At 29.9% G+C, this 138,061-nt stretch overlaps 2 protein-coding genes across 3 annotated transcripts; both read left to right on the top strand.

Annotated features, from left to right (window-relative positions):
* The first annotated feature begins 16,542 nt into the window (after positions 1 to 16,542).
* On the top strand, positions 16,543 to 55,754 carry LOC111633716 (ribosomal protein S6 kinase alpha-5-like). Of its 2 annotated transcripts, none has more exons than XM_023378327.1 (3): positions 16,543 to 16,979; positions 38,840 to 38,908; positions 55,145 to 55,754. In XM_023378327.1, the coding sequence occupies exons 1-3, from the start codon at positions 16,967 to 16,969 to the stop codon at positions 55,399 to 55,401; spliced, it is 339 nt and encodes a 112-aa protein (XP_023234095.1). In that variant the 5' UTR covers positions 16,543 to 16,966; the 3' UTR covers positions 55,402 to 55,754. The 2 variants fall into 2 exon arrangements, with proteins under 2 accessions (XP_023234095.1, XP_023234094.1); XM_023378326.1 differs by lacking the exon at positions 16,543 to 16,979 and adding an exon at positions 36,874 to 37,403.
* Positions 55,755 to 63,639: 7,885 nt separating this feature from the next.
* Positions 63,640 to 97,102, top strand: LOC111633714 (ribosomal protein S6 kinase alpha-5-like). Its single transcript, XM_023378325.1, has 13 exons — positions 63,640 to 63,877; positions 69,892 to 70,007; positions 71,680 to 71,790; positions 73,147 to 73,230; positions 76,910 to 77,013; positions 77,547 to 77,697; positions 77,783 to 77,944; positions 78,016 to 78,135; positions 78,229 to 78,305; positions 78,452 to 78,596; positions 78,694 to 78,864; positions 86,269 to 86,478; positions 94,942 to 97,102. The coding sequence occupies exons 1-13, from the start codon at positions 63,721 to 63,723 to the stop codon at positions 95,836 to 95,838; spliced, it is 2,505 nt and encodes an 834-aa protein (XP_023234093.1). The 5' UTR covers positions 63,640 to 63,720; the 3' UTR covers positions 95,839 to 97,102.
* The last annotated feature ends 40,959 nt before the right edge of the window (positions 97,103 to 138,061 follow it).

Raw genomic sequence — 138,061 nt, 5'->3', positions numbered from 1 at the left:
ACATATTCCTATGCTACTTTGCTTATCATCATTATCTAATCGTGATAATTGATAAATAATTTTCGTAAGTGTGAAAGTATTTGCTTTATTTAATAATATAAATCCATATAAATTATAATATATATATAGGGCCTACACGTTTCTCTTTTGTTTAAGATTTTTTGGAAAGAATTCAGATGCGGTTTAATGTGTCCAAAATTAGAACTGCTTCCTAGAATATGTCACATATATTATCTTTGTGTTCCCTGTATTTCGTACCGAATTTTTCGTCCATTTAATTAATTATAATTGCATTATTATTATTTGTTCGTTTCTCACGATCCCGAAAGCGGAAAAAAAATCGAATTTTGATTATTGTTAGACCGTACAGTGTCCGTTTCCTGTAGAAAGGGATCAAAAAACCGCGCCCTGTTATCGTACAACGCCCTTATTTTGGCTTTTCACGCATCACGCATCACTCTGCAGGGTGCAAGTTTGCTTGTATTTATCTTATAAAATACTCCTGATCTATCGCCTTGTTCTTATTATACACACTTGGAACTCGATCTTTAATTTCCTCCCTCCCTCCCTCCCTTTTTTTTTTTCTTCTTGATCAGATTTAAACAGCGTTTATTAAACTATGTACAGTACCACTTGAATATAGACTCCAATTGTGCCACTGGTGCCACAACGGGAGCCAAGTCGGCTACTCCAAATTTATTTATTTATTTTTTTTAACAAATAATAACTAGTATAATTATTAAAATTCAATATTTTAACCAGTTTTCATGCATTTATTGATTAGAAAACGGTTATTTTAAAAATAGAAAAATCATCTAGCAAACAAGACTTTGAAGTGTAAACAGTGGAAAACATTGTTTCCATTTAATTTTTATGAAGTTTCTTCGGTTTCTGAGTGGTTCAGCCGATGATTTTCTACCGTTTTTTTCCTTCGATTCTTTCGTATGCGTTCACTTTTGTTGAAAAATCCACCGGAAACGTTGCGTCGTTTCTTATTAAAACCCGAAGGTTAATTATAATGAATTGTATCCGGTTTAAACACCGAACCTGCATAGGAAGAACGGGGGAAAAACCTCTTATCTGGCTCCTTTCTTTGCCACAAAAATACAATAAAACTTTCACTAGCAAAATTAAAATGAATAACAACAGGTTAATAGATATATTTAGAACATAATTTTGCTTTAATGTGCTGTGTTTACTTATAAAAGACACGTATACGTACACGATTCTATGATTATTAACAGAGTAATTCGAGAATTATTTTATTTACATAATAACTTAAGGTTTTCCATCTAGCCCGTTTCGCCTCTTTACCTAATTTCTCATCCCGTATTGTTGGTACAGTCCTACTTACATAACCTAATGCACGTGACCCATTTGGTCACCCGATTTACTTAGAATAAACTTCCAGGTTTAATTAGGAAGCGAGAAAAAAATAAATTTTACTGTTCGGCTAAAGAGCGGGGATATTAAAAGAATAGACAATATTTGCACGCGCCAGTCGGGTAGAGGAGATCAGACATCACTTACCACACCCTCTAACCATAAACTGCTACCGGAAATTCGAAAGCGTGATGCGAATAATGGGGTGCCACAGAGGAGGGCTGCAAGTCTGTGCGCTTGTTTCTCCTTTCGATTTTCTAAGCTTTGAATCATTCAAACTTGACATCGTTTTCTACTTTATCTATGCATAAAAAATGGGCATAACGGGTCGACATGGATTATATATATATAAAATGGGAGTCACAAATTAATATGCCCAAAACTAAATACTAGGTTAGTTATATAGGCTAACGTAATTAATTCATGCAATATTTTGTAAATCTTTCAGTATGGTAGCGGTTCGCACTGAACTAAATATTCGTTAATAAAATACAAAAAAAATGCGATAAAATTTTTGTTTTTAATTCGTATGCAACGTCGACTGAGAAAAGAATGCCAATTTGAATGCGTCTTATGGAAAAATTCGTTATAATAATGGAAAGTTGCCAAAATTCGCATCCCTATCGAAAATTTCAATTATAATGCAAACGGAAAGAGAAAATCTCATCTTTCTAAGAAAATCGCCGGTACGATTGCTCTTTAGTACGTTGCATTTAACAAAAATTCGAAAGTTAAATTATGAAAAATATCTTATGGACACGAAAATCGGAACGGAAATCTTTTGCGCTAATTGCACCTTCTGATTTCGCAAATATTTAACAATTTGTAAAAAAAATTCAATGCAGGAGACTAGAAACGAGATAAAACAACATAAAATGCTACGTTACATTATTTTAAATAGCCATATTTAGAAGATTAGCATAAAAATAGCCATTTTTATAGACGGGTGGGATTTTTCCCCTCGTATATTTTTCTCCGATTGGAATTGCAATTAGAGCAAAATTCCGGTTAACCTCAAGGGCAGAATGTGCGTTTAGTTTATAATTAATAAAACATTTACGAAATAATTTTTCGCATATTTTTATTTAAAAATTTCAGTATAGAAGTAGTCGGATAGCTTTCGAAACGCGCCTTACAGTTTTTTTTTTTTTTAATATCTTCGGCTCGTCTCGATATCGATTTTTATAGCCCGCGGCCAGACAGACGGACGTTTTACACATCGGCACGGGCGTTGCATAAGAAGAATTGGTCAGGAATCGGCAACAGTGCAGGCCTTTTCCCATGTGCACCCAGGTCAAGGGAAAACGGAACATGTGTAGCGCTAGCATCGAGAAGCGACCTCCTGCGTCGATAAGCGAGTCGCGCCACCTAGCGCCGATTCAGTGCGAGTTAGAGAGAGGTCGGAGGTAGTCGCACGTCGCCCATTCTCTCTCTCTCTACGATCAGTGTACGTCCCAAATATAATAAAGTGCACCCGTTATCGATCCCCCGATCCACCTCTATGGATACTCTAAGCATTGGCAAGACGAAATAACCCATTTATTTACATGATATGGGTTAAAATTGTGCCTTCCACTCGGGGCATTTAATGGTTTACCGATCATGTTGTGACGTGGTATCGTCGGTCTGTCTCGTCGCCTTTTGGATTATTTCAGAATTGGTCTTGTATGCCGCGCAGAAATGGTCAGGCCAGGTACGTATGTGTGTATATACATACAATCGATCTTTACTTAACCTACTTTACTATGAGTTATTATTATTATTATTCTTTTTTTTACTCCTGTGCTTCTCCTCCTGCTCCTTATCTATCGTGCTGGGAATGAGGACAGGTAGTTGTACTGAGTTGTACAAACGGTAAATAGGACCCTCGTCGGTCAACGGCGACAACAGGTGGCAATCAACTTCGGAAAGTTGAACATTTAGGTCTTCCCCCAAATTATTTCTCTCTTTCTCTCTACATCACTTGTGATCAAACATTAAATAACACTAGGCAAGTGTATTCTACATTCTTGCATAATCTTTTGACACTGTTTATCTGTACAGACACATATGTGACGAAATAGATTTATTAAAATCTGTTTATGCAGTGTTTGAATTAATTGTATGAATAATTAATCAGTATCAATGATTTAATTTGTTTGTATGGTAAAAAAGTATATATATACATACACGCGCGCGTTGCGGTTTAGATTTGATGTTAGAGATCTCCGGCTACGTCCGAGTCGCTCTATTAAAAATGTTATTAACCTTTATATTAAAAAATTAATGATTATTATTACGAACATTTAAAGTTCTTGGCTGGTTTTCCTCGTAAGTGCCGGTTGCGCCGTGTTATCTTTGGCACGGCCGCGGGAGACGACTACCATTGACACACATGCATTTTTTTTTTTTTTTTTGCCGTTCTTGCGTTTGATAGTTATAATAATTTGCGTTTAGTCGAACGTAAAGTACATCTATTCCGTCCGAAACACTTAAAAAAGTTTAAAGCTGCCGTTTGCGTAAGGTTCGGAAACAAATGTCTAATGTTTAGAGTTGCAAGGGTGAATGATCTAAGTCAGGTCAATGGCTGAGTAACTTATTACCTGAATATAAGGTAGATGGAGATGCTAACATTGATTTTATATAGGATGTTGTTTATAAATCTGACTTGAGTTAAATATTTAATTATATTTTGCACTTGACATCTTTAAATTTTTTTTTTTCTGTTGTGGATTTTGAAAGGGAGACCGACTTTAAAAAGTAAACATTTGTTGGTATAAATACGACGGCAAATCCTGTTTGGGCTTTTTTTTTCCCTGTTCAAAGGGCTTCCTTTAAATATAATTAGCAAAATATTTAATTTTTTTGATTTATCATCAGAGGTATGGTATTTGGATTTTGTCAGTCATTGGATGGTCTTGTTTATTTTGAATTTTTAAACAAAATATATTAAATTAATAAATAAATTTGTGTTTTGAATAATTAATTTGGCATATTTTATAATAATGTAAATATTATTATAGATCATATGCTCAATGGTATTTTATTTACTCAAAAAAAATTTTTTTACAAATTAATTATAATAATAATTGCTTGAAATGTGAATAGTTTTAATATTTGAGTAAATATATTTTGTGTTGAGTTGTTATTACTACTATTGCAAAAGTTTTTTTTCTCTTATTAATTTTTGTAAAATTAAATTTCAAAGAAGCACAATGTCTAGTATTTATTTTATAGCATGAATTTTTGGTGTTTGTAATTGTTATTGATATTAAAATTAAAATAAGAATTTTCAGTTTGTAAAGAAACCTCCGGCTCGAAATTTATGTTAATCCCAGTTTATCGGAGAAGTCAATTGTATTAACATACTAAGGAAAAGTTCGCAACATGTGTTTGACTTCTACGATGTAGCAATAATTACGTGTTTTCGTTTTGTCAAGGATTATAATATAAATCAAAATTTCACATTCTAGTATTATTTCTGTATCTGTGAAGATTAAAAATAACCCAATGAAAGATGTTCGGACTATTTTTAAACTGTGACGTAAATACTATGCAATCATTTGTGTTTTCATTTTCCTTAATCTGATTCTTGGAATAATTTGCAATTTTAAAACGTGCTTGGTTTTCTGAATGGATCTTAGATAAAATATTAATTGATTTCATTCGAAGAAAAAATTAAAAGTGAAAATATATTTAAATGAGAAATAAATTATTAATTCCTATGTAAACTTTGAGATGTTTTACTCTGAAAGACTTTTGCTATTTTAGTTTCATTTGTAATTATTTATGTGGACTTACTTAATAGTGATTTATTGAATTGAAAACATGCAATAAAGTCATTTATTAAAGTTGTAATATCATAAGGATGAGAACGAACGAAGAGATTATATATTATATTGTATATTAGTCATGGAATCTGACATATTTGGAGATAAAATGATGTAAATTCTGTTTCGACATACACTTTCCTCCCTTGAGTAGATATGCAGTTTGTACATTATACAATAATTTATGATTTCAGAGCAATTTAGATATATTTCTATCAGATATACCAAAAGTATGCCAATGAAATTTTTAATTAATGGACCTTATTATCGTCGTCATCAAATAATGACATCTAATCTTCGATACATAACTATCACAACATTCTGCATTTCTTTTCATTGGTGGCCAGTTTCAATGGAATATCACTGCTAAAATCTCTGGTACCTATGTCTTGTTTTACTGCATTTTTAAATTTCTGATAAACGTACAGATTTTGGTATTGTTTACTCTGTTTCCACTTTCATTGTATGTTGTTGATCTTCTCACTGTTACCTTCAGAACAGCTGTATTTGTTTTCATACTAATTTCTTGTATGCACAAAACTGTGCACCTTAGCCATGTTTTGAACTTTTGTCTATTGAGTTTTGAAATTCTATTTATTAATTTATTTTATTGTTAAATATACATCTTAAGTCTGTCAGAAGATGAGATTTACTTTAAAAGCCCATTACAATTTTAAGCACTAACTTGGCTTTTCAGAAAGTGAAAGGATTTGAGTGAAAAGCAATCAATTTTTCTTTTCTTTTTGAATAATTCAACATATTACTATTAATATTGAGAATAGAGATGATATTTTTCTGCATAATTTTAAGAACTATTTATAGATATGAATCTTGAATTCATTGCAGATAATTTAAATTTTACATTTACTTTGCATGATGAACGTAATAATTTGTCAAGTTTATTTATATAAGTAATTAGTATTCTTGAAACTTAAAAGTTGTATAATTATTTGAAGAAAACACAATTTTTTTTAATGTATAAATTATATTTTTAGTTTATCCAAATGTAACTTAAATTATTCAAAATTATGCTTTATTGAAGTTAATTTGAAACTGGAGTAATTTTAAAACTTTTATGGCTCATCGTTCTGGAGCATAAAATATTTCAAAACATAAAAGGAAATTAATTGCTGTAGAAAGTGTTTAATTTTTTGGAATAATTTATGCTGAAGATGAAACACGGGTTTGAAAATCCTTTGACTTTGAAATATTGATATTTAAAGGATTTGTTTCAATATAGCATAATTTTTGTACATTTTACATTATAACTTAAAGTTTTAGAGATTTTTGAATTTCTATTTTTATTCTTGAGGATTTTTCTGTATAAAATACCAATGCATATGGATCTAGGAAGATATCTCTTGCATAGTCTATATCCTGTTAAACAACAATCTAGGACATGGAAGTTAGTATTGATAAGTTTCTAATTCTTGATGGATAGTTAATGTTTTGTTTCTGTTAAAAACTTAAAAAATTATTCAAAGTAGAAATGTTTCATTTTTAAAGTTAATAATTTTATTGCCTTTTAAGTTGAAAAAGGAATCATGATCGTTGTATATTGTAACTAAATCTGTTGAGGAAAAGTTTTTAAATTGCTTATATCAGTTAAATTTTCATGCAGGTTTTGTAGTTTGTTTTTTCCGTAAATGCAATTAAGTATACTTTTGGATTTAGTGGAGGCATCATTTAATAAACACACAAAGAAATTCATAATTTTATTAGTTACATAAATAAAACCTATAGTGGATTACCCAATAGGCACACTAGGCATGTGCCTAAGGTTTTGTCATCTTGCGAGACCTCAAAAATTACATAGCAAAAAGATAATATACCTGTAAAAATTTAGTGAATGTTTAAAAGTGTGCATTTTGCACTATTCTTGCCAGCGTGCAAAATGCACACTGGCAAGAACAGTGACATGACTCATAAATTGATAATTTTATTGTCATTTTAATTTAAAAAAACTGTTTTAAATAAAAGGGTTTATAACAAAATTGCATTTAGGGCCTCAAAGAAACATAATGCCTACTGAATAGAAAAGTGATAAATTGGAATTTTTTCAAAAATAAATGCAAATATTTTTGTTTAATATATTTCAAACTTATAAAGGATTTATAGAAAGATTATTGTTTAAATTAAATTTGATTTTGTATTTTATGTAGAAAAATGTATCCAAATTTATAAACGTGTTCAAAAAAATTAATATGGTAAAAGAATATAAAGATNGTTCATATTTATAAAATAAAATATATTATTATTTTGATATTTTAAACTCATTCGCCCCGCTTATAACGTTATTTTCATTCGTTAAACTAGTTAATGGGATCCTTTCCTCGTACACGAAATTAACGTCATAAATAATTTAATTTATTAAATTTCGTTTATTTATCCAGTAAATCGTTGTAACGTTTTGTCCTTTACGCGAAACGTTATAAACGTTGGCGTTATTTTGCGTAATGTTTACGAAATTAATCCATTTATCATCGTCCTTGATACTCTGGCGTCAGTTTGACTTTCGATTGTTAGAGACACGGCTAATTTTCATTTGCTACCGTTGATTTTTTTTTAAAATATACTTAAAATTGTAATTCGTAATGGTATATTTAAACAATGAGCTTTGCATTTAGGTTATTGCCCCATTTTGGTAAAGGGTCTTTGTCTCTTAATGACATTCGAGAATTGTAAAATTAATCCTATATTGGAATTTTGTTTAGTTTTGCATATTTTTCGTACCGTCAGTTAATTTTCTCGAATTCCAAAACATATTTATGTACAAAGTTGCCTGTTGAGCCAAGTATTTATTTGAAAATCCTCAGCTCCCTCCCCCTCTCTACTCAACGTCGGTGTTAACCTACTTTAGCAAATCGATAGAGGATGATAAGGCGCTACGTTCGGGTTAAGATGCACGATTTTACTTCCCAATATAAATATAAACCTCTATTCTCGTAGATAAATCTTGTATCGCGTGTTATTTGTCAACCTATTACAACGGCACCGAAAGCCATATCCTATCGTTGCTTATCCACCAGTTGCAACACACACACAAAGGTATTTTATTGATGATGCCTGCCATTTATTCCATCGCTCTCAATACAAATAAAAATATCTTATTGATGACTTTCATCGTTTACCCATTAGCCAGCAGCAGCACACGTTAAATTATCGTATTAACAGGCAAACATTGGGCAACATCATCAATAAATCTAATATATTGATGATGCCCATTAATTGCAACACAAATTAAACTATTTTATTGATGATGCCCATAATTTTCTTTTACCATTTGCAAACACAAATAACATGGAATTGTTATTGCAGATGCTCATCATTTATCCATAAATTACAACACAGTAATCGTTCTTTTATACACGTTTTACTGTATTATAAAATTATAATTCGTTCCGCTATCGAACGAGTTTTTACTAGCGATTTTCTTTTTATTTTTTCTTAATGGGAAGTGAATTTAAAATGGTGATATCAGTGGCTGGTCGTAGAAAGTTACAAACCAATGATTTGGAAAATAATGTAAATGATTAGAAAATACACACCGTTAACGGGTTTCGTTACAGTTAAGCAATTAATACTGTGTATTATTATTATTTTTTAATTATTATTATAAATTTTCTCTAAAATTCTGTTTATATTTATGAAAAATTTTAGTGTAAGTGTTTTGTTTAATTTAGTTTTACACTAAAGCAAGCGCGAGTTAACAATAACAACTACAATAACATGTTTACAAGTAGACCCCCTTATAACACTGTTGATAATTCCTTGTTATATGAATTCCATGTTGTACGAGTCACTTAGATTTTATAAATACGTGTGCCGGGCTGTGAACGGCTTACGTATTTGTAAAATCTAAGTGACTCGTACAACATGGAATTCATATAACACGGAATTACCAACAGTGTTGTAGGGGGTCTACTTGTATATTCACCTGTTTACTGATCTTAAACATTTAATTTTAACATAGCATTTTGCTTATTTAAACATCCATAGAATACACTTTAAAAAGGTAATAATTATTGCAATTTTCCTTCGTAAAAGCTTCATATAATAATTATTATTATTATAGGCCATTCTATCAAATAATAATTTAAAAAGTGTTGTATATAATTATTTTTTTTAAAAATTTTATATATAATTTTTTACGCTAGTTAATTTATGACGATAAAAATTTCTCCATTTTATAACACGGAAGTAATAATTCCCGATTCAGGAAATGAAAAACACGTTCTCGGAGGTCGTAACCTTCACGAACATTTTGTTCTCCACGCTTTCTGATGTGTATGTAAGTGTGCAGTTATCTGTATAGCCGCATGAACAGTTGCATCTGACCAAGGGCCTCATGATTAAACGTCATTTTCTCCAGTTTAAATCTGTGTACATACGTGGATAAGGAGGCATCGCGTTCACCCGACTGAAGGGATTTTTTTTCTTCCTCCTCAATGTTACGTGTTGTACTCTAGTTCTATCAATCATGGCTCCTTTTTTTTGGAAAGAACACATTGTATGGATACTATTCGCATGAGGTACTATCGTAATGTACAGTATAAGAGGCACAACATTCAGTCAATTTGGCAAACACGCCTTTTTGCATGGCTATGCACCATTGCTCTCTCTTCACGAGGTTCATTCCACAGAAGAAAATGCTCTGCTTTATCAATCCAACAGTTAAAAAAATTTAAATTTACGTGCATCTTAATTAAATCTTATTCAATTTCAGGAAATTGTTAAAATTCTAAACTAAAAAATAAAAAAAGTATTAACAAAAATTCTCTTTCATCAGGAAACATTTGAATTTTTCATGTAAACAGGTTATCTTACAATGCTTTTTATTGTTTTATTAACAGGTGAAGGTCTTTTTTTAGTAAATCGGGTGGAGTGCTTTTAACCTGTTTAAGATACTTTTTTAAAACTAAAATTTAAAAAAAAAGAGAGAGAAATGGAACGATAATCTTTAACATTGCAGCAGCGGTAGATAAGTTACCGTGTAATTTGACAGTGGTCACTTAACAGGAGACGAAAGTTAAAGAGCAAAAGGACCAAAACGTTAGCAATGACACGTGCCAAACTTATGTCCTGTATCCGATCCGTTTGACAAAGATAGATGAAGTTGATAGCCAAGGGCTGTTAACAACTTAAAAGAACTGGGCCAAGTTCCATGCTTCACTACCAACCCTTTTAATCTACAATCGCTTCCTGGTTAAAATAGTTAAGGAAGCGTGTCAGGAAAATCTTTTCATTTTACTCTATTTATCGAAAGTTAAAGTAAAAGAAGAAGAAAAACAGAGTAAATAAAGAAATGAAATATGTTATTATTATTATTATTTTTTTTAATTTTTTGATGGTGCTGATATTTAATTTGTAATACACTCGACACCACTTTCTTTGTTACATACGGTGTAGTTATTTTGTGATAATACTTTACCACAAATTTAATAATTATAATGACTTTTAATATAATTCACGATAATTTTTACTGTAAAACCTGTCTAAAACGGAAAGGCGATTTTTTCGTGTTAAAAAAATAATAACCCGTTTCAAACGGAAACCTGCCAAACTGGAAAAATATTCGGTTTACACAGGTTTTATTGTGGTTAGAAAAATAATTCAGGAAATTATTAATTTCTTTCAAGTTAATAAAAGTTACCCACGTAGACGTTACACCGCATTTTTTTTTTTTTGGCCACAAAAACTTCAATAAAATAGACAAATTAGGTTAATTTGTGGCAAAATCACCGTTTGGCATCATTTAATTCGCCGGGAGGTCCATCAGAAGTAACGGATTAGCCACAAATTAAAAGAATTGCTGGTGTGCCATATTTTCCTTTACACAGAAAGCAACGTGTTTGCCACAAATAAAAGACCGTTGATAAATTAATTCGTGGTATATTTATTGATTTCTGACTTGCGGCATTATCGTCATTTTTGTGGTGATAAAAGCCACAGTTAATGGTGTAATTATCATCATTTTTATGGAAAGATATCTCGTAAATCCAATCGACAGCATAAAACACTAGAATTTTTTTTTTATTTTTTCAAATAAACGGATATAATCGATGTAACATCAATTTATAATGCGATTAAATATTTATATTTTTTAAAATCCTCCAATTATTTCTTTTTAAAATTATACTTATATAATTGTTCGATGTTATTTAATTAATTCGATTTTTATAATTGTAACTTTAATGATCACCGAGACTGAAGTATACGAGCCTTATTTTTAAAAAAAGTAATAATAATTAACCGCTCTGGGACTTATTTTATGTAAAAAGTATTTGATTCTCTTACGCTATTCATTTTGTAACGAAATAAATTTAATATAATAAACAGTGTGTAGATTTTTGCATGTTATCAATGTAGATGTTGTTTTCGCGTGTTACATTCGAAACTTTTTTTTTTTTGTGTGTTTTCTGGTGTTCTATTTTTCTATTCGTTCTATTCGTCATTCCAGTATTCGTTTTGTCTTGATGTTTTTCTCACATTTCTAGTGTTCGATTTAGTGTTTAGTACAAGTCGACCCCCCCTATAAAACTGTTGATTATTCCGTTTTATATGAATTCCATGTTGTACGAGTCACTTGGATTTTACAAATACGTGAGCTATTCATAGCCCGGTAAAATCTAAGTGACTCATACAACATGAAATTCATATAAAACGGAATAATCAATAGTGTTATAGGGGGGTCGACTGTATACAACTCTAGTGTTCGATTTAGTGTTTAATATACAACTCTAGTGTTCGCTACACTAATTTTAGTACAATCAATTATTGTAGATTCTAAACTTTGTAATTCTAGTGTCTGATATACATCATTTTTAATCTTATTATTTGATTTTTAACTCTTATTTTCTTGATCTCTACAGTTTTATTCTCTATTTTAGTGTTTTATTACGTGATTCCTCATCATATTAAAGACATATTTCTGAGAAGATTTCTCGTATTTTCCAGCTGAGAGAACGAACACACACAAACACTATAACAAAGAAAAATAAACACTCAACAGTTTTGTTATTTGTTTTTTTTTTTTTTTGCTATAGTATTTGTTACTTTCAGCTTAGATGTGTTTTGTTTTTTCTAGTATTGTTTTGCTAGATTAACTGTAAATCACTCTCTCGTCACACGATATTTTCGGTTGTGTATTTCTTTTTTTCCTCCCCTCCACGTAAAAGGAAACTAAAACACAATACACGTACTACGAAACGTTTGTTTATAACTACACTAAAATATAACCAAGATGATGACATTTTAAAATGTATTTTACATTCACTACATGTCCCTGTCTCGTTCGGTATCATTACTTACGCAAAAATTAGCATTTCAGATAAAGATAAAGCAAAATAATTAAAGTATATATATATATACAGTATATACTTCAATACGTAATTAAATAATTTCTTTTATAAGCGAGATTCCTTCTGGAATTTTATTAAACTTTTCGCCAAACGAAACGTTTTGATACTTTTTTTTTAACGTTTACGTTCAAAAAAGTGACTGAATTGTTTATTTTTAAGAGATAAAACAGTTAAAATTATTAATTAGATAATTTTCCTTGTCTTATCTTCGGTATAGAAGGTTAATTTTGCAGTTTTTTTTAATGCTGTAACCATTGGATTACGTTAAAATTTTTATCAAAAGTGCAACGACATTTTGTTTCTCCCCCTCCTTTCTATTGTAAACTTTCAGTATGAAATTTGTGACCGTGAACTCTAATTACAGGATAACAGCTGAACATAATTAGTTATAGCAAATGAATGTAGGTAAGTCTAAACACGTACGGTTAACTGATCTTTGGGTCATTTATGATGCCTGTGTTATGTGCATTTATATACATATATGCGCGGGGTGGCCCAAAAGTAATTTAACCGTGTTTTTTAGTGCGCGTTATACTTGCGAATATGGAAGGTAGACTTAGTTTAGTACGTGTCCTATTCGTATTCTTACTTTTTATAATAGTTAACGGACTTTTGAACCACCCCGAATGTAATAATACACTTGATTCATGCCTTAATTATCATGGATAATTTACCTATAAGATTTAGAATAGGATCGTCGACATTTTGATACTTACTTATATAGATTTTAATCACGTTCTGTCTGTCTATCAGCTTCTAAAATCAACATATAAAAGAGTTTAATTAATGAGAACCGGTTACTTATTAAACTCTCAAAGATCATTTTTAAAGATCGATAAGTGTTCAAGAAAGAGAAAAAAATTAAGAATTATTGCATCAGTTTTACGTTTCGAACGTCATAATTTAATTTCTTTGATGATCTTTCAGGCATCTCTTCATCGTTTATCTTGTCTTCAACAGAAATAAATCTTGTAAAGTGGGTTAAGAAGAAGAAGAAGTGCTTAAAATTAAACTGACATAAAATAAGTTTATAATATATATATATATTTTAAATTATATAATTTTATGTATATAAAATACCAATTTGAAGCTAATTTTACTAATTTAAACCGCTTAGAAATTCGTTAGAAGTGAGGAAGTTCAATAGCACTTCATCTTCTTCCTTTCCTCATCACTAAAAACTGTTCCTATTTATAAGTCTGTTGGCCGACATAGAAACATTTTCTCTTCTCTATAACCTCATTTTTACTTCGATAAACATTATTTTTTAGGAGGAACCATGTTTAAAAAAAAAAATACCTTACAACACATAAACGTTCTCTTAAAGCCCCCTTCCGATCTAACTCATATCTACATATTCCTATGCTACTTTGCTTATCATCATTATCTAATCGTGATAATTGATAAATAATTTTCGTAAGTGTGAAAGTATTTGCTTTATTTAATAATATAAATCCATATAAATTATAATATATATATAGGGCCTACACGTTTCTCTTTTGTTTAAGATTTTTTGGAAAGAATTCAGATGCGGTTTAATGTGTCCAAAATTAGAACTGCTTCCTAGAATATGTCACATATATTATCTTTGTGTTCCCTGTATTTCGTACCGAATTTTTCGTCCATTTAATTAATTATAATTGCATTATTATTATTTGTTCGTTTCTCACGATCCCGAAAGCGGAAAAAAAATCGAATTTTGATTATTGTTAGACCGTACAGTGTCCGTTTCCTGTAGAAAGGGATCAAAAAACCGCGCCCTGTTATCGTACAACGCCCTTATTTTGGCTTTTCACGCATCACGCATCACTCTGCAGGGTGCAAGTTTGCTTGTATTTATCTTATAAAATACTCCTGATCTATCGCCTTGTTCTTATTATACACACTTGGAACTCGATCTTTAATTTCCTCCCTCCCTCCCTCCCTTTTTTTTTCTTCTTGATCAGATTTAAACAGCGTTTATTAAACTATGTACAGTACCACTTGAATATAGACTCCAATTGTGCCACTGGTGCCACAACGGGAGCCAAGTCGGCTACTCCAAATTTATTTATTTATTTTTTTTAACAAATAATAACTAGTATAATTATTAAAATTCAATATTTTAACCAGTTTTCATGCATTTATTGATTAGAAAACGGTTATTTTAAAAATAGAAAAATCATCTAGCAAACAAGACTTTGAAGTGTAAACAGTGGAAAACATTGTTTCCATTTAATTTTTATGAAGTTTCTTCGGTTTCTGAGTGGTTCGGCCGATGATTTTCTACCGTTTTTTTCCTTCGATTCTTTCGTATGCGTTCACTTTTGTTGAAAAATCCACCGGAAACGTTGCGTCGTTTCTTATTAAAACCCGAAGGTTAATTATAATGAATTGTATCCGGTTTAAACACCGAACCTGCATAGGAAGAACGGGGGAAAAACCTCTTATCTGGCTCCTTTCTTTGCCACAAAAATACAATAAAACTTTCACTAGCAAAATTAAAATGAATAACAACAGGTTAATAGATATATTTAGAACATAATTTTGCTTTAATGTGCTGTGTTTACTTATAAAAGACACGTATACGTACACGATTCTATGATTATTAACCGAGTAATTCGAGAATTATTTTATTTACATAATAACTTAAGGTTTTCCATCTAGCCCGTTTCGCCTCTTTACCTAATTTCTCATCCCGTATTGTTGGTACAGTCCTACTTACATAACCTAATGCACGTGACCCATTTGGTCACCCGATTTACTTAGAATAAACTTCCAGGTTTAATTAGGAAGCGAGAAAAAAATAAATTTTACTGTTCGGCTAAAGAGCGGGGATATTAAAAGAATAGACAATATTTGCACGCGCCAGTCGGGTAGAGGAGATCAGACATCACTTACCACACCCTCTAACCATAAACTGCTACCGGAAATTCGAAAGCGTGATGCGAATAATGGGGTGCCACAGAGGAGGGCTGCAAGTCTGTGCGCTTGTTTCTCCTTTCGATTTTCTAAGCTTTGAATCATTCAAACTTGACATCGTTTTCTACTTTATCTATGCATAAAAAATGGGCATAACGGGTCGACATGGATTATATATATATAAAATGGGAGTCACAAATTAATATGCCCAAAACTAAATACTAGGTTAGTTATATAGGCTAACGTAATTAATTCATGCAATATTTTGTAAATCTTTCAGTATGGTAGCGGTTCGCACTGAACTAAATATTCGTTAATAAAATACAAAAAAAATGAGATAAAATTTTTGTTTTTAATTCGTATGCAACGTCGACTGAGAAAAGAATGCCAATTTGAATGCGTCTTATGGAAAAATTCGTTATAATAATGGAAAGTTGCCAAAATTCGCATCCCTATCGAAAATTTCAATTATAATGCAAACGGAAAGAGAAAATCTCATCTTTCTAAGAAAATCGCCGGTACGATTGCTCTTTAGTACGTTGCATTTAACAAAAATTCGAAAGTTAAATTATGAAAAATATCTTATGGACACGAAAATCGGAACGGAAATCTTTTGCGCTAATTGCGCCTTCTGATTTCGCAAATATTTAACAATTTGTAAAAAAAATTCAATGCAGGAGACTAGAAACGAGATAAAACAACATAAAATGCTACGTTACATTATTTTAAATAGCCATATTTAGAAGATTAGCATAAAAATAGCCATTTTTATAGACGGGTGGGATTTTTCCCCTCGTATATTTTTCTCCGATTGGAATTGCAATTAGAGCAAAATTCCGGTTAACCTCAAGGGCAGAATGTGCGTTTAGTTTATAATTAATAAAACATTTACGAAATAATTTTTCGCATATTTTTATTTAAAAATTTCAGTATAGAAGTAGTCGGATAGCTTTCGAAACGCGCCTTACAGTTTTTTTTTTTTTTAATATCTTCGGCTCGTCTCGATATCGATTTTTATAGCCCGCGGCCAGACAGACGGACGTTTTACACATCGGCACGGGCGTTGCATAAGAAGAATTGGTCAGGAATCGACAACAGTGCAGGCCTTTTCCCATGTGCACCCAGGTCAAGGGAAAACGGAACATGTGTAGCGCTAGCATCGAGAAGCGACCTCCTGCGTCGATAAGCGAGTCGCGCCACCTAGCGCCAATTCAGTGCGAGTTAGAGAGAGGTCGGAGGTAGTCGCACGTCGCCCATTCTCTCTCTCTCTACGATCAGTGTACGTCCCAAATATAATAAAGTGCACCCGTTATCGATCCCCCGATCCACCTCTATGGATACTCTAAGCATTGGCAAGACGAAATAACCCATTTATTTACATGATATGGGTTAAAATTGTGCCTTCCACTCGGGGCATTTAATGGTTTACCGATCATGTTGTGACGTGGTATCGTCGGTCTGTCTCGTCGCCTTTTGGATTATTTCAGAATTGGTCTTGTATGCCGCGCAGAAATGGTCAGGCCAGGTACGTATGTGTGTATATACATACAATCGATCTTTACTTAACCTACTTTACTATGAGTTATTATTATTATTATTCTTTTTTTTACTCCTGTGCTTCTCCTCCTGCTCCTTATCTATCGTGCTGGGAATGAGGACAGGTAGTTGTACTGAGTTGTACAAACGGTAAATAGGACCCTCGTCGGTCAACGGCGACAACAGGTGGCAATCAACTTCGGAAAGTTGAACATTTAGGTCTTCCCCCAAATTATTTCTCTCTTTCTCTCTACATCACTTGTGATCAAACATTAAATAACACTAGGCAAGTGTATTCTACATTCTTGCATAATCTTTTGACACTGTTTATCTGTACAGACACACATGTGACGAAATAGATTTATTAAAATCTGTTTATGCAGTGTTTGAATTAATTGTATGAATAATTAATCAGTATCAATGATTTAATTTGTTTGTATGGTAAAAAAGTATATATATACATACACGCGCGCGTTGCGGTTTAGATTTGATGTTAGAGATCTCCGGCTACGTCCGAGTCGCTCTATTAAAAATGTTATTAACCTTTATATTAAAAAATTAATGATTATTATTACGAACATTTAAAGTTCTTGGCTGGTTTTCCTCGTAAGTGCCGGTTGCGCCGTGTTATCTTTGGCACGGCCGCGGGAGACGACTACCATTGACACACATGCAGTTTTTTTTTTTTTTTTGCCGTTCTTGCGTTTGATAGTTATAATAATTTGCGTTTAGTCGAACGTAAAGTACATCTATTCCGTCCGAAACACTTAAAAAAGTTTAAAGCTGCCGTTTGCGTAAGGTTCGGAAACAAATGTCTAATGTTTAGAGTTGCAAGGGTGAATGATCTAAGTCAGGTCAATGGCTGAGTAACTTATTACCTGAATATAAGGTAGATGGAGATGCTAACATTGATTTTATATAGGATGTTGTTTATAAATCTGACTTGAGTTAAATATTTAATTATATTTTGCACTTGACATCTTTAAATTTTTTTTTTTCTGTTGTGGATTTTGAAAGGGAGACCGACTTTAAAAAGTAAACATTTGTTGGTATAAATACGACGGCAAATCCTGTTTGGGCTTTTTTTTTCCCTGTTCAAAGGGCTTCCTTTAAATATAATTAGCAAAATATTTAATTTTTTTGATTTATCATCAGAGGTATGGTATTTGGATTTTGTCAGTCATTGGATGGTCTTGTTTATTTTGAATTTTTAAACAAAATATATTAAATTAATAAATAAATTTGTGTTTTGAATAATTAATTTGGCATATTTTATAATAATGTAAATATTATTATAGATCATATGCTCAATGGTATTTTATTTACTCAAAAAAAATTTTTTTACAAATTAATTATAATAATAATTGCTTGAAATGTGAATAGTTTTAATATTTGAGTAAATATATTTTGTGTTGAGTTGTTATTACTACTATTGCAAAAGTTTTTTTTCTCTTATTAATTTTTGTAAAATTAAATTTCAAAGAAGCACAATGTCTAGTATTTATTTTATAGCATGAATTTTTGGTGTTTGTAATTGTTATTGATATTAAAATTAAAATAAGAATTTTCAGTTTGTAAAGAAACCTCCGGCTCGAAATTTATGTTAATCCCAGTTTATCGGAGAAGTCAATTGTATTAACATACTAAGGAAAAGTTCGCAACATGTGTTTGACTTCTACGATGTAGCAATAATTACGTGTTTTTGTTTTGTCAAGGATTATAATATAAATCAAAATTTCACATTCTAGTATTATTTCTGTATCTGTGAAGATTAAAAATAACCCAATGAAAGATGTTCGGACTATTTTTAAACTGTGACGTAAATACTATGCAATCATTTGTGTTTTCATTTTCCTTAATCTGATTCTTGGAATAATTTGCAATTTTAAAACGTGCTTGGTTTTCTGAATGGATCTTAGATAAAATATTAATTGATTTCATTCGAAGAAAAAATTAAAAGTGAAAATATATTTAAATGAGAAATAAATTATTAATTCCTATGTAAACTTTGAGATGTTTTACTCTGAAAGACTTTTGCTATTTTAGTTTCATTTGTAATTATTTATGTGGACTTACTTAATAGTGATTTATTGAATTGAAAACATGCAATAAAGTCATTTATTAAAGTTGTAATATCATAAGGATGAGAACGAACGAAGAGATTATATATTATATTGTATATTAGTCATGGAATCTGACATATTTGGAGATAAAATGATGTAAATTCTGTTTCGACATACACTTTCCTCCCTTGAGTAGATATGCAGTTTGTACATTATACAATAATTTATGATTTCAGAGCAATTTAGATATATTTCTATCAGATATACCAAAAGTATGCCAATGAAATTTTTAATTAATGGACCTTATTATCGTCGTCATCAAATAATGACATCTAATCTTCGATACATAACTATCACAACATTCTGCATTTCTTTTCATTGGTGGCCAGTTTCAATGGAATATCACTGCTAAAATCTCTGGTACCTATGTCTTGTTTTACTGCATTTTTAAATTTCTGATAAACGTACAGATTTTGGTATTGTTTACTCTGTTTCCACTTTCATTGTATGTTGTTGATCTTCTCACTGTTACCTTCAGAACAGCTGTATTTGTTTTCATACTAATTTCTTGTATGCACAAAACTGTGCACCTTAGCCATGTTTTGAACTTTTGTCTATTGAGTTTTGAAATTCTATTTATTAATTTATTTTATTGTTAAATATACATCTTAAGTCTGTCAGAAGATGAGATTTACTTTAAAAGCCCATTACAATTTTAAGCACTAACTTGGCTTTTCAGAAAGTGAAAGGATTTGAGTGAAAAGCAATCAATTTTTCTTTTCTTTTTGAATAATTCAACATATTACTATTAATATTGAGAATAGAGATGATATTTTTCTGCATAATTTTAAGAACTATTTATAGATATGAATCTTGAATTCATTGCAGATAATTTAAATTTTACATTTACTTTGCATGATGAACGTAATAATTTGTCAAGTTTATTTATATAAGTAATTAGTATTCTTGAAACTTAAAAGTTGTATAATTATTTGAAGAAAACACAATTTTTTTTAATGTATAAATTATATTTTTAGTTTATCCAAATGTAACTTAAATTATTCAAAATTATGCTTTATTGAAGTTAATTTGAAACTGGAGTAATTTTAAAACTTTTATGGCTCATCGTTCTGGAGCATAAAATATTTCAAAACATAAAAGGAAATTAATTGCTGTAGAAAGTGTTTAATTTTTTGGAATAATTTATGCTGAAGATGAAACACGGGTTTGAAAATCCTTTGACTTTGAAATATTGATATTTAAAGGATTTGTTTCAATATAGCATAATTTTTGTACATTTTACATTATAACTTAAAGTTTTAGAGATTTTTGAATTTCTATTTTTATTCTTGAGGATTTTTCTGTATAAAATACCAATGCATATGGATCTAGGAAGATATCTCTTGCATAGTCTATATCCTGTTAAACAACAATCTAGGACATGGAAGTTAGTATTGATAAGTTTCTAATTCTTGATGGATAGTTAATGTTTTGTTTCTGTTAAAAACTTAAAAAATTATTCAAAGTAGAAATGTTTCATTTTTAAAGTTAATAATTTTATTGCCTTTTAAGTTGAAAAAGGAATCATGATCGTTGTATATTGTAACTAAATCTGTTGAGGAAAAGTTTTTAAATTGCTTATATCAGTTAAATTTTCATGCAGGTTTTGTAGTTTGTTTTTTCCGTAAATGCAATTAAGTATACTTTTGGATTTAGTGGAGGCATCATTTAATAAACACACAAAGAAATTCATAATTTTATTAGTTACATAAATAAAACCTATAGTGGATTACCCAATAGGCACACTAGGCATGTGCCTAAGGTTTTGTCATCTTGCGAGACCTCAAAAATTACATAGCAAAAAGATAATATACCTGTAAAAATTTAGTGAATGTTTAAAAGTGTGCATTTTGCACTATTCTTGCCAGCGTGCAAAATGCACACTGGCAAGAACAGTGACATGACTCATAAATTGATAATTTTATTGTCATTTTAATTTAAAAAAACTGTTTTAAATAAAAGGGTTTATAACAAAATTGCATTTAGGGCCTCAAAGAAACATAATGCCTACTGAATAGAAAAGTGATAAATTGGAATTTTTTCAAAAATAAATGCAAATATTTTTGTTTAATATATTTCAAACTTATAAAGGATTTATAGAAAGATTATTGTTTAAATTAAATTTGATTTTGTATTTTATGTAGAAAAATGTATCCAAATTTATAAACGTGTTCAAAAAAATTAATATGGTAAAAGAATATAAAGATAATCCAGGAAAAATTAAGTTTGAATAACTCTTAAATACTTACCTATGCATGTGAAAAAAACAGATTATACATATGTTTGACTGTATCATTCTGTATAGAATGAATATATAATTAAATACTGTAATAATCTGTGATTTAATTTCTATGAGTTTGAAGAAACTTAAAATGAATGTGTATATATTTGCATTTATTTAAAAAGTATCGTAAATCACCAATAATTTAGTCTTCATGTAACTTGGATAAATTTTTTTGACATTGAAAACATTCATTAATTATAATACTGTGCATTATATCACTGGAGTCGGTGAATTACTAAAGACTGTACATTGTTGTATACTGTACTGTCATTAAATTTTTTGAGCTCATTTCTTGTGATAATCTCAACAATATAAACTACTAACATTCTGTAAAACTTCTGTATAGTGCTGATTAGAATAAATTAAATTACTATACTGTATATCCACGTTCTCATTTTCTGTATCGTCTGAGAAAACATCTCGCTAACTCAGACTTTTGTGACTCAGACCTATTATTCCAAGTTTACCATAATTTTAATTTATGACGGTGTTTTCATTCATATAACATTTAAAGGAGACATTTATAATTAGCATTTATTTTAATTGCATATAAATTGATTAATAGATAAGTATCAGAAATATGGAAAGTATTATTTGTATAAATAGGGTTTATATAATTTCTCTATGTCAAATAATAAATAATGTTTTTCAATAAAATTAGAAACTTTCCAGTTTGTACTATTATTATATTTTAATTAGTTTATCTCGAATTGAAAACAGTAAAAATTTCACTCACATTTTCTTGTTTTCACTAAACAAAAGCAGATGCAATTGGTAGTGATGACTTGAAGCATGCAATTCAAAGAATCCGTATGCTTCAAGTATTGAATAGATTCAATTGACACAATCTTAAAGATCATGATGAACAAATGTATAGAATAAATGTAAAAAAGTATGTCTGCTTTGTTAAATTTTAAATTATCAAACTTAAGAAGTTAGCATTAAAAATGCTTATTAATTCTGTGATAAACAGTGTTGAAATATGTTTTCAGACAAATTAGAGATTAGAACAAACAACAACAAAAAAATTTTAAACACATATTTAAGTTGAAATGTCATTTAAGAAAAATAAAAATCAAAGTTTTATGATTTCAGTATAAAAACTTGTAACAAAGTAGATGCATAAATTTTGCTTGTTAACATACAGTACATGTTCCATAAGACAGTAGACAAAATATATATATAATTTAAATTAGACTGTTAGGTATGATTCATACTTTGCAATGTTTTGCAACCAGTCGATCGCAATCCCCAATTAGGAAATCTTAATTTATGAAATCATTTAAACTATATTCTTGAATAATGTTATGTTCTTCCTGTTTATAAATTTCTGCAGTTTATAATTCTCTTTTAAATTATATTGAGGTTAACTGATTATCTGTTTTTTTTCCAATTGTTTAGATAAGATTTTTGAGGCTTTTGCTACATGTATAAATAAATTTACTTCAAGATATAATAAATACCATCTTGTGAAAAAGTCTTTTTTTTTTTACTGTTAAATGCTAAGATGCAGTTGTGTGAACAATAAAATTGTCTTTGTAAGCTTATATATACAATAATTGATTATAAATGATACTTGATAAGTTTTAAAGGGATTCTTAAATTTAATTTTTTAATGTATTTTTCTTTATATAACAGTATAATCCTAGAGGCAGGATGTTAGTTAATAAGTATGTTCTAAAATTTATTCACTGTTCTAAAGACATTGAACAAAACTAAAATGAAATTAGACAACATCATATTAGACAAAGATTGTTTCATTAATTGTTTTTTTTTATTAGATTTTTGAAACATTACACTCTTAAGGAATTGAAAGGGCTAGCTTTAGTTCAAAATTTAAATTCTCTGAATGAAATTCATCCTAATCTTAATTGAATTAGAATATAAATTTCTTTTTGGAAAATTGGAAAGTATTGATATATCCTAGCATTACTTGTATCATACAAACTATAAAATACAAATTATATCAAGAATACAGTGGAATCTGGTTATAATCACAGATAATGTAATCAATTTTATTAATCGGCTATTGCTATTATAATCAGTCGATACCAAAATATCCTATATAAAATTAATTAAGAATAATCTGTCTATTAAAATCAAACTTTGGGTTATTGTTATCAATTGTGATAATTATGCTTGGGGACAAATGATAAGAATTCTTAGAAAATTCATAGTAAATGCACAGTTTCTTTGAAACTTACTTTTAACTAAACATATCTTTTACATACTATAAAGGCATAAAAAAATTCTTATAAAATATGTGTACTATAGATCTTGATGCATATTTTTGAGGATGAACATTCCCATTGTGATTTCTCTAGTTTAATTTTCTGATCTGTTGAGTTTTGCAGTTGTGTATAAGAAATGTACCATACGTAAATGCGTAATGTTGTATTAAATGTGAAGTTTGCGATAAATATAAATTTTTACGTATTATACATATTCATACTGTAATTGTTTGTAATAAGTTGAGTTCAAAAATGAAAAAATTTATCCTCTGTTTAATCTTATCTAAAGTTGCAAGTCTTAAAGTGATCATAATAAGCAGATTTCGCTGTATTTAGTATTTCTGAATAATTTCGTAATAATTCATTTGAGAAGCATTGTTTATTATATTATATTGCATTATTTTAAATTCATTTCTTGCTTATTCTTAGACTAATGTTTTCACTTTACATAATAAAACTTAGGCTACATGATGACTTTGGCTTTAGAATGTTATGTTTTCTTTTACATGTAGACTGTTGCTAATAGGTCTAATACTGGTTGGAAAAGAGAAAAATACTGGTCACAATATTTTCAGATTGTCTCATTTATAAACTTAACTTTCCAATGATTTATTCATGGCTACAGGACTGAAGTTTATGCTAATAAACCTCTTGTAAATATTATGCTCTATTCAAAACTCAAATGGATTCACAAAATCCTTTTTAAGTTTTGAATAGTTTTATTACATAAGATTTTTATTTATATAGTAATTGTAAGATTATTTAAATAATCTTCAAATAAAGACTAGATAGATGATAAAATGGCTTTATATTCTTGAAGTAACATTTACTATTTTCTTTCTAATGTAAATAAAATAGATATTTTGTAAGATCAATTTTCAGTGGCAAATAATGAAGCTAAAAAACATACACTTTGTTTTTTGGGATGCACTTGACAACTTTTTTAAGCTTTCTACAGGAGATTTGAATCAGTTAAAAGTAGCACAGATGTAATAGAAACATCAGTATGTAACATTCACTAGAAAAATGTAAAATTCAGTAAATTATGAATAGATTTTATAAAATTCGCATCTTTAAGTAAAAAGTTAAATTTAAAAGCTCACACCAAGCTTTATATAGTTTCTGGATACAAATTCACTGAGTTCAGTGTTAATAAAGTTCCTTTAGTATTAACACAAGCACTTTCGACGAGTGTATAACCGTTGTATTCAGGTGAAATGAACAAATTCTAAGGAAACGAACGTGCAGAATGTTCCAAAGGAACAGAATTTTAAATTCAAACCAGGTGTCCAGAAATTCCATTAAGAGCGTGCAAATAGTTTTTGATATACACTCGTCGAAAGTGCTTGTGTTAATACTAAAGGAACTTTATTAATGCTGAACTCAGTGAATTTGTATCCAGAAACTAAAATTTACATCATTAAATTTAGTTATTTAATTATATCTTTCATTAATTTTTAAATAATTAGTCCTTCTCTGGACAAAAACCTGTAGATGTCTTTTATCTCTATTCACAAATGTTAGATGTAAAATTTGCAAACATTGAAGCAACTCGTATGTATGCAAAAAAGAATATTCTATGTTGGAAGCCTTGTGATGAAACTGAAATTGGGAATTTTTTGGTTTATTAATAACAGCAAATTATTTAGGTTGTTGCAACTATACCAGTTAACCAGTTTTATGGGATAAATGCTATGGGTCTCCTATATTTTGCAATATCGTGGGATTGAAACAATTCAAGAGTCTTTTACACATTATTAGATTTGATAACAAGAATAGTAAAAGTGAAAAGCAAAAATCTGATGATGTTGCATTGAAAAATGTGTGGAACAAAGTCAGTTCCTGTCTTGCGAAATACTACATTCCAGGTTATAATGTCACATCAGATGAACAGCTTACATTATTTTGAGGAAAATTTCCTTTCGAACAATATACATCTTCGAAAGCAGATAAGTATAGATGAAGATTTGGTGGCTTTGTGACTCAAAAAACTTTTATCCTTTGAAGACATACCATAACTTGGAAATGAAGATAAAAACAGAGCTATAAACCTTGTAGCTCTGTTCTATAGTAATGTTGTTCTAGAGCTGACAAATTCTGTCCACTTCTCAAACCTCAGCATTACTTTTGATAACTACTTCACTGATCTTAAGTTTTCTGAAGCATTCTTCTGGAATGGACTAATAGTAGTAGAACAGTTTGCCAAAACAAGAAGTTTATTCCTTTAGTTTTTTGCCAAAAAAGTCCAGAGAAGTTGGATTTACAAAGATGTTGCTTTGGTAAGTTATGTATTAAAACAAAATAAGGCTTGTCATCATACTATTTACCATACATTACATACTTGACAGTTTCACCAACTAATAAGACAGAGATGATTTTGAAATAAAACAAAAGAAACAGTTGAGTTTATTTTCTTGATCAAATGGTTTATTGATACATATGTAAACAAAAATCCAACAGACGACCATAGGAGACTGGGACTTGTGGAATGAGAATGTGGATTTCTTTAACTTTGTATACATCAGGTATGTGACTAGGTCTTTTAAGCAGTGCATTCTTGAACATATGACTGATATAGAAAAGAAGAGAGAAATCATGGTTATATATGCAAGTGATAATGACATTAAACCAGAACTCCAACAAGCTTCCCTAAAACAAAAAATCATACCATACAAATCATCTCAAAAATATTTAAGGCACACCTGCAGGGCCTATCCATCAATGTTAAAGAAGAAAAACAAATCTCAAGAGCATGGCAGGGCATATTCGACTCAACATTATAAAAGGTAGTGCATACTGTGAATAGACACATCAAATTGGATATTTCAGAAAAATTTTTTAAAAAGTTTGAATTCTAATACATTAGGGAGACATTCCTATCTAGAATGCCAGTATCAAAGATTCGATTTTGGATAGATCTACCTGAATGTCTTAGGTGTAGACCAAAAACATTAGTAATGGTTTTCTCTCTTATGTGCAAGGCCTATATAAGGTTGGTGAACTTCATATTGATTAGTGCCTTGTTATTAGAAGATTCATTTATATAGGCTACTCAAATGTAAGATACACTGTTTTTTAGGTGTTAGTATCTTTTAAAATTGGATGCATCCTAGATTCAATGTAATATATCATAATTAGTGACTTCTAGTGCTTTATGTCATATTTCTCTATCAATAGAGAACACTAATTCCATTGCATCATTTTAATGATTTAGCAGATTGAACTAACTTAATCTCTTATACATATTATTATAAATGTCAATCTTGTTAGTCTATTAAAGTGATAACATAACTACTTGGATGAAAATCCCAGAAAAAGTTGTACAGCACTCAAGAAATTTTTTCATTTGTAGTGTTTTAAATGACACTGAGGATGATTGCAAGTGGAAAGATGTGAGCTTTGAATCCATTGTTAATCCAAACAAGTGTATCTTGTTTGGAACACAACCATGAGAATAAAGAGTTTTCTGACTCTGCTACCACAGAAGACAGTAACATATGAATTATTTTACTATGCAAAAAAATACTGATCCTTTTCACATAAATTTGCCATTATTTTTTTTCAAAATAAAAGAAAAATTCTGCATGTTCATTGATGGAATTTAAAGTGTCTTAGATTTTATATTTGAGTATCTTATAAAATGTGATATTTAATTTAAATNTGCGTTTGATAGTTATAATAATTTGCGTTTAGTCGAACGTAAAGTACATCTATTCCGTCCGAAACACTTAAAAAAGTTTAAAGCTGCCGTTTGCGTAAGGTTCGGAAACAAATGTCTAATGTTTAGAGTTGCAAGGGTGAATGATCTAAGTCAGGTCAATGGCTGAGTAACTTATTACCTGAATATAAGGTAGATGGAGATGCTAACATTGATTTTATATAGGATGTTGTTTATAAATCTGACTTGAGTTAAATATTTAATTATATTTTGCACTTGACATCTTTAAATTTTTTTTTTTCTGTTGTGGATTTTGAAAGGGAGACCGACTTTAAAAAGTAAACATTTGTTGGTATAAATACGACGGCAAATCCTGTTTGGGCTTTTTTTTTCCCTGTTCAAAGGGCTTCCTTTAAATATAATTAGCAAAATATTTAATTTTTTTGATTTATCATCAGAGGTATGGTATTTGGATTTTGTCAGTCATTGGATGGTCTTGTTTATTTTGAATTTTTAAACAAAATATATTAAATTAATAAATAAATTTGTGTTTTGAATAATTAATTTGGCATATTTTATAATAATGTAAATATTATTATAGATCATATGCTCAATGGTATTTTATTTACTCAAAAAAAATTTTTTTACAAATTAATTATAATAATAATTGCTTGAAATGTGAATAGTTTTAATATTTGAGTAAATATATTTTGTGTTGAGTTGTTATTACTACTATTGCAAAAGTTTTTTTTCTCTTATTACATTTTTGTAAAATTAAATTTCAAAGAAGCACAATGTCTAGTATTTATTTTATAGCATGAATTTTTGGTGTTTGTAATTGTTATTGATATTAAAATTAAAATAAGAATTTTCAGTTTGTAAAGAAACCTCCGGCTCGAAATTTATGTTAATCCCAGTTTATCGGAGAAGTCAATTGTATTAACATACTAAGGAAAAGTTCGCAACATGTGTTTGACTTCTACGATGTAGCAATAATTACGTGTTTTTGTTTTGTCAAGGATTATAATATAAATCAAAATTTCACATTCTAGTATTATTTCTGTATCTGTGAAGATTAAAAATAACCCAATGAAAGATGTTCGGACTATTTTTAAACTGTGACGTAAATACTATGCAATCATTTGTGTTTTCATTTTCCTTAATCTGATTCTTGGAATAATTTGCAATTTTAAAACGTGCTTGGTTTTCTGAATGGATCTTAGATAAAATATTAATTGATTTCATTCGAAGAAAAAATTAAAAGTGAAAATATATTTAAATGAGAAATAAATTATTAATTCCTATGTAAACTTTGAGATGTTTTACTCTGAAAGACTTTTGCTATTTTAGTTTCATTTGTAATTATTTATGTGGACTTACTTAATAGTGATTTATTGAATTGAAAACATGCAATAAAGTCATTTATTAAAGTTGTAATATCATAAGGATGAGAACGAACGAAGAGATTATATATTATATTGTATATTAGTCATGGAATCTGACATATTTGGAGATAAAATGATGTAAATTCTGTTTCGACATACACTTTCCTCCCTTGAGTAGATATGCAGTTTGTACATTATACAATAATTTATGATTTCAGAGCAATTTAGATATATTTCTATCAGATATACCAAAAGTATGCCAATGAAATTTTTAATTAATGGACCTTATTATCGTCGTCATCAAATAATGACATCTAATCTTCGATACATAACTATCACAACATTCTGCATTTCTTTTCATTGGTGGCCAGTTTCAATGGAATATCACTGCTAAAATCTCTGGTACCTATGTCTTGTTTTACTGCATTTTTAAATTTCTGATAAACGTACAGATTTTGGTATTGTTTACTCTGTTTCCACTTTCATTGTATGTTGTTGATCTTCTCACTGTTACCTTCAGAACAGCTGTATTTGTTTTCATACTAATTTCTTGTATGCACAAAACTGTGCACCTTAGCCATGTTTTGAACTTTTGTCTATTGAGTTTTGAAATTCTATTTATTAATTTATTTTATTGTTAAATATACATCTTAAGTCTGTCAGAAGATGAGATTTACTTTAAAAGCCCATTACAATTTTAAGCACTAACTTGGCTTTTCAGAAAGTGAAAGGATTTGAGTGAAAAGCAATCAATTTTTCTTTTCTTTTTGAATAATTCAACATATTACTATTAATATTGAGAATAGAGATGATATTTTTCTGCATAATTTTAAGAACTATTTATAGATATGAATCTTGAATTCATTGCAGATAATTTAAATTTTACATTTACTTTGCATGATGAACGTAATAATTTGTCAAGTTTATTTATATAAGTAATTAGTATTCTTGAAACTTAAAAGTTGTATAATTATTTGAAGAAAACACAATTTTTTTTAATGTATAAATTATATTTTTAGTTTATCCAAATGTAACTTAAATTATTCAAAATTATGCTTTATTGAAGTTAATTTGAAACTGGAGTAATTTTAAAACTTTTATGGCTCATCGTTCTGGAGCATAAAATATTTCAAAACATAAAAGGAAATTAATTGCTGTAGAAAGTGTTTAATTTTTTGGAATAATTTATGCTGAAGATGAAACACGGGTTTGAAAATCCTTTGACTTTGAAATATTGATATTTAAAGGATTTGTTTCAATATAGCATAATTTTTGTACATTTTACATTATAACTTAAAGTTTTAGAGATTTTTGAATTTCTATTTTTATTCTTGAGGATTTTTCTGTATAAAATACCAATGCATATGGATCTAGGAAGATATCTCTTGCATAGTCTATATCCTGTTAAACAACAATCTAGGACATGGAAGTTAGTATTGATAAGTTTCTAATTCTTGATGGATAGTTAATGTTTTGTTTCTGTTAAAAACTTAAAAAATTATTCAAAGTAGAAATGTTTCATTTTTAAAGTTAATAATTTTATTGCCTTTTAAGTTGAAAAAGGAATCATGATCGTTGTATATTGTAACTAAATCTGTTGAGGAAAAGTTTTTAAATTGCTTATATCAGTTAAATTTTCATGCAGGTTTTGTAGTTTGTTTTTTCCGTAAATGCAATTAAGTATACTTTTGGATTTAGTGGAGGCATCATTTAATAAACACACAAAGAAATTCATAATTTTATTAGTTACATAAATAAAACCTATAGTGGATTACCCAATAGGCACACTAGGCATGTGCCTAAGGTTTTGTCATCTTGCGAGACCTCAAAAATTACATAGCAAAAAGATAATATACCTGTAAAAATTTAGTGAATGTTTAAAAGTGTGCATTTTGCACTATTCTTGCCAGCGTGCAAAATGCACACTGGCAAGAACAGTGACATGACTCATAAATTGATAATTTTATTGTCATTTTAATTTAAAAAAACTGTTTTAAATAAAAGGGTTTATAACAAAATTGCATTTAGGGCCTCAAAGAAACATAATGCCTACTGAATAGAAAAGTGATAAATTGGAATTTTTTCAAAAATAAATGCAAATATTTTTGTTTAATATATTTCAAACTTATAAAGGATTTATAGAAAGATTATTGTTTAAATTAAATTTGATTTTGTATTTTATGTAGAAAAATGTATCCAAATTTATAAACGTGTTCAAAAAAATTAATATGGTAAAAGAATATAAAGATAATCCAGGAAAAATTAAGTTTGAATAACTCTTAAATACTTACCTATGCATGTGAAAAAAACAGATTATACATATGTTTGACTGTATCATTCTGTATAGAATGAATATATAATTAAATACTGTAATAATCTGTGATTTAATTTCTATGAGTTTGAAGAAACTTAAAATGAATGTGTATATATTTGCATTTATTTAAAAAGTATCGTAAATCACCAATAATTTAGTCTTCATGTAACTTGGATAAATTTTTTTGACATTGAAAACATTCATTAATTATAATACTGTGCATTATATCACTGGAGTCGGTGAATTACTAAAGACTGTACATTGTTGTATACTGTACTGTCATTAAATTTTTTGAGCTCATTTCTTGTGATAATCTCAACAATATAAACTACTAACATTCTGTAAAACTTCTGTATAGTGCTGATTAGAATAAATTAAATTACTATACTGTATATCCACGTTCTCATTTTCTGTATCATCTGAGAAAACATCTCGCTAACTCAGACTTTTGTGACTCAGACCTATTATTCCAAGTTTACCATAATTTTAATTTATGACGGTGTTTTCATTCATATAACATTTAAAGGAGACATTTATAATTAGCATTTATTTTAATTGCATATAAATTGATTAATAGATAAGTATCAGAAATATGGAAAGTATTATTTGTATAAATAGGGTTTATATAATTTCTCTATGTCAAATAATAAATAATGTTTTTCAATAAAATTAGAAACTTTCCAGTTTGTACTATTATTATATTTTAATTAGTTTATCTCGAATTGAAAACAGTAAAAATTTCACTCACATTTTCTTGTTTTCACTAAACAAAAGCAGATGCAATTGGTAGTGATGACTTGAAGCATGCAATTCAAAGAATCCGTATGCTTCAAGTATTGAATAGATTCAATTGACACAATCTTAAAGATCATGATGAACAAATATGAATAAAATATATTTATATTTTTTTTTACATTTATAGAATAAATGTAAAAAAGTATGTCTGCTTTGTTAAATTTTAAATTATCAAACTTAAGAAGTTAGCATTAAAAATGCTTATTAATTCTGTGATAAACAGTGTTGAAATATGTTTTCAGACAAATTAGAGATTAGAACAAACAACAACAAAAAAATTTTAAACACATATTTAAGTTGAAATGTCATTTAAGAAAAATAAAAATCAAAGTTTTATGATTTCAGTATAAAAACTTGTAACAAAGTAGATGCATAAATTTTGCTTGTTAACATACAGTACATGTTCCATAAGACAGTAGACAAAATATATATATAATTTAAATTAGACTGTTAGGTATGATTCATACTTTGCAATGTTTTGCAACCAGTCGATCGCAATCCCCAATTAGGAAATCTTAATTTATGAAATCATTTAAACTATATTCTTGAATAATGTTATGTTCTTCCTGTTTATAAATTTCTGCAGTTTATAATTCTCTTTTAAATTATATTGAGGTTAACTGATTATCTGTTTTTTTTCCAATTGTTTAGATAAGATTTTTGAGGCTTTTGCTACATGTATAAATAAATTTACTTCAAGATATAATAAATACCATCTTGTGAAAAAGTCTTTTTTTTTTTACTGTTAAATGCTAAGATGCAGTTGTGTGAACAATAAAATTGTCTTTGTAAGCTTATATATACAATAATTGATTATAAATGATACTTGATAAGTTTTAAAGGGATTCTTAAATTTAATTTTTTAATGTATTTTTCTTTATATAACAGTATAATCCTAGAGGCAGGATGTTAGTTAATAAGTATGTTCTAAAATTTATTCACTGTTCTAAAGACATTGAACAAAACTAAAATGAAATTAGACAACATCATATTAGACAAAGATTGTTTCATTAATTGTTTTTTTTTATTAGATTTTTGAAACATTACACTCTTAAGGAATTGAAAGGGCTAGCTTTAGTTCAAAATTTAAATTCTCTGAATGAAATTCATCCTAATCTTAATTGAATTAGAATATAAATTTCTTTTTGGAAAATTGGAAAGTATTGATATATCCTAGCATTACTTGTATCATACAAATTATATCAAGAATACAGTGGAATCTGGTTATAATCACAGATAATGTAATCAATTTTATTAATCGGCTATTGCTATTATAATCAGTCGATACCAAAATATCCTATATAAAATTAATTAAGAATAATCTGTCTATTAAAATCAAACTTTGGGTTATTGTTATCAATTGTGATAATTATGCTTGGGGACAAATGATAAGAATTCTTAGAAAATTCATAGTAAATGCACAGTTTCTTTGAAACTTACTTTTAACTAAACATATCTTTTACATACTATAAAGGCATAAAAAAATTCTTATAAAATATGTGTACTATAGATCTTGATGCATATTTTTGAGGATGAACATTCCCATTGTGATTTCTCTAGTTTAATTTTCTGATCTGTTGAGTTTTGCAGTTGTGTATAAGAAATGTACCATACGTAAATGCGTAATGTTGTATTAAATGTGAAGTTTGCAATAAATATAAATTTTTACGTATTATACATATTCATACTGTAATTGTTTGTAATAAGTTGAGTTCAAAAATGAAAAAATTTATCCTCTGTTTAATCTTATCTAAAGTTGCAAGTCTTAAAGTGATCATAATAAGCAGATTTCGCTGTATTTAGTATTTCTGAATAATTTCGTAATAATTCATTTGAGAAGCATTGTTTATTATATTATATTGCATTATTTTAAATTCATTTCTTGCTTATTCTTAGACTAATGTTTTCACTTTACATAATAAAACTTAGGCTACATGATGACTTTGGCTTTAGAATGTTATGTTTTCTTTTACATGTAGACTGTTGCTAATAGGTCTAATACTGGTTGGAAAAGAGAAAAATACTGGTCACAATATTTTCAGATTGTCTCATTTATAAACTTAACTTTCCAATGATTTATTCATGGCTACAGGACTGAAGTTTATGCTAATAAACCTCTTGTAAATATTATGCTCTATTCAAAACTCAAATGGATTCACAAAATCCTTTTTAAGTTTTGAATAGTTTTATTACATAAGATTTTTATTTATATAGTAATTGTAAGATTATTTAAATAATCTTCAAATAAAGACTAGATAGATGATAAAATGGCTTTATATTCTTGAAGTAACATTTACTATTTTCTTTCTAATGTAAATAAAATAGATATTTTGTAAGATCAATTTTCAGTGGCAAATAATGAAGCTAAAAAACATACACTTTGTTTTTTGGGATGCACTTGACAACTTTTTTAAGCTTTCTACAGGAGATTTGAATCAGTTAAAAGTAGCACAGATGTAATAGAAACATCAGTATGTAACATTCACTAGAAAAATGTAAAATTCAGTAAATTATGAATAGATTTTATAAAATTCGCATCTTTAAGTAAAAAGTTAAATTTAAAAGCTCACACCAAGCTTTATATAGTTTCTGGATACAAATTCACTGAGTTCAGTGTTAATAAAGTTCCTTTAGTATTAACACAAGCACTTTCGACGAGTGTATAACCGTTGTATTCAGGTGAAATGAACAAATTCTAAGGAAACGAACGTGCAGAATGTTCCAAAGGAACAGAATTTTAAATTCAAACCAGGTGTCCAGAAATTCCATTAAGAGCGTGCAAATAGTTTTTGATATACACTCGTCGAAAGTGCTTGTGTTAATACTAAAGGAACTTTATTAATGCTGAACTCAGTGAATTTGTATCCAGAAACTAAAATTTACATCATTAAATTTAGTTATTTAATTATATCTTTCATTAATTTTTAAATAATTAGTCCTTCTCTGGACAAAAACCTGTAGATGTCTTTTATCTCTATTCACAAATGTTAGATGTAAAATTTGCAAACATTGAAGCAACTCGTATGTATGCAAAAAAGAATATTCTATGTTGGAAGCCTTGTGATGAAACTGAAATTGGGAATTTTTTGGTTTATTAATAACAGCAAATTATTTAGGTTGTTGCAACTATACCAGTTAACCAGTTTTATGGGATAAATGCTATGGGTCTCCTATATTTTGCAATATCGTGGGATTGAAACAATTCAAGAGTCTTTTACACATTATTAGATTTGATAACAAGAATAGTAAAAGTGAAAAGCAAAAATCTGATGATGTTGCATTGAAAAATGTGTGGAACAAAGTCAGTTCCTGTCTTGCGAAATACTACATTCCAGGTTATAATGTCACATCAGATGAACAGCTTACATTATTTTGAGGAAAATTTCCTTTCGAACAATATACATCTTCGAAAGCAGATAAGTATAGATGAAGATTTGGTGGCTTTGTGACTCAAAAAACTTTTATCCTTTGAAGACATACCATAACTTGGAAATGAAGATAAAAACAGAGCTATAAACCTTGTAGCTCTGTTCTATAGTAATGTTGTTCTAGAGCTGACAAATTCTGTCCACTTCTCAAACCTCAGCATTACTTTTGATAACTACTTCACTGATCTTAAGTTTTCTGAAGCATTCTTCTGGAATGGACTAATAGTAGTAGAACAGTTTGCCAAAACAAGAAGTTTATTCCTTTAGTTTTTTGCCAAAAAAGTCCAGAGAAGTTGGATTTACAAAGATGTTGCTTTGGTAAGTTATGTATTAAAACAAAATAAGGCTTGTCATCATACTATTTACCATACATTACATACTTGACAGTTTCACCAACTAATAAGACAGAGATGATTTTGAAATAAAACAAAAGAAACAGTTGAGTTTATTTTCTTGATCAAATGGTTTATTGATACATATGTAAACAAAAATCCAACAGACGACCATAGGAGACTGGGACTTGTGGAATGAGAATGTGGATTTCTTTAACTTTGTATACATCAGGTATGTGACTAGGTCTTTTAAGCAGTGCATTCTTGAACATATGACTGATATAGAAAAGAAGAGAGAAATCATGGTTATATATGCAAGTGATAATGACATTAAACCAGAACTCCAACAAGCTTCCCTAAAACAAAAAATCATACCATACAAATCATCTCAAAAATATTTAAGGCACACCTGCAGGGCCTATCCATCAATGTTAAAGAAGAAAAACAAATCTCAAGAGCATGGCAGGGCATATTCGACTCAACATTATAAAAGGTAGTGCATACTGTGAATAGACACATCAAATTGGATATTTCAGAAAAATTTTTTAAAAAGTTTGAATTCTAATACATTAGGGAGACATTCCTATCTAGAATGCCAGTATCAAAGATTCGATTTTGGATAGATCTACCTGAATGTCTTAGGTGTAGACCAAAAACATTAGTAATGGTTTTCTCTCTTATGTGCAAGGCCTATATAAGGTTGGTGAACTTCATATTGATTAGTGCCTTGTTATTAGAAGATTCATTTATATAGGCTACTCAAATGTAAGATACACTGTTTTTTAGGTGTTAGTATCTTTTAAAATTGGATGCATCCTAGATTCAATGTAATATATCATAATTAGTGACTTCTAGTGCTTTATGTCATATTTCTCTATCAATAGAGAACACTAATTCCATTGCATCATTTTAATGATTTAGCAGATTGAACTAACTTAATCTCTTATACATATTATTATAAATGTCAATCTTGTTAGTCTATTAAAGTGATAACATAACTACTTGGATGAAAATCCCAGAAAAAGTTGTACAGCACTCAAGAAATTTTTTCATTTGTAGTGTTTTAAATGACACTGAGGATGATTGCAAGTGGAAAGATGTGAGCTTTGAATCCATTGTTAATCCAAACAAGTGTATCTTGTTTGGAACACAACCATGAGAATAAAGAGTTTTCTGACTCTGCTACCACAGAAGACAGTAACATATGAATTATTTTACTATGCAAAAAAATACTGATCCTTTTCACATAAATTTGCCATTATTTTTTTTCAAAATAAAAGAAAAATTCTGCATGTTCATTGATGGAATTTAAAGTGTCTTAGATTTTATATTTGAGTATCTTATAAAATGTGATATTTAATTTAAATTTCACAATTTCTCTTCAGTAGTAGAATAATTCCAATAAAGCAAAAAATTATCATTTATGGCTTCAATTCATTGTGTTAATGGAATTTACTGGTAGTTCAGGATTTAAATATTTTTGAATATTTTCAATCGAAAAATATTTGACATTTCAAATGATACAGACATACAATAAACGTAAAAATAAACTAGAATTTAAAATTTTATTCATTAACTTATTAAATGAATAAAATGCATTTTAAAATAGCATTGTTTGGAAATTGGAAGATAATGTAGGAAAAAGAACTGAGTTAGAGAGAGAGAGAGTGAAAAGGCAACTAATTTTCTACAAAAAGTAAATAAATTTCGAAAAAATGAAGTTAGTAGTTAAGAACAATTTTAAAATTCTTATGCCATGTTCTATATTCTAAAATCATTAGAATGTCTTTCAGTATTTTCTTTATCAAAACCACAAAAAGAATTTGTATGATATTCTAATGATCTTCATACTTAGAATGCTAAGTAAGAACTTTAAATTTATTCCTAGTTGCTTCTTGTTTTTAAAATAGATTATCTGTTCTGCAACTTTCTTAAATTTAGTCTTGATACTTAGTTCGCTAACAAAAAAATATGTAAACTTTTGTGAATAAAATTACATACTCTATGTTAAACAGTTTATGGAAATCTTAATATTAAGGAATTTGGAGGTATGCTTTAGAGTTTTTTATTGATTTATAGATAAAAATTTTAATTCAGCATTATTCCACACAAAAATGATTAAATAAAAATCAAATTTTGGAAAGAAATGTTTGTTTTATTTTAAGATACTTTCACGCAAAATAATGCAGTAAATTTTAACTTGAAATTATTAAATTTGCTAATAATATTTTCTTGCTTTTAAAACTAACTTTTACTGATTGTTGTAAAGATAAGATGCACTTTTGATGAATAAGGTATAATATGTAAATTTGAAAACTGCTGTTATGGCAGATTATAATCTGAAGTTTCAATAAAGAATCAGAGAGTGTATGCGGAGCAATCATCCAATGGATATTCATATACGAGATTATATAATCTTAAGTTTAACTTGCACAATGATCAACCTTATAGATTTAATTTATTCTGGAGCATGAAATTGGTGTGAAAAAGTTGATTTTATTTCATACTTGTGTTATTGATTGACTTCTGTCATTTACCTAACATTCCATCAGAAGTATAAAAACATTTTTAATATAGTAAATGCATCTTCAGGTTTGAAACAAAGTTTTAAAAACATTTATAACATTTAAAAACAAGTGTGCACAACATTTAATGTATGTTTCTGAAGATGACTGATTAAAGCAGTTGAAAATATTTATTTAAAAAATACATCTGGTGGTTTGAAAAGCTTATTTTCAATAGTGCAATGAATAAATTAAAGATCTATGAATTAAAATTGTCTTCTGAGTGGTTCTGACCNACACTTAAAGGAAGTTCTTCAGATGTGAATTTACTTCAAACTGCTACCTCTTGAGTGAAAATTTGAGATAAATTAGGATTTTCTAAAATGTTTTTGTCTCCAAGAAAGCAGTCTAAATTGGATTTTGAGAGCTAGTGTATGTTCTTTGACAATATCACTTCTTTTTATTTTTCTAAAACTGTTGTCACTAAAAGGATCTTTATCTTGTTTTTTGGCAGGTAGAAAATGTATTAAAGTAATATTTAAGAAAATAATTAAATTGCTAAATTATTCTAACAAATCTCTGTATGATAAGGCATTAGCTTTAAGAATTTAATGTTTAAATATAAAAGAATATAAATAAAACTTTTTTTTTAAATGTATTTTTGTATGATTCAGTTTCTGACTGTGACAAAAAAATAAATATTTTTAAAAAACTTATAGCATCACATAATAAATAGTGCATAAAATAAAGTAGGGTAACTTATAAAATTGACATTAATTTTTCTTTTTATTGCAGTTAACCTGAGTGGTTGTGGAAAGGTGGATAGTGCCAATTTTGAATTGCTTAAAGTACTGGGAACAGGAGGTAAATAAATTGTTATTTTTCAATAATATTCCTATTGTCATAGTTTTGAACTACAGTAGATAAAATGTAATGTCATTTACTGGCACACTAATGTGGGAGATTCTCAGCAATATAAAATCAAATTCTTGTAAGTTTATTTTATAATTAGCGAATGCAATGTTTTGCAGAAATGGTAACCATCAATGACTTGAAAATGTATGTCAATGACAAGTATATGTACTTTGTAACAGACATTCGGAATGACTGTTTCTGCAGCATATTGCATCAGCTAGTTAATGAATATTGAAGAAATGAAAGAAAATCATAGGCGTTACAATGTAAAAATCAATATTTAAATTGACGGGCATTTGTCAGTTTGACATTATCCCTATGTATTTATAATGAGAAGGTATAAAATGATGTGAAAACATACTCTATCTCGTGTTTTAGATATGGCTTAAATTTAATACTTGTAAAAAAATCAAAAATAATTTTAAATCTATATGTTTGTTTTGCTAATGTATTATTATTGTTAAATTTTACTAAATTAGTCAATTTGTTTAATGAGTAAGATAATTAATACTGTATTAAGTATATAAATAGGAAGCTTGAGATTATATTCTATGACATAATCATTGTTCATAAGAAAATTTAAGTTTTAAAAAATGTAACGAAATTAGTAGATCCATTTGGAAAAGGGAGAAAAATCAATTATTTTTTATAATGCAAGTCTTTAAAATAGAAAAAAGAATCAATAACTATGTATTCTGCATTTGTTATTTAAAAACTTTCTTAACATTTAAATGATGATTTTAAATATGAAAATGCAATTAAATAATACATTAAAAGATCATTTTGAAATTTATTAAATACTCAGTTTAAATTCTATTTTTACATTTACTTAATAATGTATTTAAAGTTTACAGTATATACTTTGTCATATTAAGATTTGAAATCTTAATGCTTTTAATAAATTTAAATTTCTTTAGCTTCAGCAGATCAAGTAATATTGGTGTAGATGATGATGATAAATAAAATAAATTGTAAAAATTAACAAGTATGACAGTACAGATTGATATGATTAATGAAAATTGTTAGAATTTAGATCTCTCTGCCTATAGGTAGGTAATTTTTCTGCCCTTGCAACATCAAGGTTGATTAATTGATAAATTTAGACAAAGACTCCAATTCTTCTCTTACAAATAAATTAACATACTGCTTTGACTGGAACATCTAATAAAATTTAGTTTTTAATCTAAGCACTTTTGAGTTGCGTGTTCTTTCTTGGAAATAGAACAATTAAGTTAAAAATTTAAATTTTCTAATAAGGTCAAAGAAAAAAAGTAGCATTTCCAAGTGTTAACATAAAATGACTAAAAATATATTACACTACTCACACTGCTAAATTTTAGCATAAACTTGAATCATTGTATTTCAACGTGTAATGCTTGGAAACAGTTCAGGTTGACATTATGACATTACGACATTACTTTGTCGTAAAATTACACCTTCCAAACTTCAAACAGTACATGAAACATTGCTTTATTAAGATCAAAGAAAAAATTACCATCCATTTCAATACTTTTGAATCCTCTTAATTCATTCTAAACTATACTAAATATTCTCGAATATCTTTTTCAAAAATGCTTCATTCAGTTTATTTCATATGATGGAGGACTTGCGACTTCTGAAATTAATAGAGAATTAATATTTACTTTTTTTTTATTCAAATAAAGCAATTTTATATACTGTACTTCAAAGTACACGAGTTAGACTGAATTTTATTAAAAGGTCCAGTTAAGGTAATAAATTAATTTATTTGAATGACCAAAATTAAAATTAAGAAAATATAATGAATAAATAAAAATTAGGACAGAAAGATGATTAAACAAAATGAAACTAAATGCCAATTTCTTACATTATGGGGAAATGTATGTCACTGTATTGAGCAAGAGCAGTTTATTCTTTATATTGTATTAATTATTGTATCTGTTTCAATATCACAGTTGGAATGAAATTAGAATAAGTAGGAAACTTTATGGATGTTTATGAACAAATGATTTATTTACTTCTATTTTTTAAAACAAAATATTCACATTTAACAGTTATTAATGACCTTATTTCTTCATCTGAGACATCTGTTTGACCTTTTTTAGATTAATAAGAACAGACACTGTTTAAGTTTCTTTTCCGGAAGATTGCAGTTTTTTTTTAACGCAGTTGAATGTAGAAAAACTTTGTATGAGTAGTAGTATTGTTCAGAATAGATTTGACATTTGCTACTACTACACCTGTGAGTGGCTTTTGTTAACTATGTTAACTTTCGATTCAGTTATTGATTTAAATATTATTCAAACTAAATTATAAGATTTTATCAATATTTTTGAATCGTGCTTTGGCAAATTTAATCCTTTTTTTCCCTTTAAGGGTCATTGACTTGTAGATTTCATGTATGTTATGACATTTTCAAACTTGAATGCTTACACCGATCAATTATAAATTCCATTAAATATATTGACCTCTTAAATTACAATATGTTGAGATTCATTTTATTTTTATTTCCTAAAATTACAAGTAGTAGTTCAGTTTGATTAGTGAAAATATATATAAAGAAAAACCTATTTTTATATGTAAATATATACAGAAGAAATATATATTTCTTAGAATATTTTATTTAAAATATCATGCTGGAAAGGGAAATAAAATTTGTTTTTACTTAGTGATAAAATTCTTATCTTTTCAAGATAAGTGTTCATAATCTGTTTTGCCATAAATTAATGATCTGAAATTTCGTAGTGTTTATTCTTTAATAAATGCACAAGAGTAAAGTTTAAGATTGATATAAAAACAAAAGAACTTAAATATTACTTTATTCATCAAAATTTTAAAAGTGGAAACTCAATAAACCTATCTCTTCATACAAATATTAAAGAGAAATGTAAATTCTGATACTTTGGCAATGCGAAATTTACTCAATACATTTACAGTATTTATTCATTGAAATTTAATAATATAAAAGTTTAATTATATTCACTTTAATTTTTGGCTAAACAAAAATTATATTTATTTATTTAGAATTAATTTTATAAACATCGATTTATGATTGTGCTATATTCAGTAAGAATGTTAAAAATAAATAAAATAATTTCCCACATTCTGTATACAAAGGCTATTGTTTACAAACTATTTTGAATCTCAGTGAAAAAGCTCCCATTGTCTTCTTAATGGAATCATAATTATGTTGCGATTGTTCCGTTATTCTTAATTAATAATGTAACGAACCATCCTTTAAATCTCTCTAAAATAGGTTGGTGAAGAGAATATGCAGTGGGAATTTTTTATAAATTAGTTAGTGTCATTTTATGTATTTAATTATTAAGTAACATCTTGTAATTGATAATGTTTCATCATTTAGAAAAATTTTTTAAATTATAGACACTGATAACAAAGAGCTGATAAAACATTCTTAGCAACATATAATGAAAGGTTAATAGGATAAGTACATGATGTTTAACCTCTGAAGTTCACTGTGCCATGTTAGATATGAAAAGACAAACTTTATCATATTTGATTTCTAAAAATCATTCTACTTTCATATGGTTAGATTTTACATACCAGTTTACAAAAGATTTAGCAGCTGCTATTTTATTATAAATTCAGTAATTTATAATAAAATCTGCATGTCGGTAAACTTATTAAACAAAACAGAAGTATGAAAATTTGTCTATAAATTTATTTATTAATTAATTAAGAAATAATGCTCAATATTAGCAGCTTTTAAGTTACTATTAATATGATAGATGGATATTAAATTTATTAAAATGCATAGTTTAAATTATGAAACAGTTAATACTACTTTACAATAGCATATATACCGTATTTAATATATGAATTAGTAGTTCAATGACAAATAACTGGCATTTAATCAAAGGCATAGTGAGGGAAGGACACGTCTTTTTTATTTATTGCCCATGGCCATACAACCTTCAGCACTAAATGAGAAAGGATACCCGTAAACTCTTTGAATAGATATTAAGTAGTTAAAATTTTCAACAAAATATTAAATGTAATGGTAATATGCTATTAAAAATATATACAATTATATATACAGTATATTGATTAATGCCTCGTGCCTCAGTATTTCCTGTTATTAAAATTAATTATGTTAATAAACTGCATGTTTCATTCGTTTTCAGATAAAATATAGCATAACTGTTAAAAATCTTGTTGATCTAAATTTGCTTAGCTTGCTGATCAATAAAGACTCGCTTGTTTTCTAAAGTAGATTTCTGGCTAATTCATAATATTTTAATATAGGCTCTGTAACATTTAAATTTTATCTGAAAAAATGAATTTATTATGGTTTCAAGCATGAATATGATTGAATGATACTTTAAAATTTGTAAAACAAATATGAAGTATATATAAATTAAAATTTTACTGTCAAAACATTTACAGTTGTGATAAATGCTTCTACTGGTGTTTAATTGTACAATATATTAAATGTTAAAACATTTCTTAAGAAAGTTTTAGTAGAATTTACTAATTCATGTTTATATAAAGTTAGAAAACTAATTTTGTGAGTCATTGCATTTTGTTAAAAGTAATTTGAAGATTATGTAAAGCAGCATTAGACTTAATTATCCGTTAGTTTATCATCATCATCAATCCTATTTAATATACTTGAATAAGAAAAACAGTTAATATAAAAATCAATATACAAATAAATCTGTTATTTATAATGTATAATTGTGTTTAATTATTTTAATATCTGTTTTCATAGATCTTTTTGTCTTCAGAAGCAATGAGTAGGCTTGAATGAAGTTGAACAATTACAGCAAATTTAATTAAACTTTAATGTATAATATTTTTATGATATGGTATTTAACATATATAATATTAATTAAAATATATGTTTAAAGAACACTATGTTTACAGTGTTACAAACGTGTAACTAAAAACTAGATTATTTTTGGGCTAGATTAAGCTAATTATTATTAATTAATTAAATGATTATTTTTAACACAAGATGGATGGATGACTCAATAATTCTTAATTAAATTATGAAATTTGGGCTAAATAATAGTAATTGAGTTAATTCTAATCCAGAAATGATCTGGCTTTTAGATATATTTAGGCTTTAAAATGTTACTGTGGTTTGTTTTAAATCTAAATATAGAGCGAGTTAAAAATGATATATGATGGAATAAATTAGTACAAATTAATACTTTGTTAGTTTAAGGCTGAAAAATAACCATTAAAACATCTAAAGTATTTATAAGTCTACAATTTTTTCAAATTGCAGCCCAATTAGAAATGGTTTGTTAAAATAATTCAGTCTACAGTGCACAACTCTTCTTACTCTCCATACACTAGACTTTGGTTTTAGTCATTATTGTAATAAAATTGTAAAAATGACTTTTTATAAATAGTAAATATTTTGGGCGCATTTCTCAGCCATCTTAAGTTCAAAATATTGTTTTTTACTCTATTTTAGTAATACAGTTATAGTCTTTTATAGTATAGTATATTATTATTTAAATGTCTAAAACTTAATTAGGCACCATAATTCATTTGAATGAAATTTTAAATTTATTCAAATTAATTTTTTCTGGGGATGAAGATGAATGATCTTTGAAAATGTTAAAAACATTACGAGATCATTGACTTTAGTTTCCTTATTTGATACTGAACAATTATGTTGAATCAAATTGTATAATTATCAATGCTAAATTGGCTAACATATAATTAAATCATCTTTTTAAAGATTGGAATTATTTTCAAATCAGTTCCCAAATTTTAATTATATATAACCTTGTAATCATATTATATAAATATGATGGATAGTATTTAATTGTGCTTAAAATTATTTATTTTTTGAGCAAAAGATCTTGAAATTTTCAAAATTCAAATTCTTTCAAGTCTCATCTTCAAGACAAATTGCTCCTAAAAACATTACCATTAAACATTCTAAACAATATTGCAATTAAATTTCACATTTATAATTTAAATGTGTTGTTTTTAAAATGAAGCAAATGTGATAAAAGATTGCCACAAGGCATCTGCAATAGATGCTTTTGTTTGTTTTGAAATGGAGATTGTTTATCTTTTAAATATTGTATTGACTATATAATGGTTAATATGTTTTGGAGTTTTTTCTTTAAGAACAATATATGCACTAAAGATGAGTCAGTAAGGTAGAAATTTCACTACATGAAAGTACAATTTTCTTGTATATTCAATTATATATTATATCATCAACATGGTTCCTGATGCAATATAGGTTAATTTTGTGTCATCAGATTATTTAGCTGAAAATCTAATAGTATGAATATACAATCAATTATTTTATTAATGCATAAACATGCATGTCCAGCACTGCTAGGCATAGCTGGACATGGGTTACAGAAAAATAGATTGCAAATAAACAATTTCACATAAATATGTATACGTGGACAATATATAAACTTTGAAGTGGATGCAGTCAGCAATGGGCAATTAGTGTATACAATGCAATAGTACATACAGTACATGGAATTTGCAAAGGAATAAAACGTGACAGTATAACTGTAGAATAGGCAAATACAGTTATAGAAGGATTAAGCATGTATGAAGTTACAATTAATTGTTGATACTTGAGCAACAAAACATATACAATGAAGATCATATAATATGCAATGAATAAATGGTGAAAACAGAATACTAAGTATAAAGTACACAGTACTGATAAATACGCAAATACAATGTAATAGCATTAGCAGGAAGAGAGACTATACAGTATATACAGTCTGAATTACATATTACCTAGAAGTTGAGTTACTAGTGGGGATGTTAGTCCTCCTGTTGTACTGGTAGATGAGTTGTACAAATTGGTTGAAGGTGTCCGTATCGTTTATCGGGTCACTCAAAAACTTGTGATTATTTTCTGGCCAGTGGCCATGCTTGTGGTTGATGAGGATGCGAAGCTGTGATCTCTCAGGCTCCAACATGGCACAGTCTAGAATGTAGTGGAGGCTGCATCCTTCATATTACAAATAGGACAGAGGCCACTGTTTTATGGGTTTACAAAACGCTTAAGGTATGAGTGAAAGTGGCTGTGGTTGGTCAGAAATTGCATTAGCTGAAAGTTGAGTGTGATCCACCTATAAGAGTATATTGCAGAAATATCCGGAAAAATTTATATGTAATATTTTGATGTGAAGATCGGTCCATAGTAGCTTTTTGATGGTATGTAGGTTAAATTTGCTGTAGTCTATCAGTAAAGTTTCGTCAGTTACTGCAGATATGGCCAGAGCATCTGCCTGCTTGTTCCTGGTGGGCTTGTACCCAGATAATACTGATAGAGTTATTAGTGTATTTGACAGCCTTGTGGATTTCTTGTGTGATGCAGTATGAATATACAGTCGACCCCCCATAACATTGTTGATAATTCCATTTTATATGAATTCCATGTTGTACAAGTCACTTAGATTTTACAAATATGTGTGCCGGGCTGTGAATGGCTCATGTATTTGTAAAATCTAAGTGACTCGTACAACATGGAATTCATATAAAACGGAATTATCAATAATGTTATAGGGGGTCGACTGTGTATAATCAATTTTACATAATAAAATAAGAACTGAAGAGAGGCATAGAACCTGAAATGCATACTCGTTGTAAATTGTAGAAAATAAATCTACTTATTTGATCAAAAGGAATGTTTCTTTATGATTTGTTCTCAATAGCAACTTTATGCTAAGTTTTGAAGAACATATAACTAATTGAGAGAACAGCAAACAATCAAGTATAATCCATTTTCTTTATTTCCTCAGCACAATGAAGTGCATAAATTGGACACTAGGCAGTTTTTCCATTCTTTATTTATTCCAGTTTTTTGTTGATACGCGTTTTGGGTTTGACTGAGGAGGGGTATTAATAACCCGAAACACGTATCAACAAAAAATGGAATAAATAAAGAATGGAAAAAACTGCCTAGTGTCCAGTTTATTGCACTTCATTGTGCTATGGAAGTAGAGAAAACAGGAAGACATGGTTTCAAAATTTGTAAAAAATAATCCATTTTGTGGCATCTATACACTTGAAAATCGTTATAGCTATTTAATTACATTTGTTACATAATTGCATTAATACTAGTGTTTAAGAACTCAAAATTGAGTGTGTAATTTAAAAACATTTGGTTATTTTACTATAATTTTAAGGTTCTCAGAACCATAAATTGTAGGTAGTTTTTATTTGGCCATGTAGAAAATACTAGAAGTAATGAAACTTCCATTTTTAATGAAAACTGTAATAATAATTTATAATAGATTTAATACGTGGGTAGCCTATAGCCAATGTTTAAGTCACAAAATGAAAGTTGTAAAATAATGTTGACTTTTTCATGGATAAGCTGCTCATCTATACTCTGTATTTCTTTCTTTTAAATATCATCTTGAAGTCAGAATCTGTCAAACTACATACCACATTATTTCAGATTTATTTCTACATCTATATGTAAAGAAATGGACCATAATTTAAATAAAAATAAAAAGTGGCAATGCGGCAATAGTAGAAAACATTTTAACAAATGCTCACTTGTTAATAATTTCATTGATTAGAGCTTATAATAATGACTTTTTCTGAACTTATATATTGGAATCATTCTAATTGCAGATATTTTCTGGTTTATTAACAATAGTTTCAAAGGTAATAAAAGTTTATACTAAAGAATTTTAATCTGTAATTAAAAAGATAATTAAACATTATAATAACAAGAAGTATTAAATTATTATTTAATTATTATACAACAAACTGGTGCAGAGTAGAGTTAACTCACAAAATAGATGAAATTAGTGACTAAAATAACTAATAACACTCTTTGAAATAATAAGTAAATGAGTGACCTTTTGCTTAACAATCAACAATTGCAATTTAGTTTTCTTTATTTTCTATGATTAGTTCTAAATGAGAGCAAAGGTATATTCTTATAATTTTTTTCAATGAAATCAATGATCTACATAATTGTTAGAACTATTAATAAGAGTCTTTCAACCAGGTAATTACTTGTTAAGATGCATTCTACATTCGTGTCTTTATAAAAGTGCAATCTACAAAAGGATAAATGAAAGTTTAACGGATATAATTTTAGCTAAATTAATAGCCAATAAAATTAGCTTTTGTCATTTGGATGATAACTATTCGAATTTAACAGTTTGATGAAACTTTCAATGTTAAAGTAGTAAATGATCACCTTTTTTCCATAAACTTAAAGAAGAAAATTTAGTTAAAAAAAAAACAGGCTTACATTTAGTCATGTGCACAGGATTGAAATAACTTGAAGGTGGATTGAATATTTGTTTTTCTACTCTTCCATTAATGTTACTTCCTTATTTCTTTTAGGGAAAATACGGTAAATGTGGCAATTTACGCTAATCAAATGAAATAGCAATTTAATTAAGTGATTATCATACAGTTGTAATAAGAAGCAGACTCAAATATAGAAACCCATTTTGTTTTTATCATCATAAATATTTTCAAATCAATGCTGGTTTGCAATTTTAATCATATTTTAATTTAAAAAAATCAAGTGACTTCTGGTCCAGACTAGAAGTTTGTATACGGTTAATCGGAGGCTCTGGCCCCTAAGTTTTCCATATCTGGTCTCGATTTTCATCTCTCTAATTCTATTTTTGAGATCGAGGAAGGTTGGACAGACTGACGGAAAGATGACAGTAGGAATCTACAGTTTTGCAATTTGAAAATTGCAGTCCAAAAATGGTCTTGAAAATAGTGAATTTCAAAAACTGAACAAAATTAAATGGCACACTGATCAACTGACATAATATAATGGAAAAACTTATGTCAAATATAGATTCTTATATTTTGGCAATAATTACATAAAATTATCATTTTCTGTATTGTTTCTATGTAAGATATGGTGCTTACTCTTTTTTCTTAATATATCATTATTGATTTTTTTTTGTAACTAAGTTGTAACAGATTGGTTTACAAATTACAGTAGTAACTTTTACATATAAAAACAGGATAATGTTACCACAGTAACCTAATATGTACTGACTCAATCAATACTATAAATTGTAAACATTACTATTGACCTAGTGTGTTATTTACCTATTTATTATATAATTGAAACTTAAAAGACAAAAGCAAGGGTAATTACAATTCAGGATACAAGTTTCAAAAGAATCAAATTTCTAGATGTTGATATGAAATTTATGATATAATAGAGATTAGGAGATGAGCTGGTTTGTCTATTAGACACAAACGTAGTGAAAAAATGCTACATTTAATTTGTATAAAATATTATTTTATAAAAAAAATAATAGTAACAACAACAATGGGAATTGACGTGCTTATCTTTTTCTCACTTAAATGCTGTTAGATTAAAGTCAAGAAATGATAGTGTATATTACATTTAAGTAAATATGGTAAATCTTTTTCAGGTTTTAGTATCTATGAGAATAGGGTGTGTCTTGGATTTGACATACTACGTCATAATTAGCAATCTCTAGTATCATGTGTCTTATTTCTCTATCACTATAAATCACTAATTCTACTGTGCCATTTTAATGTTTTTATTAGACCAATATTTGTAATAGAAAATATTTAAGAAGTCAACTTAGTTCACTCTTATTAGTTTATTACAGTAATGTCATAAGTACCTGGATGAAAATCTCAAGAAATGTTTTATTTTTGATGGTTCAAATGGCACCGAGTATAATTACATCTGGGATTTAAACATTGAATCTACTATTGATTAGTGCATAGTTTTAGTTGACTAAAACAACATTAGTTTTGATTCAGAAGAGCCTAACATGAAAAGTGAAGGAGTTTCCAACTTCAATACCACAGAAAACAGTGATATATATATATATAACTTACTTTACTTGCATTAAATACCGAACAAATTCATGTCAACAGAATTGATTCTGCTGACATAGTTCTTTTTAATAAACAATAAAAGACAAATTTATGGGTGAGCATTTAGAAATTAAGGCACGTTTGTATTAAAGCCAAACAAACTACAAGATTATCAGGCTGTGTTAAGGCTAATTTTAATAATTAATTATAAAATAATTCAACTATTGATAGGCGATTAGTCTACCATATCCCAAGTTCTGCTCGTTTTGATTCTAATTAAAATAAATTATTTATTTATTTATTTATAATTATTAAATTTATCAAGAGATGGTAGTTTAACTGCTTACCTACAGTCAATTTACTTTATAATTAGCCTTATAATCCAGTAGTTCGTTTGGGCTTTAATTCAAAAATCGGGTTGTGGATCGAATGTTTACATACGGACAGATTTGTATGATAGAAAAGATATTTTGCTTCAATTTAGATCTTACTGTTTTTCTTTTAATTAAAGAACTAAAAAATTGTATGGGAGTTTAATTAGGTTCTTTTACTTTTTTTATATAATTAGCTAATATCTATATTAATATGATTTATCTGTATGCGTAATGATATGTATGTAGGTTACACATATGTCAGTCATTTCACCCAGTTATTATGTTATCAAAACAGATACTACAATCAGGTTACTTTAAAATATCAAATCCCCCCCACAAATTGTTGACGTTAAACTTTAAGCCATTATTATTTTGTCATAAAAATAATATATTAACTTTCGACTTGATACATATTACATTATTTTGAAATATTTTTAGCAAAATATTACACAATTTAAATTTAAAAAGTTATTTAAGAATTCAGATAGATATACAAGTTTTTGAATTAAAATATGCAATACAAACAAATTTTATATTAGAAAAAAGTAAATAATTCAAAACGATTATTTCTTAATTTACGCAAACCATCAAATACTTTTTTCGATGGCTCAAACTGTAGAAAAAGTTGAATAGTTGTTAACAGTAAGAAATTCTTGGATGGAATCCAGACATTAATTTTGTCCTAGTTCAGGTATATCGAAAGAAGAAATGTAGAATCTAAGGAAAGCAATCAGCTGTTTTTAATTTTGNTTATTTTTTTTTTTTTTTTTTTTGTCTGGATATAATTTTATATTGTTATTATTAAAAAAATTAATAGAATTCTCTTTATTGAACTTTTTTACACAAGAAAATTTAGCTAAATTCTGAAATATGAGAATTAAAAGTTGCAAGTAAAATAAAGTATAAAAAATTAATTTTACAAAAAATGCTTCTGCTTTAAAGAAAAAGAATTTTTTTTAACTTGTAATTTTTTAAACTTATGTTTTAAGGATGATATTATAATGTAATTAATTGTATTCTAGTATTGGATTTTTTTAATTAAATTAGTCAATTTATAACAATTACAATCTCACTAATACTTTTTTTGTAATAATTTTTAAATACAGTTTATGATTTGAACTGTATATAATATGTATTTATATTATATACAATTTAAATAAAATTTTCAAGAATGTTAAAAATGAAATGAGAAGTTTAATTTGAAAGGTGAATCGAACAAATGAATTGCAGTTAACAATATTTTGAGTGTTATATTTTTGGCTAAAATTTTAAAAATTACAGTCATTTTCTCGACTTAAATGTAGTCATTTAATGTGTTGGCCACAAGCCAATAACAAGCCATTTACAAGCACCGATATGATACATTTTTTACTTTAGTCGTCGAAAGTTAAGAACAAGATATAAATTATATAATAAAATTAACATCTATGCTTGCAATAAGTATTATATTTCCTCTTGCAAAAGAATTTGATTTAAAAGCGATTTGATTTAAAAGCGATTTTATTTTTTGCAAAATGTTTAAAAATTGCAGCTTTAAAAATTTAATAGTTGGTCAATTACGAATAGCGAGTTTGCAGCTGAAGTTTTCAATGCAAAAATGTGAACGCCAGACATTCGGCACTGCCTTCCTGTAAGCCTAGAAGTTTGACAATGGCATTTGGAACATCAGTGGAATCATGCTCAACGTTCCAAATGCCATTGTCAAACTTCTAGGCTTACAGGAAGGCGGCACTGAATGTCTGGCATTCACATTTTTGCGTTGAAAACTTCAAAACTTTGGCCGCAACCTCGCTATTGTATTTCCTTTTTAAAACAATATTACTGTATCATATATGTAAATTTACCATTAGATAACCATATTTGTTAATTTATAAGGTAATTAAATCTTAAATTTTGTCATAAATATACTAAAACCAGTTTTATATTTATAACAAAAATAAGCTTTTTTAATCACAAAATTTATTTAAAAATTCCTTTTATTATTATTATTATTATCAGACATGTTCAGGTTCAGAACCTGAATATAATGCATTTGAGACAGGCAAAGGTATCATTTCTTACAATAAATTCGTTGGTATGAAAGATATATTGTTGTAGTTGTAATATATTGGATATGACTTTATTGTGATGTCAATTTAGTAAATCTCAGTATAATATTTTTACTAATTGTTATTAAATGAACATTTCTGAGAAATATGAGTATCTCTGCATATTATCAGATTGAACAAAAGCTTTCGTCTATACATTTTCTTGACCTTGAACCTTATAACAGTAAAATTTGCATTTTCATAAAAATTCATTAGTATGGTAATTGCCTACTATTTTAGAAGTGTGTGTGTGTTTCTGTATAAATTGCTAAATGTTATAAAATTTACTACTTTTTATTATTAATAAACCACTAAAATAAAATAAACCACAATAAAATTATATTCTGTATGTAAATTTTATTATAAGGTTTTAAAATTTAGCTTTTATAATATCTAAAAAAATAGCAAACCTTTGTAATTCAATAAATGTAAAGTATTTTTGCTCAGAAATGGAAATTAATTACAGTGTTTTCTCAATTCTAATGCATGTTTCTTTGTTTTTTGGGTTTTGACGTATCGAAAACACAAAAATGCAGCCACAAAATGCTAATGCATTCAAATAGTAATAAACACATAAAACTATTCAAAATTTTCATGTTTACAGTGCTTCACAATACTCACATTTTCAAATGTGTTCATTTATGATATTTTTATCAGATACAGAGGAGAATAATAAAAAATGACAATCAAAATTACCATAAGATCAATGCTTTCAACATGGGGCGAAATAGCCATTGTACTTGATACCTAACCATCCCACCAGAAGGTGAGCAAGCAAGCAATGCTTTCAATATTTCACATCAGTATGCACAAGCATAGCAATTATCATATATGTAGTATCATGGTGAAATATCTGTATACATGTTCTTCGGCATAGTTCTGCTTAAACACAGCTTTATAATACATTCATCTGCTGGACATTGTTCACATGACTTACTGTAGTTCAAAGACTACTAAAACTCTTCCGAAACAAAAACCAAAATGAAAACTAAGCTAGTGGGAGGGATCTGTATCATGACTATATTGATATCATAATACATGAAAATTGCCAAGCATAATGAAGAGCAAACAATGCAAATGAAGCATCATTAAGTCAATTTTGCACCTGATTATAATATGCATCACAATTTTTGAGACCTACAAAAGTCTAAAAAAAGGTGTGCATTAGAAAAAAAAATTAGTATAGTAAGTTATTACAAATTGGTAAAACTGAATTAAAGGAAATTAAATTTTAAAAAAATTTATGTACACAGATATATCTCTAATTATGTGCAATTCAAATTGCATTTTTACAGTGAAACTTGATGGGTGTATAGCTTAAAATCGCTTTTAGCTATACACCCATCTTCAGGACTCACCTGGAGAAATAAAGATAAATGATGTAGTTATTACTAGCTAACATCATCCCATTCACGAGAGAAATATAAATAAGTAAAATAAAAGTGTGTCATTGTGGTTGCTTTCTCCACAATACATATAGGAAATTGAATTTTCTAATGTTTGAAGTTTGCGAGTATCCAAAATATACTAACAATCAAATACATATTTATAATGTAATTTAATGAATGTAATCTTTCTGTAACTAATTGTATATTATTATAGATGAAAATTTGCATTTGAAAATGTTTTCAAACACAAAAAATTTGTTTCTGAATGTCTTTAAATGTTTTAATTATCTTTGAGTGCTTTGTTGATGATAGAATATCTTCATGCAGCACTAAATATTCTGAAAATACTCAGCACATTATTTAAGGTTTCTTTATTCATGCCTTATTGTATACTGTATTTAACTTACGATAGTAATATGCAATGACTATTCTTCATTGAATACATTAATTCTCCCTGGGGCCATTGAGAGTGGAAACTGGAAATTTTCTTGTGTTTAGAGAAAAGTTAGGGCCCATAGTGTTTTGTATTCTTATAAATTAATGTTATTTTTACTAACAAAAAATAAAATCTTTTAAGACAGAATGTTTATCTATTAATAAAAACGATTATTTCATTTGTTAAAAAAGTAAAATAGTACAACAGGTCTACTAAGGGGAGGAAAGGTGCTATAATATGATTCCATATAGAGCTAAATCAAGATAAATTAAATTGTATGAAAAGTTTGGAAATACAATAATTGTTATGTATGACTTTAGCATACAACATTTAACCTTTGATAATGTGAAATCTAAACCATGCTTGATTTTGTTAAACTTCTAGTTAAACAAAATCAAATTGGTGATATGAACTAAACTTTCTAATTTATGCAAAATTCTTTTCCTCCAGCTTATAATGCTGGAGGAAAAGAATTGCAAAGACCTGCTTTCTGCAAGGTTGCTGCTTTTCTTGATTTGTCTTTGTTTCATAGGCTTGAAAATAAGCAAGTTATCAAGCTAATCTCGTTTGATTCAGAAATGGGAATGACCTAGGCCACCAGGATCTGATGGTTTAGACAACAGCAATTTCATATTGCTTCTAGAAAGGCTACAGAGTATCTATTGCCTTCTTTAATTAATGTAAAAGTTGTTTTCAATGTATCCAATAATTCTGAGTCAAAGAAACAGTGGCTTTATATCAACTTTATAATAGTTTGTGAGCTAGCTTGAAGTTACTTTAAATCTAATTTCCAATGGGAAAATTCTACACTTACAAGATTTGATATTACAAATAACCATTGTCATGTTCCATATCTTCAATTGTATTTTGTGACATGCAATTAAAAGTCAAATTAAATTGTGAATATACTATTGGAACAATCAAACAATGTAGTTATTGCTACACAGAAAATCACAATAGCAAAAATCTGATTTTTTTTTCTATAAATGATTGTTTTCAAATATTAAGTTTTAATCTTATTTTAAAGAACAATTACCTATTTTTTTTAAAAATCTGTTGTCTAATATCCAATTATAAAATCTAAATTATTTTAAAAAATTTGTTTCTAGCTTATGGCAAAGTCTTTTTGGTTCGTAAACTTGGAGGGCACGATCATCGAAAATTGTATGCAATGAAGGTGTTGAAGAAGGCGTCTATTGTGCAAAAGCAAAAGACGTTGGAACACACAAAAACGGAGAGACAAGTTTTGGAAACAATAAGACAGTCACCTTTTCTAGTTACTCTGCATTATGCCTTTCAAACTGATGCACAATTGCACCTTATTCTTGGTAAGTATATTTTATATTTCTCTAGTATGTGTACTTAAAATCATTTTTTTTATTCTGAAGGGAGATTTATTTCTTAATAAAGTGTAGAAATTTCAAATAGATTAACCCAAATCAGAACTAACATTATTTATTTGACTGCTAACAACTTTATTGTGATGAAATAAAGCTTAAACATGTCAACACTATTAATCCTGAAAATAAATTATTATCCATCAACAAATGTTAATTTACAAATAGAAAAAAACACCTGCATATCATGTCTTAAGCTGGTAGTATCCAGCCATAAATATTGAGAAACCACCTGTTTTTTTCTAATGCCTTGTGTAATTTTTTTAATCACTTGTGATTACAAAATAATGAATATTTCACTTTAGTCATATTCTGAAATATTTAGCACCTTAATAAAAAGAAATATAGGAATCTGATTTTTTTCTATATATAATCTTATGTAAATATCAAGTTTTAATCGTATTTTAAACAATAATTATTTATTTTTTTAATTTACTTAGTAAATTTTAATAAAACGAAATGTATGAAATATATAACGTTTTCAGGATTGAGGACTAGCAACAGTTTAATAAAAGCAATTTTCCAAGTTAACCTTAAAACAAATATGTTATTAAAAACATAATTCAATGTATTCTAGTTTATTTAATGATTCTTGTAAGAGTATAATACAATAAACAAAACACATAACAAAAGCTATTAACATGTTTGCTACCAGTATAAAACCAATTTCCCTACCAACATGCCTTAGTTTTTTTTATTTTTCATAATATATATGTTAAGTGTTGCATTTTTTCTTTGAAAAATAGGATGCGGCGCTCGATTTGTACCTATTAAAAATTAATGTACAAATACTAATACAAATCAAATGGATGAAATATATTCAGTTCCAACATTGTAAGCCTGGAATATATTAACATAAAAAACAGTACACATCCGAACCTTAAAAGAAATTTCAGGATATTTTTATGCGAACACGAATGTTTTTGATCTGCACAGGTGATCTTATTCAGGTTAAAATATTTTCAAATGGAATGCAGAAATGGAACATTCTTAGGATCATTTGAAAAAACGTATAAAGAAGAATATTTTAAAATTATAAAAGATTGAAAACATTCGTGTTTGCATAAAAGTATCCTGGAATTTCTTTTAAAATTTAGATGTGTACTGTTTTTTTTATGTTAATATATTCTTTGAAGGGTACAGTAAGATAACAATAAACTTTCTCCCTTATAAACAAAGGATAAATTTCCCTGAGCAATAATATAATTAAACTTTAAGGGCACACATAAATGTCCTTATCATATTGGGTGAGGCAGTGTAAGACACTCCAAGCTATCTTCAGCACTAAACACATTAATAATCACATCACTCTAAGAAACTTAGAAATGATTGATAAAGAACTGTTAAAAACAGAATTTATACTGACTTCTTCAGAAAATAACACATGTATAACTACTTATATAAAATTCAAATTAGGCTAACTGAAAACTCTTCAGCTTATATAAATCTTTGGTGATAATATTCAAAATTTATTAGTTCATAGTTTAAATATTTAACTCTGAATTTGTTAGTTGACTTCTTATAAACCAGACAATCTGGCAAATTTTTCAGGATTATAGCCCAAAAAATCTTGCAGATCGTCTGTCTTATATATAAAGATATAAATCTCTTGCCAGACGATATATACATATCATCTGGCAAGAGATTTATATCTTTTTATAAAGTAGAAGTTTCATGTTTTTAAAATTCATAAACATTTTCAGAAATTTGTCAGTCTCTGAAGATGGAGATGGCACCTAACACACCTCTAGTGTCAAATTACTTAGCATTTACTTAATTATAAATGATATAGCTCAATATAATTCAGCATTCGTTTGACTTTAATATATTACTATCAGATGCTTATATTTGGAGAACAAATTAAATAAATTTCAAACAATGTTTATGAATTAAAAAGTAGGATATTTTCCTTGTGAACAGATTTATAGTTACCATAATTTGATAAATTTAAAAATATTGTTTATTATTCAAAGTTTTGACTTTAAGTTCCTTTAAATTAGTATTTTTCTCTTTACAAATGCTTTGTAGTTCTAACAAATTAAATTTTTAGGTTATTATAGCATATTCATGGTATTAAAATAAGCCAAAAGCCAAATTATTTTGACCTGTACTTGGTTTAATCATATGTATATGAATTATAAATTTAATAATTTAAATAAACTAACATTGATAATATCAGTAGTAAAATGATTATNGGCGATTAGTCTACCATATCCCAAGTTCTGCTCGTTTTGATTCTAATTAAAATAAATTATTTATTTATTTATTTATAATTATTAAATTTATCAAGAGATGGTAGTTTAACTGCTTACCTACAGTCAATTTACTTTATAATTAGCCTTATAATCCAGTAGTTCGTTTGGGCTTTAATTCAAAAATCGGGTTGTGGATCGAATGTTTACATACGGACAGATTTGTATGATAGAAAAGATATTTTGCTTCAATTTAGATCTTACTGTTTTTCTTTTAATTAAAGAACTAAAAAATTGTATGGGAGTTTAATTAGGTTCTTTTACTTTTTTTATATAATTAGCTAATATCTATATTAATATGATTTATCTGTATGCGTAATGATATGTATGTAGGTTACACATATGTCAGTCATTTCACCCAGTTATTATGTTATCAAAACAGATACTACAATCAGGTTACTTTAAAATATCAAATCCCCCCCACAAATTGTTGACGTTAAACTTTAAGCCATTATTATTTTGTCATAAAAATAATATATTAACTTTCGACTTGATACATATTACATTATTTTGAAATATTTTTAGCAAAATATTACACAATTTAAATTTAAAAAGTTATTTAAGAATTCAGATAGATATACAAGTTTTTGAATTAAAATATGCAATACAAACAAATTTTATATTAGAAAAAAGTAAATAATTCAAAACGATTATTTCTTAATTTACGCAAACCATCAAATACTTTTTTCGATGGCTCAAACTGTAGAAAAAGTTGAATAGTTGTTAACAGTAAGAAATTCTTGGATGGAATCCAGACATTAATTTTGTCCTAGTTCAGGTATATCGAAAGAAGAAATGTAGAATCTAAGGAAAGCAATCAGCTGTTTTTAATTTTGTAATTGTTTGAAGTTTGTATACGGTTAATCGGAGGCTCTGGCCCCTAAGTTTTCCATATCTGGTCTCGATTTTCATCTCTCTAATTCTATTTTTGAGATCGAGGAAGGTTGGACAGACTGACGGAAAGATGACAGTAGGAATCTACAGTTTTGCAATTTGAAAATTGCAGTCCAAAAATGGTCTTGAAAATAGTGAATTTCAAAAACTGAACAAAATTAAATGGCACACTGATCAACTGACATAATATAATGGAAAAACTTATGTCAAATATAGATTCTTATATTTTGGCAATAATTACATAAAATTATCATTTTCTGTATTGTTTCTATGTAAGATATGGTGCTTACTCTTTTTTCTTAATATATCATTATTGATTTTTTTTTGTAACTAAGTTGTAACAGATTGGTTTACAAATTACAGTAGTAACTTTTACATATAAAAACAGGATAATGTTACCACAGTAACCTAATATGTACTGACTCAATCAATACTATAAATTGTAAACATTACTATTGACCTAGTGTGTTATTTACCTATTTATTATATAATTGAAACTTAAAAGACAAAAGCAAGGGTAATTACAATTCAGGATACAAGTTTCAAAAGAATCAAATTTCTAGATGTTGATATGAAATTTATGATATAATAGAGATTAGGAGATGAGCTGGTTTGTCTATTAGACACAAACGTAGTGAAAAAATGCTACATTTAATTTGTATAAAATATTATTTTATAAAAAAAATAATAGTAACAACAACAATGGGAATTGACGTGCTTATCTTTTTCTCACTTAAATGCTGTTAGATTAAAGTCAAGAAATGATAGTGTATATTACATTTAAGTAAATATGGTAAATCTTTTTCAGGTTTTAGTATCTATGAGAATAGGGTGTGTCTTGGATTTGACATACTACGTCATAATTAGCAATCTCTAGTATCATGTGTCTTATTTCTCTATCACTATAAATCACTAATTCTACTGTGCCATTTTAATGTTTTTATTAGACCAATATTTGTAATAGAAAATATTTAAGAAGTCAACTTAGTTCACTCTTATTAGTTTATTACAGTAATGTCATAAGTACCTGGATGAAAATCTCAAGAAATGTTTTATTTTTGATGGTTCAAATGGCACCGAGTATAATTACATCTGGGATTTAAACATTGAATCTACTATTGATTAGTGCATAGTTTTAGTTGACTAAAACAACATTAGTTTTGATTCAGAAGAGCCTAACATGAAAAGTGAAGGAGTTTCCAACTTCAATACCACAGAAAACAGTGATATATATATATATAACTTACTTTACTTGCATTAAATACCGAACAAATTCATGTCAACAGAATTGATTCTGCTGACATAGTTCTTTTTAATAAACAATAAAAGACAAATTTATGGGTGAGCATTTAGAAATTAAGGCACGTTTGTATTAAAGCCAAACAAACTACAAGATTATCAGGCTGTGTTAAGGCTAATTTTAATAATTAATTATAAAATAATTCAACTATTGATAGGCGATTAGTCTACCATATCCCAAGTTCTGCTCGTTTTGATTCTAATTAAAATAAATTATTTATTTATTTATTTATAATTATTAAATTTATCAAGAGATGGTAGTTTAACTGCTTACCTACAGTCAATTTACTTTATAATTAGCCTTATAATCCAGTAGTTCGTTTGGGCTTTAATTCAAAAATCGGGTTGTGGATCGAATGTTTACATACGGACAGATTTGTATGATAGAAAAGATATTTTGCTTCAATTTAGATCTTACTGTTTTTCTTTTAATTAAAGAACTAAAAAATTGTATGGGAGTTTAATTAGGTTCTTTTACTTTTTTTATATAATTAGCTAATATCTATATTAATATGATTTATCTGTATGCGTAATGATATGTATGTAGGTTACACATATGTCAGTCATTTCACCCAGTTATTATGTTATCAAAACAGATACTACAATCAGGTTACTTTAAAATATCAAATCCCCCCCACAAATTGTTGACGTTAAACTTTAAGCCATTATTATTTTGTCATAAAAATAATATATTAACTTTCGACTTGATACATATTACATTATTTTGAAATATTTTTAGCAAAATATTACACAATTTAAATTTAAAAAGTTATTTAAGAATTCAGATAGATATACAAGTTTTTGAATTAAAATATGCAATACAAACAAATTTTATATTAGAAAAAAGTAAATAATTCAAAACGATTATTTCTTAATTTACGCAAACCATCAAATACTTTTTTCGATGGCTCAAACTGTAGAAAAAGTTGAATAGTTGTTAACAGTAAGAAATTCTTGGATGGAATCCAGACATTAATTTTGTCCTAGTTCAGGTATATCGAAAGAAGAAATGTAGAATCTAAGGAAAGCAATCAGCTGTTTTTAATTTTGTAATTGTTTTTTTTTTTTTTTTTTTTCTTCTGTGTCCAATGCTGTAGTTTTCCAATTTAGGTAAACCAGTTTTTTTATTTCGTTGCTCGGTTATACATTGGGTCTTAAAACTATACTCATCTCCAGTTTTTGGACATTGATATAAGATTTAAATAAGGAAATGCACAAAAGCGGTGTATTTAAAACCCACGCATGCTTTTCTCTACAAATCATCTTGGTCCAACGACCTGTATAAATATAAATTATCAGCATTTAAGCACGCACTCATTAGAAGAGCATTTTTACATTGCACCATCGTTCAGGACCGCTTCACATAGATTGGTAGAATTAAAAGAATTGCAACAAAGTTAGGCTACAGAACCGTCACAATTGAAGGCCTGATCAAACGTTAAGAGAAAATATGGGCAAAAATGATGCTAAAGTACATGCGATTAACAAATTCACATACAGTAAGCATATGGTAGGAGTGATGATTGAGTTGGTTACTTATAAAAACTCAAGAATGGTCTATAAAAGAGCACCCAATATCTATAGCTTACTAAGGAATAAAGACAGCGCAAAAGATGGAAGAGAAAGCTGGAGTTTATAAAATACAATTTGAAAATTAAAAGTTTGGAGTAGCAAAGAATTATGTGGACGTAACCAGAAGAAACCTGACGGTACGTCTGCGAGAACACAAATATAACATTGATAAAGGGCACATTAGCGATTATGGCGCAGACCGAAGGAGCGATTGTAAAATGGGATAAGGCGAAAGTCATTAAAACGGTTCACTCTTCATCCATTGCCTTGGAGATGGAAAAGATGAAAATATTTAAAAATAAAATAAAAAACTATTGCCTAAATGAAAAGAATGGTAATGCGCTTCCAAGCGTTGAAGTATATGATAGAAAAAACCATGGGACATAAAAACCCTTAAAGTTTCTAATAGTTATGCTTAGCCTTATTTACTATGTTTTATTTATTTATGTTATTTCCATTGTTATTTATTTATTTTTTCATTTATTCAATGTACACAAAATTATTGTAAAAAATTATAAAAAACACAATTATTGTAAAATATTTTAAATTTAAAATGAAACGTATTCGAAAAACGATGCGATACATTTCGGAACGGTTTAATCGTAAGCCTGAAGATATCCTATATTAAGTAAATAGATTGAAAACGTTTCAGAAATAAAATAATTTATGCACGGCAAAAACTTCAGTGTGTTCATATAAGCTGTACTTTTATTAATACATATTACAAGAAATTAAAATGTAGGTTTAATAATTTTATACTTGATATAAACTTACATCCAGCAATTTGCTAATAGACTTTACATAGCGAAAGTTGACCTCGAATATCTCAGCCCATAGATCAAATTTCAAAATTTTGACTTTGTCACGATATCCAATTAGACATGTTTTACGCAACTGCAGAAAATCACGTTTAATAGTTGTGCAGTTGCTTTCAACTCTGATCACTGACAAAACTTACTCTGACTTATGAAAAGCCTTGCTTAAGAAATAAAGTACAACATCTTGTATGTGATTTTATGACATAAACATGGAAAATCCCAGATGTTACAGCAAAAAAAATCTGACATTGAAGCATTTATATTGTTATGAGAATAGATATCAATTACAGTATATACTAAAAGTCTATCAAGGTAATAAATGGATTATAACATTTTCATTATATATCCCACACATTTACCATTTTACCTCTACTTCTCTCCATTGGGTAATTAAAACAAATTACTTATTGTGATATCTTCAGAATGTTGTGGTAAAACTTTTAATCATATTTTAATTTTAAAGTAATTGACATTATACTTGTATTATTCTTCTCATCTTNTAAGGGGAGGAAAGGTGCTATAATATGATTCCATATAGAGCTAAATCAAGATAAATTAAATTGTATGAAAAGTTTGGAAATACAATAATTGTTATGTATGACTTTAGCATACAACATTTAACCTTTGATAATGTGAAATCTAAACCATGCTTGATTTTGTTAAACTTCTAGTTAAACAAAATCAAATTGGTGATATGAACTAAACTTTCTAATTTATGCAAAATTCTTTTCCTCCAGCTTATAATGCTGGAGGAAAAGAATTGCAAAGACCTGCTTTCTGCAAGGTTGCTGCTTTTCTTGATTTGTCTTTGTTTCATAGGCTTGAAAATAAGCAAGTTATCAAGCTAATCTCGTTTGATTCAGAAATGGGAATGACCTAGGCCACCAGGATCTGATGGTTTAGACAACAGCAATTTCATATTGCTTCTAGAAAGGCTACAGAGTATCTATTGCCTTCTTTAATTAATGTAAAAGTTGTTTTCAATGTATCCAATAATTCTGAGTCAAAGAAACAGTGGTTTTATATCAACTTTATAATAGTTTGTGAGCTAGCTTGAAGTTACTTTAAATCTAATTTCCAATGGGAAAATTCTACACTTATTTGATATTACAAATAACCATTGTCATGTTCCATATCTTCAATTGTATTTTGTGACATCCAATTAAAAGTCGAATTAAATTGTGAATATACTATTGGAACAATCAAACAATGTAGTTATTGCTACACAGAAAATCACAATAGCAAAAATCTGATTTTTTTTTCTATAAATGATTGTTTTCAAATATTAAGTTTTAATCTTATTTTAAAGAACAATTACCTATTTTTTTTAAAAATCTGTTGTCTAATATCCAATTATAAAATCTAAATTATTTTAAAAAATTTGTTTCTAGCTTATGGCAAAGTCTTTTTGGTTCGTAAACTTGGAGGGCACGATCATCGAAAATTGTATGCAATGAAGGTGTTGAAGAAGGCGTCTATTGTGCAAAAGCAAAAGACGTTGGAACACACAAAAACGGAGAGACAAGTTTTGGAAACAATAAGACAGTCACCTTTTCTAGTTACTCTGCATTATGCCTTTCAAACTGATGCACAATTGCACCTTATTCTTGGTAAGTATATTTTATATTTCTCTAGTATGTGTACTTAAAATCATTTTTTTTATTCTGAAGGGAGATTTATTTCTTAATAAAGTGTAGAAATTTCAAATAGATTAACCCAAATCAGAACTAACATTATTTATTTGACTGCTAACAACTTTATTGTGATGAAATAAAGTTTAAACATGTCAACACTATTAATCCTGAAAATAAATTATTATCCATCAACAAATGTTAATTTACAAATAGAAAAAAACACCTGCATATCATGTCTTAAGCTGGTAGTATCCAGCCATAAATATTGAGAAACCACCTGTTTTTTTCTAATGCCTTGTGTAATTTTTTTAATCACTTGTGATTACAAAATAATGAATATTTCACTTTAGTCATATTCTGAAATATTTAGCACCTTAATAAAAAGAAATATAGGAATCTGATTTTTTTCTATATATAATCTTATGTAAATATCAAGTTTTAATCGTATTTTAAACAATAATTATTTATTTTTTTAATTTACTTAGTAAATTTTAATAAAACGAAATGTATGAAATATATAACGTTTTCAGGATTGAGGACTAGCAACAGTTTAATAAAAGCAATTTTCCAAGTTAACCTTAAAACAAATATGTTATTAAAAACATAATTCACTGTATTCTAGTTTATTTAATGATTCTTGTAAGAGTATAATACAATAAACAAAACACATAACAAAAGCTATTAACATGTTTGCTACCAGTATAAAACCAATTTCCCTACCAACATGCCTTAGTTTTTTTTATTTTTCATAATATATATGTTAAGTGTTGCATTTTTTCTTTGAAAAATAGGATGCGGCGCTCGATTTGTACCTATTAAAAATTAATGTACAAATACTAATGCAAATCAAATGGATGAAATATATTCAGTTCCAACATTGTAAGCCTGGAATATATTAACATAAAAAACAGTACACATCCGAACCTTAAAAGAAATTTCAGGATATTTTTATGCGAACACGAATGTTTTTGATTTGCACAGGTGATCTTATTCAGGTTAAAATATTTTCAAATGGAATGCAGAAATGGAACATTCTTAGGATCATTTGAAAAAACGTATAAAGAAGAATATTTTAAAATTATAAAAGATTGAAAACATTCGTGTTTGCATAAAAGTATCCTGGAATTTCTTTTAAAATTTAGATGTGTACTGTTTTTTTTATGTTAATATATTCTTTGAAGGGTACAGTAAGATAACAATAAACTTTCTCCCTTATAAACAAAGGATAAATTTCCCTGAGCAATAATATAATTAAACTTTAAGGGCACACATAAATGTCCTTATCATATTGGGTGAGGCAGTGTAAGACACTCCAAGCTATCTTCAGCACTAAACACATTAATAATCACATCACTCTAAGAAACTTAGAAATGATTGATAAAGAACTGTTAAAAACAGAATTTATACTGACTTCTTCAGAAAATAACACATGTATAACTACTTATATAAAATTCAAATTAGGCTAACTGAAAACTCTTCAGCTTATATAAATCTTTGGTGATAATATTCAAAATTTATTAGTTCATAGTTTAAATATTTAACTCTGAATTTGTTAGTTGACTTCTTATAAACCAGACAATCTGGCAAATTTTTCAGGATTATAGCCCAAAAAATCTTGCAGATCGTCTGTCTTATATATAAAGATATAAATCTCTTGCCAGACGATATATACATATCATCTGGCAAGAGATTTATATCTTTTTATAAAGTAGAAGTTTCATGTTTTTAAAATTCATAAACATTTTCAGAAATTTGTCAGTCTCTGAAGATGGAGATGGCACCTAACACACCTCTAGTGTCAAATTACTTAGCATTTACTTAATTATAAATGATATAGCTCAATATAATTCAGCATTCGTTTGACTTTAATATATTACTATCAGATGCTTATATTTGGAGAACAAATTAAATAAATTTCAAACAATGTTTATGAATTAAAAAGTAGGATATTTTCCTTGTGAACAGATTTATAGTTACCATAATTTGATAAATTTAAAAATATTGTTTATTATTCAAAGTTTTGACTTTAAGTTCCTTTAAATTAGTATTTTTCTCTTTACAAATGCTTTGTAGTTCTAACAAATTAAATTTTTAGGTTATTATAGCATATTCATGGTATTAAAATAAGCCAAAAGCCAAATTATTTTGACCTGTACTTGGTTTAATCATATGTATATGAATTATAAATTTAATAATTTAAATAAACTAACATTGATAATATCAGTAGTAAAATGATTATCTACTTTTATTTGTAATCTCTTTCTTAATTTTCATTTTGAAGTAATAATAATGCAGCTCATTCTATACAGAATGAGTAGTAATTTTATATTAAACTACATAAATTACAATATTTAAACTCATTTACTCTTAGTTTTAGCCATAGATCAGAACAAATATGCTAATAATTAGACTAATTTTAAATTTATTTAAGTAATTATGCCAGTAATACTTCCTACAAAATCTGCATCAATGTAAATACAATACTTCTAACAAAAAAATTTTGGTATATTTTAGAGGGAAAAGTAATTAAATAATACAAGAATGGCTATTCAGGTGATATTTTATTGTATGTTTTTGAGATGAAAATCATTGAAGTGAGTTGTTTTTCTTACAGAATAATGATGAGTATTATTTAAACTTTTGTAGCATTGACTATACAGAAAGCACAAAAAAACTTTTTTATTGGAGTTTTATAACAACAGACAAGTTCTTTATTATCAAATTTAATGTTCTAAAATGTTAAAGTTTGCTTAAACCTTGTTTTTAGAAATTAAGGAAGGCATTCTAAATGTTTCGAATAAAGCAGGAAACAGTTGACAAGTTTCTTTGTATTTTAGAGGATATTTTTAAGAAGGACTTGTCTTCTAATGACAGAAGTCCGAAAGTATTAGGAAACTTGTCTTTATTGTCTCTAATAAAGCAAGTTTTCTTCTCTTGAATTAGTTTTATCAAATAGTTAAAATTGTGTCGAAAAAAGATCCGACAAATTAATTTTTTTAAATCAAAATTTTAGGACCATAACAATCAGATTTTTTTAACACATGGATAAGTAGCTTCTAAAGTAAATTACAAAATCTGTTGTATTTATCTGCATAACTTACTACAGTGATCAAAAATACAATTATACTGAAGTTACATTCATTCATATTATATATATTAAAATATCTTAAAGTGTTCTTAATAATAGTTACACTAAAACAATTAAATTTGAACATGTGTACTAGAAAACAAAGAACATATCTTGAATCTGATCAAAAGATTTTTTTTATATGAAACGTGTTTATATACATTTTGCTTGCAGCTCCATTTTTTTAAATATTAAGAACAATTATAGTTTATTTTCAGTTCAAATGTTATTTTTAGACGTTCCCATACATCAGAAATCACTTTATAAAAATTAGTTTCCCTTTATACTTAGTAGCAGTAGTTTCTCTATAATTTCTCACTGAACTAATGACCTACATACGATGGCTTGGCTTATTTCATATGTTTACATTTTTCAAATTAAATCTGTATTCCTGACCTCATTTTTGTTAAAAATGCCTTCATTTCTTTTGCATCAGCATCTATTATAAATTTTTATTTTTACATAATTTCCTTGTAACCGATTTGATTGTATATGTAAAAACAGTTACCGGAAAGAAGGCAAATTAAACTACTGTACCGCTTTAATTTGTACGCCGTCTAAATTAACTCGTCGAGTCTCTTAGATACATTTAAAATCTGAAACGACGAGTTGTTAGTATGATAAAGTAACGTGCGTTAAAATATGCAGTGATGAAAGCAAATTGCATACAAAACAATAATTTTCATGAATATTTCAACATATATTTGTAATTTTAAATATAATAAATTATGACTCATAAAATTTATAAAACATTTTACAAAATTGAGAAGAAGATGATTGCTCTAAACATGATTACAAATAGTCTTGATCAGTTGTAGTTCTAACAATAAAATAGCTATTTAATGTTTCGTTATCTAAACTTTACATGTAAATCTATACTATATATATGTATAATTTGAAAGCCATTTGAAAAATATCAATACAGTTTAGGAATGGAAGTATGCTAACTTATTATTCAATGGATTTGAGCACATTACTTTTTTTTATTTGTAGATACAATCTTGGAACCTTTACATTTACATGGTGGCCGAAAAACTAGTTAAATTATTGATAAATTATCATTGATTATTGTAGATGTTTTTACATGCTTGGATGGTAATACAGCTTTATATCAGAGAACTTGAGAATATTTTGTAATGCTTCATTTTCAAAATAACTTTCATGAAATTTCTAACAAAAACTATTTGTGGGCCAACCTACATTAATATATTTACGTTAGATTTGTTGATAGATCAAGAAAGATTTGTCGGCATAATGGTATTCTGCTTAGAGGACAGTACATTGCATAAATTATGAAACATTTGCAGCTTTTTTAGGTTACAGAAGATCTTATTATTCATTTACATGGCTTTGATATGTGACTGCATTCAATATTTGTGTATATATATTATTATGTAACTAAACTAAACTGTTAAATCATCTTACAGTTATATAAAATGAGTTACAGTAATTAGAGAAATTCTTCTTAACAGATACACTAGTCCAAATTTTAACATAAACATTATTTCAGTTGTAGAAAATTTTATCAGTTATCTTTACATTAAAGACTAACACATTATAAATATCTTATATTTAGAGCAAAGATTTCACTATTAACTCTATTTTAAATTACTATAAATTTACTGAAGTGTCAGCTTTAGGCAAATAATATGGAATTAATGATTATAAGAACTGATAAGGATCTGTCCCAATTGATTTGGTTGTTTAACTAAGTTGATATGTTGTGATGATAGAGATTTGTAGTATTATCATGCGTGACCTAAATGAAACTTAGTATGAATATGCATTTCATATATGTGTAGTTTCCTGACTAGTAATTCTATATTGAATATGGTTGTAAAATTGTACCTTAAACTCATTCGCTGCATGTTAAATAAGAGATAAGCATGCAGCTGTCGAATTTTGATATAATGGAGTAATAGAGGAAAGTGTTATTCTGATAATGCCAATTGTCTGTTGTACCTGAAATGCCATTGTCAACTACAAAACAAAATATTCTAGGACAGTGTCCTAGAATATTTTGTTTTGTATGGCATTTCAGGTACAACAGACACTTTTAGCCACTGCTCCCTTGGTTTCATAAACTTATACCCAATACCCCTAACTTGTTTTTCCTTGTGTGAGAAAAGCTCAGAAATATTCTTAGAAAAACTTTTCTACAAACCTCACTTTGTGTGCTTACTGTACATTTTTCTCTATATTTGGAAACCATTAAATACAATGTTCCTTCTTACCTGCTTTAATGGATTAAATGGATCATTTGGTTAGGACACTGAGTTCAATATCCTCCTGCTACCCCTTTGCTTCTTATCATCTCTCTAGGTTTACTCGCCACCACCTAGGGGATGGTAGCACCCACTTTGGCAACTGCTGTTCTAGGAGGTGCACATATAATCTATATTAAAGTAAATATGAAGGGAAAACACTACATTTTTGAGCAGGGATGTAAATAATAGCTACCGACGGCTATCTACAGGATATATACTAGAAGACTCTAGTAATTATAATTTAATATTCTTAAATATGGTAATTCTACACTGACAGATACTTTGAAACAAGTGATTTGGTCTGTTGTTTTCAAAAATCTGTTATATCAAAGGACCTTAAAAATATCAAAAATACTTATTTTACAATATTTAAATCCCAGTTGGGAGATATCTTTAGAATGTAAGTCTATGATTCACTCATTGGGTAAAATATAGATTCATCTTAAATGTAATTTTCTGAGTTGAATCTACATTTATATAATTAAATAGCTAGTCAAAATTATTTACTTTCAAGTCCATAATTTAGCACTTAACTAAATATTATTATTAGAAAAAATAATGTTAAGTTCTATTAATAAATTTAAAAAAATTTTCAGATTACATTTGTGGAGGAGAATTGTTCACTCATCTATATAACCGAGAACATTTTATGGAAAGTGAAGTTAGAATATACATTGGCGAAATCATTTTAGCCTTGGAACATTTACATAAGGTATATTTTTATATATTTCAATAACAAAACAATGCAATAAAGTATATTGTATATTATGTCAAGTTTTTAAAAATAGAAATTCCTAAAGTTTCAAAACTAAATGAAGATTTTGCTTATAATAAACATTTAGAATGTAATAAGACATTACATAAACAAGAAGGTAAAGGCTTTAATGAGCTAAGTTTTTTTAAAGTTTTGAGTAACAGATACACAATGACAAACCATTTATACTAGTATTGAAATTTATAATTTAAAAAAAAAAATGCAACCACAGTATAGATAAGATTTCAATGCAAATAATGTTTCTTGCTGATGTACTCAATAATCCTCATTGAATTAAATGTAATTAATGATAGATGAAACGATAAATTCATGTGATACATATAAAACTATCTATTTTTTGTCTGCAGTGTGTGCATTTATCAGTTCATCTTAAATCAAAATAATTATTTTTTCAATTCTACTTCTACATATGTGCATTGTTTAAAGTAATTACACTTGCAAATCACAAAACATTAAATGATTAAATTATATATCGGGTATTAAAAACAAAATAATAATGACTCTACATTAATAATTTAAACCAAATGAATTAGACTAAGATATAACAATTTGCAAAATGATCACCGTAATGAATCGGGATACTTTACTGCTACTATTAATAATTAATTTCTAAGTTATTTTGTACTAGAGGTAGGCTTTAGGCCCCATCTTTTATTAAATTAATATTTACTAATAATTTAGAGGTGACATCTAATGCCTACCTCTAGTACCAAATAACTTTATCACTATTATTAATAATTAATTTCTAAGTGCCCAATTCATTACGGCAATTGTTTTGCTTCTTATTAAAAACATCGGGGTTTTGAGATGTTTATAGATATTGGAATCAATACTTTTAATAGAACAGAACGTTTTTAAATCTTCTGGTTGAACAACCTCAGTGACATTCTGAAAGAACAGCTTTGAAATGTAATACAGTATATTAATCATTAAAATTATGTGTTGTATAAACTGTAACCAGTTTTAGCCTCACTCATTATTTTGATGTAACTGTTTTAATTAAGCTATAAAATTTCAATAAGAAACTGGTTAATATTAAAAAGTTTAAAAATTATAAGACCATTACTTGTATTTGCAGCTCTCAATAAACAAAAAAAAATTATGATTAGTTTTTAACAATTTTATATTAAAACAGAACACCACCACAATAAAACTATCACTTTTAGATTTAATAGGTTATCTTTANTCCCCTTCCCAGTCAATCACAGGCAGCCACTCACATTAGGTTGCCTTCCTTGGTTCTTGAATCATTTGAAGGTGAAATTGCTAAATGGCAATGCATCTGGGAACAGTTTACAGCAGCCATTGATGAGGATTCAAGCATACTGGACATTGAGAAGCATGTCGGGTTTATGATTTTTAATATAAAAAATATTGTTCTTTGTATTTGTTTTATCAATGATATATCAGTTTACAAATAAAAAAAAAGTCATCGATTGCAGTCTATTTATAATAGATTTGGCGCACAAAATATATTTATTAATGTATACATATGTATGATAATTTTTAAGAGATGGAGTTTATACGATTCATACTTAATTCATTGACAAATATACATTCATACAGTTATAATTTTAATATAATTGTATTCAAATTTAATATTTTCTAGCTTGGCATCATATATAGAGACATAAAATTGGAGAATATTTTATTAGATTCCAGTGGTCATGTTGTTCTAACAGATTTTGGACTTAGTAAAGAATTTCTACCTCATGAAACGGTAAATAATTCATTTTTCTAATTTTAAATTACAAGGGTCAAATTTTTTAAACCGAAATTTATCAACAAATGACATCAGTAAAACTAAAAATATCTTTCTAAACACTATCAAATATTTTAAATTATAACTATTAGTGATAATAGCGTATTATCTGTTGTTTAAAGATCTATTTTAAAGCCCTTTTTATCTCAATATCTAAAGGTTATTACTAAATTTAGTTCACTTAACTGATTAAAAGTATAATTGTATATGCAAATAAAGTTGACCCTTATATATATATATATATATATATATGTGTGTAATAATAACAGAAGTGTTAACATAAATTTTAATGCCACAATAATTTAAAATGAATCTGCTCGTAAAATTTATAAATCATCATTTGTGTGTCGTGCAACTCCTTACTTCTGTAATTAATTTTATTGGAATAAAATACATGATTTTTATATTTGATGCATAAATTTTTTTCCTTCTCTGGATTGAAATATGTATTATATAATACTTCAAATGAAATTCTCTTCTTTTTGAAAGTATAAAACAAAGCATATTGGTTTAAGATACTTTTAAAATGAATTATAAGTAATTGGAAATACCGACTAATAAACAAAATTCACTTTATATTAACTAGGGGCCCTTCTGAAAAGGTAAAGTAAAACTCATAAGAGAAAAATCACTAAAAAATTACGTAAATGTGAACACGTGATTTGTATTTCTCACTAAATGTTGTAATGTTGCACCATGTTACAACATTGAGCAACCTGCATGTGGTGTGGGTAGTGTAACTGGCAATACATGTGCACAATTTGCAGGAGTTGCAGGTTTGAGTCTCTGCTCAGACCTATTCTTTTCTTCCAGAACTTTCTAAGTACAGATTAATAAATATAAATAAATTAATATTTAAATTTATCAAGATATGGAAGCCAAAACATGTATCTCTAATCAAATAAATTTACAATTAATTATTAAAATTAACCTTAAAATAGCTCGATGATATAGTAGTTCATTTAGCTTTATTTAATTAATTGGGTAAGAAATTGAATGATTATATATTCATTTTATGAATGGTCTTAGTAAGCAGTTTTAGCAATTTGTGTTTTATACAAGATACAAAAGGATGAATTTCCACTGGTTTTTCTACATTCTGTTAAAAACTAATTTAAACATAAAAATGTACCAGATTTCTAAATGATGCAAATATATTTTTCAACTTTGATGTTGACTGAAAAGATTAATAAATCGTATTGTAGAATGTTTTGGGATGTTTAATTATAATGTGTTTAAAATTGTAAGCATTTAGTCTCGTGATAGTTATAATGCAGTCTTTTACTTAAATTCTGATACAATTTCCCATTTCAGGACCAACGAACTTACTCTTTTTGTGGAACGATAGAATACATGGCTCCCGAAGTAGTTAAAGGTGGCAATGTTGGACATGATTTTGTAAGTATTATTTTTGATTTGTTTAAAAGAAGATAAATATTACAAGACTATAGTGTTTAACTTCTTTTAATCTGATCTAATTTTAATTTAAAAAATTATTAGATAAAATTATAATTTAACAAATAAATATCGTAATATATTTATTTACATTATATCACAAAGTTGTTTTATCCAAATCTGCAGCAAGAAATGGCATTCTCTAACTCAATAGAAAGTTTATCTGTAGAAATTGCAAACATTCACCAAAGATCAATGGTAAATTGTCATTTGTTCCCACTAGTTTATCATTTTGAAGTAACATCAGTGAACAAATCCATTTGCATTTAGTCAGATTGGAGTATCTAGTATTGCAGCAGCATTTCATTAATCAATTTAAAATATATTTATTCTAAATATAGATTTTGCAATGAGGAAAAAAATCTTTCTCTACATGCAAATAAATGTGATAACGTAATTGATATAGTACTTTTAACGTTGAAAACATCAATCGGTTAATTTTTGTTTGATGCTTTAGTCTCTTACAAGGGAAGATTCCATGATTGTTGCGAGTTTCAGTATACAAGTTTGTTTGTTAGATAGATTGGTGTGAAGAATATGACGACTAGGTTGCCTCTCGATGGGAAAATAATGTGAGAGACTGGGTTAGAATGTGGACCCATTGTCTCACTGTTATTCATGTATTCAATCCCAAACTGAAATAAAGTGACTAAGTTTTACATGTGTTATTGCTCATACATATTGCACCAATATGTGTTGATGCTGGTCACAGCACCAATGTGTATTGGTGCTGGACCAGGATCTGAGATTTGATGAAGATCAAGAACATTCTCAATTCAACTTGAATATTACCGCTCATACCATCACTTCTTCAAGTGAGACTATCGGTATCTTCCAACCCGAAATTTGGACAGATCTGATGCCAACAGGTATGAAGATTTACTTCTTACTTCTTACCATCATTATCTGATCTGTTTGTTGTCCCACTCATTGTCATGTGCATTTGTCTGCCATATTGTCCCATCTTCTCTGTTGTTTGCAGAACCAATTTTGTTACCCAACCGTCACTGTTGACTGAAATGGATACTCCAAAATATGTCCGAGATATTTCCAAACCACATAAATTCAAATTTCAAAAAGGAATTGAGCAAGCTCCGACTTTGCTGCCCTACTGTAAGAATGTCAGTAACAAAGACGATTGGCAAGTTTAATGCAATTTCTGACTCAACACCATCTGACGAAATCAATTTGTCCCACTACATGTTGAACGAATGGCTTAGGGAATTAAAGATACTAGATGAGGGAAACCGATGCTGCTGCCTGTGAAGAAAGGAAAGAATCCACCAGACTTGCTGTGATTAGAGTCCAATAGGTTTTCAACTGCAGGAACGCCCCATCAGTCTAGACTCCCCTTCCCAGTCAATCACAGGCAGCCACTCACATTAGGTTGCCTTCCTTGGTTCTTGAATCATTTGAAGGTGAAATTGCTAAATGGCAATGCATCTGGGAACAGTTTATAGCAGCCATTGATGAGGATTCAAGCATACTGGACATTGAGAAGCATGTCTTCCTTTGGGGATATCTCTGAGGAGAGGCTAAGTGCCTAGTAGATGGCATCACCATAACTGCAGGGACATACTCTGAGACCAAGGCATTACTATTGAAGAAATACAGTAATAAGAACTGTATAATTCAGTCATACATTGACTACCTAGAGAGTCTGCAACCTTTGATCCACCCTACTGCCACCGAACTGAACGACTTCTTCATTGAGTGCAATAATAGGGTGCATGCCCTGAAAGCCCTGGGAGAGCTCTTTAACCACTACATACACACCCTAACACCAAAAATTCTTCAGGTCTTCTCAGATTCCTTGTGTGAACAATGACTCATCCATGCTTGTCATAAGGGCACTAGTGAGTCCGACCTGGAACAGTTGCTGAAGTTTGTAGGAGACAAAATAGATGGTATCATTACTGCTGCTACTATCCGTGGGTCACAGGATCTGTTTCTCACTTCTCTTGTGAGAAAGAAGAACTTTGAGTTACAGCGGCTACTCTAGCACTCCAGACAAGGAATAAGTTAACGGAAGAAACACCAAAAGAGAGAGGATCCTCTCATCCTCTGTGTACCGTCTGCAACAGCTCCACCACTTCAGTTCTGCACACTTATAACAAATACTAGGAAACTATGCAGGAAAACTGCACTAGACTAACTGTTGTTTTTTATGCTTAGGCCAAAATCACAGTGCTTGTAACTGCCCTCAACAAGGAAAACTAACATGATGATTGCATCCACATTGTCAACATATCTCAATATGTGAGACAAACCCAAATCAAACCCATATGGTGGTTGCAGCTAACAGACCCATACAGCATACAACCCAACTCACATCTGCTCTGGTTTTTGCTCCATCAACCATTAGTACAACTCAGGCCACAAAATACAATCATTATTAAATCTGAAGGAAAATTTAGAAATTCAACACTGAAAAGAATAAAGAAATAGCAGAACAAGCAAATGTATTGAAGGCTGGAGAAGTATTTTCTGAAAAAGAAAGTGAAATCATAAAATTAGATTCAATAATTAAATCATTAAAGAGCAAAATGATTTGCTGAGGTCCAAAATTGCATGATTATCAGAAAACTTGAAGAAGACTCAAACACTGTTAGAATCTGCTAATAATGGCATCAATGAAAAGGAGATTGAACTTTTGATTTTCAAAGAATTGAAATGTCTTCGAGAATCGAGATGTATTGCCACACCTAAAAGGTTACTGAATGCAGATGTTAGAATAAATGAGGTATGTGCTAAACTAAAAGAAGCTTTGAAAGATAAGTTGGAATATCAAAATAGTTTAGAATGCAGTTTTCAGGCTGCAAGGCCATAGTCCCCTGAAGGGTCTAAAACAAGAAAACCTGAGTGTAGCAAACACCAATGATTCAGTGCCGCCACAAAAAGCTAAGTGTAGAAGTTAGTGCCAAGTGGCTGTTAGTTGAAAGACTTATAACTACTTAATGCTAATGAAACTGAACATGAGTGCAAATCTTAATACTATTTAACAGCTAGGTTCTATGGACAACAGAACATGCCAGTAGAAGCTTGTTTTGTGTGCATTATCTGTCAAGCAAACAATGGTTAATGTTAAATATGGCATACAAATTAACATGAAGTAATTGTCAATTATATGATAGTTAATGTGTAATGAACCATTTTTTAACTCAAGTGTCATTGAGTTCTATAGTAGATTGTGTTAAAATAGCACGTTTGATAAAACACATGCTTACTGTAAGAGCTACTTTTCTTTGACTCCATACTTCAAACTTATCATGTAACACAAAAAAAAATGGGAAGAGTTTTTCTCATGTTTATCTGTAACTACACAAACTGGCATGATTCATATATATGTCCCAATTAAACATAATTTAGTGTATAAGCTCAAATTTTGGCATTGGTTAGTATTCTTAAGTCAAATACTTTTGAACAATGTGTTACACTGTTTTTCATGAGAACATTTAGATCTTTTTGTTGTTAGAAGTGTAATTGTTTTACATCATTTTTTATCCAAACAAGAATTTGAAAATGACCTGAGATATTAAAAGATTGATCAATTAATTTTTGAATAATTCTGTGAATTTAAATTTTATTTAATAGGTAATAATTTAATAATTAAATTATTTAGTCTGTTGACTGGTGGAGCGTCGGTGTCTTGACGTACGAACTGCTTACGGGTGCATCACCTTTTACGGTAGAAGGCGAAAAGAATACGCAATCTGAAATTTCTAAGTAAGTATCTTTAATTTTTTGTCAAAGATGAGATTTAAAATGCTAATTTTTGTAATTAATTAAATGTAAATGAAAGTCAAAAAGTTTTTATTGGTTTTAATGTACTTTGTATCATTGAACTATGTAATTTCCATTTTGATCTACCAAAAAATGAATCATTCTTTATACATGGAATATGACTAGGAGGTTTTTAAAGATAAAGTATTCGTCTTATAACACTCTCATAAATAATTTTATGCATTAAAATTACAAATAAAAATTTCAATTTTTTAATTTTAAAACAAAAAAATAATAATACAAATACTGATTTGATAAAAATCAGCTGTTTAAAATGACCTTGGCGCAGTGCCAATGTTAAATCTGTTCAGGTGCAATTCTCCTCTACTTTGTATTTATAATCACTTTTAATAAGAATTTAGAATACATGTAACAGTGAATATAAATGAAATACATTAATTTTATATAAAATTAATCATATTTTTTAAAAATTTATTGAATTTTCCTTAATAATTTCAATATAAATTCATCTTTAGGCGTATTTTGAGGACCCAACCACCCATTCCTGAACATTTATCTCCAGAAGTCAAGGACTTCATACAACGATTACTGATTAAAGATCCTAGAAAACGTTTGGGTGGAGGTGTTGGAGATGCACTTGAACTTAAAAGGCATAAATTTTTTAAGGTAATTAATTACTTTCTCCTATTCCTCCTGAAGTTTAATTTAGGATGATTTATTTATAAATTTTACAATTTGATTATATTTTCAGGGTCTTAATTGGGATGAGCTTGCCCAGAAGAAAATTCCTGCGCCATTTGTGCCTAAGATTACGGGGGAACTTGACGTGAGTAACTTTTCTGCTGAATTCACGGAGATGGAACCCACTAATTCCCCTGTTGCAACCCCACTGAGTGATGATACTTTATTTAAGGTATATGAAAAATCAAAGATCTACTTAAAAATAAAATATCTGTATAATAAAAATTTTGCTTGTTACTTCAGGGTTATTCTTATGTAGCACCTTCAGTACTTTTTAGTGAAAATGCAGTTAGTGATGATATTTTTGGTCCGTCCCACGAGAATAAACCAAATACGTCTCATTTAGTGGCAGCAAAATTCAGAGTAAATACTTAAAAACATATTATAATTTATTTTTATTAAATTCTGTCAAATTACTAACAGAGACGTGCATTTTCTTTTCTTATTTAATTATAGAATTCGCCATTTTTCCAACATTATGATCTTGTCATTAAAGAAGGATTTCTAGGAGATGGTAGCTTTTCTGTATGCAGGTAATGCCATTTGTAAATATTACTGTTACTTAGATATATTAATTAATATAATATAAAAGTATTAAAGTTAAATGTATAAAGAATTGATTTTTTTTAAATATATATCTGTTACTTATATATCTAATATTATAATTTTAAATACGTAGAAAATGTATTCACAAACGAACCGGTGCTGCCTATGCTGTCAAAATTATTAGCCGTCGTATTGATAGCAGTAGGGAAATTCAGCTCCTTAGGTTTTGTCAAGGACATCGTAATATTGTTAATTTCTATGAAGTATTTCAAGACGAGGTTGGTTTTTAGAATATTTGTAACATTTACTTTGAAGAAGATTAATAAAAATATCATTAAAACAACTCTTAACTTCACATATATTTTTAATATTCAGACCCATACATATATGGTATTGGAACTCCTAAAAGGTGGAGAACTTCTAGAAAAAATAAGAAGAAAATCGAGATTTACTGAGAAAGAAGCAGTTTCTATATTCCAGAAGTTAGTATCTGCAGTTAGTTACATGCATGCAAGAGGGATTGTTCATAGAGATCTCAAACCAGAGGTTTGTCTATTTTATGTGTATATATATATATAAGAAAGTAAATTAAAAACAGTAAGGCCCCGCTTAACGCTGATTCGATATAATGCGGTCTGCTCGAAGTTTAAAAAATATTCAAAATTTACATTGTTTCAATTATCACAGCATTTCATTGATTCGTATATAATTACGAACACGAACCAATCAGCAACAGGTGGCAATTCATCGTAGCGCTGTACTTCCCTTAAATCTATGTTTGTTTTGTGCAATTTTGGAGAAAACATAACATTATCGATGCCATAGGCAAGAATTAACTTCTTCCACACTTCATTCATGCATTTATCAGCTATGGCTGAAGGTATCCAAGAATTCTCAACAAGAAGAGCCTATCGCTTTATCATTAAGTTGACCAATTGTCAACCTAATCGATACAGCAGGATTAGATGTAGACGAGCAGGATATTGAGGAGTTACTGCAGGTTTCTGGCGAGAGTCTCACCAACAACAACCTTCAAGAACTGGCAAAACAAGGAATTCATGTAGAACTGGAAAAGAGAGATTCAGAAAACAAAGAACCCAAAACATTTCACTACAGATTTCCTTAGTAAAAGCTTGGTAATGATAACTGAAATCATTGATCATTGTAGTAAATCATTCAGATTTTGAAAGGAGTGCAAAAGCAAAACAAGGCATTTTGGATGCAATCTTCTGCTACTGACATTTGCTTAAGGAAAGAAAAAAGTGACAAATGAAACTACACGACTCTATCACAAAAAACAAGAATTTTAGAAAATCCAGAACCTTCATCACAAAAATTGAACTTTAGATTTCTGTGTGCCTATGTTTGTGTTATTTAACATTTTTATATTAATTTGCATAATAATATAACTCAAAATTATAGTAGAATTTTTTTATTTTTGGTTGCGTGTTCCCCTTTTCAGGGGTGCACAACCTGAAGCCCCCTTTCAATGTTTATGTGGCCCTGACAGTACAGATCAAATCCCTTCTTTCCAAGTTTCTAAGTGGTGAAAGGGAAAAGTTCTAAAAGTTATTAGCACCCAACTGTTTTATGACTTTCCCTGAGGTGAGAAATGGGGGTGGTTCTATTTCTAGCTAACACTTTCTGGTTTAGATACTATGTATTAGACTTAAAATATTCATATTATAACGATTTTTTGAAGAATCAAATAGAATAAAATGATGTTAGAACATCATTTCCGATGTTATCAGGAAGTTTCTATTTTGGTGGGAAATTTTCAATTTTATGCTTTGGAAAATAGCGTCAAATAACAAAAATAAGTGAAAATAGCACTGAAAAACCATGAAAATAAAGATTTTTTTAGCATTTGTTTACATTCTAGATTCTGATTGGTATAGTTGAATTTAAATCAATCTCTTCTGAAAAGATGCTTATTTGTCAACCTAATGTCATTCAAACTAGAAAAAACTAACCAGAGTTCAAAAAGGAATGTACAAAAGCTATAACAAGCAATAATTTACAATAATATCTCTCCATAGACAATAATAATAAATTTGATGTAAAAAAATTTTGTTCTATTCTTTAAGTTGGACCAAGAAAATTAATACTGTAGTTGGAATAGAGTCATACAACTAAAAGGAAGCCATTTGCACTAAAATATTTTGGATTTAATAATTATTACAAACCATGTCAAGCCATAAACTTCTTGTCAACAAAGAGGGTTGTAAAATGATTCCGTGTAGCTAGAAAGCTGCGGTTTCTTTTGTTTGAAAGAAAACAGATATATTTAGGTTATTTAAGTAGTAAATTAATTAGAACTTTTTATTTACTTTTACATTCTGTTTTTTATAAATTTAAAATAAAATAAAAATAATAATTTAATTTGAAATTTAACAGTTGTAAACTGTGATATGTTTGTGATTGATTCTAGTGCCAATTTGAAACAAGATATCGCAATTTTAATAATTATACAGTCGACCCCCCTATAACACTGTTGATTTTTCCGTTTTATATGAATTCCATGTTGTATGAGTCACTTAGATTTTACAAATACGTGAGCCATTCATAGTATCCGGCACACGTATTTGTAAAATCTAAGTGACTCGTACAACATTGAATTTATATAAAATAGGGGGGGGTCGACTGTATTTAAAAAATTTAGATTTTCCGCTGCACTACATTAAACACTTTTGATTCATTTCTGAACATGGGGGGGTAAAACTGACAGGCCATAAATATAATTTAGGTAAGAATGGTAACCACATTTATGATGGATTAGTGTCCTGCACCTGGCATGTTGATGATTTGACTCACAAATTTGAGAAATGTGGAGATGCCCAGACAGGAGTTGAACGAATTAAGACCTGCCTGGCCATTTGTCACGTGTGCATAATAGTCTTTGGTCAGAGTGGATACAGAACAAAGCATGTGGTAGTCTAGCTTGCCTTATCTCAAACACGATTCATTGCGGGCCTTGGAATTTTCGGCACAACGAGACATTGTTTTGCAGAGTGAACAACAATATGGCGCTTGGTATTAAACGCAAGGTCAATTGCGAGAATTGTCAGTTTCAAGAAGTGTGGACTAGCAAGTACTGTTTTGTGCAACAGAACAGCAGCATTATTTGCCTCTTGTGCAATGGAACAGTAGCAGTGCCAAAAGAATTCAACCTGAAGTGACATCACGAAAGCCAACACAAGAATTTCCTTCTGCAAGGTACGGAACGCAAATGGAAAAATCAAATTGTTTCAATGATCACTAACCAGCCAACAAAATGTGTTCAAGAAACAATCTGGAGAATTGGATGCGGCTGTTGAAGCCAGCTTAGAAATATCTGCTTTAATAGCCAAAAATGGGAAACCTTTCACAGATGGCGATATGATAAAAAAGTGTCTTATCATCACAAGTGAGAAGACAAAGTGTTTTCAAACAGACTTAACTGCATGACGATACAACGGAGAATCTTGCAAATTGCATCAGACATTTCTGGCCAACTTAATAATTTAGTTGCAAACTGTGCTTATTTTTCTTTGGCTGAGGACAAATCCACTGACATATCATCAATAGCACAAGTGATTGTGTTTATTAGAAGTGTTTCACTAGATTTTATTGTGAATGAAGAATTTCTTGGCATGGCATCACTTTCCGGACATACAACTGGTGCTGACTTACTTACTGGTTTATTGAGCTTTTGCAACAAATTAGCACTGGACTTTGACAAGCTATCCAGCATTGCCACTGATGGAGCACCATCTATGGTTGGATGTGAGAATGGCCTGGTCACCTTGCTGAAAAACCACCTTGGGGACAGTCAAAAGGAGTTAGTCCAGTATCATTGCATAATTCACCAACAGCAACTTTGTGCAAAGAAGCTGGGATTTGAACGTCTGCTGAAAGATGTCTATGATACTGTGAACTTAATCCTCCGTCATGGACTCAACCATCGAATCTTCACATCATTTCTTGAAGAAATAGATGCTGATTATGCTGACCTGCCCACATATATTGAAGTTTGTTGGCTGAGCAATGCAAGTCCTCAAGATTTGTGGAGCTATTGGGGCCTATTATCACTTTCCTCCAAGAATGGGGGAAAACTACAAGGAATTTGGAGGGAGAAAGATGGCAGTGTGATTTAGCTTTCCTTGCTGACATTACTGCTTATCTAAACGACCTTGATTTGAGATTGCAGAGAAAGATGCAACTTGTTTCTTAGTTGGCAAGTAACATCAATGCATTTATGACCAAACTAGCACTTTTCAAGTTGCACATGCAATCAGAGAACTTTACATACTTTCCACATTGCAATGCCATGAAAGAGAAATATCCACATATGAAGATGGATTACTCTGACCAAGTTAACACTCTCCTTACATCATTCAATGAGATGTTTGGTGAATTCCAGAAATACAAGATCTACCTGCAACTTTTTTCAACTCCATTTGATGTGAAAGTGGAAGATGCCCCTCCAGATGTCCAACTTGAGTTGATAGACATCCAGTGCAGTGATGAATTGAAATCACAGTTTAAAAATTCTAATCTCCTCACATTCTACAAAGAACTGCCAGATACATCATTTCCAAAACTGAAAGACAATGCTCGATTTTGTGCAAGCATGTTTGGCAGTACCTTTGTATGCGAACAAGCATTTTCGTTTATGAATTTAAACAAGTGCAAAACACGGAACAGGTTAACCAACAAGAATTTGGAAAATCTGCTGGTTGTTCCAACATCTGCCATTACACCAGACATCCAATCTCAGCCATCGCATTAATCACTTGGAGATCCGGCCCCCAGTCAGTAAACTTAATCCTAATTTGGCCCTTTTTCAGAAAAGGTTGTGCATCCTTGCCCTTTCCCTATTTACTCTATGTTAAAATGAACTTGCTTAACACTGTTTTGCTTAGTGCTTTGTTGCTAGGAGCGCATCCCCCACATTAAGCAGGGTCTTACTGTATATGTTTTAAGTTTCTTTTAAAGAAAATAATTTCGTATTTCCTAATAAGTATTTTCTTGATTAAATTCTTGAGGAGTTTTTTGAACTGGGGTTTATTAACATGTAACAGGAGACAAACAAGTAAAAATTGAAAGAAATACTTTAACTAATTATACATTTTACAAACTATCAAAACCTTTTATTGACTCTATTTATGGGTTACACATAAAATTATTACTGGTTTCATAGCTAATTTGGTGAGTATGTTTTATTCACATCTACTGATGTTTGTGATGCAGTCATATGAGTCAAGGTCTCAACTTATAAAGTCTATTGTGACTTTTTCTATGCTTAATATTCATAATTTTTTCAAAAAATGTTCCATGAATCTCGGAGTTGAAAGTGTTGTCCGATTCTAGACAGTTTGAAGAGGTAGAATTTTAGTTAAACTATTTTATACTATACAGTGCAATACTTTAACATTGCTTTCCCATGCTTTTCAACATGTGCCAAATTCCATAATGATTTCATTCCATAGATATAAGATGGCAAAAATTTTGTTTATTAAGAATGTCTATTAATAGAAAGAAATGCTAAAATTCTTGCACCTTTTCCATTATATAAAAGGCTATTACCAGTAAAATAATTAAGTTTTATTTGTTTACTGTGCTTTTAATTTGAACAGTATGTTGTTGATTGTTTTCTGGTTTTATCTGAATTTCTGTTGGTGAAATACAGTATTGATAATTAGATTTTTAAAAACTATTTTACAAAAAATTAAGTTTACAATTTACTTATAAATAACTTGAAATTAAAAATGCATCAGGAAAATTTTCTTATTCTAGCCACTCTGATTTGTCCTGTTTGTTTTGACAGAAACAAATCTTGTTCTGCACTGGGTTTACAGATTCTTTAATGAATGTTGGGATTAGTAATAGAAATTTTTTTTCAAGTACTCTGTTCAGTATATTTTTGTGCCTTAATTTCATTCTTACAAGTGACCATTAACTTTTGCCATCTTTGAATTGTTTGATTTTTTTTAATATGTTATAGAACACTTATCCGACTAATGCACAATAAAGTAACTCTTTCCAATGTATAAGGGTTTGCAAGATATGAATTTTCAAAGTTTTAATTACATGTAGAGTTTGTAAAAATAAATTATGGGTGAACATAGTTGAATGAGTAAGATGGCTCATTGGCAAGTTTGATGCCATGGCTTCCCACCTCTCTTCTTTCGAAATGTTTTTATAAAGCAATTTTTTCTTGTAATACACAATCATGTTTTTGACCTAATATATATGTATAATAAACACATTTTATTATTCAATGGAAAAAATTAAAATTGTTCTAGAATTCTAGAAGGAATTTTATTCGTGTATTATACAATATAAGTATATTGGCCTCGGAATTGTGTTCCAAATGAAAATCTTTACGCTCATTTGAATAGTGTCAACAAAGCACTTATTGACATCATGCACATTTAATAAAAGCAATGTCTTTACAAGAACATGGTTTTTTCTGTGTTCTGATAATATCAGAAGGAAGCAGTTTTGTTGACACAAGAATACTGATATGTCTAGTTTGCCTCAAAATTGATTGATGACAGATCATTGGAAGGAAAACTGGTGCTCTCAATTCGTGCAAAAGAAGCAAGTGAATTTTAATTGCGTCCTTTTTAATGGCTATATAGTTCACTAAATATTATTTATAATGACAAGCTATAAAAAATTCGCACACTATTTGTTGATAATTATCGTTACAAAATATGATGATTGCATTTGTCTATTTCAGTAATTCAATCATTGTAGAAATATTTATGAAGAAAATAGAAGTTATATGCCACTATTACAGTGGGTGATCGGTTAACGAACAAGTTGGATAACAAACACTTTTGCGAAAGATTTTTATGTTTGGACAATGAACACATGATCGGATAACGAACACCCCACAGAACAAAGACAAGAAGAAGCGACGTAAAATAACGAATACCAATTGTTCATCCTATGTCTTCAAGCAACAGTTCGAAACTTTCAGAGCGCGGGAGACGTCAACATCGACATGCTACTCAGTATAGCCTATACTGATCGAATAGTATTCCCCCGAACTTTGAAACTCTCCCTTGTAATTCCAGCCTTTTAGATTTCTGAGAGAAACAATTCTTTTACTTTTTCTTTTGAAAATCGGATTTCTGCTGATATCTGCTATTAAGGATCTTTTGAAGAAGTGGGAGGATGTCAGAACAATGGTCTTAAAATGGCATCCAAACCAGGTTGAGATTAATAGGCTTAGGGATCTGTACAATTACAATGCGATTAATTACTTCTGAAAAATCCTGAAGAAAAGAAAAAGCAATCAATGTTAGACAGATTCTTTAACCCCCACAAACGGAAAAAACATGACTAATAAAAATGCAAGACCGTGTATATACGTATTTTTATTATTAAATATGAATAAACGTAGTAAGAAAGTGTATATTTTTTATTTTTTGAGGGTCTCCAGAATGAATTAATCAAATTTCCATAGAAACCTATGGTAAATCGATAATCGGTTAACGAACAAAGTCTTGGAACAGATTATGTTTGTTAACCAATCACCCACTGTACTTGTATTCTAGTAACATAAGTATTGATTAATTTGATATTATAAATATTGTCTAGAATGGCATAAATAGTCTCTGAATATTGATTAACAGTGTTTTGTGTTTAAAACAAAGAACACAGATAATAACTATATTTAGAGAGGAAAAGCATAAGTTGTAAATTATTTATTGGAAAGAGTTAGTCTAGTATAATAGGAATTTAATTAAAGTTTTTAAATACAAACGTTATTTGAACTGTAAAGAAATAATAAAAGATATATTTGAAAGAAAGATGTGTTTAATTTTCAAGCCTAACAGTTCATGGCATACCTTTAAATCTTTACAATGTGTTCTGCTTTCAAAAAAATGTATAAGAATATATCTTACTATAATATCACTTTTTCATTACTGATTTTAATCATTAATAATTTTACAGAATCTCCTGTTTTCCGATGAATCTGAAAATTCCGAAATTAAAATAGTAGACTTTGGATTCGCAAGATTTAAACCTGAAAATCAAGCAATGAAGACTCCATGTTTTACACTTCATTATGCTGCTCCAGAAGTGCTAAAACAAGCCATTACAGGTTCTGATAATAATGGTTATAATGAATCCTGTGATTTATGGAGCCTGGGAGTAATTTTGGTAAGTATTAATATTTATATAACAATGCTCTATACCCATCTGAAAGTGTTTTTAGAAGCAGACAGTTTTGGAAATTGAAATTGACCTCAAAGTACATATATTTATTTGTATATGAACTCCAAAATTGAAGAAATTATATAATAATTTCCTATAAGAGTAGCAAATATTAAGAGTTCTTTTACAGAATACATTTATCTTGGTTGATTTGCAATCCAAGATAACAAAATTATAGGGACATTTTCTAGATTGCTGAACAGCTACATTTCTTCTGCAGATGATGATTGATTAATTTAATGATATTATGATGCAGCATTACAACAAAATTATTGTTTATGCAGAAGACTGTGTAAATGATAAAATAATGTTATTTAACAAAAATTAAGCAATGTTCAGCAGCAACTTGAAAAAATCGATTATTTAAAAACTTTTCCCTCAGAAAAATCTTAAAACTCTCATGTCTTCACATCTAAAATATATTAATTTGATTCTAAGGGCATCTAACCTAATACTGTAGTTAGAATAGATTGTTTCTTCAAGATTAAATACTATTCTGAATTTAAAACTTCAAAGGTAAATGTTCACTATTCTCACATTATAACCATGATAACTGCACAATGCTTAATAGGTTATTAATATTTGTTAATCCTCTAAATTGGTTCTTTAATGGTGTTCAACAGTTACTGATCTTTGAATTATAAAATTCATAATTTCTTAATCAAATATATAAACTGTTTAGATATGTCATTCAGAATTTATTGTTATACTAATTGTTTTGTTGACATGTAGTTTGGACTTTCCTATTGGTCCTGAGAGGTCTCGATTTCAAATATGATCAAGACCCCAAATCTCAGATCATTGGATTTAAGTCTTTCATTTCACACTATAAGAGGCACCTTAATTTTTAAGCAATTTTTTAAAAAAACAACATTTTTACCATTTTTATTATTAGATTGCAAAGCCAGACTAAAAAAATTCTTAGTTTATAAAACTGAACTGACCTTTAAAATCCCTGAAAATCGTCATCTGAACTTTCTTCTTCATCGTCGTCCTCTTCATATATAAGATGGTCTTCACTGCCATCGAGAGCATTACTCATGCCACACTTCTTGAAAGATTTAACAATAATGTCTTCTGTCACTCTAGACCACAACTGTTTTATCCACTGACACACTTGTTTGATTGTAGGTCGTTTTAAACCTTCCTTCAGCATGAATTCATGTTGGGTTTCATCCATCATCCATTTGTTCCATTCCTCTCTCATATACACTTTAAATTATTTATTGAGACATCAAGAGGTTGCAATTGTGAAGTAAGTCCTCCTGGAATAACAGCAAACTCTGTATTTTCCTATCTCAATTTCTCTTTCACAGAATTTTTCAAATGACTACTACAAGGTCTGTTCAAAAAGTATCGGACCTTTGGTCGGCAAAAATAAATTTATTGACTTTGAGGAACAAAACCCTAATCCCCTTCAAAGTAGTCTCCTTGGTAATGTATACACTTCTCCCAGCGTTTCTGCCATTGCTGGAAACACTGCTGGAACGCATCTTTTGGAATGGTTATCAGCCGGTCCGTCGCATTTCGCACGATGTCTTCTCTCGACTAAATTTGGGTTCCTTTTAGCGGCATTTTCAGCTTGAGAAATAGCCAAAGGTCACACGGAGCCATGTGGAGAGAATACGGAGCGTGACGAACCACAGGAGTATTGTGTTTGGCGACGAAAGCCCGAATCAGATGCGCAGAATGGGCGGATGCGTTATCACGATGGAGCTGCCAAGTTTTGATCGACCACAGATCCCATCGTTTGCATCGCACTGTATCGGAAAGACGACGAAGGACCTCCTGGTAGTACTCCTTTGCGATGGTTTGGCCTTGTGGTGCGTACTCACGACACACCACCCCACGAGAGTCGAAAAAACTGTCAACATGACCTTTGATATTGCTGCGGACCTGCCGCGCTTTTTTTGGCCTCGAGGATCGTCCCCGAAAGCCTGCTGAATCTTGCGAATGGTTTACACTCGGGTATCGCCAAGGTTTTTGGCAAAATTTGATGTAATATCAGAGCGCACTACATGACCTCACTCATACGCCGATTGCCAACGACTGACGCTTTCTGCAGGTGGGAAAAAATTCAGGGCTGTGCATGACTGTCCCCTCCATAACTCCACCGAAGGAGGCCTCTCTCGCATCATTGGTTTACGCGGAAAAAAATAAGGTCTCCCCTCCACAACTCCACCGAAGGAGGCCTCTCTCGCATCATTGGTTTACGCGGAAAAAAATAAGGTCCGATACTTTTTGAACAGACCTTGTAAACTGATCTAGCACAAGAAGAGAACTCTTCTTCACTAAAGCATCTTTCCTTCTCTCCCGCACTCTGTTAATCCATAATTTCATAACAGCCTCGTCCATTCAACCCTTGTCATGTACGTGAACAACAACACCTGGTGGTATTTCAGAAGGTTTTGGCATTATTTTGCACTTGAAAATGATTATTGGATTAAGTTTAATACTGTCAGCACGACATGAAAGGACAACATTGTAGTGCATTTTTTCATGTCCTCCTGTTTTTATAGTTACAGTTTTAGCACCTTTCAGGGCAGCAGTTCTGTTACTCGGCACATCAAATGTCAGAGGAGTTTCATCCATATTCACTATTTGGCTTAGTTCCACACTGGTTTTCTTTCGACATTGAATAATAAAGTGATGGAAAGATAATATTTTCTCTTCATACTCTTGTGGCATCTTCTGAGATATTTTGGTTCGCATGATAAGTCCATGACGCTTCATAAACCTGTAGCACCAACCAACTCCACGCTTAAAGTCTGTTAAGTTCCTCTGTAGCGCTAGCTTACGAGCATGTACTTGAATCATTTTTGTATTAATTCTAATGCCATTTTGACGGTGTCCTTGAATCCATTTCAATACATCGTCATCTAGTTTTGGCCATTTTGCATTCAGTCCTCTATTTGCACATTTATTTCAGTTCTTCTTTACTAGCCCATCAGTTGTGAATGGTTTTTTTCTGTTGGTGGAGGGCCGAAATGTCGCTCAGCTGCTCTGTTTCCATGTTTTTCTGCATATGCTATTACTTTCAATTTATAGCCCGCATCATATGAATGCCTTTTATTTTTTCCATTACAAAACTAGCTACTAACAAAAATATTGTACTGTTACCGATAACACAAATCACTTTCAATTCAAGTTCACTGGCACCGTAGACTGCAATGACGCATCATAGGCTATGACAGTATTCTGGATTTGTGATGGTGTGGTGGGGTGGGAGGGAGACAGTGTTAGCAAGCTTGTGAATCCCCGCAACTCATGTTCATCGCATCGGTGCACTGCTGCTGCCAGTTGAATTCAATGTTGCCAGATAGAGATAGGTTTCCTGCAGCATCAAATATATGGCCATTTTTAAAACTGGTGGGAATTTTAAATCAAACACTGGACATTTTTATATTAATTTCGAGTATAAGACGCACCTGAATTTTGGAGAAAATTCAGGCAATTTTTTGAAGAAAAAAGTGCCTACAAAATTAGAGAAATTATAGAAAAGGACTATCAGACACAATTTTTTTATGAAAAAAGTGCGTCTTATAGTCCTTTTCTATAATTTCTCTAATTTTGGAGGCACTTTTTTCTTTAAAAAATTGCGTCTTATAGTCTATAAAATATGGTAGACCTCCCTCATTGCTTGTTGGTTATATGTACTAATATAGAGTTAAGTTTAACAATTCAAATTTTTATTTTTAAATTTATGAATTTTCATGCATTTTCAATTTTTATATATAACTAATGTATAAAAGTGGGGGTAAATTTTGTTTTAACCAGCTTGTCTTCTTCCATTTTTAAATAGATATAAACAGTCAAAATCACACAATTTTACAGTTAACTGGAACTTGGCTGCAAAGCAGATAGAAAAACAAAACGACAAAATTCAATTATCTATTGTAGTAATTATCTTTCAGAATTACTGAAAAGAGGATCTACAATCTTTGGAATGTGCAGTAAACACTGTTTTATTCCATATATAGAAAAATTTTTAGTGGAAAAATTATCTACTACTAATAATTCATATCTTAATAATTGTAATTGTGAAGAAGTTTTCAATGTTTTTGAATTTCAGTTATACCCATCTCTGTACAGTACTTTATTATTCAATAAAAATTGCATGAAAATATTAAATAGAGGACAGAATTAAAAGGTTAAAAATTAATTTTTTAAATAGTTTTGTTTATGACAGAATAATTCCTCAAATATTTATTATTTGAAATTATATCTAACAAATGATATTCCAAGCATGTGGGACTTACCAAATATTTTCCAAGAATTCTTACACAAAATGTTTCTTTGTTTGGCATATACGGTAATTATAAAGCAGAAACTTTGAAGTGAAGCATTCTATTTTAATCTGCTGCATTCTTTTTGGCTCTTATCATCATCCTTTCAATATACCTGTAATTATATATAATATGCTATTGACAACTCTAAATTATAGAAAATTATTAATTACTTACTCTAGATTCATTTTATTATGATTTCTTAAAAATTAAATTACTTTTCAAAATTTCACATAATAATTCTGCAGTATGTGCATTGTAATGCAAATATATTTTTTTTAAATAAGTAAAACACTAAGTATCTAGGTAAGCTATGTCTATTGAATATATTGTCAATAATATCATGTAGAAAATGAGAAAAAAAATGTACAGCTTTGTGCACATTTACAGAAACTGGTATACTATGGATAATTAGTGAGATAGATATATCTATCTCACTAATTGACAAGACTATGTCTTATTTATAAAATCATACTCCCTGCTGTGTTACCAGCTTATAGGTATGAAGGAGTACAATTTGGATTAGGTGCCCAAATCATGTGTGCATAAAAAAACCGGACTTTTAGGTACTTGGGGGACCGAGAACTGAGTCAAAATGAAATAAAAAATGGCAACTCTCTCTGCAAACAGGCAAACCAAAGTCAGGTGGTGAGAGTACCACCCACAGTTGTTCTAGGAAGTGGACTCTGACCCTAGGACTGAACATGTAGTATTTTCTTTGTTAAATAAAATTTGTAATCTAATTTTGTAAATTTGAGAATGCTTCAAAACTGACATTAAAACAGGGTTTTATGTCATTACAAGCAGGTTTTTTAACATTATCTAATATAGTAAAATCATGGGACGATAAAAATTTGATATTATATTAGGGTTGTCGTTACATCCAATTACGTTATAATTGGGTTAAACTGTATATTGTTTGTGCAAAGTAAAAAAATAATTTTGGATGATACAATAGCCATGATTATTTTTTTCAAAAATGGGAAATTTTCATTGCACATTGATAAAAATTCAACCCGGACCGACATGCAATGGAGAGAAATTTGGATAGGTTAATTTCATTGAAAATGCATCGTAGACAACATTGTGGTCATGACCAGCAAAGTTTGAACAATCACGCCCAAAAACAGCGATACCAAAGAAGATTAGAGAAGGAGAACAAGACCCACCTTGAGCGTCAAAGTGATTCTGCTTAGTAGTGAGTCTCTGAGACATAGTCTTGTCCCAAATATAGCTTAACTAGAAATTATGTTTTTTTTTAATCAGTAAAACATTATTTGCATTACAATGCACATACTGCAGAATTATTATGTGAAATTTTGAAATGTATTGAGATTTTTTAAAAATTAAATTAAAATGAAAATCTAGAGTAAATAATTTTCTATAATTTACAGTCATCAATAGCAAAATTGCATAGCCATGAAAGAAAAATCATAGAACAATGTAAAGTTGTGGAAATATTACAGAATAAATCTTGGATAATTTCCACGAGTGCACGAGTTGTATGCAGCAATACACACCACTATATACAAACTATCAATAAGGCTCTGTCAATGGTTGGGTCACTGAACACTGATGATGCACGAACCTATGACCGCATACCAATACATTGTCCATGTGGAGTTTTCCAAGTTCACATTTGTAACAGAGATCAATTTCCCACAGAAAGTCCTTCCAGGAGGCATCTTTCCTTGGCAGATCATTTATATATTGCATTATTGATAGCAGTTTGGTTTGGTGGGATATGCCAGTCCTCAGATAACCATTGATAAATGTTGTATCACACTGCATCCACTTTGGTGCATAAAACAAAGTAGGTGGATGTGGCTATCTTTGCAGTAACATGAACAACATTCTGTTGGAAAAGAGTCTCAAAAGGATTTGTCACTTCTATTCACACAGAGGTTTGTTGTTGTACCCCACTTTTTCATTGTTGTGTTTGCATATTGTAATGATTGTAAGAACACCAACAATGTTGAATGTTGTTTATCGTGTGTAGGCTATAACATAGTTTGCAAGGATAATCTGATGTCCCACAGTTCTAGGATTCTATCTCATTCAGTCTCTAAAAGTTGGTGATATCCCATGCATCATTATATATGAGACATTGTACAGTTGCACCAAACAACTTCCTTTCTTCACTCTTTCATGCTTCAAGTAGTGATGACAAGCTATTCACCACAAAATCTTTTAAAATTTGAAAGCCTTCTCAGGTGTATGGTTACATTATGTACATGTTGGGGCTACATTTAGAGATATTTGCATATCTTACTTTTATTTCCTATTCTCCTAATTTACATACTTTCCACCTCTTCTTTCAATTGAATTGCACTTTAGTTGCAATTTCACTAGTGATAACTGCCTGTAAATTAAACATACAGTAATTTATAATAAGATAATTATACAGTATATATTATTCATCTATCTATATATATATATATATATATATAAATGGACATGTATGTCCCTATATTTCACTTTTCTGCCAAAACTACACATCGCACGTGAGTGGTGTTTGTATGTCGTGGTAGCCCCAAGTCTCCATTCGTGCATAGGTGTGGTTGTGTCTCGATAGCTATAAGGGTGCGGGAGATATGAGGCTGAAAGTGGTTGAAAGTGGCTTTCTATTTTGAATGTTTTGTTCGAATTTGTTTGAATTAAATTCGAACATAAAATTCGAATATTGGTTTGATTATAGAACGTTCCAGAAATGTTGAAAATAGTTCATTTGACTAAACGTAAAAATTCTCTAATTAGTCTGGAAATGGGGGACCTAATTCTTGCATTCTGTGAAAACGGGTAAGATTAGCTATAATGCAATTATCTTAATCTTTACTATTGTTACTTTTCGCCCAGCGAAGCGGGTCCTTGCAGCTAGTTTATTATAAAATCAATCTACTAAGGAGAGAGAGAGAAAATCCCGCAATATAATTTTAAAAAACCAGTTCTAGTATTTTCCTAATATTTGTTAACTTTGAGGATTGATTTTAATTAAGCTTAAAATATTAGATTATAGTATTAGTAGTAATTTTAACTGTTAGCTACAGCATTTATATTTGAAGTAAGCTATCGAGTTAGTAGATTTTAGAACTGCCATCTCCTTTAAAAAGTCCAATAATAAAGAAACATGATATAAAAAATAATATGCAGAGCTTTTAGAATACAATTTGATTATATTTGAAAGAAAGAGGTCCAATGTTAAGATCATTGCATTAACTTTTGTCTTTCATTATTTATATTAAAAAGTTTTGTCTCAGTATTAAATTCAAGTAATAATATGATTCATTCTACCTCTAGATTTCCACAACAAAAATTTTAAAAATAAAATGAAATTATTTTAACTATTGAAGACTCGAGCCAACCAATTTCTTAACTGAACTGTAAGAAAGAATGAATATTTATGGCATTTTTTTTAATTTAATTTAATTTTTACTCACAAAATTGTTGACTGTCAGGATTGCATAGTCTTGAGAAATTCCTGAAAACAACTTATTTGTTTTACAACACAAACTATGTCAAGAATAATTTAAGTAGGGATGCAGAATATATCCAAATGCACGAATGAGGTTTGGGAAAATTTACAGCAATAGCTGCAATAACATTGCATAAAATGGATTAGTGTCTCAACTAGACAATAGGGAAACTTTTTGGGTCCTGAAAATATTCTGCACCCTTAGTCTTAATGTGTAAATTCTACGTGAATAACTCATGTATGAATAGTTCACCTGCACCATGATGTTTGTACTGTACTCTACTTTCCAATACTCATTAGTGTTCTGTGTGTCTTAAACGATTGTAAAATCTATAAGATATGGTACATGTTCCTGCTCAGACATATGATGCACACTTCATATTAAAATTTTTGTTGTTGCATCTTTGGATACAAAGGAAAAATCTAATAGAAGACTTTTAGACCTTTGCTACTTAGCAGAAGCAAAGGTCCAAGAATGTAGTCTGTTATATAAAGGTGAATGGTGATTAGAAAATATTTTTCATTCAACTTTGTTCATACACGAAATCAGAAATGATCCAAAAAAATTAAATTATTTTAACAATATAATATATTATGAAAAAAATTTAATTAAGTTATAATAATAATATTATTATTTTGTTCCTTCTGCAGTATACGATGCTCTCTGGAAAGGCACCCTTTCAATCCTACAGCAGAGAAGCTAGTGCAGCTGTAATAATGCACCGTATCAAAGAAGGTGAATTCAATTTCTCTGGATTACAATGGGAAATGGTGTCGAACCAAGCCAAAGATGTAATTAGAGGTCTCTTGACTGTCGATCCTCGTCAGCGTTTAACCATGGCCGAGCTGAGGACACATCCTTGGGTTCAGGGTCAGTCACGCGGTGTGTACTCTGGTACTCCTCTGATGACTCCCGACGTATTGAGTTCGCTGTCTTCGCCCAGGGTGGCCGACTGTGCATTGAAGGCCACTTTCGACGCTTTTCACATGGCGACGAGAGGAGGTTTCAGGCTCTTGGACGTTTCTGCGGCTCCCCTGGCCCAGAGAAGAAAGCTTAAAAAGAGTTCCGACGCTCAGAGTTACTCCTCCATTAGTAGTACTAGCAGCAGTTGTGACTCTCCTACTAGTTCGGCAAGATCATCATCATCATCTTCGTGTTTTTCTGTCTCATCCACTCCAACAAAAACCTGTGATTCTGTTCAATCGCTCGGATTCATTCCCACAAGAGACGACTCTCAAGCAGGACTAAGCTCCGTTTTCAACTATTCTGACACAAAAGTCACAGCCTACCTATCGACTCTTCCATCTCAACAAAGTGATGCTTCGAAACATCATTGTGCAATGACTGATGCAGTTTTTGTGAACGATAATCCGGCCGTTTCTGGCGAAATCGTCGTGGGACCTACGACACGCTCTAGGAAAAGGAAACTGGCAAACACGGAAGCCACAAAGTGCGACGACGACTGCATCGTGATAGAAGAACGCCTGTCTCCGTCGCTACAGAAGAAGGCAAAGAAGGTGAAAATCGAAACAATAGTGATTGATTGATCATTATCAAAACTGTAAATAGCATAGTCAAATATAGGAGCTTTTTTATCTGTAAATTTTGCTTTAATTCTTACACGGTGCGACAAAGTTACTCGCCCAAAAACTCTGACTTTGTTGCAAACGAAATTGTATTGGACGGCACCTTGCCCAATTTTCATAAAACTCGAGGGTCCACACCGTAATGGGTTATGTTAATTTGTAGAACGACATAGAAATACATCAGATCATTTCAGAGTTTGATTGCCTGAAAATGCAAACTAACACAGTAGCAATGCAATTTCTTACCAAGGTAAAGGCTTACTTTTATTTTATTTTATTTTTGGTTTAAATCATGTTTTCTTTTACATAAATGCTTTATATGTATATCATATTTTACTTTATATAGCTTCACTTCTTCCATTAAGAAAAAAAAATTTTTCAAAATGTTTTTATATTGAATATCATCTCATATTATGTAAAAACTTTAAAAAAAAAATCTCTATATTAGTCTCTGTCGAGATGCGGCGAGGGCGACCCGCCAGAACCCGCAACACCGCGAAGATGGCTGTCGATATATTTATAAACTAATTGTCCGGCGGGTCGCCCTCCGAGCGTCGGACGGGTCGTATTGCCTTATTGCATAATAATAGGTGCCTCTTAAGATTGCACTAATTATTTTTAATGTACATTCACAAAATGTGATTTCAGGGAATAAATAATTATATATGTATACATTAAAAAAAAAAAAATACAAATTATGGGATATGGTTGAGAAAAATAAGCTGCTGGTAACCAAAGCAAACTATTAATTGTTGTCCCATCTCCTTTCATATAACATTGGTTTTTACAGCAGCATTTGAAAGTCAATTTTTCTAGCCAAACCGATTATATATATATATATATTATTATTATTATTATATAAATAAAAAAAAGAAATTAAGATATATACTAATGAAATTTGAAGAAAATATGTAATTTATTTAAAAATAATTAAAAAAAAAGTTAGATTTATTATTATTTATTCCAATTTAAAATAATGGGCAAGAGTTGTTAACATTCTAGATATAGACTAGTCTTAATTCCTGAGAAATTCAATGAAATTTTATGTCTCTTGAGTTTTTAGTTAGCTGTCGAAGGCAGTGTTGTGATAACGTTTGGCGGAAGCTTTTTCATATACAAGAGAGGTTACAAAACTTTTATGAAATGCTATTTTTAATTGATCCATTGTAATATATTTGTTAAAATTCATCTAAATGGAAAAGAGGGAACGAAAAAAAAAAAAAAATGCATCACTGTAAACATTCTCTCTTTTTTTTTAAAGTGTAAGCAATTTGAATTTTTTATAATAAATATTCCATATCACTTCCTATACATACATACATATATATATATACTGTAAAGTTTGCAAGAATTTGCAAATATATTTAAAAATAAATATATAATAATAATAATTAAATAAATAAATAAATTGTACATAGGAAGAAAGAGAAGAAAACGATACAGAGATGTGCAATATGTTAATTTTTCAAAAGATTATGTCTTGTAAGATTAGTCAGATATTTATCTTTACGAGAAGACAAAAAAAGTGTTTCTTATAATCATAAATACGTACATGCTACCGTAACGTCATCGTAGATGCAATAGCTTAAAAATAAAAATAAAATTATATATACATATATATATTTTTCCGCAGAAATGCATCATGTATAAACAAAAAAAAAAAAACAATGTTATCTTCATAGTAAACAGCAAAGAGAAATGTGCCAATTGTCAAAATTTATCTCCGTCTATTCATGAGCAATAGTATACTAAATCAATATGTTTTACGTACCTCTTCGGTATTCCACGCCCTTAGTTTGAGTTGCTTGAGATCGAGCATCCGAAAAATAGCATCTCTAGTCTTTGAGATTTGACATTGCCACAGTCCGTAGAGATTTTTTTCCCCCCTCTAGATTCATGTTTAAAAAAAAATTTAATAACACATATCGCTGTGTGGTGGAAATTGTGCCTTCTATTAATGGATATAAAATCATATATATGTATATGTATATATAATATATTAAGTTTAAAAGAAAAATTATAATTTGAGAAATTCATCTCTTAACTATTTATTTTTGTTTTTAAAAAATGATAAAATATTATATATTAGTCAATAATTATAATTATACTTTATACACACACATTATATAATGTATAAAAATGATCTAATTTTATTTTTACAATTGATTAAAATATATTTATGTTAGACCGGGAGCATCGACAGTCAATCTGTGGCAGATTATCCGATTTTGTACATTGTCGTGCAGGGAAAATTTACAAAATTCGATCGTGTCCTCTCTTTAATTCGAGAGAAAAATCAAACCATAGACTTTTGCTCTCTAAAAATTAATCCCCGGGATGATTCGGAGTCAATTTTAAGTTCCCATAACTTAATTAAATTGAATTAGACTTAAAATATCAAATTTTTAATAGTCAATGCACTCAATACTTTTAGTATCCATTTAAGTTTAAAATAAATTATGGTGAATGAGCAAATAGTTACATAGTTTTTAATATACTGAAATATATATATATGTGAATGTAAAGAGTTGTGATTTACAACAGGGATGTTTACATAGAATTAATATAATTTTTATTTATCAAAAAAAAAATATTAAAAAAAAATTGTAAAAAAACACATTCCACTATTGACCTGTTAATGAAATCTTTGCAATATTGGAAATTTATATATATAAAATATTATATATATATATATATATATATATATCTCTTCCACCAGGTTGATAGTGTTCTTTTACCTTATTTTAAAGTATTTTTTTTTTTTGTCTCTAAGTAATCATAATCTGTCATAATTTGTGATTGTTGCCGCTCATTATCAGATTTATCTTCCTTCATCGCTCCTTATAAATGTCAGAGCTTGTACCTGTCGGCTCAAAAGGATGTTATCAACATTATAAACTGTATGTTTATGAATGATCAATAAAGTATATGATTATGTTGTTCCAATTTTTTTTATATTTCTTCTTATAAAAGTTAACATTTTCGGGAGTAGCAAACACTGAAACAACTTTCCAAAATGCTAATTATGCGGAAAAATACACATGCCACTTTCCCACAAATAAAAAAAAAAAAAGACAGACAGAGATTAAGTCGTACCTTCGAAACGGGAAGTTACATTCGGTATTTTAATTAATGGCGAATAAATCGGGACGGCTGCCACCGTACAATGCACTCGAGTTGCTTGGATTATGGATTATTAATTTATAATTATACTCGTAGCAAAAAAATGAGATCAACAAGCTAAGTTTCTTTATATTAAGTGATAGAGTCCAAGCTACTGATGTGGTTAGCAAATTTAGGGAATCACACAGTTTTTTTTTAATCAAATAAAATGTTCTAGCAAAATTTTTACAATACATTTATAATACAATATTTTAAAAATGTTATTAACTATAATTATATGAGAAAAATTAAAATTAATTTAAATTAAATTAAACTGAATAGATCATTAAGATTAAATTATGTACAATTCTGATTATTTAAATAATGGAAAACACACACATACACACCAAATTGTTGATAATCTTTCTAATGATTGGAATTTTGGAAGTTTGCAAGGATATAAATAAGGTTATTCAATGTACAGAGATGTACATTTTAGATTTATATCTTAAATCATTTTATATTAAAGCCCAAACACACACACACACATTTTTACATTAAGTGGTGTTTTCAAACTGAATGCCAACAGCAACTGTTACATCTAGAACTATGAAAGGATCTCTCTTCAATAATTCTTCAGATCACAGAGAGCAAAAAGAATCTACAGGTGGGAAGGAAGTGAAAATTGTTTTCACTTCCTTCCCACCTGCAGATTCTGGCTGTAAACTTTATATATTGCTGGCATTTCAGAATGGCTCTTCGCTCGACCTCAACAGAACCAATTTCCTCCGCCATCTTCGTTGATGTCAGACCAAATTCTTATAAAATATGAAGTATTGTTTTTATAAAATGATTCAATATAGAGGTGCCTGTTGCTTAATAATTCAGCAATCGTCCTCCAGATGGCGGCAGTCATTTAAAAATGGAGAAAAAGTAATGCGGTGAAGCCGACCCTTCATCGATTTTTCCAACTTTAACAAGGAGCGAGACGAGGGATAAAAGCGAAATTCTAAATGGATTTAACTAATTAATGCACTTATCAGTTAATTTGTATCGGGGAAAAGTCGGCATTTTAACGAAGATTAAACGGGAAATTTTTCGAGCTAATTTAATTTTTTTAAATGGCGGCCAGAAACAAGTGGAAAAGGTAGAACAAGAGAGCGGTTAACGAATTTATATGACACTGGAAGAAAGAGAGAGGGATCGTAGCCCCAATCGATAATATATTATTATTATTATTACGGTCATGCAATTTGCCTGCTTTGCCCTGCAGCCAATTGTTTGCTTGCCTACGCAACACTAGACATTTCCCTAAGGACCTGAAATTTGCGTGACCGAAATGTTGGCAAATACTTGTCTGCGCCCTTTGTTAATCCGAGAATTATTTTTACTGGATAATTTACTATTATTTGATTCAATTATAGAACTTTTTATCTTTGGAAAAATTTTGTAATTCTTACTAGAAACGTACGACGAAAAACGTTTCTTTGTTTTTGTTTTTAATTTACATTTGTGCCGGTAGATGGAGGCAGCAAGTTAAATTCCCTGTATTGTAAGGTTGTTCGCGTGTATTTTGTTACTGTAATTAGTGAATTATAAATACATAAAACAGTAAATTTTGTCACATAACTGTGAGCGTTACGTTATAATGTTTTGCTAAAATTAATTATTTCTTTGATTAAAAGTGAAAAAAAAATAAAGTTATTTTAAACGATGACATATTCTATCTTAATTTTTTCAAATTTCCCTCATTTTTTCCCTCAAAATATCTTTTGTCATTTTCATTTCACGTATTTTTGTTAAAAATTCTCTTACTTTTATACATTCCACTCGAATTTTTTACTCCTTTTCATATTAGTCCCTCTTTGTATTCTTCTTTCCTTTCTTTTTCCCTAAGATTCCTCCTTTTTCCCCTAAATTTCCCGATTACCAAAAGAGAAAAACCACCGCTTAATTTATCCATTTAGGAACTTTCGTGTAATTAATTCCAATAAAACAAATTCCCTAAAATGTAAAAAAAATTTCCCTAATTTCCCTAAAAATTAGTATTAAATTTCCCGATTTTTCCCTAATTTTTCAGTATTGTGATATCTCCTTTTAGTTTATTACCTTTTGTAGTTTGTGGGGAAAACAAAGCGGGAAATTTAAAAAATTACGATTTAGGGAGTTAATTAATTGTAATCAAAAACAAAAATCATCTAAAACATTATTAAACATTATAAAAATCGAACTTCTCGCACAAGACACCTCGATTACGCTTCCACCCCCCTAATTCAATACCAAACTAGAAATTTCGTGACTACAATACCTTTAGCGTAACACAAAAATAGCCATTCCACGTGGCACAGGAAGAGTACTGTAAGAGGAATAATAAGCCAGAATGGCCCGAAGGACCACGTTAAAAAAAAAAAAAAATAGGTAACAGTTCTTAACAGATAAGATATGCCCGGGGCATCTTTTCAAATACCCTCTTCCTATGGAAGGCCGAAATTTTATTAAAGACAGAACAAAGTGTAAATAAGATCAATAAGGATGACGCAACCAGAAAGAAGTTCTGGTGTTCGATAGAAACATTTATTAGAGAAGTGTTTTCTGTGGTGCAGCTTCATTCATCCCCATCCGAACTGCAGAACTGCATTCAGCAGCTGCGACGATGCCCATTTATCACAGCTGCTATGCGGAAAGCATAATTCTTTGTGAGGTGGGGGGGGGGAAAGGAAACGGCAGAGTCGACCTTTACAGAAAACAATCTGGCACCAATCTACGAAGACGATTTTTATTCTACGTCCAAGGAGGAGAAACCCTCCCTTTCCAAACTCTTCTTTAATTCCTTATAATTACTTGGCTATTAATTTAATGCCTCATAAAAGGCCATGATATCTTCCATCTCATTTATTCCCATACGATGCTTAAACGCGATTATCTTATTGGCCATTTTAACAAATTAAGTGGAAGAGTTGCGTTTGTTGGGTTTACTGAATTGGATGCCAAGACGTTTTAAGGTTATTTTTTTAAAAAATATAATCATTTGAACAATTCCGGGGCTTCCAGCGAACGATACCGCGATGATCATCGCGTAATTATGATACAGTATTAACTCTTTGATTAACTGTTTGCATCGGCAACTAATGGCTTAATTTTGTAATAAAGGGGGTTTATACTTTATGAGGAGTTGTTCTAGTTACAAGGAAGGTTATTCCCCTTCCCCCCCCTTATTTTTTTGGTAGATATCTTGATCCCAATAACTAGACAGACTTTGTTTGACCTCTGTTTTTATTATCCTTTCCTATTTCTGTTATATAGTAAAGTAGACACTTTTATGTCTCCCAAACCTGTTTTGATGTCGAACATTAATGAAAACATCAATCCCTTGTTTTATATTCCACAGAAAAAAAATAAATAAATAACAAATAAAATGGAACCATCTGTTGTTCTTTCAGTTAAATACAATATTTTTGATTATATTCTTTAACAAAGGGAAAGTATAGCAACCGATCAAAAATTGCCCCCCCCAAGTTATTTTACATATTTGGACTCAGGGGTCCTTGAAACTTTCAGAAATGCATAAAGTTGGGGGGGATTTTTTTTGTATGTATGGCTGTTAATGTGTGGAGGGGGGACGATTTTGTTTATTCAACTTAAAGCTTAATAATTTCGGTTCTGTTTGTCGAAATCTTTTGAAATTTTATAGGGAGGTTTGTGTGTTAAGGGCTTCGATGCTGTTAAAGTTTGGAGGTTAAAGGTCGAGGGGTGGGGAGATAGATAGAGGGCGAAATTAATGAAGATTTTACTCGAATTTTATAAAGTAAATGAATATCTACCCTTAAATTGAAGCCTTTTGCCATTTTATAATAATTAACAATGTAAAACGTTTTTAAAAATCTGATAACAGATGGCGCCACACGCAATTTTAACTTTTATTACCGGGAAAGTTAGGCAACTCCGCTGGAAATTTTTTTCTATTTTATTTCTCACCTTTCACGCTTAATTCTTGATATTTTTTTTTTAAAAAAATCACTTGTTTTCGTGTTATATTCCTCATTTAATTCAATTTTTTAAAATATTACTTTCTTAAATATTAATTTAAAAAAAATAGTAATTTTATTCATTTTTTATGAATATAAAAATTAAATTTAAAAAGAGTAACTTTAAATAAATAAATATTCGAAATATTTTTATTTAATTATTCACAATTATTATTTTTTTAACCGTATTTTTAGATTATTAAATAATTGAATTTTGAATGGAATTTTAAAGGATAATTCTATATATTAATTACATTGAAACTCTCGGAAAAAATCAACTTTTTTATATTATTAAAAAGGGAATTTAATTTGATGATGATCATCAAATATTAACACACTTTTTGAAAAATATATTTATATTTTTTCCTGTTATAAATAAAGTTATTTTCTTCCTATTCTGGATTATTATTATGAATTCATTATTTATGTAACCAAGTTGTGCGTTCATTTATAGATGTTTTCTTCTGTTTTAACTGCGCGATTACCATTAATTACTGCATACTTCTTTTTAAACAATGCAAAAAAAAAACAATAGTAGACTTGTTTTTATTTATTTTTTTGTCTCGTATTTTTATTGTCTTGTTTCTGTGTTGTTTCTATTGTTTTCTCTGTTTTTTCGTTGTTTTTTCATTAAATTTTATTATTTTTTCCTCTTTCTTTCACTGTTTTTTCTTTTGTTCCTATGTTTGCTTGCTTTGTTCCTTCTGTGTTTGTTTTGTTCCTACTTTGTATTTTTTTGGTCTTGTTTTGAAAGTTTGTTCTTACTTTAACTGTTTTATCGTTGTTTATACTGACTTTTTTCCTATAAAATTTAAATAAAAAATTGCAGTTGAACAAGTTCTTGTATTGGTTCTTAAGACTGGTATTATCACAAATAAAACACAAAACATTTTGTATTTTATTTGTGACAATTGTAAGCAGTGAAGTTCATTGAAAACTGTATTTGTTCCTACGTTTTCCCAGTATATCACTAAAATAATTTATATCATCATTAAGATCTTAATACCCTTTAGAATAGTTACTGGTCGGTACTGCTCTACTCTCCCCTGTATATTATTATATTCTTTTTATATATTGATAATACTGTCTTGGCGATTTCCTCTAATATAATTCTGCGCCGTTTTTGTTTAGTTTTACTTATTTATAAAATTCTTATACGCAACACTAGAGAGACGAACACATAAAATACATTAAGCAACAAGAAAGATACGTAATCATAGATACAGGCTCAACACATAACGTACATTAAACAGTAAAATATATGTATAAACACACATATTAGCGAGAAGAATGGTTATATAAGACACACACACACAGCACAAAAGACGAATTATATCTATACACTGGACGTTGACAGATACACAATACGTGGAAGTAGACATATAAATATAAGCACATCATAAAGACACGACACATCTTTAAATAACTTTCTTCCGTTTTTCCCTGAAATCCCAGTCGAGTAGTTCTTTAGAAACTTTCATAGCTAAGAACGTGAATCCAAATAAAATTAAGTCCCTTGAAATTCTTAAGAGAGACTCCAAAACGTTTCCATTTCTTTCACGATTCTAAAAATAGAAATAAAGTATTATTCTGTTTATTGTTCGGGTCACGACATTTTTCGATAGAGACGTCGAAAATTAAGATGTACAAGATAGACGTTGAAGAAAATGACAATATTCAACCCCAAATTACCGGCAATTTTTGATTGGAATCATTCGTTTCTACAGTTCGAGGTGAAAGGTCAGAGGAGGAGAAATTAATTCTACCCCTTCTTCAATGATAATGGTGGCAATTTAATCACGAAAATGTTGCTCTAGGTGCCACAATAATGCCAAGAGGTTGCGTAGGTTCCTTCTTCTAACTTTTTTTGGGGGGATTAGGAGGAGGTATTTTGATTAATTTTGTGTGAAAAAAAAATCACACCGGCGCGTTAAATAATTAAATAAAAAGGTGTGGATGACGTATTGCTTCTGTGTTTTCGGAGGGAATTAAGGGGTCTCGTTTGAGATTGATTAATGATATCAAACTATCAACGAGAATAATTGTTTTTGATTATCGGATAATTCGATTTCTGCTTCCATTACGTTACTGAATTGCAGAAACACGTGTTTTATAGAACCTTCTCCTATATCAACAATGACAACCATGGAGGAATCCAAGATATAGGATCTAGAATAGAAAGAATCTTAGATTAAATCATACAGAATTTCTACAATGTCAGGAGATCCGCGAACTATTGTATACACAATTAAAGTGGGTTTGCAAAAATGCATTATTATACACAACGGGAAAGTCAGGGGTTGAAAACTGGCTCAAAATCTGTACAAGTAATTAATGGACATGCCCATTTTCCCTAAAATATCACCTTTAATTGAGGACAACCTTTAATTATTCCTACCCATAATGTAACATACATGTAATGGATGTCCCCAACGAAAATGTTAATGAAAAACACAGCATACAACTCGGCATAATTAAACAATTCAACTTCGATATAACTCGAATTCGGTAAATTAAATCAAGTATACATTCCGTTTATAAATTAAATTACACGGTTTTATTGAGGTACCGATTAACAATATCAACTCGACTAGTTAATAGCAATGATCTGATAGCAATATCAACACAGATATAATTAACAGAGTCACAATTATCAACTCTAGTATATAGAACTACGTAACGGCATCTAAATTCGGGAGGGGGAAGGCTTTTTTTCCTGGTTACTTAAAAGCATACCAACGACAGAAAGATACATAAATTTCCAGTTACATACAGATGTTATTTATGAGACATATTTGTGACATTATTTGTTTAGCGATTTCGAGTTACGATGCCATTCCTCAAACGTAACGATTGTTACAATACCAAAAGATATACAGTACAATCGATAAAAGGGGGGGGGGAGAGTTTGCAAGCCGTACAAAGGAGAGAACGTTTGGCATATACAGCAAGTTGCATATATTTTAGTAGAAACGGTTTTTTGGGGGTGTTTTCCTATTGCGAATAGATTTTTTTTCCTTCCTTCTTCTTCCTCCTCCTCCTCTTCTTCTTGCACCATTACCCATAAACATGGAGGAGTTTGAAGTAAAGCAGATTTGTCGGAATCAATGGAAGTTGTGTGTAAATCTTTTGTCGTAACTTTATTCTGTGATAGGTTTATGGAGACAAAAATACGACATAAGATCATTTGTCACTTGTATAACGACTACTGTTTTCGACAGACAATAGATTGTTCAATTTGTTGCTGTAGAAGTAGTTGTAGTAGTTGTTCCTTTCTGCTTTCTATCGACGTCAGCGGACTATAATAGTTATGAAATATGGTCAAATGATGCTTTATCTCTTATATTGATAAATATAATATCGGGTAAACTTCATAATCTTTAACGATTTTCTTCGATAAATTTTCATTTTTTCGTTTTTACTTTTGTTTCGTAATGGTGAATAAAATGGTGGCTTCTCCTTTCTTATTTGCTTCTTAACTAGTAACTGCATTGAAGAAGCGATACTTTCGACTTTAACTCTTAATTTATCACTTAAAGGCTCTAATTTCAGGTGTTAAAATTCTTTTCGTAACACCATTTTTTTCATAAATTTTCTTTTAGACAAAATTAACCTCCAAACGACGGCCATTTTTTTAAATGTTCCCAAGGCCTTTTGATAATTTTCTCGCTTGAAAATATCGCTTGATATTACACAAATGCGGCGAATACCCGCACGTTATACTCACGCATCATTATGTAAGTTTAATATCAGAAGAAAAATAGCCAGTTTTAAAGAAAGTAGAATCGCAAAATCGTTAGCTACAGAATACAAAAAAATCACGAAAGCCCATTTACAGAACGAGAAAAAGTCTTAAAATCTTCAGTTACAAAAGGGGAAATCATACAATTGCAAGTTATAAATCCGGGTAAATCGCAGCCTCCAATTACAAAGCGAAAAAAAAAGTCAGAAAATTGTTACTTACAGAGCTACAAAAATCGCAAAATTGCTGGATACTAAACTACAAAATAGCAAAATTGCCAGTTATAACGAATCGTAATAATCACAGGCTAAAACCTTGTCTAATTATAGAATTACATTATCTTCAGTTACAAGGAGAATCTCGCTCACAAAACTAGAAGAATCGCGAAAATTATCTCGCTCACAAAACCAGAAGAATCGCCAAAAAATCTCGCTCACAAATTAGAAGAGTCGCTCGCTTAGAAAAAAATCTCGCTTACAAAACTAGAAGGATCGCGAAAAAAATCTCGCTCACAAAACTAGAAGAGTCGCAAAATTGGAGAGCGATAAAACCATAAAATCGCTAGTTACACAGCGAGAAAATTTTTCTTTCTAACGTAGAAGTTACGAAGTGAATAGAAGATCTCGCTTTTAAACGATCGATGCGTAACGATTTTTACGCTCGAGTTACGAAATAAAAACCGGGACGGTCTCTAAAAACACTCAGACAATTTGCATAACGTTAACGCTTAATAATAACCGGGAAAAAATGAATTTTTATACATAAACGACAAGATTAAATTATGGAAAAAATTCTTAATTACCTTGTTTACCGGAAAATAATTAAAACTGCTTCATTTTTAATGACATACGTTTGTATATCTCGTTACCTCTTAAGAAAATCGCGTCCAGCATTTTAATATTCGCGTTTTTTTCCTTTCTTCATTCCTTAAAGAAAAGTTTTAATTACCATTTTTAAAAAAAACATAGAAAATTAAATTAGGAATGTATAAATAAATGCATTTTTAAGAGACGTCGAATCGCTAAGATCGCGATTTGATAAAGAGATAATCGCAAAGTCGTTAGTTAGAGTGATAGGTAAAAAGTCGCTAGTTGCAAAGCGAGAAAATTCAAAATCGTTATAATACAGATATAAGAGCAAAAAAAAATCGCCTCTTACGTAATTGAAGAATCGCCGGTTACAGAACGAGACGATCTCTAGTTAGAGAGAAAAAATAGCGAAATGTAGAAGGCGAGAAAATCGCAAATTTTTACAGTAACATCTTCAAGTTAGAAAATAGACAAAAAGCTTCAGTTAAAAAACGAGACAATCTCAAATTCGCTTAATTACATAAATAAATTCATAAGATCGCTATTAAAAAGCTACGAAATAAAAAGGCGAAGTGTCCTCTAACTTAGCGAGAAAATCGCAAGCTAGAAAGCGATACGATTCTCTTGGAAAAAATGGATTTTTAACACGTCAGGAGAGCATTTATGGATTAATTATGGATTAATTAAATGTTAAAACGTTAATTACGACAAAAGAGAAGTTGTATTTTATAAATTTTAAAAGAAATAACTGTAAAAAAAAGGAAAACAAAGTTTTACATTTTCCAAGAGCGATTTTCATAGGCGAACTTTTGACTCTAGTTTTAAAGAGCAGAGATGCTTTTAGTATATTTTCGAGTCGCAATTTTTTTTTCTTTAAAGGGGGAGAGAAGGAACGTAAAACTATAAAGTAAGAAACTATTTTTAAATATTTGATGAGAGAATTCTGAATTATTTAAACATTTTCCTATGTTAAATGGATTTATATTTTGTTAAAAATTCAACTTGGTTTTAAAGAAGGGAGGTTTTTCTCTTCTCTCGCTCTCACTCCCTCTCTTCCTCTTTCTCTCTGCGCCTTCTTCCTCCCTTTTCCTTTATTAATTATTGAATTTCTTAAAATATTTAACACAGTTTAATGCGTGATATCGAAATTTCAAGCGAGTCGCCTGTTAATTGATTTAGTTTTTAATAAATTATGCGCATATAAGATATATATATTTTTTAAAAGTTACTTGTCTGTGTTAGTGTAGTATGACGTATTGACCGAGAACACACGCACGTCACCTTATACACGTAATGCTTGTGTTCAATGTTTACTACGTTTACACGTACTGTTCTTCCGGTTGCAGTGTTTCGTATTGTAACGTTCAGTGTTTATGTTTCGTATTCTTTTGTGTTTAATGCTAGTGTTCTACTTTAGTAAAATCCATGCACTCTTTCTATAATCGTACACTGTTGTGTGTTCTTGTGTTAAATGCTCTGTGCCGGTGTTTCACTTCACTGTACTAAATGTTATAGTGCTTTATGCTTATGTTTTCTTGTGTTCATATTCCATATAGTATTAGTATTGTGTTTTAGTGTTTTATGTTCTTGCTGTATTATTTCGTGTTTTCTGTTTTGTGTATTATATTTAGTGTTTTATGTATTAGTGTTTTATGTGTATTAGTGTTTTATGTTCTTGCTGTATTAGTGTTTTATGTTATTGCTGTATTATTTCGTGTTTTGTTTTGTGTATTATATTTAGTGTTTTATGTATTAGTGTTTTATGTGTATTAGTGTTTTATGTTCTTGCTGTATTAGTGTTTTATGTTATTGCTGTATTATTTCGTGTTTTCTGTTTTGTGTATTATATTTAGTGTTTTATGTGTGTTTTATGTTCTTGCTGTATTATTTCGTGTTTTCTGTTTTGTGTATTATATTCCAGTTTGACACTAAGCTAGTGTTCAGAATTGTTCTGTTTCCATACAGCATCACTATTTTCATGTATAGCATGCTTTGAGTTTATGTTTAATGTCTGAAACGTGTGTTCTGATTACCCTTTTTTGAAGTGTTTTCTTGCTTATTACGATCCGCGTAAAAAAAGTACACAAAAGAAATCAATTAAAAGTACACAGAATGCAGGAAAAAAAACATGAAATGTATGTTTAACTTCATTAATTCTAAAGCAAATCGAACAGACAACCGAACTGTCGAAAACGAAGAGATAACTGTCAATAGAAGAGATAATGATATCGAAGAGTGTCATTTAGAAAGGTGCAGCGTGGAATTCATTATTTGATGTTGACTAATCGTCATCTCTCGAGGAAATATCTTATTATAGTGTTTTTTATCTGCCTTATTTGATAAATCTGTACCTTTGTTCTCTTTTTCTTATGATTTATGAGATAAATAACTCGATGTTCAAGTACAAGTTAAGTAGTACAATTAATTAAAATGACAATTAATCTAGGAATTCACTTGTTTTTAATCATTAAACGGGGGTTCTTGTAAGATATGTCGTTATAAACGAGTATAAGTATACACTTTTTAAATAATGAATCGTTATATGGGAGCCTCAAATCTATCATTGTAACTATACGCAAAGAATCGATATATCGGGAGTTCACAGTATTGAAGTATTGTAATCACTGTAGGTACACATACCGAGTTAAACGTTATATAGAGGTCCAACCCGCTACAAATATCGAACTTTTCTTCTGTGGTACGCTGCTAAAAAACAAGTAATTTACAGTAGGGTGTAGTATATTCCTGTGTACTTTTATGTCGAATTTCTTATAAAGAAGGTAATTATGTGAGTTTATAAAGATACTTGGGTGTATTAAGAAGATATTTTCTCATTGATCAATGTCCGGATGTTGACATATCTGTAGTATCATGCTGAAGTGTTGACTCGAGTGTCGAGTTAGAAAACTCATTTTCTCATTCCATTTCTGCTGTGTTTTTTTATTTTTTCCCCCTCCCTTTTTGTATGGAAACAGCAAGCAAAACAACTGCCCAGCGACTTACACAAACAGAATTTTTGCTTATTTTTTTGGAGTAAAAATAAAAAAAAAAAATTATATCCCAGTTACGTAAGAGGACACTCCATTAGAAGTGATCAGTTTACTAAGGAAGTTCCTCTTGAGGAATTGATCTTAAAATAGAATTTCTCTTACATAATAACAGACTCAATGAGATTTCTTTAAGAAACTCGATGTATTGACGGTGTCCGATGTTGATGACGTAAATTCTGTCCAAACTTTATAACAGGAATCTATAATTAAGGCATTTTATAACTCTGACAATATCTTGCACTTATTACTATTATCACACATTAGGGCATCGATCAATCATTGTAATTTATGAATAAATATCAGCACAAATTATGTACTAAGTGTACTTAAATCCTAGTTTTACTCTCCTGTATGTTGTGTATAACACAGGGAAAGTATGACGATCTCTCGAAAATGTCTCCCTCCCCAAGATTTTTTACATTTTTAGACTTGAAATGTGTTCAAAATTGCAAAAATGTTGGGGTTTTTTCGGTGTCTATGTGTTTGAGTGTGTTTGTGTAGAAGTATGGTACGGTTTTTCCACCCACTTTTAAGCTTAATAACTCGTGTGCCCTTTGTCGAAACTTTCTGAAATTTGGCAGGGGAGGTTTGTTTGTTAGTGGAATTGATACTGTTAAATTTTGGAGGTTAAAGGTCAAGTGAGTGGGGAGATAGAGGAGTCACATGTCATATGTGGAGCGAGTTAATGACGATTTTACTCATTATTATTTACAATGTTTTTACGAAACTCATCTCTACTTTTAAATTTAATCTTTCCCATTTTATAACAATTAATAATATTAAAAGTTTTTAAAATAATAAATCGCTATATAGGGGTCTTGCGAGTCATAAATCATTTTACGTGCTGTAAGTTGCTATACAGAGGTTTCGAGTTACTATAAAGGAGTCCGAATAAGTTATAAATCGCTATATAAAGATCTTCTTTCGTTATATGTACGTTTGAAGCGTTATATAAAGGTCATACACATTATAAATCTCCCTGTATCACGAATGTTATAAATCTTCATACAAGACGTTATAGGAGTTATATAGGAGTCCACACGCGTTATAAATCGTTTGTAGGGGGTCAACTTCTGTCGTAAATCGTTATATTGAGGTATATTTGTGCAGGAAATTGTTATAATAGAGTCCAAATATGTTTTAAATCCTCCTATATCGATCTATAAATGCTACAAAATCGCTATGGGCTCATACAAGTCCTTATAGCAATAAATCACTCGAAAGTAGTCCAGATATGTTTAAAATTGCTAAGTACAGACACACGTACGTTTTATATTTTTATATATAAGTGCAGAAAGGTAAGAAATCTTTATTTAATAACAGAAATAAATCAAAAAATCTATATATAAAACATAACTTACATGTCTTTGTGTACGTTATAAAGAGGGTTTTAGGAATATATTTTTTAAAAGTTACTTGTCTGTGTTAGTGTAGTATGACGTATTGACCGAGAACACACGCACGTCACCTTATACACGTAATGCTTGTGTTNTTTTTTATATTATTAAAAAGGGAATTTAATTTGATGATGATCATCAAATATTAACACACTTTTTGAAAAATATATTTATATTTTTTCCTGTTATAAATAAAGTTATTTTCTTCCTATTCTGGATTATTATTATGAATTCATTATTTATGTAACCAAGTTGTGCGTTCATTTATAGATGTTTTCTTCTGTTTTAACTGCGCGATTACCATTAATTACTGCATACTTCTTTTTAAACAATGCAAAAAAAAAACAATAGTAGACTTGTTTTTATTTATTTTTTTGTCTCGTATTTTTATTGTCTTGTTTCTGTGTTGTTTCTATTGTTTTCTCTGTTTTTTCGTTGTTTTTTCATTAAATTTTATTATTTTTTCCTCTTTCTTTCACTGTTTTTTCTTTTGTTCCTGTGTTTGCTTGCTTTGTTCCTTCTGTGTTTGTTTTGTTCCTACTTTGTATTTTTTTGGTCTTGTTTTGAAAGTTTGTTCTTACTTTAACTGTTTTATCGTTGTTTATACTGACTTTTTTCCTATAAAATTTAAATAAAAAATTGCAGTTGAACAAGTTCTTGTATTGGTTCTTAAGACTGGTATTATCACAAATAAAACACAAAACATTTTGTATTTTATTTGTGACAATTGTAAGCAGTGAAGTTCATTGAAAACTGTATTTGTTCCTACGTTTTCCCAGTATATCACTAAAATAATTTATATCATCATTAAGATCTTAATACCCTTTAGAATAGTTACTGGTCGGTACTGCTCTACTCTCCCCTGTATATTATTATATTCTTTTTATATATTGATAATACTGTCTTGGCGATTTCCTCTAATATAATTCTGCGCCGTTTTTGTTTAGTTTTACTTATTTATAAAATTCTTATACGCAACACTAGAGAGACGAACACATAAAATACATTAAGCAACAAGAAAGATACGTAATCATAGATACAGGCTCAACACATAACGTACATTAAACAGTAAAATATATGTATAAACACACATATTAGCGAGAAGAATGGTTATATAAGACACACACACACAGCACAAAAGACGAATTATATCTATACACTGGACGTTGACAGATACACAATACGTGGAAGTAGACATATAAATATAAGCACATCATAAAGACACGACACATCTTTAAATAACTTTCTTCCGTTTTTCCCTGAAATCCCAGTCGAGTAGTTCTTTAGAAACTTTCATAGCTAAGAACGTGAATCCAAATAAAATTAAGTCCCTTGAAATTCTTAAGAGAGACTCCAAAACGTTTCCATTTCTTTCACGATTCTAAAAATAGAAATAAAGTATTATTCTGTTTATTGTTCGGGTCACGACATTTTTCGATAGAGACGTCGAAAATTAAGATGTACAAGATAGACGTTGAAGAAAATGACAATATTCAACCCCAAATTACCGGCAATTTTTGATTGGAATCATTCGTTTCTACAGTTCGAGGTGAAAGGTCAGAGGAGGAGAAATTAATTCTACCCCTTCTTCAATGATAATGGTGGCAATTTAATCACGAAAATGTTGCTCTAGGTGCCACAATAATGCCAAGAGGTTGCGTAGGTTCCTTCTTCTAACTTTTTTTGGGGGGATTAGGAGGAGGTATTTTGATTAATTTTGTGTGAAAAAAAATCACACCGGCGCGTTAAATAATTAAATAAAAAGGTGTGGATGACGTATTGCTTCTGTGTTTTCGGAGGGAATTAAGGGGTCTCGTTTGAGATTGATTAATGATATCAAACTATCAACGAGAATAATTGTTTTTGATTATCGGATAATTCGATTTCTGCTTCCATTACGTTACTGAATTGCAGAAACACGTGTTTTATAGAACCTTCTCCTATATCAACAATGACAACCATGGAGGAATCCAAGATATAGGATCTAGAATAGAAAGAATCTTAGATTAAATCATACAGAATTTCTACAATGTCAGGAGATCCGCGAACTATTGTATACACAATTAAAGTGGGTTTGCAAAAATGCATTATTATACACAACGGGAAAGTCAGGGGTTGAAAACTGGCTCAAAATCTGTACAAGTAATTAATGGACATGCCCATTTTCCCTAAAATATCACCTTTAATTGAGGTCAACCTTCAATTATTCCGACCCATAATGTAACATACATGTAATGGATGTCCCCAACGAAAATGTTAATGAAAAACACAGCATACAACTCGGCATAATTAAACAATTCAACTTCGATATAACTCGAATTCGGTAAATTAAATCAAGTATACATTCCGTTTATAAATTAAATTACACGGTTTTATTGAGGTACCGATTAACAATATCAACTCGACTAGTTAATAGCAATGATCTGATAGCAATATCAACACAGATATAATTAACAGAGTCACAATTATCAACTCTAGTATATAGAACTACGTAACGGCATCTAAATTCGGGAGGGGGAAGGCTTTTTTTCCTGGTTACTTAAAAGCATACCAACGACAGAAAGATACATAAATTTCCAGTTACATACAGATGTTATTTATGAGACATATTTGTGACATTATTTGTTTAGCGATTTCGAGTTACGATGCCATTCCTCAAACGTAACGATTGTTACAATACCAAAAGATATACAGTACAATCGATAAAAGGGGGGGGGGAGAGTTTGCAAGCCGTACAAAGGAGAGAACGTTTGGCATATACAGCAAGTTGCATATATTTTAGTAGAAACGGTTTTTTGGGGGTGTTTTCCTATTGCGAATAGATTTTTTTTCCTTCCTTCTTCTTCCTCCTCCTCCTCTTCTTCTTGCACCATTACCCATAAACATGGAGGAGTTTGAAGTAAAGCAGATTTGTCGGAATCAATGGAAGTTGTGTGTAAATCTTTTGTCGTAACTTTATTCTGTGATAGGTTTATGGAGACAAAAATACGACATAAGATCATTTGTCACTTGTATAACGACTACTGTTTTCGACAGACAATAGATTGTTCAATTTGTTGCTGTAGAAGTAGTTGTAGTAGTTGTTCCTTTCTGCTTTCTATCGACGTCAGCGGACTATAATAGTTATGAAATATGGTCAAATGATGCTTTATCTCTTATATTGATAAATATAATATCGGGTAAACTTCATAATCTTTAACGATTTTCTTCGATAAATTTTCATTTTTTCGTTTTTACTTTTGTTTCGTAATGGTGAATAAAATGGTGGCTTCTCCTTTCTTATTTGCTTCTTAACTAGTAACTGCATTGAAGAAGCGATACTTTCGACTTTAACTCTTAATTTATCACTTAAAGGCTCTAATTTCAGGTGTTAAAATTCTTTTCGTAACACCATTTTTTTCATAAATTTTCTTTTAGACAAAATTAACCTCCAAACGACGGCCATTTTTTTAAATGTTCCCAAGGCCTTTTGATAATTTTCTCGCTTGAAAATATCGCTTGATATTACACAAATGCGGCGAATACCCGCACGTTATACTCACGCATCATTATGTAAGTTTAATATCAGAAGAAAAATAGCCAGTTTTAAAGAAAGTAGAATCGCAAAATCGTTAGCTACAGAATACAAAAAAATCACGAAAGCCCATTTACAGAACGAGAAAAAGTCTTAAAATCTTCAGTTACAAAAGGGGAAATCATACAATTGCAAGTTATAAATCCGGGTAAATCGCAGCCTCCAATTACAAAGCGAAAAAAAAAAGTCAGAAAATTGTTACTTACAGAGCTACAAAAATCGCAAAATTGCTGGATACTAAACTACAAAATAGCAAAATTGCCAGTTATAACGAATCGTAATAATCACAGGCTTAAAACCTTGTCTAATTATAGAATTACATTATCTTCAGTTACAAGGAGAATCTCGCTCACAAAACTAGAAGGATTGCGAAAAAATCTCGCTCACAAAACTAGAAGAATCGTGAAAATTATCTCGCTCACAAAACTAGAAGAATCGCGAAAAAATCTCGCTCACGAAACCAGAAGAATCGCCAAAAAATCTCGCTCACAAATTAGAAGAGTCGCTCGCTTAGAAAAAAATCTCGCTTACAAAACTAGAAGGATCGCGAAAAAAATCTCGCTCACAAAACTAGAAGAATCGCGAAAATTATCTCGCTCACAAAACTAGAAGAATCGCGAAAAAATCTCGCTCACAAATTAGAAGAGTCGCTCGCTTAGAAAAAAATCTCGCTCACAAAACTAGAAGAGTCGCAAAATTGGAGAGCGATAAAACCATAAAATCGCTAGTTACACAGCGAGAAAATTTTTCTTTCTAACGTAGAAGTTACGAAGTGAATAGAAGATCTCGCTTTTAAACGATCGATGCGTAACGATTTTTACGCTCGAGTTACGAAATAAAAACCGGGACGGTCTCTAAAAACACTCAGACAATTTGCATAACGTTAACGCTTAATAATAACCGGGAAAAAATGAATTTTTATACATAAACGACAAGATTAAATTATGGAAAAAATTCTTAATTACCTTGTTTACCGGAAAATAATTAAAACTGCTTCATTTTTAATGACATACGTTTGTATATCTCGTTACCTCTTAAGAAAATCGCGTCCAGCATTTTAATATTCGCGTTTTTTTCCTTCCTTCATTCCTTAAAGAAAAGTTTTAATTACCATTTTTAAAAAAAACATAGAAAATTAAATTAGGAATGTATAAATAAATGCATTTTTAAGAGACGTCGAATCGCTAAGATCGCGATTTGATAAAGAGATAATCGCAAAGTCGTTAGTTAGAGTGATAGGTAAAAAGTCGCTAGTTGCAAAGCGAGAAAATTCAAAATCGTTATAATACAGATATAAGAGCAAAAAAAAATCGCCTCTTACGTAATTGAAGAATCGCCGGTTACAGAACGAGACGATCTCTAGTTAGAGCGAAAAAATAGCGAAATGTAGAAGGCGAGAAAATCGCAAATTTTTACAGTAACATCTTCAAGTTAGAAAATAGACAAAAAGCTTCAGTTAAAAAACGAGACAATCTCAAATTCGCTTAATTACATAAATAAATTCATAAGATCGCTATTAAAAAGCTACGAAATAAAAAGGCGAAGTGTCCTCTAACTTAGCGAGAAAATCGCAAGCTAGAAAGCGATACGATTCTCTTGGAAAAAATGGATTTTTAACACGTCAGGAGAGCATTTATGGATTAATTATGGATTAATTAAATGTTAAAACGTTAATTACGACAAAAGAGAAGTTGTATTTTATAAATTTTAAAAGAAATAACTGTAAAAAAAAGGAAAACAAAGTTTTACATTTTCCAAGAGCGATTTTCATAGGCGAACTTTTGACTCTAGTTTTAAAGAGCAGAGATGCTTTTAGTATATTTTCGAGTCGCAATTTTTTTTTCTTTAAAGGGGGAGAGAAGGAACGTAAAACTATAAAGTAAGAAACTATTTTTAAATATTTGATGAGAGAATTCTGAATTATTTAAACATTTTCCTATGTTAAATGGATTTATATTTTGTTAAAAATTCAACTTGGTTTTAAAGAAGGGAGAAGGTTTTTCTCTTCTCTCGCTCTCACTCCCTCTTTCTCTCTGCGCCTTCTTCCTCCATTCCTTTATTAATTATTGAATTTCTTAAAATATTTAACACAGTTTAATGCGTGATATCGAAATTTCAAGCGAGTCGCCTGTTAATTGATTTAGTTTTTAATAAATTATGCGCATATAAGATATATATATTTTTTAAAAGTTACTTGTCTGTGTTAGTGTAGTATGACGTATTGACCGAGAACACACGCACGTCACCTTATACACGTAATGCTTGTGTTCAATGTTTACTACGTTTACACGTACTGTTCTTACGGTTGCAGTGTTTCGTATTGTATCGTTCAGTGTTTATGTTTCGTATTCTTTTGTGTTTAATGCTAGTGTTCTACTTTAGTAAAATCCATGCACTCTTTCTATAATCGCACACTGTTGTGTGTTCTTGTGTTAAATGCTCTGTGCCGGTGTTTCACTTCACTGTACTAAATGTTATAGTGCTTTATGCTTATGTTTTCTTGTGTTCATATTCCATATAGTATTAGTATTGTGTTTTAGTGTTTTATGTTCTTGCTGTATTATTTCGTGTTTTCTGTTTTGTGTATTATATTTAGTGTTTTATGTATTAGTGTTTTATGTGTATTAGTGTTTTATGTTCTTGCTGTATTAGTGTTTTATGTTATTGCTGTATTATTTCGTGTTTTCTGTTTTGTGTATTATATTTAGTGTTTTATGTGTGTTTTATGTTCTTGCTGTATTATTTCGTGTTTTCTGTTTTGTGTATTATATTCCAGTTTGACACTAAGCTAGTGTTCAGAATTGTTCTGTTTCCATACAGCATCACTATTTTCATGTATAGCATGCTTTGAGTTTATGTTTAATGTCTGAAACGTGTGTTCTGATTACCCTTTTTTGAAGTGTTTTCTTGCTTATTACGATCCGCGTAAAAAAAGTACACAAAAGAAATCAATTAAAAGTACACAGAATGCAGGAAAAAAAACATGAAATGTATGTTTAACTTCATTAATTCTAAAGCAAATCGAACAGACAACCGAACTGTCGAAAACGAAGAGATAACTGTCAATAGAAGAGATAATGATATCGAAGAGTGTCATTTAGAAAGGTGCAGCGTGGAATTCATTATTTGATGTTGACTAATCGTCATCTCTCGAGGAAATATCTTATTATAGTGTTTTTTATCTGCCTTATTTGATAAATCTGTACCTTTGTTCTCTTTTTCTTATGATTTATGAGATAAATAACTCGATGTTCAAGTACAAGTTAAGTAGTACAATTAATTAAAATGACAATTAATCTAGGAATTCACTTGTTTTTAATCATTAAACGGGGGTTCTTGTAAGATATGTCGTTATAAACGAGTATAAGTATACACTTTTTAAATAATGAATCGTTATATGGGAGCCTCAAATCTATCATTGTAACTATACGCAAAGAATCGATATATCGGGAGTTCACAGTATTGAAGTATTGTAATCACTGTAGGTACACATACCGAGTTAAACGTTATATAGAGGTCCAACCCGCTACAAATATCGAACTTTTCTTCTGTGGTACGCTGCTAAAAAACAAGTAATTTACAGTAGGGTGTAGTATATTCCTGTGTACTTTTATGTCGAATTTCTTATAAAGAAGGTAATTATGTGAGTTTATAAAGATACTTGGGTGTATTAAGAAGATATTTTCTCATTGATCAATGTCCGGATGTTGACATATCTGTAGTATCATGCTGAAGTGTTGACTCGAGTGTCGAGTTAGAAAACTCATTTTCTCATTCCATTTCTGCTGTGTTTTTTTATTTTTTCCCCCTCCCTTTTTGTATGGAAACAGCAAGCAAAACAACTGCCCAGCGACTTACACAAACAGAATTTTTGCTTATTTTTTTGGAGTAAAAATAAAAAAAAAATTATATCCCAGTTACGTAAGAGGACACTCCATTAGAAGTGATCAGTTTACTAAGGAAGTTCCTCTTGAGGAATTGATCTTAAAATAGAATTTCTCTTACATAATAACAGACTCAATGAGATTTCTTTAAGAAACTCGATGTATTGACGGTGTCCGATGTTGATGACGTAAATTCTGTCCAAACTTTATAACAGGAATCTATAATTAAGGCATTTTATAACTCTGACAATATCTTGCACTTATTACTATTATCACACATTAGGGCATCGATCAATCATTGTAATTTATGAATAAATATCAGCACAAATTATGTACTAAGTGTACTTAAATCCTAGTTTTACTCTCCTGTATGTTGTGTATAACACAGGGAAAGTATGACGATCTCTCGAAAATGTCTCCCTCCCCAAGATTTTTTACATTTTTAGACTTGAAATGTGTTCAAAATTGCAAAAATTTTGGGGTTTTCTCCGTGTCTATGGGTGTTTACGTGTTTGAGTGTGTTTGTGTAGAAGTATGGTACGGTTTTTCCACCCACTTTTAAGCTTAATAACTCGTGTGCCCTTTGTCGAAACTTTCTGAAATTTGGCAGGGTTTGTTTGTTAGTGGAATTGATACTGTTAAATTTTGGAGGTTAAAGGTCAAGTGGGTGGGGAGATAGAGAGAGGAGTCACATGTCATATGTGGAGCGAGTTAATGACGATTTTACTCATTATTATTTACAATGTTTTTACGAAACTCATCTCTACTTTTAAATTTAATCTTTCCCATTTTATAACAATTAATAATATTAAAAGTTTTTAAAATAATAAATCGCTATATAGGGGTCTTGCGAGTCATAAATCATTTTACGTGCTGTAAGTTGCTATACAGAGGTTTCGAGTTACTATAAAGGAGTCCGAATAAGTTATAAATCGCTATATAAAGATCTTCTTTCGTTATATGTACGTTTGAAGCGTTATATAAAGGTCATACACACTATAAATCTCCCTGTATCACGAATGTTATAAATCTTCATACAAGACGTTATAGGAGTTATATAGGAGTCCACACGCGTTATAAATCGTTTGTAGGGGGTCAACTTCTGTCGTAAATCGTTATATTGAGGTATATTTGTGCAGGAAATTGTTATAATAGAGTCCAAATATGTTTTAAATCCTCCTATATCGATCTATAAATGCTACAAAATCGCTATGGGCTCATACAAGTCCTTATAGCAATAAATCACTCGAAAGTAGTCCAGATATGTTTAAAATTGCTAAGTACAGACACACGTACGTTTTATATTTTTATATATAAGTGCAGAAAGGTAAGAAATCTTTATTTAATAACAGAAATAAATCAAAAAATCTATATATAAAACATAACTTACATGTCTTTGTGTACGTTATAAAGAGGGTTTTAGGACGTTTTAAAGAGGGTTTTAGGACGTTTTAAAGAGGTTTAAACGTTATAATTTATTAAATTAACTCGTAAATTAACGTTTTATGCGTAAATAATTAAATTAAAAGGGAGGAAAAACCCCGAAAAAGCGAATTTCATCCAACAAAATCGAGTCGTAGATTTAATATAGAGCTAAGGAAAAAAATATATTAAATAATAATTTATACAGTAAATCGGAGTTTAGTAAAGAAAATGTTTTTATTCATCAGTCAGAAAATATTAAATGCAAGATTTATGAGATATAAAATTGCCTTAAGAGTTAAAAATAAAGCAGAAAACCCCTTTTATAATCCCGTCGTAAAGCGAGCCGAAACATTTCCATTAGTCATAATATGTAAAAAAATTATATTAAGTTCCTGAAAATTCCGTATTAAGTACATAATATCGTATACAAACAGAACACAAAAGAATAAAACCGTAAACAAATTCGTAAATTAAAATTTATACACCCGTCGTAAAGCGGGGGACGTACTGTAAACTTTCAATCTCCCTCAGATTATACTGTAAACTGTCAATCTCGTATGAAGTTGTTAACGATTAACTGAAAACTTAATTAATTAAGTTTCAGCTAAGTAAAAATTTTTATTTTATTTATTTTTTTCTGTGTTTTTTTTATCCTTGTTTTATCTTCAGTGGCGTAAGATTGATGCTCTTGAAGTAAACTGAAAAATAGGGAGGAGGAAGAGGAGGAGGAGGAGGAGGAGGAGGAGGAGGGTAGAGGAAAAAGTAAGTAAGTTTTCCATTTCCCACCTGTACTTTTCTTAAATGTTAAAAATAAATTCTGTAGTTAATGAAGTTTGTGTTTTATAATGAAACATTCTCTAGATAAAGGGGAAAGAAGTGGGAAAACAAGAGAAGGATGCTGTAGATCCAGATATCATATCATTCGTTTTATGCGGGTTATACATCATTATATACGATTTAAATTACTTCAACAGGCTTTTAAAATCGATTATAAATTTAGAAAACCTCGTAATTACGCTTTAAGATTATAAAAACTATACGCTTTATGCGGGATTTTACGTCTTTTTAAGCCATTTAAATGTGAAATTATTGAGTTCTAAAGCCGGAAAAAGGAAAGAAATTATATACATTTAATACTTTTAAACTTTTGAAGACCACAAAACGTAATCCACATGTTTTTTTTCCGCCTATTAAAAACGTACTTGGTAGTTTTCTTAAGAAGTCAGCGAGCTAAGCAATAACTCGGGTAGAGATGAAGTAATAGGAAAGAAGATAAAAAAAAAATAAAATTGAGAAAGGTTCCTTCTGTAGATTCGTACTAAAAAAAGATGTTTCACATGTGAACGAACACAATGATTGGATACCTCTTCACGTCAAAGAAACGCATAGAAGTGCAGAGGAAATGACATATTGATATCAATACAGCTGCAGTTATGTGTGTTGTGGGACAATATAGTTCGCACGAGCTGTTCATACATACCCCACGATTGGGAAATACGGTCAGAAGGATTGACTTTCTTCTAGTCGAAAAGGTTGTACAACTGGCAGACGAAAGAAGGATGACCAGTATATATCATTTCCTTTTGTGTGCCACATCTACCGTGTTCATTTTTAAGATGTTTGGTGATGGAGAGTTTGTGGATAAAAGTGATGAAGATGGAACATTTTCGACTGATTTACTGATGGAAAAAATTGAAGTTGTGGCTAGATTTTCTTCTTTAAAAAATATTAATAGAGGTTCTGTTTGTTTATTTTAATCAATTTGTAATGGGATGATCCAAATCTGCTCTAAAAAGAGCAATTTAAATACAGTATTACACTAAATAAAATGACAAGAAATAGTTACTTCATCCTCACTTGTATAAATATTAATCTAAATACACTGTACTACATAAACATTCTATAAATACGATTTTTCTCCGCATCCTCATCTCAGCATCCTTATAAATCTAAGAGAATGGAAAGAAAGATCACCGTTTCATCATCATTTGCATAAAAAAAAATTCTCCTCATCCCATCCTTATTTGTATATAAAGTACCTTCTTTACAAGCGAATTTTCAGAGAAATACAAATACAAATAAAAAAAAATTTACTTAATCTCAACAAAATCATCATCAAAACTTTAAAAAAATATATAGAATTGTTATTAAATCACACAAACGAAACCATAAAAAAATCGTTTTCCTCCGCCATATAAACACGTTTAACAAAGCAAATTCTTCATTAATTCCTTATATTTTTCCAAGAGATAAGACTGGATAACGTAAGAAATAAGGTGGAAGACATGCTTGGAAAGATTCATTATCTTTAGCCATTGGAGCATAAAGATACTTGATCTATGTAATCTGTAATCACCATTCTGTAAGAAAGAGAGGGGGGGACCAAATTATAACGTGTTGTCTTTCAAAAAGACCCTTCGTTAGTCTGTTCATTCTTATATATACACCCACTTTTTATATATATCACGTCAATTATTTTGTCATCTCGATAGGAAACCTCCCTGTACTAAAAAGGCAACTTTTCTTCAACAAATTGACTTTCAGAAAAAAGAGAAGACAAATCAATTACTTGTTCTTCGTATAATTTACATAAATCCCAAATTCTTCTCGCTCGGGAGGATGCAGGAAGAAGAAGAGGAGGAGGAGGAGGAGGAGGAGGAGAAGAAGAAGAGAGAGAGGAAAAAAAATTAAAATAAAATTTTTAATGGTTAGAAAATTGACTCGACAATGACAGTCTGTGAAATAGAATGTCAGACAATTTATTCTAGAAAATTGTTTTGATTAATTGCATGTATTTACTATGCGATTAATCAGGAAGATTTATTAAGTTAAAAATTTTCTGATATTAATCATCAACTCGATGGAAAAGTGAGAGAAAAAAAAAAACATTATTATTAATAATTTTTGTTTATTTTACGTCTTGATTAAAAGATTTTTATGTTTATTTCCAAAATTTTGCACTGTTTTCCATTCGAATACACGTGGAAACAAAATGGCGACTTTGTTATACTAATAAAACAAGCCCCTTTGTGTGCAACTTCCCCTTTATGGTCGCACCTTTGTGTGCAACTTCCCCTTTATGGTCGCCCCTTTGTGTGCAACTTTCCCTTTATGGTCGCCCTTTGTGTGCAACTTCCCCTTTATGGTCGCNACGTAATTGAAGAATCGCCGGTTACAGAACGAGACGATCTCTAGTTAGAGAGAAAAAATAGCGAAATGTAGAAGGCGAGAAAATCGCAAATTTTTACAGTAACATCTTCAAGTTAGAAAATAGACAAAAAGCTTCAGTTAAAAAACGAGACAATCTCAAATTCGCTTAATTACATAAATAAATTCATAAGATCGCTATTAAAAAGCTACGAAATAAAAAGGCGAAGTGTCCTCTAACTTAGCGAGAAAATCGCAAGCTAGAAAGCGATACGATTCTCTTGGAAAAAATGGATTTTTAACACGTCAGGAGAGCATTTATGGTTTAATTAAATGTTAAAACGTTAATTACGACAAAAGAGAAGTTGTATTTTATAAATTTTAAAAGAAATAACTGTAAAAAAAAGGAAAACAAAGTTTTACATTTTCCAAGAGCGATTTTCATAGGCGAACTTTTGACTCTAGTTTTAAAGAGCAGAGATGCTTTTAGTATATTTTCGAGTCGCAATTTTTTTTTCTTTAAAGGGGGAGAGAAGGAACGTAAAACTATAAAGTAAGAAACTATTTTTAAATATTTGATGAGAGAATTCTGAATTATTTAAACATTTTCCTATGTTAAATGGATTTATATTTTGTTAAAAATTCAACTTGGTTTTAAAGAAGGGAGGTTTTTCTCTTCTCTCGCTTTCACTCCCTCTCTTCCTCTTTCTCTCTGCGCCTTCTTCCTCCCTTTTCCTTTATTAATTATTGAATTTCTTAAAATATTTAACACAGTTTAATGCGTGATATCGAAATTTCAAGCGAGTCGCCTGTTAATTGATTTAGTTTTTAATAAATTATGCGCATATAAGATATATATATTTTTTAAAAGTTACTTGTCTGTGTTAGTGTAGTATGACGTATTGACCGAGAACACACGCACGTCACCTTATACACGTAATGCTTGTGTTCAATGTTTACTACGTTTACACGTACTGTTCTTCCGGTTGCAGTGTTTCGTATTGTAACGTTCAGTGTTTATGTTTCGTATTCTTTTGTGTTTAATGCTAGTGTTCTACTTTAGTAAAATCCATGCACTCTTTCTATAATCGCACACTGTTGTGTGTTCTTGTGTTAAATGCTCTGTGCCGGTGTTTCACTTCACTGTACTAAATGTTATAGTGCTTTATGCTTATGTTTTCTTGTGTTCATGTTCCATATAGTATTAGTATTGTGTTTTAGTGTTTTATGTTCTTGCTGTATTATTTCGTGTTTTCTGTTTTGTGTATTATATTCCAGTTTGACACTAAGCTAGTGTTCAGAATTGTTCTGTTTCCATACAGCATCACTATTTTCATGTATAGCATGCTTTGAGTTTATGTTTAATGTCTGAAACGTGTGTTCTGATTACCCTTTTTTGAAGTGTTTTCTTGCTTATTACGATCCGCGTAAAAAAAGTACACAAAAGAAATCAATTAAAAGTACACAGAATGCAGGAAAAAAAACATGAAATGTATGTTTAACTTCATTAATTCTAAAGCAAATCGAACAGACAACCGAACTGTCGAAAACGAAGAGATAACTGTCAATAGAAGAGATAATGATATCGAAGAGTGTCATTTAGAAAGGTGCAGCGTGGAATTCATTATTTGATGTTGACTAATCGTCATCTCTCGAGGAAATATCTTATTATAGTGTTTTTTATCTGCCTTATTTGATAAATCTGTACCTTTGTTCTCTTTTTCTTATGATTTATGAGATAAATAACTCGATGTTCAAGTACAAGTTAAGTAGTACAATTAATTAAAATGACAATTAATCTAGGAATTCACTTGTTTTTAATCATTAAACGGGGGTTCTTGTAAGATATGTCGTTATAAACGAGTATAAGTATACACTTTTTAAATAATGAATCGTTATATGGGAGCCTCAAATCTATCATTGTAACTATACGCAAAGAATCGATATATCGGGAGTTCACAGTATTGAAGTATTGTAATCACTGTAGGTACACATACCGAGTTAAACGTTATATAGAGGTCCAACCCGCTACAAATATCGAACTTTTCTTCTGTGGTACGCTGCTAAAAAACAAGTAATTTACAGTAGGGTGTAGTATATTCCTGTGTACTTTTATGTCGAATTTCTTATAAAGAAGGTAATTATGTGAGTTTATAAAGATACTTGGGTGTATTAAGAAGATATTTTCTCATTGATCAATGTCCGGATGTTGACATATCTGTAGTATCATGCTGAAGTGTTGACTCGAGTGTCGAGTTAGAAAACTCATTTTCTCATTCCATTTCTGCTGTGTTTTTTTATTTTTTCCCCCTCCCTTTTTGTATGGAAACAGCAAGCAAAACAACTGCCCAGCGACTTACACAAACAGAATTTTTGCTTATTTTTTTGGAGTAAAAATAAAAAAAAAATTATATCCCAGTTACGTAAGAGGACACTCCATTAGAAGTGATCAGTTTACTAAGGAAGTTCCTCTTGAGGAATTGATCTTAAAATAGAATTTCTCTTACATAATAACAGACTCAATGAGATTTCTTTAAGAAACTCGATGTATTGACGGTGTCCGATGTTGATGACGTAAATTCTGTCCAAACTTTATAACAGGAATCTATAATTAAGGCATTTTATAACTCTGACAATATCTTGCACTTATTACTATTATCACACATTAGGGCATCGATCAATCATTGTAATTTATGAATAAATATCAGCACAAATTATGTACTAAGTGTACTTAAATCCTAGTTTTACTCTCCTGTATGTTGTGTATAACACAGGGAAAGTATGACGATCTCTCGAAAATGTCTCCCTCCCCAAGATTTTTTACATTTTTAGACTTGAAATGTGTTCAAAATTGCAAAAATTTTGGGGTTTTCTCCGTGTCTATGGGTGTTTACGTGTTTGAGTGTGTTTGTGTAGAAGTATGGTACGGTTTTTCCACCCACTTTTAAGCTTAATAACTCGTGTGCCCTTTGTCGAAACTTTCTGAAATTTGGCAGGGTTTGTTTGTTAGTGGAATTGATACTGTTAAATTTTGGAGGTTAAAGGTCAAGTGGGTGGGGAGATAGAGAGAGGAGTCACATGTCATATGTGGAGCGAGTTAATGACGATTTTACTCATTATTATTTACAATGTTTTTACGAAACTCATCTCTACTTTTAAATTTAATCTTTCCCATTTTATAACAATTAATAATATTAAAAGTTTTTAAAATAATAAATCGCTATATAGGGGTCTTGCGAGTCATAAATCATTTTACGTGCTGTAAGTTGCTATACAGAGGTTTCGAGTTACTATAAAGGAGTCCGAATAAGTTATAAATCGCTATATAAAGATCTTCTTTCGTTATATGTACGTTTGAAGCGTTATATAAAGGTCATACACACTATAAATCTCCCTGTATCACGAATGTTATAAATCTTCATACAAGACGTTATAGGAGTTATATAGGAGTCCACACGCGTTATAAATCGTTTGTAGGGGGTCAACTTCTGTCGTAAATCGTTATATTGAGGTATATTTGTGCAGGAAATTGTTATAATAGAGTCCAAATATGTTTTAAATCCTCCTATATCGATCTATAAATGCTACAAAATCGCTATGGGCTCATACAAGTCCTTATAGCAATAAATCACTCGAAAGTAGTCCAGATATGTTTAAAATTGCTAAGTACAGACACACGTACGTTTTATATTTTTATATATAAGTGCAGAAAGGTAAGAAATCTTTATTTAATAACAGAAATAAATAAAAAAATCTATATATAAAACATAACTTACATGTCTTTGTGTACGTTATAAAGAGGGTTTTAGGACGTTTTAAAGAGGGTTTTAGGACGTTTTAAAGAGGTTTAAACGTTATAATTTATTAAATTAACTCGTAAATTAACGTTTTATGCGTAAATAATTAAATTAAAAGGGAGGAAAAACCCCGAAAAAGCGAATTTCATCCAACAAAATCGAGTCGTAGATTTAATATAGAGCTAAGGAAAAAAATATATTAAATAATAATTTATACAGTAAATCGGAGTTTAGTAAAGAAAATGTTTTTATTCATCAGTCAGAAAATATTAAATGCAAGATTTATGAGATATAAAATTGCCTTAAGAGTTAAAAATAAAGCAGAAAACCCCTTTTATAATCCCGTCGTAAAGCGAGCCGAAACATTTCCATTAGTCATAATATCTAAAAATTTATATTAAGTTCCTGAAAATTCCGTATTAAGTACATAATATCGTATACAAACAGAACACAAAAGAATAAAACCGTAAACAAATTCGTAAATTAAAATTTATACACCCGTCGTAAAGCGGGGGACGTACTGTAAACTTTCAATCTCCCTCAGATTATACTGTAAACTGTCAATCTCGTATGAAGTTGTTAACGATTAACTGAAAACTTAATTAATTAAGTTTCAGCTAAGTAAAAATTTTTATTTTATTTATTTTTTTCTGTGTTTTTTTTATCCTTGTTTTATCTTCAGTGGCGTAAGATTGATGCTCTTGAAGTAAACTGAAAAATAGGGAGGAGGAAGAGGAGGAGGAGGAGGAGGAGGAGGAGGAGGGTAGAGGAAAAAGTAAGTAAGTTTTCCATTTCCCACCTGTACTTTTCTTAAATGTTAAAAATAAATTCTGTAGTTAATGAAGTTTGTGTTTTATAATGAAACATTCTCTAGATAAAGGGGAAAGAAGTGGGAAAACAAGAGAAGGATGCTGTAGATCCAGATATCATATCATTCGTTTTATGCGGGTTATACATCATTATATACGATTTAAATTACTTCAACAGGCTTTTAAAATCGATTATAAATTTAGAAAACCTCGTAATTACGCTTTAAGATTATAAAAACTATACGCTTTATGCGGGATTTTACGTCTTTTTAAGCCATTTAAATGTGAAATTATTGAGTTCTAAAGCCGGAAAAAGGAAAGAAATTATATACATTTAATACTTTTAAACTTTTGAAGACCACAAAACGTAATCCACATGTTTTTTTTCCGCCTATTAAAAACGTACTTGGTAGTTTTCTTAAGAAGTCAGCGAGCTAAGCAATAACTCGGGTAGAGATGAAGTAATAGGAAAGAAGATAAAAAAAAAATAAAATTGAGAAAGGTTCCTTCTGTAGATTCGTACTAAAAAAAGATGTTTCACATGTGAACGAACACAATGATTGGATACCTCTTCACGTCAAAGAAACGCATAGAAGTGCAGAGGAAATGACATATTGATATCAATACAGCTGCAGTTATGTGTGTTGTGGGACAATATAGTTCGCACGAGCTGTTCATACATACCCCACGATTGGGAAATACGGTCAGAAGGATTGACTTTCTTCTAGTCGAAAAGGTTGTACAACTGGCAGACGAAAGAAGGATGACCAGTATATATCATTTCCTTTTGTGTGCCACATCTACCGTGTTCATTTTTAAGATGTTTGGTGATGGAGAGTTTGTGGATAAAAGTGATGAAGATGGAACATTTTCGACTGATTTACTGATGGAAAAAATTGAAGTTGTGGCTAGATTTTCTTCTTTAAAAAATATTAATAGAGGTTCTGTTTGTTTATTTTAATCAATTTGTAATGGGATGATCCAAATCTGCTCTAAAAAGAGCAATTTAAATACAGTATTACACTAAATAAAATGACAAGAAATAGTTACTTCATCCTCACTTGTATAAATATTAATCTAAATACACTGTACTACATAAACATTCTATAAATACGATTTTTCTCCGCATCCTCATCTCAGCATCCTTATAAATCTAAGAGAATGGAAAGAAAGATCACCGTTTCATCATCATTTGCATAAAAAAAAATTCTCCTCATCCCATCCTTATTTGTATATAAAGTACCTTCTTTACAAGCGAATTTTCAGAGAAATACAAATACAAATAAAAAAAAATTTACTTAATCTCAACAAAATCATCATCAAAACTTTAAAAAAATATATAGAATTGTTATTAAATCACACAAACGAAACCATAAAAAAATCGTTTTCCTCCGCCATATAAACACGTTTAACAAAGCAAATTCTTCATTAATTCCTTATATTTTTCCAAGAGATAAGACTGGATAACGTAAGAAATAAGGTGGAAGACATGCTTGGAAAGATTCATTATCTTTAGCCATTGGAGCATAAAGATACTTGATCTATGTAATCTGTAATCACCATTCTGTAAGAAAGAGAGGGGGGGACCAAATTATAACGTGTTGTCTTTCAAAAAGACCCTTCGTTAGTCTGTTCATTCTTATATATACACCCACTTTTTATATATATCACGTCAATTATTTTGTCATCTCGATAGGAAACCTCCCTGTACTAAAAAGGCAACTTTTCTTCAACAAATTGACTTTCAGAAAAAAGAGAAGACAAATCAATTACTTGTTCTTCGTATAATTTACATAAATCCCAAATTCTTCTCGCTCGGGAGGATGCAGGAAGAAGAAGAGGAGGAGGAGGAGGAGGAGGAGGAGAAGAAGAAGAGAGAGAGGAAAAAAAATTAAAATAAAATTTTTAATGGTTAGAAAATTGACTCGACAATGACAGTCTGTGAAATAGAATGTCAGACAATTTATTCTAGAAAATTGTTTTGATTAATTGCATGTATTTACTATGCGATTAATCAGGAAGATTTATTAAGTTAAAAATTTTCTGATATTAATCATCAACTCGATGGAAAAGTGAGAGAAAAAAAAAACATTATTATTAATAATTTTTGTTTATTTTACGTCTTCATTAAAAGATTTTTATGTTTATTTCCAAAATTTTGCACTGTTTTCCATTCGAATACACGTGGAAACAAAATGGCGACTTTGTTATACTAATAAAACAAGCCCCTTTGTGTGCAACTTCCCCTTTATGGTCGCACCTTTGTGTGCAACTTCCCCTTTATGGTCGCACCTTTGTGTGCAACTTCCCCTTTATGGTCGCCCCTTTGTGTGCAACTTCCCCTTTATGGTCGCCCCTTTGTGTGCAACTTCCCCTTTATGGTCGCCCCTTTGTGTGCAACTTCCCCTTTATGGTCGCCCCTTTGTGTGCAACTTCCCCTTTATGGTCGCCCCTTTGTGTGCAACTTCCCCTTTATGGTCGCCCCTTTGTGTGCAACTTCCCCTTTATGGTCGCCCCTTTGTGTGCAACTTCCCCTTTATGGTCGCCCCTTTGTGTGCAACTTCCCCTTTATGGTCGCCCCTTTGTGTGCAACTTCCCCTTTATGGTCGCCCCTTTGTGTGCAACTTCCCCTTTATGGTCGCCCCTTTGTGTGCAACTTCCCCTTTATGGTCGCCCCTTTGTGTGCAACTTCCCCTTTATGGTCGCACCTTTGTGTGCAACTTCCCCTTTATGGTCGCCCCTTTGTGTGCAACTTTCCCTTTATGGTCGCCCTTTGTGTGCAACTTCCCCTTTATGGTCTCCCCCTTGTGTGCAACTTCCCCTTTATGGTCTCCCCCTTGTGTGCAACTTCCCCTTTATGGTAGCCCTTTGTGTGCAACTTCCCCTTTATGGTCTCCTCTTTGTGTGCAACTTCCCCTTTGTGTAAAAAAATATATTTATATATATATTTTACGTTTCAACAAGTTTTATAAGACTGTAAAATCGTATAGAAGACATAATAAATCTTTTATTAACACTAACTTTTGTAATTTATTTATAAATTTAACTGGACTACTTGACAGTTGATAATAAAGTTGTGTCGTGCTGTTAATTTATTTTCGACCCGACTAAATTTAATTATACAATTCTAAATTTAAAAAAAATAAAATAAGAGGCACAAAACAAAAATGATAAAGTTTTATTTCATTAATCAAGTCCTTATCTTCGAGGGAAAATAAATTAATAAAAAGAAATTGTATAAAAATTTATGAAAAAGGTAAAAATTGTTTTTTTTTTGTTTGTTTCTTCGTTTAAATAATTGATTAAACGTTAAATATTTAAAATACAAAAAAGAACATAATTTATTTCTTTTTATTATAAAAATCAATACTTTTTTTTCTGTTTTGTTTAATGCGTATTCACTTAGGAACATCCGTCATTGGGCTTTTTTTCGCTATTTAGGAAAGCGTTATATCGAGGTTTATACTGTACGTATTATCTAAAACAATCCGGCAACGAGTTGCTTAACTTTCCCGGCAAAAATAAAAATTGTGTATTGAGAGATGAGTTACGTAAAATTATAAATGTGCTAAGTTAAGTCCGACCTCTATTCGACCCCTCTATCTTCCCACCCCCTCGACCTTTGACCTCCAAAATTTAGTAGCATAAATACCCCTAATACATAAACCCCCCTGCAAAATTTCACGAATTTTCGACGAAAGGAACAGAAGTTATTAAGCTTCAAACAGGTCGAACGTAATTTAAATACACCTTTAACCCCCAAATAATTGAAATTATCAAACGGTAATAAAATTATAAACCGCAAAAAAATAAAGTACAATTAATCGTGTTGTTAAGTTTAAAAAATATATATCCCGAGTAATGGGGGAGGGGGCATTAATGCCTTGGCATTCGGAGTCAAATTGGTGGAAGGGGGAGGGAAGAACTTATCGTTCTGTCGAATCTATCGCCATTGGAGAGGACGAAAGACACGAAAATGAGAATAATTAACAATCGATGAAGGCGAAAGAGTCAACTCTGAAAATAGAAAACTCGATTAAAGTGGACAGAAATTAATGAACATAATTTATCATTGTACCAAAACTGAGATAATCGAAAACGGAATGATAACGTCCACCTTAAGTTTTCGCTCCTCTTGTGGCTAATTTCCTTAGCGATCGGTCCAATCAAAAATGGCATTCCCGACAGAAATTTATGAACGTCGAAGGCCATTTAAATCGTGTTTTTTAACACAACTTTCCTCTGTGTTTTGCCATAAGAAAAATCGTCATTTAGTATACTAAATGGCATTGTAAAAACACAATTTAACATAATAGATGCGCTCTTAAAGCATGCCTTTATGGTAATTTATTAATATTTTTATAATATTATACAAGAATTTAATGTTGAACGACATTAATTTTTAATTGTTAAAGTAGGAATGCGAGAAATAAGGCATTAAACTACATTAGTTTTTATGCTTAGAAATTTGTTTTCCTGCTGCTTTTTTTAAGATAATAAATTTGATACCGGTGTTAAGCAAATTATTTGGTAACGTTAAAGTCTTTAAAAATAACTCACTAAACTTTAATAGATAATTAATTTATAATTACATCAACCAGCAATTCTGCATCTTCTTTTTTTTCTTTGTATCTAATTAAATTTAATTTAGATAAAACACGAGAAAAATAAAAGAAAAAAAATCATTCTTTATTTGTTAAAAACAAGAGAAATTCTCTCGTGTTTTAAGGATTAAATGGAATTTTTGGATTGAACACGTTGAATGGAACAACACCTGAATATATTCACCCCTAGTATAATGGCAAATCTGTTGCTGGGTGGGGGAATATCTCCCGAACCAATGATGTGATTTTCCTGAAAATTTCGGGAAACATTTACACCTTATACCGAAATTTCCCTACAAAATTTCAGAAATTTTCGACAAAAGGCACGAGAGTTATTAATTAATTAAAATCATGGTGATGGATGGTGTAATTTTTAAATTCAAATAAAAATACAGAAATTACTTTGTTTTTTTTTAGGTTTAAATGTTGAAAAATACGGTTTTAATTTGTAATTTGGAGCATTTAAAAGCTTGCGAGTGGTCACTCAGATAGGATCATTAGGAAGGGATCACTATGACACTAATTCGAAGTTAAACCTGTGTGAAGAGCTATCTGTTTACGATATATTATTAATTATTATAATAAAGCAACAAAGCTTAATTATGAGAGTAGAGATGAATATTAAAATTATTATTAAATGTCAAGAACGAGTAAAATTTTCATTAGGTCGTATCTCGAGATACGACACGTCACCCCGTCTATCTCCTCACTCCGTCAACCTTTAACCGTGAAATTTTAATACGATCAATGTCCCTTATATACAAGTTAACACGCCAAATTTCGTTCCTTAATCTTTATCCCATCCCGAGATATTAAACGAAATATAGGTCAAAACACACACACCCCCTTTGACTTTATTCGGGTTCAGGTGGTCTGAAAACGTCGAAATTTAAAAAAATAAACACTAGTCCAAGGTATTGTAGGGTGTTTTAAACATTTAAATCCCCTATAAACTCGATATTTAGAGGATTTTTAACACTAAAACTTGAGTTAATCTTTTAAATAATAGTTAAATCATCAAGTAAACAATCAACCGATCAACATAAACTTTGAATTTCCGCTCGAAAAGTGAATCAAGTATTTAACTTATCATCCACGATTTACTAACTCCAAATCACGTTTTAAAAAGAGAGAGAGAGAGAGAGAGAAAAAAAAACCAAAATAATAATAATAATAATAAAGAAATTCCAACGTTTTCCATCCAGTGAAATTCAAAAGACAGATCTTTAACGTTTTCGAAACGACATTGTCCGGTTGGAAAGCAGTATTATCACGCTCCCGTGAACCGCCATTTTCTGTTACTGACTGATCATTCTTTCACCTCCACTAGAAGAACTAGGAGCGCTGCTTCCACTGCTCCTAGTTGGATGCGATTGGAGTGCCACTAACAAGCACTTGCCAGCTGTCATCAAGAGTTGCCTTTCTAACTTTGCAATGCCCGATAGAGCGAGAGGGGGGGGGGAAGGAGAGAGAAAAAATCCCCTAAACTGCTAGACGTGATTGGGGTAATTTCTGTCCTCTACCCCCGATGAATAGTGGAATAGATAGCTATCTGCACAGAAGTACTGACGATTCCAAATGCAATGAAGTAGCAGCGAAAGAGAGACATTTCTAACGTTTGTCTGTTTGTCTGCCGGTCTAATACTATATTTTCTAAACGAATCTAGTTTCTCTACCCTTATTTTTTTAAACTTAACTTTACGTGTTGACAGTATAAATTTAAATTATAGGCCAACTCTTTAGCATCCTTCGTGAATTAATTTAAGTGGGTGGATTGATTTGACTGTAAATTTAAAATTTATGATTTATTAATGGATAATAAAAATATTATATAATTTTTTTANTTATAAAAAACTTAGTCAAATAAAACAATTACAGAAATATTAAAATAAATCACTTCGTTAATCACAAAATTGGACGAATATTAAAAGCGAAAACTAAACACGTGCACACCCTGCTCTAGGTAAACAAAGAGGTCAGGACACGTGTGACGTCACTAACTTGCCATTCCTGGCTAACATTGTAGAATAGGGATCTGGCTATCCTTGTAGTATATTGTCCTTGGCCCACCCCTGCTGTATCAACGCCACCTAGGTGGCTTGGCTTTAAACGGAGAAATGTCAAAAAAAAAAAAAAATGGCGGTGGGGGGAGTAATTAATGTAAATGAATTTTCTATCGATTTTACTTTTGCGATGACGGTTTCATGGTTCAATGTCTGTCAGAATGGTTCATCAAACGAAATGGCTGCCATTGAGCAACCAATTTAATGCATCGAAACACATCTACTATATTTGTCACCGTCTTTACTAAATTGGACGTTTTATAACTCCGTCAGAAATCAATAAAAAAAAAAGCTATTTTAAAAAGTTTGAAAGCTTTAAACACTCTTCTTCTGACGTCTAAGTTTATGTGTTCTCCTTATTGTTTCATTGTACTATAACTTATCTACGTACAATGCTTAGGGAGCAATACAGAAATGGTGTTTTGACTTGTATAAACAGTGTCACGGTTACGATACAGGGAAAAAACAAATAGTAATAACGCAGCTGGCAATTTGTTTGCCAGTAATACACTAAAATCTATATAAAATTATTGGTTTAATAAAAAGAAAACAGTTTACTAAAACTTATTGTAGTTTAATTGTTACTAGTGTGTTTCTATCAGTTCTAACACCGCTTCTGTATTGTTTCTTTGTACTATTACGTATGTACTGTACGTGCAATTGGTAATTTATACAATAAAGAAGAAAGGGGTAACTTGAAGCAAAGAAAACAAATAGAAAAAATAATACTTTGGTTACAATTAATATTTTATAAAGCAATTATTATATCGGTTATAATACGGAAACAATTAAGGTAACAATACAGAAAACACGAGGCATTGTAACTATAAGTTTATATATGTTAATTACAACTATTCCTTACAATTTATTTTGTAATTTATATATAAATGTGTGTATAGATTGAGAGAGAGAGAGAGAGCCCATAATATGTCTATACAAATATATATCATCAATGGAGTGTTATTCTATGGGCGAAAAGAACAATTAATAATAATTAAAAAAAAGTTTATTGTAACTTTTACATCACTTAATTGTAGTGGATGTAAAAACAATACAATTATTTTAATTGTATCCTTAAAACGTGCACCATTATATATTTTATTCGTAAATTACTTACAAACCAGTAACAACAGCTCATTTTTAACTTTAATTATACGAGTTTAAAACGATTAAAACAAATAAAAGTAACAATTAAAAGAGTAATTTGAAAAAAAAAACTTAATTAGGATAATAATTCTAATAATAATAACAACAATAGTAATAAAATACAATTAAGAAGACAAAAAAAAAATAGAAAAATGAGACAAATATGCAGTAAGAAAGCTTCAAACACTAGAAAATTTATTTTAAAAAAGAATTAAATTATTCAGTAAATAAATAAATAAATAAATAAAAAATACAGCAATTGTTCTATTTTTATTCCTCCCTAACATAAATAAATCTTAATATTTAAAGTTTTACAATTAAAATAGCCGGGGGGAGTGTTGGCATTTGAAAACAATGTCGTTCAATTCCCTAAACTTATAAAGTTTGGATGGTTTAATTGCAAAAGTTGCATGCAACAATTCGACGTCAGGATGCATAAGTTCTTTGAATTTTCTAACAAAGAGAAAGGATGGAATTGTATGTGTGTGAAAGGCAAGTCGTGACGAGGGAGAGGTTCATAAATATCTGGATGACATCTCCCCCAGCGGCCCTAACCCGCCAAACAGGGCTGAGTGGTAAGTAAGAGTTACGACTTGAGCTACGACAGGGATTGAAATACTCCGCTAATGGTTGCACCACGCTTGCGCACTAACCGCCGCCATTATTCTATTACAAGTTGGGGCTGTAAATACCAATCTAGACGATGCTACGTTAACTTATGTGCAGTTTATTGGTGACGACACACACTACTACTTTTGTTTCCTTTACGGTATTAAAATTATTCTGTGTGTGTCTTTACCTTTTGTATTCGTGTGTTGTTTTGTAATTTCGTTGGTTAAACTGGGTAGTGGTGGGGGGATGGCGGAGAGAATGTATCTCGGATCGCGTGCGGGCGAAACTTACTACTGTAAATATTGGTAAGTACGAGAGGTCATACTAGGACAAATCCTTTGGCCTCCAACCAATAATATAAAATATAAAAACAAATAAACTCGATTTTCGCTTAAGCGTATTTGAATTTTTTTTTAAATAAATAGATTTACAGATAAATTGTTTAGTTTGTATACATTTGTAATGCTAATATTAATTATTATACTGTTATGTTTGTGTAGATAAGTATGGTAACGTGAGTGTAATACCGCATAGAAGATTAACAATACAAGTAACACAACGATAACGTGTTAAGAGTTAGTAGCATAAATATAAAGAAAAATTGACATTAACTATGCTATGACATTAGCACGTCATAGTAAGATCGTGAAAAATGATCATATGAATACGAGAACACAAGACAATTACGTGGCTAGAAGAGACGAATGGGGGCAAGAAGAGATGTATTAATTAATATTAGCGTGACACACGTGAGAAGAGACACTAAGATGAACACAGACAGAAGATGTGTGCTAGCATGAACACTAAGAGAAGACACACATTAAGTAGACACTAGTCTAATAAATTATTTTAATATTTAAAAAAACACACACTTTTCGAATATAATATCTCGGTTTAGATGGTAAAATTAAGTAAGAAAAAATCCCTTTAATAAATAAAGATGTTCGCCTTTACTATCTTAAAGTTAAGCATAAATTGTAAAGACGATAAAATTTAAT

This window comes from Centruroides sculpturatus, unplaced genomic scaffold, assembly GCF_000671375.1.
Source record: "Centruroides sculpturatus isolate CEXI.00-Female unplaced genomic scaffold, Cexi_2.0 scaffold910, whole genome shotgun sequence".
Taxonomy (NCBI): domain Eukaryota; kingdom Metazoa; phylum Arthropoda; class Arachnida; order Scorpiones; family Buthidae; genus Centruroides; species Centruroides sculpturatus.
This window is presented reverse-complemented; position numbering and strand designations above follow the sequence as displayed.

Bases quoted from the DNA above. Each gene is read 5' to 3' on its own strand.
- LOC111633714 (XM_023378325.1), top strand. From the start codon at position 63,721: ATGAAGGTGTTGAAGAAGGCGTCTATTGTGCAAAAGCAAAAGACGTTG. The intron at 71,791-73,146 runs GTAAATAATTCA...TTCCCATTTCAG, and splicing joins AATTTCTACCTCATGAAACG to GACCAACGAACTTACTCTTT. The intron at 73,231-76,909 runs GTAAGTATTATT...TAAATTATTTAG, and splicing joins GCAATGTTGGACATGATTTT to TCTGTTGACTGGTGGAGCGT.
- LOC111633716 (XM_023378326.1), top strand. From the start codon at position 37,379: ATGATCTTCATACTTAGAATGCTAA. The intron at 37,404-38,839 runs GTAAGAACTTTA...TTTTTATTGCAG, and splicing joins CTTCATACTTAGAATGCTAA to TTAACCTGAGTGGTTGTGGA. The intron at 38,909-55,144 runs GTAAATAAATTG...ATTTGTTTCTAG, and splicing joins TAAAGTACTGGGAACAGGAG to CTTATGGCAAAGTCTTTTTG.